The sequence below is a fragment of the Schistocerca piceifrons genome, chromosome 1 (assembly GCF_021461385.2).
Source record: "Schistocerca piceifrons isolate TAMUIC-IGC-003096 chromosome 1, iqSchPice1.1, whole genome shotgun sequence".
Taxonomy (NCBI): Eukaryota; Metazoa; Arthropoda; class Insecta; order Orthoptera; family Acrididae; genus Schistocerca; species Schistocerca piceifrons.
Genome location: NC_060138.1, coordinates 1202556193 through 1202700371, shown reverse-complemented (window position 1 = coordinate 1202700371; position 144179 = coordinate 1202556193). Strand labels below are relative to the sequence as shown.

The 144179-nt window shown below is 41.4% G+C and overlaps 1 protein-coding gene across 1 annotated transcript; it reads left to right on the top strand.

The window, feature by feature from the left end:
* Positions 1-57621: 57621 nt before the first annotated feature.
* Positions 57622-134817, top strand: LOC124779352 (macrophage mannose receptor 1-like). Its single transcript, XM_047253706.1, has 5 exons — positions 57622-57759; positions 100430-100460; positions 100568-100819; positions 120920-121318; positions 134473-134817. The coding sequence occupies exons 1-5, from the start codon at positions 57622-57624 to the stop codon at positions 134637-134639; spliced, it is 987 nt and encodes a 328-aa protein (XP_047109662.1). The 3' UTR covers positions 134640-134817.
* Positions 134818-144179: the final 9362 nt, after the last annotated feature.

The window sequence follows — 144179 nt, the reverse complement described above, 5'->3', positions numbered from 1 at the left end:
TGCGATTACGAGAAGCTTTTAGGTCTTCTTTGGCTAAACAGCATGGCATTACCAGGTTGGAGGCTACAATATACAACTACAGAATGGATCATGTATTCGACGCTGTGCACGAGTGTTTACGTGCATCAGACACCAATAAAGAGTATTTACAATGTACTCCACTTCACTCTGTGCCACTTGCTCCCATGTGGCATCAATTAATGGATAACGTACAGAATAACTGTTGCGTTGTGTTGAATAACGTTCTGCAGTTTGTGTACTGGGGTAATAAGAATACCCGAAAAGTAAGTCTTCCAGATACTCCAGACAGAGAAATCTTAATCAGCTATGTTCAGTTTCCATACAGTTTTAATTATCTACGTGTAAACTATGTGGAGATTCTTAACTCTGACCCGAATAAAGACAATGTAAGTATTATACAGAAGTGTTACGTTAAAGCAAGAGAAACTTATTTTTCTTCGTCTAGAACACTGTTCATCACAATACTGTCTGATGTAGATATTGCGGAATTGGGACTGGTTGACACGAGCAACGTTATTCCACAAGTCCTAAGAAAAAGAGTAAATGTATCACACAGACTTAAACCATTTCCCATTAAAGAAATTACACCTCTAAGTACAGTTAATGTATTATGTGCACGGAAAAGGAAACGAGAAATGGAAGACATCGAAGAAAAGAAAAGAAAACTAGAGTATACAGAGAAGACAACTGCTATAAACGAAGAGTATAAGCTGCAAATTGAAAAGGAAAAGGCTATAGCGGATGTGCAGGCCAGCTTTATGTATGGATTTAAACACAGTTTATGGAGAAATCTAGCTATGACTGGTGAATACACGGTAATAGCGTTTACTGTAAAGAACAGTGGTAAGTGGCCATATGTTGGGATTCTGGCCGAAAATGATGGACTGGAGCATGTTCACTACGTTAAAGGACACAAGAAAAATCTGTATATAAAACTCCATTCCTCATTAGAGCTGCTTGAAAAGGATGGATACATTATATCGAAATATGGTGGGCTCAATGTCATACACTTAGCAACAGAACAGCCATTTTCAGAGGTTAAAACCAACGGAATAACAACCTTTAATGACAATTCGTTTCCAAAAGTTATAAACTTAAAATTGTGTGTCGAAATACCACAAGAATGTGCAGCAGAAGAACTTGCAGCTTACACCCAGGAGGATGCGAAGTTTTATAACATTTTCATGCAGGAAATAAGAGCAAAAGTTAAAGTCCCTGAATGCTCTCGTCTAGAAGAACTGCCAAAAGGATGACTGTTAAAGCCATAAAAGAGGTAGTTCACAGGAAAAAAATTAGATATATGCTGGAGTTGGAAAACATATCTTCTCTATATTTGTCAAATTACTGGCTGGAGAAATAAACAGATGATTCAGATGTGGATTTAAGTTATTACGGAAAAATTAAATTGGACATTATTAAAGCTACACCTACCAAAAATAAGGAAAGATTTGTTTTCTGTACGTAAATGTAAATGAAAAAGTTAATAAAGATTTGGTACTAGAATCATTTCCTTGTCTTATTCACTAATCTACCAAAATTCCTAATCCATATCCTGTATACAATAATCCATGGTCATGTATTTCGGTTGTGGAAAGTAGTTGAAATTAGGTAGTTGAAAGTATAGTGACCCCCTTTTCGTACCTGTATGAGAGTGCCAGAAATATGATTCACTAGTGGCTGTAATCATTAAAGGACGTCCCCATAGGATCCAACGCAGGTATGTGGTTGAATGGAAAGACTTAATTCCTAGTCCCAAACAGCATTTATAGTGGATAGCGTAACACTAGAGATCTGAGAAGCCTGTGTACATTTCTTACGACCTCAATCAGCACACCATCTACTGTTTTTGATCCTTCTCAATCAACCTTCACCTATAATTCAGTGGATATATCGTAGAACCCCTGACATGGTATTGAGACAGAATATGTAACAAATACTGGAGAAAACTCTAGCAGTAGTATGAGGGAGTTGCAAATACCGGTTCCATACCACGTTCCTTAGCCGAATCATTTTCAAAATTCAGCGATTTTATCACGAGGTTGCATCGTGGGCTATGTGTAACCGCACTCTGATCTGATAATATACACTCCTACGATCACTGTCTATATTCAGTGTCACGGTATTTGTCTGGAAAAACCAATGCATTCGGAGGTAAAGCCATACGTCGATTTACAAAGCCAGTATAGGTTTTAACATGGATATTTGTGAACACCTGTAGAACCAAGACCGATTGTGATAGTAATATGGTCGTTGCGATCGTGTTTCTTTTAACATATATAGCGGTTTGTAAGATGATTACACCTCTCTTTCTAAGAGACAGTTGTAGTACTCGCTGAAAACACATATGAAACATGTCCACCCATCGCTGATTTTCTCTCAGTATTGTTTTGTATCGCCAGCAATCAGTTATTGGCGAAGTATTATATTTACTAGTGGGGGATGTGTGATAGGTTCACCTTGAGCATCAGTCTTATAAAGTATGTGTGTGTGTGTGTGTGTGTGTGTGTGTGTGTGTGTGTTCCGACATGTCTAGTCAAGTCATGTCATTAGCGTGGTATAGATATCTCTATTTCCAATGTGCCACAGCCGTCAGCATGGTGCATTTCCGATACTTTGCTCATTGTCGAATGCCATCCAATTGAGACCGCGATCGTAATATTTAATTGTAAGTGTTGTGATCAAATATGTATGCGGTCAGTTTGCTAGAACGATTCTGTCTATGCGTGCTCGGCGCACGGCGGCGGCCTGTGGCGCGAATGATTCACGTTTCTGGCTAACGGTAAGAGCTGTCCGAATGGAGAGGCCTGTTGAGATGCATGAATGTAGCTGACTTAACCATGGCGTCCTCTAGACGCCGAATAGCGGGCTAGTGCTCAGTATGTGCTGGCTAGCTTTCGTAATCGATTGGAAATTTGAGAAGATTCAATATGGACATGTGTTTGCGCAGGACAATTATTCCCTCCCATATAAATCGTTCGATTGACTGCTTCTGCACATTTCGCCCCTTTATTTAGTTGAGAGAACATCGATAGTGGTGTGCACATCTAGCAGGTAAAGACAGGTGGAAGACGCGTTTGCTGGTTCTCTAGACATGAGAAATACCTTAGTTGACTTTGTAAATTATAAGAATGATTTGGAATCTGTTACATCACCGACATCGGTATTCGTGAGTGGAATATCAGTTTACTCTTTTTCTTTTTCGGGTTCTCATGTAAAGGTCGTCGCAGATGGGATAAGTTTCTAGTTACTCAGTGGTTTAAATCACGCTACATCTTGAAAAGTTTTGGGACTCTAGAGAAATAATTTCCAGTCTATATCTTCGGGATTATACTGTGCAAACAATACTACTGCTATGCAAGCGATACTGCTGTGTGCTTGATATCGAGGGGTATCGCGTAAATGGTATGATATTCTGGCAAACCATGTGAAATTACATATGTTCTTGTAATTCCAGAGTCTGGAGATGGTTCAGAGCCAGAAACAATAACACCTTTGTGCTGAGGGGAAGCGAGCCCATCTCTGTACAACAGTTTGGACTGTGACTTCAGTCTGCTGAGAGCACTCTGGTTACGTGACGGGAGCAGATGACATGCGACTGCCCAATCTCACAGGAAATATCTAGTGCTGCGAGGAGTATATATGGTGCTGTCTGTGTGGTCTATGTAAGAGTGTCCGGTGGTCGATAGCTATATGACTAATGGAAAAGGGGCGATTTTGTATGGCGCAGGATACGAACTGTATGTTTATTACATCGACATGGTACACAGTGATATATTGCTGGGTTGGTGATCAGTTTCACACTCTAATATTCAAGCTTCCGTTCCCGGTGGTAGAGCAGTGTAATTGAGTCCTACAGTGCATGTGCTTATGCTGTTTGTCTTTGCGGTATAAGTACAAGTGTCTGGCGGTCGACAGCTATATGAATGATGCAAAAGGGGTGATTTTGTATTGCTGAAAGATACGAATTGTCTGTATACTACATCGACATGGTGCACAGTGATATATTCAGTGCTATATGGTCGGGTTGGGGATCAGTTTCACGATCTAATATTCAAGCTTCCATCCTCAGTGGCAGAGCAGTGTAATTGAGTAACAGTCTTTCCGTATTTGACTATCTGTAGGCCCCTTTTGCATGATTTAACTGTAAGTGCAATATGGCGATCTGTACAAAATAATTCTGCTGCTGAAAGTCTTGTCTGCAAAAAGAAAAAGGTGGGCAGTGCTTCCACCATGGCAGCACCAGTAATTTGGCGAGTAAATTCAGTAAGAGCCAATCATAATACTCCATTTATTCACAAAACATCCCTTGTGCCAGGGCATAGGAGCCTCTATATAGCGGTGAGAACGTTTGCGTTTTGGAGATATTTGCTGAAAGCAGGACTTAACGATTTCCAGGACAGGTAACACGTGATGGATGACGTGCCATGTTAGGACTATCAGGAGGAATGCATTCGGTGTTATTCTGGGCTATTTTCTTGAGCAGGTTCTGTTAGGATAAGAATTTCCATGCAGACAAGCTAAGATATCACGAAAGCTCCTACAAAAGCGATTGTTAACTGTCTCTGCAACACTTTACAATTTCCAAGAGGTCGATTTGTCTCTTATTTACATAGCCATGTGACGTCAATATAACATTGAGAACCTTTAAGATGGTGAGTTGCTATGCTAACATTTCACGTCAATGCATCAACCACACTTGGCAGATAAACACGCATGCACGGCTAGACACAGCTCGCATGTCCTGTCAGGATTGCTAGGAACAATGCACCCAGTGGTTTTCTGGGAAGCATTGGAACAGATTTCTATAGCGCAATGTGTGACGTCAGTATCGACAGGTAGAGGTATAATGCCAGCAAGGTAAACAACCGCGAGTGTCCCAGAGGCGTTTCACATCTGGAGTTGGCGTCGTCAGTGTGCGAGTCCAGAGAGTGACTTTGCTCTTATTTACATAGACATGTGACATCAGTACAACACTCGAAGAATTCTAACTGTACACCCGAAAATAGATTCGACTTTCATCTGCTTCCTGCCGGTGGCAGAGGCGTTAGAGCGGTTGCTCGCACCCCAGAACTCATCACTTCATTGAGTCCGCTGGTGCTTCCCGACTCCTGGCAACGTATGGAGAGTTGGAGGCATTGGCGTCATGCGTCGGGTGGTGGGATGTGTTTCTTACTAGCAATCTTTTCTTTAAACTATATTTTATCGATTTATCCTAATAACTGGATGCTTGGAATTAAAAAACTACCTCATACATGTGAAGTATATCGATTTAATTAATCTGCATAAATTTTTGTATCAATGTGGTATTAGTGGTACAGTAATTAAGGGTGGGTGTGGGTGGGTGGGTGACATGGAGCAGAGCAGCAGTTTAAGTACAGAACACTATGTTAATTTGCGTAATTAATTTGCATAATTTTTATGTAAAATGTGGTACAATAGTCTAAGCGGGTGGGTGACAAAGAAGAGTGCACCAGAAATTGCGTTCAAAACCTTGTGAAATTCGAAAAGTGTAGCAGAAAATGGTGGGAAGACATAACTAATAACTTAATATGGTATCAGAGGCGGTACAACAATTTAAGGGGCCGGAGGTGCCATGGAAAGCCATTTAACAGAACAATAGGTTAAGTGCTGACAAAGGGCCAAACATTTGGTTAGGACACCCAGAGTGCAGTGCCAAACATTAGGTTATGCAACATGTTTTCCCCATGTAATTACTTCTTACAAGACCTACATCTTTCCAAACAGCTGAGAATGATGAGTAAGAGATTTCCAACTGCTGAAAACTGAATTTTTTATAAATAAACAATATATCCTTGAATTTCCTGTTATGAGATCCTTCCTCTCCATCACAGAGCCAGCAGTTTCCATATATTCCATACATTGCCTTGAATCTCATAAATTGTTTAAATAAACAATATTCCTTACATTGTCTAAATTGGTTAAACAATATTCCATTCACTGGAATCGAATTCCCTCCAAATGAGTCTTTTTCCCCCAATTTCTGGGAGGGAGGGTGGAAGGGGAGACAGTAATTAATTGATCAATTCAATTAAGTTGTCAATCAAATTGATAAGAGTGAGCGAGGGAATTCCAATACCTCAGACCTGAAAGTGTACTTGTAGCAGTGAGGGGGAGGGGGTGGGTTGAAGGTTACCTGAGGGGGGAGGGGGACAATAGTTTAAGGACATGTCAATCAAAAGGAAGGGTCCGTTTAACAGAACAATAGGTTAAGCACCTATCAATCAAAGGAGAACAATAGGTTAAATACCTGTCAATCCGAGGAGAACAATAGGTTTGCCCCTGAGTGCATAACTGCCTCTGATGTAGGCAACCTGCACTAACAAAATGCGCCAGAACATAGTTTGTCCTTCTACTGGAGACTTGTTTCAGTTGGTTGTCTCGCGTTGAGTGAAAACATTCATAGAATGGCTGCAACATTGGAGACTTGTTTCAGTCGGTTGTCTCACACTGAATGAAACTACCCAAACATAGTGAATGAGTGAAAACCATGGAGGTAAGAAAAGAGGGGAGGTGGCGTCGATGTTCGCCATGTTTACTAGCCCAAAACATTAGGATCACTGCATTGACACTTCTCTGTGAAGTCACTCTGACTGTGTCATATTACCAGAGCAAATACGCATTCAAGAGCAGAAAAACTTTAGAAATTGCCTTCCTGACACTACGTTATTCATGTTAGCTCCATAATTTTTAGTATTTAAAACAGATGTTGTGCTCACACGACAGAACTAATGAACAAGAAGCACTCGTAAACTGTGGTCTGCTAATGTTGTGGGCTACTTAAAATGGTGCCCACTCTAGCTTCAAAACAACGTAAGTGAAAGTCTGTTGTGTCACCTCCCTTCTTTTTTTACCTCCATGGTGAAAACGTTCATACAGCTGACATGGTTGCTGAGACTAATTTCCTTTGGTTGTTGCATTCGACTGAAAAAAAAACCGACTGAACGAAAAAATAGTCGACGGTCTAATCGATAGTTAATAACAATCGACTGGTTCATTAAAACCTGCACCCTCGCCTGGTGCGCCGGCCTTTGTGGCCGACAGGTTCTAGGTGCTTCAGTCTGGAACAGTGCGACTGCTACGGTCACAGGTTCGAATCCTGCTTCAGGCATGGATGTGTGTGATGTCCTTAGGTTAGTTAGGTTTAAGTAGTTCTAAGTCTAGGGGACTGATGACCTCAGATGTTAAGTCCCATAGTGCTCAGAGCCACTTGAATTTGCACCTGGTGCTTAATGGTTTGTAACTGAGCGCCAGTATCACCCGTCACCTTGCAATTTTTCACTCGCATTGTTGGTAACTTATAGGTCTGACTTTTCTTCTAACAGAACTCTAGACTCATTACATTAACCGAAGCCCCCGTATCTATTATCAGGTTCACTGGTACTTCACAAATACTTACTTCGACCACGGCTTGTACTAATTTAGTGTCTTAGTGTTTTTATTTGGACAAGAACGAGGTTCATTTAATAACTCTTGTTGCAACTCGATACCTTCGTCGTATCTTAACATTCCTGCACTATGACCCACCACATCGATGTTGCTCTCACTCCCTCGCACGGTTAACAACGAAGAGCTTATTGCGGCCGAATCTCGTTTGATGACTGAGACGCTTCCGGACGGATATCTTCCGTTATGTCTACGACTCTCACACTCTGGTTAGTGTTTTGTCATTGCCGTGCACTGGGGTTTAATCCTCATGCAGGATTATGGCCAACAAACAGTATTATGCATATGCATTGTGATGCCAGAGTCCAGAATTTCGAGTATTTCTCCATTTCGCTGTACTTTTTTGGCCTGAGTTGAATGTGTTCTCATGCCCACATTTCCTGACAAAAGGCGGATGACCATTCCCGTTCTGTGGCCTTCCGTTGTTATAATTGTACTCATTTTTTCTTCCATCGCCGTTGTTATTGTGATTTGGCGAATAGTTCTGCTTATCACGATTGGACAGAGATAAAGTAACCATTAACGTGCTCGCCATTCTGCTTTGTGACTTCTTGTATTAAATCAATAGAAGCTAATACTGAGATGAAATGTTCCAAGTCATGATGCTGCCCGTTAATAAGTTTCTCTTTGATGCTGTTCGGTAACCACGCTTTGAGTAACCGAATCACATCGCGATCTGAGATAGGTTCATCCCAGTAGCGCATCTTATTGATGCTTCTCTCGAAATATTTTCCCGATGTACCTTGTTTATGATTATACGTCTCTGGGCTGTAAACTTGTTTTCGCAACCGTTCCAGAGTACAAGGAGACAAAAATTTCTATAAAAACGCTTTTCCGAATTCTTCCTGTGTATTGCAAGTTTTCGCAATTTGCGTTGCTGAGCTGCTTCGCCTTGGATAAGAGAGATGATGAACTGCATTTTCTGTCTCTCTGTCCACGCACATGGCAGTGCGTTCTTAAATCCTCTTATGAATACTACGGAATGCATCGATCTTATTCATCTGTTTCGGGTTGAAACAGCCTGTGTTTGATAAGGAATACGTTCGGTACTTCAGGCACCGCCCCCACAACTGGCATTTATTGTCCCGCAAATCGGGCTGTGGCTACTTGCGTTACAAGTGCCAGAAAAATTATGCGTATTGCCCTACACGTTTCCTCGGTGCACATTACTGTTTATTCTTTAGCTATCGGTATCTATTTCTTCCTCTCTTTCATTCATACGCACTCGGCGTTGTTATTATTCCAAAGTGGTATATTAGTCTTTGTTTTATTGACTGAGGAGCTTGTCTCAGATGAACTAGACTCCGCGTTAATAACGTTGTTATATGAGAGCTCACTACTTATTCGTTGTATAGCATAAAGTTTTAAACATGGCTGCGTAGTCAGCGACCGTAGCGTGACTGTATAGTCAGCGACCGTTTATAAAGGGGGAAAGCAATTACAGCCCAGTCCGGAACTGAGCGACTGCTACGGTCGCAGGTTCGATCCTGCCTCGGGCATGGATGCGTGTGATGTCCTTAGGTTAGTTAGGTTTAAGTAGTTCTAAGTTCTATGGGACTGATGACCTCAGATGTTAAGTCTCATAGTGCTCAGAGCCATTTGAACCAATTACAGCCCTCGGTCACTACCTGCAGCTCGTCATATGCGAGTAGCCCATAGTGGATTGCTTTCCACGCACTCTACATTAAAAATTGTGGCTAAAGCTTTTTCGCTTGGTATTTATTTTATACGTGAAATGTAAGTACTGTTTCTTTTTGCATTGTTAGTCAGTTTTCTGTTTTGAAACTGTATTTCTAAGCTTTTACATAAACAAAAAGTTAACATGTCTGCTGCTGTGAAATGAAACTTTTCCTGTTAGTTCACGTACTAAATACCGTTCATCTTAACATTCTGATGCCTATATTTCAAATGTTAAGTACCCTACTTATATTTACGGCTACTAGATGGCACTCTATGTGTAAAGTGCACCTGCTCGAAGTTGCTAACACGGGCGCCTCAGTCTGTTGGTGCCTGTGGCTTTACATGTATGAACAGCCCGTAGTGGCTCGCCTTCCATGTATTCTTTTTTAAATTTTCGTGACTAACGCCTTAGCGCTTGATATTTATCTTTTACGTGACATGTAAGTTTTGTTTCTTTCCTGCACTGTTAGTCAGTACTTACACTTTTATATAATAAAATCCCATAATTTTGAATTTATGTTTTAGGTCAATTTGAATATTTAATTTCTGATGAAGGCACTCATAGAAGAGTCGAAACCTGGTCGAAGACTAAAAGTTTGTGACCGAGGGCTGTAATTGCTTTAACTTTAATCGTTTATAGCACTTTTTAGTTTAGTTTCTACATGTTCTAACTTTAACTTCTAACCACCGGCTGAAGTCCCCTTCAGCTTTCTTTTCAGTTCAGCCAAATGATATTCGCTTTTCTTCATTTCGAGTTCTACGCTCTCTAAGCGCTCCATTATTTTCTGTGCATCTTCTTTCACTACATTATGGTCTGTCTGCAAAGTTTGCAGCTGGCTTGCTAGTGTTTTGACTAGTTCGGGTAAGTCTTTATATGCCTCTCTTAGGGTCAATAAGTTCATATTTCATTTCGTTTAGACTCTGTTCTAGCTTTTTATTACGTTCGTTCGGTTTTAATTCTCACCGTCAATCGCGTTTCCTAGGCTTTCTTGTAACTTTCTTACCATTTCTGCAAATGGGTCTGGAATCAGAGAACAAACTGGTGCTCTTACAGCTTTGTCTGTTACCAGAGTAATATTCGGTTTCGTAGGTACGTTTGATTTCTCCATGATATTACTATCAGTAAACGACATTGGTTCTACTGAACTAGTGCCTTCCACTTCCAGAGTTGTATTGGCTGCAGTGGGAGCTGACTACCTACCCTCCAAATTGTGCACAGTACTTTGTTCAGACGTGCGTTGGCTAGTTTGTGATTCTACTTCTTTGCCTAACATGATCATACCTATCAAAACATAACTGTACGCCCGATCAGTAATTGCACACAATATTCTTCACTCACTAAGAAAATTTGTGGGGCTCAGATTTTTCTCTTCCTTTTTAACAGCAATCTTTCCAACAATGACATCTTTTTCTTCTCACATCCTTGTGTATCTTACATCATTATCTTCTTATTCTCATGTGGTTTGCATGTAAGAAAAAATATACAGTGTAATTAAGATACAATACATTTAAGTACAAATACAATAACGAAATTTAGCTTTATCATTTTTAGTGCCCTGCGTTATTGAACGCCAGATTTTAATGTGCTCGTACTTCGATTAAATTATAACATATTCCTTGAAAATATTATTATTATATTAATTAAATATTACTATTTCAGTGAAATTGTCTGTATGTGGCGTAATATTGCTGCAATTGATATAAAATGGTAAAAACAAGCTAGCAAAGCTATGCAGATTGATCTACATCTTAGGAACCGGGTCTAACGTAACAGTCGCGACACTCCTGTTTTTTATTACGCACTGCTATAGCAGTGTGCCAAGCGACCAGCTAGCGTCACTTCTGCATGCAGTATCGCATGAGTGCGAATACTATCGTCTATATTGATTTATAACGCTATTTTTACTGTAGGAAATGTACGAAGTGCCACAGAAATCGACAATAACTACAAAATGATACGACGTTTGTTATCCTCTGGTTTCTTAAGGACTCTGGGAGATACGAAACGGTACTTTGCAGGACAGTTTTCTTACAATTCTCTTGTAACGTACAGATATTTACCGACTAATGTAGTTTTCCTTTAATAACAAAAAGTTGCCAGTAAACACTAGAAGACCTGATCTTTTGCAGGACATCGTGTTTCTACCCAACAAACCGCAGTTTTGTTCGCTACACTTTCAGCCAAGTCAGTGAATGTGGAAGGCAGAAAACTTATGTGAAACGCAATACCTATAGTACCTACCGTACAAAATAAGTTACCACTCCTTTGGCGGAAGGAAAGCCAGACGGAATTGGTGCAGAGAGAAAGGTGTGTTGGCAGTGCTTGGCACCTAAGCTGTTAGCAAGGTTTATCCGCAAACACGTCAGCGAGTTACGAATGGCTTGCCACGTCTCCTTCCCTGAATGACTGAGTGCCATTTGCATAAGCCACTAGGTCGGTCGCATCGGAGACGATTACAAACACGTACTGTTAAACTATTTCAAATTTCTCTGCCATGCCTGGGGAGATTTTACGGCGTAATGTTGGGCAGAGATGTGGAGCTCTCTCGTTCACGACCTGGGGTTCTCTGATGGCCACATCCACTAGAGGAGTTCCATACCATACCAGCATTATTCAGCGAATGCGTGGGAGGGGGAGTTGTTCGTAATCGAGGTTTGTATCTCACCTTTAGTAATGCATCTTTCTCAGCAATTGTTGGGTTAGGTGGCAGTGTGTCCACGATCATACTCGAAGCAATGGCTGTATCCCTACATATCGGAGTCCGATGGGTGGTCTGTCCTGCAGGCGACATGACTTTCGCTGGGGTGGTTTCAGTTCGTGTTCGATTCTAAGTCTGTATTTTATAGCGTTGTGCTACACACATACAATGTCTTTGGTCGTATATACAGAATTTTATTTGATATCACACATTGTATTAATATGACGCTGGCTTTGCTGCGGTTTATCCTTTGCGGTGTGGTATTTATTATACAGGGTGTTTCGAAAAGGTCTATACAACATTAAAAATTCATATAAATTTATTGAAGGAGATATATAGCTGGGTTTAATGATATTTTGTAGGGAAAGACATCAAGTTCTTTTACCTTAAACTAAAGATATTATATGTGGCTTCTGTTGGTTATCCTGCACCCATCCCATCAGAAGTCAATTTCTTTCCAAACTCACTGTAGCATTGCAGGTGTAATTTCCTCAGTCGCAGAGTAAATTCTTGTTCTAAGTTCAGGTAGAAAAGCCAACACAGGAGGTACAAATACGAATCCTTGATGATCTCCCGTAAAAAAAAATCGAGTGGTGTCAGGTCCAGGAATGTGGGTGCCATGCAATTGGCGCATCACGGCCAATCTACTGACCTGGAAAGCGGTCACTGAGAAAATCCTGGACGCCAGCCAGGTAGTGGGGTGGTGCACCATCTTGCATGAAGTAAACATTTCGTTCTTGGTCATCCTGATCGATCTGTGGTATCAAAAATTGTTGTAATGTATCCAGGTATACTATCCCGTTGATGGTTCTCTCACCAAAAAAAAGGGACTGTACTCTTTGTTATTGCTCAGTACACAGAAAACGTTCAATTTGGGGCTGTCACGAACATGTTGCAATGTTTGATGTGGATTTTCACTGCCCCAAATCCTACACTTATGTATGTTAACTTGCCACTTAAGTTAAAAGTCGACTCGTCAGATAAGATGATTATGTCCAAGAAATGTTTATCCTCATGTAATCAATTTAACATATCCGCACAGAAGTTGTTGTTAGCAATTTTTTCGGTGTCTTTCATTGCTTGTACGATCATCAAACTGTAAGGTTTCAAACGCAAACGGTTTCTCAACACACGCCAAACAGCTGTGGGATTTGCAGTTCGCGAGATGCACGCCGGGTCGATTTCGTAGGGCTGTTGTCAAAACGTTGTCTCACTCGCTCAACAACGTCGTCAGATGTGCTTGGATTTCCCATGTCTTACCGAGCACCCTGTTTCTACAAAACATTTATGCCACTCATAAATTGTAGGCCTACTAGGAGGATCTTTAACGTACTTGGTACAAAAATTACGCTGAACTTTTGTCGCCGACTTTGCTTCTTCAAACCAAAAGACGCTGTTAGCACGCTCGAATCCCGTGAAGGCAGCCATCTTTAACGCAAGTGACCCTAGCGCTACTTACGGTGATCTACACGAGACAAAACTTGACGTATTTCCCTACAAATTCACATACAATCACCTCTGTTGGTACTATGAATTAATTTATATGAATTTTTGAAACACACTTACATTACCTCCGGTTGGAATTGTTGTTTTTGTGGTCATCAGTGCTGAGATTGGTTTGAAGCAGCTCTCCATGCTACTCTATGCTGTGCAAGCTTCTTCATCTCGAAGAACTTACTGCAGCCTACATCCCCCTGAATCTCCTTAGTTTATTCATCTCTTGGTCTCTGTATACGATTTTTTCCCCCACGTTGCCTCCAATACTCCCTTGATGCCTCAGAACATGTTCTACCAACCGATCCCTTCTTCTAGTCAAGTTGTGCCACAAATTCCTCCTCTCCGCAATTCTATTCAGTATCCCCTCATTAGTTACATGACCTACCCATTTAATCTTCAGCATTCTTCTGTAGCACCACATACCGAAAGCTTCTATTCTCTTTTTTTTCTAACCTATTTGTCGTCCATGTTTCACTTCCATTCAAGGCTACACTCCATACAAATACTTACAGAAGAGACTTCCTGACATATGCGAATGCAGTTTTTTCAGCGTATTCCACTGATGAATTGTTCTCGGCTGGTAACCGGAGAAGAATTCATCAGTGACTTCCAGACAGTTAAATCTAAATTCATTGTTAACAAACTTCTCTTCTTCAGAAACGTTTTCCTTGCAATATTCTGTCTTCTTCGACCCATCATCAGATATTTTGGTGTGCAGATAGCAAAAGTCATCTATTACTTTAAGTGTCTCATTTCCTAACTTAATTCCCTCAGCATTACCTGATTTAATTCGACTACATTAAATTGTAAGACATTTCCAGGGGCAGATGTGGACTCTGACCACAATCTATTGGTTATGACCTGTAGATTAAAACTGAAGAAACTGCAAAAAGGTGGGAATTTTAGGAGATGGGACCTAGATAAACTGAAAGAACCAGAGGTTGTACTGAGTTTCAGGGGCCGGCGGTTCTAAGCGCGTCAGTTCGGAACCGCGTGACCACTACGGTCGCAGGTTCGAATCCTGCCTCGGGCATGGATGTGTGTGATGTCCTTAGGTTAGTTAGGTTTAAGTAGTTCTAAGTTCTAGGGGACTGATGACCTCAGTAGTTAAGTCCCATAGTACTCAGAGCCATTTAAACCATTTGAGTTTCAGGGAGAGCATAAGGGAACAATTGACAGGAATGGAGGAAAGAAATACAGTAGAAGAAGAATGGGTAGCTTTGAGGGATGAAGTAGTGAAGGCAGCAGAGGACCTTGTAGGTAAAAAGACGAGGGCTAGTAGAAATCCTTGGGTAACAGAAGAAATACTGAATTAAATTGATGAAAGGAGAAAATATAAAAATGCAGTAAATGAAGCAGGCAAAAAGAAATACAAACATCTCAAAAATGAGATCGACAGGAAGTGCAAACTGGCTAAGCACGGATGGCTAGAGGACAAATGTAAGGATGTAGAGGGTTATCTCACTACGGGTAAGATAGATATTGCCTACAGGAAAATTAAAGAGAACTTTGGAGATAAGAGAACCACTTGTGTGAATATCAAGAGCTCAGATGGAAACCCAGTTCTAAGCAAAGAAGGGAAAGTAGAAAGGTGGAAGGAGTATATAGAGGTTCTATACAAGGGCGAGGTACTTGAGGACAATATTATGGAAATGGAAGAGGATGTAGATGAAGATGAAATGGGAGATACGATACTGCGTGAAGAGTTTGACAGAGCACTGAAAGACCTCAGTCGAAACAAGGCCCCCGGAGTAGACAACATTCCATTGGAACTACTGACGGCCTTGGGAGAGCCAGTCCTGACAAAACTCTACCATCTGGTGACCAAGATGTATGAAACAGGCGAAGTACCCTCAGACGTCAAGAAGAATATAATAATTCTACTCCCAAAGAAAGCAGGTGTTGACAGATGTGAAAATTACCGAACAATCAGTTTAATAAGTCACAGCTGCAAAATACTAACTCGAATTCTTTACAGACGAATGGAAAAACTAGTAGAAGCCGACCTCGGGGAAGATCAGTTTGGATTCTGTAGAAATACTGGAACACGTGAGGCAATACTGACCTTACGACTTACCTTAGAAGAAAGATTAAGGAAAGGCAAACCTACGTTTCTAGCATTTGTAGACTTGGAGAAAGCTTTTGACAATGTAGACTGGAATACTCTCTTTCAAATTCTGAAGGTGGCAGGGGTAAAATACAGGGAGCGAAAGGCAATTTATGATTTGTACAGAAACCAGATGGCAGTTATAAGAGTCGATGGACATGAAAGGGAAGCAGTGGTTGGGAATGGAGTGAGACAGGGTTGTAGCCTCTCCCCCATGTTATTCAATCTGTACATTGAGCAAGCAGTAAAGGAAACAAAAGAAAAATTCGGAGTAGGTATTAAAATCCATGGATAAGAAATAAAAACTTTGAGGTTCGCCGATGACATTGTAATTCTGTCGGAGACAGCAAAGGACTTGGAAGAGCAGTTGAATGGAATGGATAGCGTCTTGAAAGGAGGATATAAGATGAACATCAACAAAAGCAAAACGAGGATAATGGAATGTAGTCGAATTAAGTCAGGTGATGCTGAGGGAATTAGATTAGGAAATGGGACACTTAAGGTAGTAAAGGAGTTTTGCTATTTGGGAAGCAAAGTAACTGATGATGGTCGAAGTAGAGAGGATATAAAATATAGACTGTCAATGGCAAGGAACGCGTTTCTGAAGAAGAGAAATTAGTTAACATCGAGTATAGATTTAAGTGTCAGGAAGTCATTTCTGAAAGTACTTGTATGGAGTGTAGCCATGTATGGAAGTGAAACATGGACAATAAACACTTTGGACAAGAAGAGAATAGAAGCTTTCGAAATTTGGTGCTACAGAAGAATGCTGAAGATTAGATGGGTAGATCACATAAGTAATGAGGAGGTGTTGAATAGGATTGGGGAGAAGAGAAGTTTGTGGCACAACTTGACCAGAAGAAGGGATCGGTTGGTAGGACATGTTCTGAGGCATCAAGCGATCACCAATTTAGTATTAGAAGGCAGCGTGGAGGGTAAAAATCGTAGAGGGAGGCCAAGAGATGAATACACTAAGCAAATTCAGAAGGATATAGGCTGCAGTAGGTACTGGGAGATGAAGAAGCTTGCACAGGATACAGTAGCATGGATAGCTGCATCAAACCAGTCTCAGGACTGAAGACCACAACAACAACACATTCCATTACCCTCGTTTTGCTTTTGTTGACGATCATCTTATATCCGCCTTTCAAGACACTGTCCATTCCGTTCAACTGCTCTTCCGTTTTATTTAACTGCTCTTCCTGGTCCTTTGCCGTCTCTGACAGAATTACAATGTCATCGGCATATCTCAAAGTTTTTATTTCTTCTCCATGGATTTTAATTGCTACTACAAAATTTTTTTGTTTCCTTTACTGCTTGCTGAATATACACACTGAATAATATTGGGGATAGGCTACAACCCTGTCTCACTCCCTTCCCAACCACTGCTTCCCTTTCATGCCCCTCTACTCTTATAACTGCCATCTGGTTTCTGTACAAATTGTAAATACTCTTTCGCTCCCTGTATTTGACTCCTGCCACCTTCAGAATTTGATAGAGAGTATTCCTGTTAACATTGCCAAAAGCTTGCTCTAAGTCAACAAATGCCAGAAACTTAGGTTTGCATTTACTTAATCTATCTTCTAAGATACCTCGTAGGGTCAGTATTGGTTCATGTGTTCCAACATTTCTACGGAATCCAAACTGATCTTTCCCCAGGATTCGTGTTAGTATTTTGCAGCTGTGACTTATTAAACTGATAGTACGGTAATTTTCATACTTGTCAACACCTGCTTTCTTTGGGATTAGAATTATTATATTCTTCTTTAAATCCGAGGGTATTTCGCCTGTCTCATACATCTTGCTCACCAAGTGGTAGAGTTTTGTCAGGGCTGGCTCCCCCAAGGCCTTGTTTCGACTCAGTTCTTTCAGCTCTCTGTCAAACTCTTCACGCAGTATCATATCTCCCATTTCATCTTCATCTACATCCTCTTCCATTTCCCTAATATTGTCCTCAAGTATATCGCCCTTGTATAGACCCTCTATGTACTCCTTCCACCTTTCTGCTTTCTCTTCTTTGCTTAGTACTGGTTTTCCATCTGAGCTCTTGATATTGTTACAAGTGGTTCTCTTTTCTCCAAAGGTCTCTTTAATTTTCCTGTTGGCAGTATCTATCTTACCGCTTGTGATATATGCCTCTACATCCTTACATTTATCCTCTAGCCATCCTTGCTTAGCCATTTGTACTTTCTGTCGATCTCATTTTTGAGACATTTGTATTCATTTTCGCCTGCTTCATTTACTGCATTTTTATATTTTCTCCTTTCATCAATTAAATTCAATATCTCTTCTGTTATCCAAGAATTTCTACTAGCCTTCATCTTTTTATCTACTTGATCGTCTGCTGCCTTCACTGTTTTAGCTCTCAAAGCACCCCATTGTTCTTCTACTGTATTTCTGTCCCCTATTCTTGTCAATCGTTCGCTAATGCTTTCTCTGAAACTCTCTACAGTCTCTGGTTCTTTCACTTTATCCAGGTCTCATCTTCTTAAATTCCCACCTTTTTGCAGTTTCTTCAGTTTTAATCTACAGTTCATAACCAATAAATTGTGGTCAGAGTCGATATCTGCACCTGGAACTGTCTTACAATTTAAAACCTGGTTTCCTAAATCTCTGTCTTACCATCATATAATCTATCTGAAACCTTCCTGTGTCTCCAGGCTTCTTCCACGTATGCAGCCTTCTTTCATGATTTTTAAACCAAGTATTAGCTATGATTAAGTTATACTCTGTGCAGAATTCGACCAGGCGGCTTTCTCTTTCATTACTTACCCCCATTCCATATTCACCTACTACTTTTCCTTCTCTTCCTTTTCCTACTATCGAATTCCAGTCCCCCATGACTATTAAATTTTCGTCTCCCTTCAATACCGGAATAATTTCTTTTATCTCATCATACATTTCTTCAATCCCTTCGTCATCTATGGAGCTAGTTGTCATATATACTTGTACTACTGTGGTAGGTGTGGACTTCGTGTCTGTCTTGGCTACAATTATCTGTTCACTATGCTGTTCGTAGTAGCTTAGCCGCACTCCTAGTTTCTTATTCATTATTAAACCTACTCCTGCATTACTGTTATTTGATTTTGTGTTCATATATTCACCTGACCAGAAGTCTTGTTCCTTCTGCCACAGAACTTAGCGAATTCCCACTATATCTAGGTTTAACCTATCCATTTCCCTTTTTAAATTTTCTAACCTACCTACCCGATTAAGGAATCTGACATTCCACGCTCCGATCCGCAGAACGCCAGTTTTCTTTCTCCTGATAACGACGTCCTCCTGAGTAGTCCCCACCTGGAGATCCAAATGGGGGACTATTTTACCTCCAGAATATTTTACCCAAGAGGACGCCATCGTCATTTAACCGTACAATATAACTGCATGCCCTCGGGAAACATTACGGCTGTAGTTTCTCCTTGCTTTCAGCTGCTCGCAGTACCAGTACAGCAAGGCCATTTTGGTTAATGTTACAAGGCCAGATCAGTCAGTCATCCAGACTGTTACCCCTGCAACTACCGAAAAGGCTGCTGCCCCTCTTCAGGAACCATACATTTGTCTGGCCTCTCAACAGATATCCCTCCGTTGTGGTTGCACCTACGGTACGGCTATCTGTATCACTGAGGCATGCAAGCCTCCCCATCAGTGGCAAGGTCCATGGTTCATGGGGGTTGGAATTATACAGTAGAATTTCCTGTGATGTCATAATCTCCACCACTGTGTTCGTTTATATTATACACAGTAGTATGCCACACGCATTAGCAATGTTGTGGTGAGTTAGCAATGATAATTTGGGATCACGCAGCGTTGTGACTGGCTGAGAGCATCATGAGATCGACACGACATGAGGCGATACTGACGTTGCGCCGCTTCGAGACACGATGCGACGCTGCAAAGTCATGTCACAACGTCATGACGCAGTGTGTTGTCATGTTGAAGTGACTTCAAGAGCAGTGGGTTCAGAACTCGTGTAATTGGTTTAAATGTGTAAAAATTGTGGAAAATATATAAAATTATGGAAAATACAGAAAATTGTGAGCAACCCTGTAAAACTACAAAAATGGGTGAAAAATATGACAAAGTGGGAAAACACGAACAATATGTGGAAAATGTGAATAAACATGTCAGACTGTGGAGTACTGAGAATTCTTACGTGTCTGCTTGCGTGTGATCTCTCTTGGGGCCACGTAATATTAAACTGTTATTAATAAATAGACCTATGGTGATGTGACTTACCGAAATTTGTTATTAACAAATGGACACAGCCTACAATGTCTGCATATTGTGTGTCAACCTCCAGAGTTCTCCCCACTTCTAAAAGAGGAAAATGAGGAAAAAATTACGAGAATGGGTAGGAAATGCGTAAAATTGGGGAAAAAACGAAAAAAATTGTAAAATAGGGATAAATACGTTTAACTGTGGATGAATAAGAGTACTTACATATGTGCCAGGTTATGGTCTCTGCTAGTGTCTCTGCTGATGTAATATTAAATTGTTGTTAACAAAGAGACCTAGCATAATGTGACTTAATCTAATTTTCTATTAACAAACAGAGACACCCTGCAATCTATCCTTAGGCTGACGAGGTCCTGAGTGAACTCCACCCACCCAAGTGTAATGGGGGGGGGGGGGGGGTCCTGAGCGAACTCCACCCACCCAAGCTGTAATGGTGGGGGGGGGGGAGGGAGGGAGGGAGTGGTGGGAGTGCTTGATCTTTATTGGCTCATTGGGTTTTATTGTGCTCCCATTGGCTGCGAGGGTGTCCCACCAATTTTATATCATGTGATCAGTATCGAGACCACTTTCGAGTTACGTAATGATGTTGAATATAACTTGCAGAATTGGGCGCGGGATCCCCCCGGGTGACCTTGATCAATTCGCGGTGGTTCCCCAGAGGAGGGGAGGGGGTGACCTTGAATATAAGTCGCTCCACTTTTCATTCAGAGTAACATATTCAACTTTTCTGTGCTTCGACAGGGGCATTTTTCCGCTGGTATAGTAGCACACATAACGACTAATGTGACAGTCTTGGACATTGTGAGGTTTATTGTGCCGGTGAGGTTCTCATCAGCTCATAGTCGACAATCTGTGGACTTGGTTTCGAATATTGCACTCGTCTTCTGCGTAACCGTTGTATTGGGCTTGGAAACGATTCTTGTAACTCGGATCAAGATGTCTAGCAGAATGATGTAGTCTCGAACCAGCTGCTTGAGAGAAGGAGGAAAATCTCTCTCTCTGAAGTGAAAAGTCAACTGTATCATGAAGACAAAAGGGCCAGCTGGATATGATAGACAGACCTGCTCATAGCACAAATATAAACCTGACGAACCTCTCGGGCAGAAGCAGTGGGCTGGCTGAGCTGCACAGCTGTTTACCACGCATCAGAAAGGGTCCAGGTGGATTTCACCTTCATTGCATCAGAACTTCGTTATAATAGCACGTATGAAATCTTGGTAAAATATTACATGCTATACTCGTAATAACTCATTTGTATGTTGTATCTAGTTAAAGAGCTAAAACAAAACAGCGAATAAATTATGTTCTTGTTGTTGTTATGGTCTTCAGTCCTGAGACTGGTTTGATGCAGCTCTCCATGCTACTCTATCCTGTGCAAGGTTCTTCATCTCCCAGTACCTACTGTAGCCTATATCCTTCTGAATCTGCTTAGTGTATTCATCTCTTGCCCTCTCTCTACGATTTTTACCCTCCACGCTGCCCTCCAATACTAAATTGGTGATCCCTTGATGCCTCAGATTACGCCCTACCAACCGGTCCCTTCTTCTTGTCAAGTTGTGCCACAAACTCCTCTCCTCCCCAATTCTATTCAATACCTCCTCATTAGTTATGTGATTTACCCATCTTATCTTCAGCATTCTTCTGTAGCGCCACATTTCGAAAACTTCTATTCCCTTCTTGTCTAAAGTATTTATTGTCCACGTTTCACTTCCATACATGGCTACACGCCATACATATACTTTCAGAAACGACTTCCTGACATTTAAATCTATACTCGATGTTAACAAATTTTTCTTCTTCAGAAACGCTTTCCTTGCCATTGCCAGTCTACATTTTATATCCTCTCTACTTCGACCATCATCAGTTATTTTGCTCCCCAAATAGCAAACCTCCTTTACTACTTTAAGCGCCTCATTTGCTAATCTAATTCCCTCAGCATCACCCGACTTAATTCGACTACATTCCATTATCCCCGTTTTACTTTTGTTGATGTTCATCTTATACCCTCCTTTCAAAACACTGTCCATTCCGTTCAACTAATCTTCCAAGTCCTTTGCTGTGAATAAATACTAGAACTTAAAGCTAGGCTGTCCTTGAATATGAAATGCTGTGACTGTCAGAAAAGAATGTTCAAAACTACGGTATACATTACTACCAGCGCCTTGAGAGCTGGTGACAGTACAGCACTTTCGTTATACTCTGGATTTTGAAGAAAATCCTCGTTCCCCAAACTCAGCAGAAAGTTAAATTTTTATGAATAATAGACGTAATTTTTTTGTGTGGAAGACATAGCACCTTTCCTCGGCAATCCTAGACAATGTGAAAAACGTGAAGAAGGATCCAGTTTTGTTGAACAAACTTTGTTGAATAAATGTAATAATAACATGGACATGTTACACGCGATAATGAACTAAATAAATATCTATAGCAATGGACCACGTTCACCTAACTTGTTAATGGAACAGAATGCAGTCGCTTCTAGCTTACTTGGTTGTGATTATAGCGTGTGGCGCAGAAATACGGATTAATTGCGGCCAGTAAGTAGCTTCTGAAGAGAGGAAGTGAATAAGGGAACTTAATATCACACTGCAGCAGAAACAATGACCTATTAACTGAGACTTTATCTCAAATGAGAACGGAAAAGCGTTACGATGTTTTCGTCTGAAGTATAATTGAAATTACTGAATGCCTAGTATTTAAGTGTATCATTAAAACTCGTAACTTCTCTACTTGTTGAGGTCCTGAGGTAAATATGGCTGCTATACAGAAAAGAAGAAGAATAAATGTGGCTGCTATACAGTAATGAAATTGGATGCTAACGGTTACCATTTTACGACAATCTGTTTTATGTAACTTGGCTCTACTTCAGATAGTGGTATATATTTTCATGTGCAAATGTGTAATCTGAAATTATACCTGGAGGCAATGCTTGACTTGTAAGTGACTTGTTTAAAAAAAAAAAATCCGGCACTTCGATCTTCCTAGGGAAAGGGCGGGCATGAAATTTAGACTTTTTAAAACGTCACTTGGGCGCTTTTCTGCGCATTTAAAAGTGTACATACAACATTTCGGCTGAAAATAAAGTTCTATCATGGTACACTCAAATTTGCTGCTCTGATTTTCTTTCATCAGTTCTACCAGTACGTAGTACTAGTGCGTACTGTCACAAATCAGACTCCCCCAGCGGCAAAACAGTCCTTCATCCTTATATTCATTCAACGATAAGTGACAACAGAAAAAACAAAACTCTTGCTTTCTAGGAAACGGAGCGTGTAGGTTGATTAGAAAAGGAAAAAAAGGATAGGATAGGATGATGTTCGGCAGGAAGAACAGCATTTATGATCAGGTGAGTGCCGAGTTATCAACACAAAATGAGATCAGGGCGGTGAAGGCGTAGGTCTTAGAATGAAAACGAAAATAGGAGCAACGTGCGACCAGATCATCACAATCAAGACAAATGTTAAATAACGGTTACAGTAGTACAATTACACATCGCTACCACCTTCGTTAATAAAGATATTGAAAATAAAAATGCTGTTATAAAAGAATTATTCAGTGTATTAAGAGAGGCTAAAACTTTAATGTGATGGAAGACTGGATTTCGATAATATGAAAAGAAAGAGAAAGAATTGTGGTAGGAAAATATGGAGTAAGGTAAAGCAATGAAAGGGGGAGTCATCTGATAGAATTCTGCACAGAGTCTAATTTAATAATTTGTAGCACTTCGTTGAATAATGATGAAACATCAGTGAATGTATGAAAAAGACCTGAAGATACCAGAAGGTTTAAGATAGATAAATTATGGCAAAACGTTTTATTAATTATAAAGGGCGGGATAAAACTAAAGAAGGCAGAAAATCAACGACTTAGATGCTTTAGAGCCTTGATAAGTTGAAGGTAGCAGAGGTTCTTGAAAGGTACAAAGGAAACTGTAGGCTAAGAGTCACCGAAACTAGAGCAAGATATACAATAGAAACTGAACGAATGGCTTTCAGAGATGAAATCCTTGTATAAAACATACGCTATTAAACTCAAGTGATGAAGAGAAAAACTATAATAATGCAACAGAAACAGCAGAAGAAAGGGAATACTGACTTACAAAACATGATATTAACAGTAAGTGCAAAAATGCAAACTGGGAATGGCTAGAAGTGATATGCAAAGCTATAGACGGATGCATGGCTACAGAAAATATAGATGTTACTTAAAAAAGAAACCTCCGGAAAAAATGAGAAGTTACTACATAAACATCAAGTGCTCGGATGAGAAGTGAGTACTCTAGGCAAAGAAGGGAAAGCTAAAAAGTGGCAGCAATATATAGACGGGCTCTATAAGAAACAGAATGTTGCAGATTAGGCAGGTAAATCGGATAACTAATGAAGGAGTGCTAACGAAAAGGGGAGACAGTTTTTTTTTTAGGTAAGTTCACTACAAGAGAGGATCAGTTGCTAGTGCTATCCTGAGGCATCAAGGAATAAATTAATCGGTAAACGTGGGGAGTGTAAGAAGTAAGGAAAGTGGAGGGAGTCCAACAAGATGTAGGTCACAACAGCTAAGCGGAGACGAAGAAACTTGCTCGGGAACATCATATTTACATCTACAACTAGACCTACATGGATACTCTGAAATCACACTTAAGTCGTTGACAGAGGGTCTACCTTCACAATAACTCTCTATTATTCCAGTCTCGCGCGGATAAAACGAACACCTGTATCTTTCTGTGCGAGCTCTGTTTTCCTTTACTTTTATTATCATTGTCGTTTCTCCCTATGCTGGTCGGCGTCAACAAAATATTTTCGCACTTGGAGGAGAAAGTTGATGATTGGAATTCCGTGACAAGATTCCACCAAATGAAAAACGTCTTTGTTTTAATGATGAGCACCCCAAATCCTGTATAGTGTCCGTGACACTCTCCACCCTATTTCGCTACAATACCAAACGTGCTGCTCTTCTCTGAACTTTCTCTCTGTACTCCGTTAATGCTATCTGGTTAGGATCCCAGACCGTGCAACAGTACTGCAAAAGAGGTCAGACAAAGCATAGTGCAGGAAGCCTCTTTAGTAAATCTGTTACATTTTCTAAGTCTTCTGCGAATAAAACACTGTCTTCCGTTTGCTTTCCCCACAAAATTTTAAGTTGTTCGTAATTGCAATTCCTAATGGACAGTGTCTTGAAAGGAGGATATAAGATGAACATCAACAAAAGCAAAACAAGGATAATGGAATGTAGTCTATTTAAGTCGGGTGATGCTGAGGGAATTAGATTAGGAAATGAGGCACTTAAAGTAGTAAAGGAGTTTTGCTATTTGGGGAGCAAAATAACTGATGATGGTCGAAGTAGAGAGGATATAAAATGTAGGCTGGCAATGGCAAGGAAAGCGTTTCTGAAGAAGAGAAATTTGTTAACATCGAGTATTGATTTAAGTGTCAGGAAGTCATTTCTGAAAGTATTCGTATGGAGTGTAGCCATGTATGGAAGTGAAACATGGACGATAAATCGTTTGGACAAGAAGAGAATAGAAGCTTTCGAAATGTGGTGCTACAGAAGAATGCTGAAGATTAGATGGGTAGATCACATAACTAATGAGGAAGTATTGAATAGGATTGGGGAGAAGAGAAGTTTGTGGCACAACTTGACCAGAAGAAGGGATCGGTTGGTAGGACATGTTCTGAGGCATCAAGGGATCACCAATTTAGTATTGGAGGGCAGCGTGGAGGGTAAAAATCGTAGAGGGAGACCAAGAGATGAATACACTAAGCAGATTCAGAAGGATGTAGGTTGCAGTAGGTACTGGGAGATGAAAAAGCTTGCACAGGATAGAGTAGCATGGAGAGCTGCATCAAACCAGTCTCAGGACTGAAGACCACAACAACAACAACAGGTACTTAGTGAAATTTACGGCGCTTAGATCTGACTGATTTACGGTGTAACCGATGTGTAACGGATTTCTTTTAGCACTCATGTGGATGACCTCACACTTTTCATTATTTAGGATCAACTGCTAATTTCCTCACTATAGAGGTATCTTTTCTAAACCGTTTAGCAATTTGTTTCGATGTTATGATGACTTTACTAGACGATAAACGACAGAATCATCTGCATACACCCTAAGACAGCTGCTCAGATTGTCTCCTAACTCGTTTATATAGAAAGGAATAGCACTGGGCCTATGGCACTACCTTGGGGAACGCCAGAAACTACTTGCGTTTTACTCGATGACTTTCCCTCAGCTACGAACTGTGAGCTCTCTGACAGGAAATCACTAATCCAGTTCAGTAACTGACACGATATTCCATAAGCACGCAATTTCACTATAAGCCGCTTGTATGGTACTTTGTCAAAAGCCATCTGGAAATCTGGAAATACAGAATCAGTTTGAAATCCCTTGTCAATAGCACTCAACTCTTAGTGTGAGTAAACAGCTAGCCGTGTTTCACAAGAATGACGTTTTCTAAATCTGTGTTGACTGTGTGTCAATAGACCGTTCTCTTCGAGGTAATTCATAAAGTTGGAACACAATATAGTTCCAAAATCCTGCTGCATATCGACGTTAATGATATGGGCCTGTAATTTAGTGAATTACTCCTACTACTTTTCTTGAATATTGGTGTGACCTGTGCAACTTTCCAGTTTTTGGGTACGGACTTCCGTTGAGCGACCGGCTTTGTATGATTGTTATCTATGGAGCTAATGTATCAGCATACTCTGAAACGAACCTAATTGGTAAACAGTTTGGACCGGAAAACTTGTTTTTATTAAGTGATTTAAGTTGCTTTATTACTCCGAGGATAATGACTTATAAGTTACTCCTTTTGGCAGCTGTTGTTGATTCTAATTCTGGAGTATTTACTTCGTCTTCTTTGGTGAAGGAATTTCGGAAGGCTATGTTTAGTAAGTCTGCTTTGGCAGTATCTCCATTGCTATGGCACAGAAAGGACGTTGACTGTGTTTTGGCGCTAGCATACTTTACATACGATCAGATTCTCTTTGGATTTTCTGCCAGGCTTCGAGACAAAGTTTCATTGTGGAAACTATTATAAGCATCTCGCACTGAAGTCCGCTCTAAGTTTCGAGCTTCCGTAAAAGATCGCCAATCTTGGAGATTTTGCGTTCGTTTGAATTTGGCTTGCTTTTTTTGTCGTTTCTGCAACAGTGTTCTGACTTGTTTTGTATACCAAGGGGGATACGTCGTTTATTAATTTATTTGGTATAAATCTCTCAGTTGCTGTCTATACTATTTCTTTGAATTCATGTAACATCTGTTCTAAACCCAGTGTTAATTTGGAAGGAATGGAGATTGTCTCTCAGGAACGTGACAAGTAAATTTTTTTCTGCTTTTTTGACTAGATATGTTTTTCGTTTATTTTTGGAGGATTTGAGTGTTTCAGTCTCACTACGACAATCATGTGTTCACTAATCCCTGTGTGCGTGTTGATGCTCGTTAGTATCTCAGGATTATTTGTTGCTAAAAGGTAAAGTATGTTTTCACAACTGTTTACTATTCGCTTGGGTTCATGAACTAACTGCTAGAGATAAATTTCAGAGAATGCGTTTAGCACAATTTCGGATGACGCTTATGCGTACCTCCGGATTTAAACATGTTTTTCGCCGACTTATTGAAGGTAAATTAAAGTCACCAACAACTGTAATTGTATGAGCCAGGTACGTGTTTGAAATTAAACTCAGATCTTCTTTGAAGCTTTAACCGATTATATCGTCTGATTTGGGAGGTCAATAAAAGCATCCAATTATTATTTTATTCCAGTTGCCAAGAATGTCCTCTGCCCATAATAACTCACAGGAACTATCTACTTCAATCTCACTACAAGTTAAACTATTTCCAACAGCAACAAACACGCCACCGCCAACTGTGTTTAGCCTATCCTCTCTGCACACCGTTATTTTCTTCGCAAAAATTTCGGCTGAACTTATCTCCGGCTTTAGCCAGCTTTCAGTGCCTATAACGATTTGAGCATCAGTGCTTTCTATTAGCGCTTGGAGCTCTGGTACTTTCCCAACACAGCTACGACAAGTTACGACAGTTATACCGATAGTTCCTGTAACTACGTTCTTCCCGTGTTCGACCTGCATCCTTTGAGACTGAAGCCCTTTTTGTGTTTTCCCGAGACCCTCTAACGTAAAAAACCGCCTAGTCCACGCCACACAGCCCCTGCAACCCGTGTAGCCGCCTCCTGCGTGTAGTAGACTCCTGAACTATTCAGCGGAAGCCGAAACCCAACCATCCTATGTTACAAGTCGAGGAATCTGCAGCCTACACAGTCGCAGAACCGTCTGAGCCTCTGCTTCAGACCCTCCACTCGGCTCTGTACCAGATGTCCACAATCGGTCCTGTAGACTGAGCTGCAAATGGTACGTTCTGCTTTTATCTTACAAGCAAGGCAGGCAGCCTTTACCACTTCTGTTGTCCGCAGCTCGTGGTCGTGCGGTAGCGTTCTCGCTTCCCGCGCCCGGGTTCCCGGGTTCGATTTCCGGCGGGATTTTGTCTACCTCGTGATGACTGGGTGTTGTGTGATGTCCTTAGGTTAGTTAGGTTTAAGTAGTTCTAAGTTCTAGGGGACTGATGACCATAGATGTTAAGTCCCATAGTGCTCAGAGCCATTTGAGCCATTTGAACCACTTCTGTTAGCCGCTCTAGACCAGAGAGAATCTCTTCTGATCCTAACCTACACACATCATTGGTACCGATGCGAGGCACCACGTACGGTTGGGTGTATGCTGTGCTTTTCATGGCATCCGGAAGGACCCATTCCATATTTGGAATGACTCTACGCAGTATGCACACAGAGTATACATTGGTTTTCATCCAGTTATTGACATACATGTTCCTAAGGGGCTCCATAACGCTCCCAGCTACTTATAATCGCACCTTACATGATTGCCCTCCTCTTGCAGGCTGAGAAGTTTCGTCTGAAACGCAACAAGCGACTGCATGTGACTGAACGACAGTGTCAGCCACACCTAGAATCTGTTTGTTAGACTAACTGGGGAGACCTTACGGTCGAACCCCTGTGAAGTCGCCGCCTGCCAAGCCCTGAGGCGACCTCCAACTCGACCAAGGGTGAGGGGCCAACCTCAGTGAGACTACTGAGTGGGCTGGCCACCGGTGCAGACCGATCAGCATACCCCCATCCCATAACAATGACGCCCATCCACTGTAACAATGACGCCCATCCACTGCAGATTCAAGCTGTGTAATCGAAGTCATCACAGCCTGGAGCTAAGAGCAAAGTGTCACCAACTCGGCTCACAACTGCATATGGCAATCTCAGTCCCTATCCATACTAAAGACTGTGAAAAACTGCACTATACAGACAAACAAGGAGAATCGTCATGCACTATGGAACTCTACTGTAGACACAGAGGAAAATGCAGGAACTGTGCCTAATAAATTAGATTAACATGCAGAGATTCAAAAACTGAACTACCAAAGCACTCAGGTGAGACTAAATAATTCGCTCCCGATTAAGAACTTGTAATAAGTCACAAAGTCGGTTTTCTTTCTGATGCAAACGAAAACACGAGAATTGTGTCTATTAAATATTAAATTAGCACGCAGAAACTCTAGAAACTGAACTACCAAAGCACACAGATGAAACCATACAATTCGCTCATGGTTAGAAACTCATAAAATGTCACAAAATCGGTTACTTCCCTATTGCTGCTTGTGCCTCAACTGGTTGCTGCTGCCTGACTGAAAGAATAGACAGGAGAGCTGCACCAAACCAGTTATCGCACTTTAGACCACGACACCAACAACATGATATAATCTTTCCGTTCCTAAAATATTTTGATTGATTCATTTGAGATTAGTATCCCATCCTTTTTAGGGTTCCGTGCCACAGTCTGTGAAAATGGAACTCTTGTAGGGTTGCATTGTTGTCTGTCTGTCTTTCTGTCTTTCTGTTTGTCTGTCCCGTCTGTCTGCCCATCTGTCCGACTGTTGAGAACGCTTTTTCTCAGGAACTGGTAGAGGAATCAAGTTCATTTTTATGTCACATATTAAAGTCTGTGGTCCCTTGTAGGTATAAAACCCTTAAGTTTCTAAGTCACGACCATTTATGTCACATATTTTGACACTCGAAAAGTCACACTTCAAAACCTATAGGCTACTTCCCGTTAAGAGAATAACGAAATTTAGCAAGAAGCGAGATTTCACTGTACAAGTAAAGGAAAAAATCCGAAATGGTTAATTTGTAACTATATCAAAAGAAAAAATTTTTTTTCTAATTTTTTATCTGTCTGTCCGTCTGCCCGTCTTTTAAGACCCATTTTTCGTATCAAGTTCAAATGTATATTGGTCTAAAAATGGTTCAAATGGCTCTGAGCACTATGGGACTTAACTGCTGAGGTCATCAGCCCCCTAGAACTTAGAACTGCTTAAACCTAACTAACCTAAGGACATCACTCATATCCATGCTCGAGGCAGGATTCGCGGCTCCAGACTGTAGCGTCTAGAACCGCTCGGCCACTCCAGCCGGCACTGAGGTCTAAGTCAATGCAATGAAAATATTAGGTCATTTATGTCACATATTTTGATACTTACTCATCAAAATCTATAGCGTACTTCCCGTTGACGTAGAATCATGAAATTGGGAAAGAAACGAGATTGCAAAGTACAAGTAAAGTAAAAAATCTGAAACCTGTAAATTGTAATTATATCACATAAAATTATCTTTTTCCATTTGAAGATATATTGCATTCAACATCCTTCGAAAACATAAGAGACAAACATTACTGCATGCAAACATAAAATGTAAGTTGTCGTCATGTTTTAGTAAATAAAAGACGTTTTGTTAAATCTTCTCGTCCCACATATATGTGGAAACTGAAGTCCCCTGTTCCCTCTTTTTTTGTATTTACAGGCTAGTTTGAGAAAGTACTGTAGGGATTTTAATACGATCTTGAAATTTCCAGGATCAACATCTTAGCAGTATCGATGTCGATAACGGGCAAGTATCATTGAGATTCTCGATTTCCAGTTTCAATGAGTAAACGTACACACACTTAATTAAGTTTGTACGAACCCTCAGAGTGCGAGACCCACCCGCAGTCGGTCAGTGTCTTACCCAAAAGACACCGTGTGTCTGTAAACAAAAGTTCATAATGTGAACTGTTGACTCATCATAAAAAGCTTGCAATTGTCTGAACCGGATGTAATGAACACTTAAGTTACGCCGAGCGTAAACCAGGGGAAAAAAGCAACACACCATCTCCACGTAAATTTTACTGCTGCCACAAATTGTTCAAATGGCTCTGAGCACTATGGTACTTAACATCTGAGGTCATTAGTCCCCTAGAACTTGGAACTACTTAAACCTAACTTACCTAATGACATCACACACATCCATGCCCGAGGCAGGATTCGAACCTGCGGCCCGGGTTCCCGGGTTCGATTCCCGGCGGGGTCAGGGATTTTCTCTGCCTCGTGATGACTGGGTTTTGTGTGTTGTCCTTAGCTTAGTTAGGTTTAAGTAGTTCTAAGTTCTAGGGGACTGATGAGCATAGATGTTAAGTCCCATAGTGCTCAGAGCCATTTGAACCATTTTGAACCATTTCGAACCTGCGACCGTAGCGGTCGCGCGGTTCCCCTGCTGCCACAACACACTCAGAGATGGGCGCTTACCTCAGGGCCAAGGCACGAACCAAGACTCATTAGGCTAGCCGTACAGTGAAAAAAATATGAAACAAATTCAGGAGCAAAAGGAAGATATTCAGACGATGAATAACGATTAAGATACAGGGAACCGAAATTGAAGTTGTTCAAAGAGAGTGCCAAACTCGGAAAAAGACGGTGACCAAATTAATCAGCATATCAGTAGGTTGCAGTGACAGACGTAACTGCGAATGAAATACTGTCCTAATCGGTACAGATACATCTGAAGTGTAAATTCCAATTTAATTAAGTTCTATAGTTGTTGGTTGGGGAATGAGGACGATGCATGGTACAGCACCGGCATATTTTCCATCTGTAGTAAGACTACATCTAACATGCCAATATGGTCCAAGATGAACCTTTCTTGTATTTCCATCATTACTGTTTATATTTAAAGATTGAACAGAATGGGCGAAAGATTACATCATCTTCATCTTAATATGTAAAATGAATGTTCTGACTGACTTACTCACCAATGCCCACCCCAAACCGCTAACGACAGAAACTTGAAATTTGGAGAAGGTGTGGATCTTATACTGTAGGCGTCGTTTAAGGAGGGAGTTTTCTATATTCCGCCCCTAAGGGGGTGAATAGGGATGAATGATTTTTTTAATGCCGCTATTAACACTATTTTGAAGCTAGATCTACGAAAATTGGTATTTTGTTTCTGGTCAGAAATAAAGAAATACGTGTTTCAGCATTTTTGGAAATTTAACCCTATGGGGGTGAAATAGTGGGTGAAATATATTTTTTAAAATATGTCTTTATTAAAGAACTACTAAAGTATTTTTAAAGCTACATATATGAACATTGGTATTTGTCTTCACTGTTGCAGTGTTTTTGGAAATTGTACCCAGAAGGGGGTGAGTCAGGGTCACACTGACTCACTGGCTCACCGCCGCCCAGCAGAAACTGCTGAGGACAGAAACTTGAAGTGTGGAGAGGCTACAGGCCTTATTATACTGTAGGCATCCTTTAAGGAGGGATTGTCGGAAATTCCAGTCCTAAGACGGCGGAACAGAGGATGAAGGGCTTTTTGAGAAAAAAATAAATGTTGCTATAAAATTAATTTTGAAGCTAGAACTATGAAAATTGGTACTGGCTTCTGTCAGAAAATAAAAATACGTGTTTAAGCATTGTTGTAAAATCAACCATTAACGGGGTAAATTAGATGGTGAGCGTTTTTTCGAAAATAAATAATTACTAAAGAACTACTAATGAATTTTTAAGGCTTCATCTATGACAACTGGTATTTGACTTCTCGGTTAGAAATAAAGAAGAATACGTGTTTCAGAGTTTCTGGAAATTCTGCCCCTAATTGAGTGCAACAGGGGATGAAAATTTTAAGAAAATATCTCGTTACATTAAAAGATTTAAAGACGAATTTTTGAAAATTGGTATATCACTTCTCGGTTAGATATAAAGAAGAATTTGTTAGGGAATGAAAGTTGCCATGAAAGTATCTCCACAAGAACGCAAAAGACATTATTAACAAAAACTCTGGACTCCAGCTACCAGACTCGCTTTTTGGTCAGAAGAACATTCGGGAAAGACCACGCTTATATGGCCTTAATTTGCGCGAAAAGCTTAGAAGCTGTTGCAGTTTGTGAACAACACAAAAATTCGATGAAATAAAAGCAGAAAAATCTCTGAAGGCCGTACAGACCACGCGAGGCAGCGGGCGCTACGCTAGCTGTGTCAGGCCCACTCTGATCCAGTCACCTAGCTGTTGGTCTTCAATTCTTACTTTTCTCTCTTGATTCTAATACATATTGTATATTAACCGTACTTCCCTATAGCTTACAGCTACTTTCCTCAACATTAGAACATATGGCGCCAATTTACGTTGTCGAACACTTTTTATAAGTCGACAGATCCTGTGAACATGTCCTGATTTTTCTGAAGTCTTGATTCCATAACCAAGCACAACGCCAATACTGTCTCTCCGATGCCTTTACCGTTCCAAAAGCCAAACTGATCATCTAATGGGTCCTCAATTTCCTTCCCCATTCTTCTGTATATTATTCTTGTCCCCAGCTTGAATTAATGAGCTGTTAAGTTGATTGTGCGATATTTCTCGCACGTATGCACCCTTGCCACCACCAGGCATGGATCCAAGGGAAGAAAGGCAGTCAGGAGGCAAGCAGAAGGAGAAGGGTGGGGTGGGGGGGAGGGGGTGTTTTGGGTGGTCATAACTTTTCACAAAACTAATTAGTAGAAGCGCTTATATTTTTACGTGCACCAATTTTCACCGCCCACACGAAACATGGGCCACGTGGGGTGGGGCAGCTCGCATGCCTCCAACATACCGATAATCGTATCGTAGATTCTTCAGGGACTTCGGGAGGGAGGCCAGGCAAACTCTAGAAGGGCAGCAGCATTTGCAGGAAATGCAGGGACATCACTTTTGGTGATTGACTCATCTGGTCTTATGACATTAGTCAACATGTCTTGCAACCTTTGTATTGGAAACGGCTAAAAGTACAGGGAAACTAAAGCAATTACACTCCTGGAAATTGAAATAAGAACACCGTGAATTCATTGTCCCAGGAAGGGGAAACTTTATTGACACATTCCTGGGGTCAGATACATCACATGATCACACTGACAGAACCACAGGCACATAGACACAGGCAACAGAGCATGCACAATGTCGGCACTAGTACAGTGTATATCCACCTTTCGCAGCAATGGAGGCTGCTATTCTCCCATGGAGACGATCGTAGAGATGCTGGATGTAGTCCTGTGGAACGGCTTGCCATGCCATTTCCACCTGGCGCCTCAGTTGGACCAGCGTTCGTGCTGGACGTGCAGACCGCGTGAGACGACGCTTCATCCAGTCCCAAACGTGCTCAATGGGGGACAGATCCGGAGATCTTGCTGGCCAGGGTAGTTGACTTACACCTTCTAGAGCACGTTGGGTGGCACGGGATACATGCAGACGTGCATTGTCCTGTTGGAACAGCAAGTTCCCTTGCCGGTCTAGGAATGGTAGAACGATGGGTTCGATGACGGTTTGGATGTACCGTGCACTATTCAGTGTCCCCTCGACGATCACCAGTGGTGTACCGCCAGTGTAGGAGATCGCTCCCCACACCATGATGCCGGGTGTTGGCCCTGTGTGCCTCGGTCGTATGCAGTCCTGATTGTGGCGCTCACCTGCACGGTGCCAAACACGCATACGACCATCATTGGCACCAAGGCAGAAGCGACTCTCATCGCTGAAGACGACACGTCTCCATTCGTCCCTCCATTCACGCCTGTCGCGACACCACTGGAGGCGGGCTGCACGATGTTGGGGCGTGAGCGGAAGACGGCCTAACGGGTTGCGGGACCGTAGCCCAGCTTCATGGAGACGGTTGCGAATGGTCCTCGCCGATACCCCAGGAGCAACAGTGTCCCTAATTTGCTGGGAAGTGGCGGTGCGGTCCCCTACGGCACTGCGTAGGATCCTACGGTCTTGGCGTGCATCCGTGCGTCGCTGCGGTCCGGTCCCAGGACGACGGGCACGTGCACCTTCCGCCGACCACTGGCGACAACATCGATGTACTGTGGAGACCTCACGCCCCACGTGTTGAGCAATTCGGCGGTACGTCCACCCGGCCTCCCGCATGCCCACTATACGCCCTCGCTCAAAGTCCGTCAACTGCACATACGGTTCACGTCCACGCTGTCGCGGCATGCTACCAGTGTTAAAGACTGCGATGGAGCTCCGTATGCCACGGCAAACTGGCTGACACTGACGGCGGCGGTGCACAAATGCTGCGCAGCTAGCGCCATTCGACGGCCAACACCGCGGTTCCTGGTGTGTCCGGTGTGCCGTGCGTGTGATCATTGCTTGTACAGCCCTCTCGCAGTGTCCGGAGCAAGTATGGTGGGTCTGACACACCGGTGTCAATGTGTTCTTTTTTCCATTTCCAGGAGTGTATATTTCCTGGAGACATACAGCCCTACTGTGCAGCTTAACGAAGGTAGCATCTTCCTGTATAGAATATTCAAGAGATAAAACAGTCTCTATTTCGATCTCCGCGTGGGGACTACTCAGGAGGATGATGTCATCAGGAGAAACAATCTGGGGTTCAACAGGTGGAAGTGTGGAATGTTAGATCTCTTAATCGGGTAGGTATGTTACAGAATTGAAAAAGGAAAGTGGATAGACTAAAGACACATTTAATGGAAATTAGTAGAGTGTGATGGCAGCAAGAAAAGGCCAGTACAGTGTGATCAACGCGGAAACAAATGGAGGTTAGGCTCCGAAGGAGGTATAATAATGAACAAGGAAACAGAAATGCGGGTACGTTAGTAGGAACAGCATCGTGAACCTATTATACGAGTGGTATCCAAGCTAGATACGAAGCCAACACTCAACCATGATCGTACTAGTTTATATGCCAGCTAGATCCACAGGTGGTAAAGAGCTTGAAACAATGGATGGGTACATAAAAGAAATTATTCATATAGTTCAGGGAAACGAAAAACTTGTGATGGGAGACTTGATTTCGTCAGTAGGGAAATGCGGAGAAGGAAAAATAGGAGAACAGGGACTGGAGGGTGGAAACAGTCTGACAAAAAATCATGAATGGAGGTTTATAAGTGGAAGCGGAAAGTTTTAAACAGATTATATAATGGTAAGACAGAGATGTCGTAAGCGGATTTTACGCTGTAAAAAGTTATATGGAAAGATGTAGACTCCGACCATAATTTAGTTATTATGAAGTTTTGATTGGAGTTGGAGAAACTGTAAAAAGGCAGGAAATTAAGGACATGGAACTTATACGTGGTGTTTCCGTAAGAGCGTGGAAAAATGTAACAGGACATAGAGAGTGCGCCACTGAATAATTTGAAGTAGGGAACCCGGGCTCGGAGAAGCCAGATTGAGGAAGTAAACTTGTCTCCGCTTCGTCTAGTATTACTGTTTTCCACCTTATCTACAACTAACATGCGTGCCAGTTTACACGCTCTACGCTGTTTATTTACATGTGCATTCTTTATTTCCTGCAGGAAAACGAGGACGAGCCTGATTACTAGGAAGTATTCCCCGGTCGCTGGACTAGAAGGGAAGGTCCTATACCACGCCCAGCGAAGTCACCTGACCTGAATCCACTTGTAATTTTCTTTGAGGATATCAAAAATTACTTGTATGTGAGAACCCAGTGGATACAGAGGTGGAATTAGTTGCCAAAATTATAGCTGCCTGTGATGTAACTCGAAACACACCAGGAATGTTTGTCAGGGTGCGTCATAATCTTGTTCGCCGATGTCATGAGGTTGAAGGCCAAGATACAGTACAATTGGTACCTTCATTGTATCAGTGATGGTATTTGCAGTTAACTGTAAGTAACATAAACAGAAAAGTATACAGTACTGTCATTTTATTCCTATTATCTCCTTAAACTGGCTGCTCCGACCACAGATTCCCTACCTCAAATTGTTCATCAGAGCATCCTCTATCTACTGTTAAATTTTTGCACGCTCTTACGGAAACACCCTGTATGAGTGAAACAGCTCAGATTCTTGAGATTTTTCGAAGGGAGCATTAGGAAACGATTGGCTCAAGCAGGAGTAAGAAACACATTTATAGACATATGGGCACCCTTGAAAGATGAAGTAGTGAAGGCAGCAAAGGATCTAACAGGCAGTAAGACAAGACCCACTAGAAGCCCTTGGATATCACACGAGTTATTGAATCCCACCGATGAAATGAGAAAATATAAAAATGCAACCAATGAGCAGACAAAAGGGAATACACAGGTCTAACAAATTAGTGACAGCAACCGCAGACTGGTAAAGCGAAAATGGTTAAACGAGTAATGCAACACATAATTATGGGAAAGATGGATTACAGGAAAATTAAAGAGACAGTTAGAGAAAAAAGAATCACCTGTATGATCATTAAAAACCCGTAGCAAGCAAAGAAGGAAAGGCGGAAAGGCTGAAGGAATACGTGATGTGTCAATATAAGGGAAACATACTTGACATCCAACATTAAAGAAAGAGAAGATTAAGTAAATGAAGAGGAGGTGGGACATACAATAACGCGAGAAGAATTTGACAGAGCTCTCAAAGTCTCTAAATCGAAGCAAGTACCCTGCTGTAGACGACATGTTCAAATGGCTTTGAGCACTATCGGACTTGACATCTATGGTCATCAGTCCCCTAGAACTTAGAACTACTTAAAGCTAACTAACCTAAGGACATCACACAACACCCAGTCATCACGAGACAGAGAAAATCCCTGACCCCGCCGGGAATCGAACACGGGAAACCGGCCGCGGAAAGCGAGAACGCTACCGCAGGACGACATGTCCTCAAATACCACCATGGTAAGATACATCAAATGGGGAATTACCTCCAAACTTCAAGAAGACTGTAATAATTCCAGTTCCAAAGCAAGGAGTGACTTTTACCAAAACAACAGTTAGAAGTCACGGTTGCAAAATGCTGACATGAATTACTTAGAGAAGAATAGAAAATCTTTAAGAAAATCAGTCATGTTGTGGAGAAATATAGGAGCACTAGGGCAATACTGAGCCCACGATTTATCTTAGAAGATAAACTGAAGAAAGACAAACCTACATTTACAGTATTTTTAAATTTAGAGAAAGCGTTTGACGGTGTTGATGAAATGCACTGCTTAAAATTACAAAGAAAGCAGGGGCAAAATACAGGGGACGAAAAGTTGTCCGCAACTTTCACACATACTAGATTGCAGTTACAAGAGCGGAAGAGCTTGAAAAACAAGCACTAGTTGAGAAGGGAGTGAGACAGGGTTGCAGCCTATCTCCGCTGTTACTCAGTCCGCACATTGAGCAAGCATTAAAGGAAACAAAGGAGATATTTGGAAAGGGAACTAAAGTTGAGGGAGAAGAAATAAAAACTTTGCGGTTTGCCGATGAGTTTGTCATTCTGTCAGAGATAGCAAAGGACTTGCAGGAGCAGATGAACGGAATCTATAATGTTTTGAAAAGCAATTATAAGACGAATATCCAAAAAAAATGAGTTTGGCTATTTGGGCAGCTAAACAACTGACGATGTGAGCAAGTGTAATTTCTGTACAACATTACTGGACAGAACTGACGATGATGATGCTTTTCTGTCAACTCTTCTGACGAGGCAAACTTTCAACTGAATAGATTTGTTAATAAACAAAACTTGCAGTATTACTCATTCGTGAAAAGGCCCAGGGTAGCCGAAAGGTGGTGTTGTGATATGCCATTTAACAGTCTGTTGGAACTGTAGGGCCAGGTCATTTTGCAGACAACGGTCGACCAGTGAGTGTCAATGTGAGTGGTATGCGGTCATGATTAACAATTTTTTGATACCATAGCTGTAAGGACTTTGCCGTTAAAATGAGATTTGTTAGCTACAGCCCATACATCCCGTAATTCATAACTTTTCGCCATGATTTACTTTTTAAATAAACATTAAGAGGGTACCATCACATTGATAAGGAAGAGTGAAGAGATGCTATTCTAACTAAATACACACTTTCCCGAATTAAGAGTGACTGTTTTTCACTGATTAGAGCAGGATTGTTTTTCACTGATTAGAGCAGGACCGATTTTCTTTTCTGAACGTTTAAATTATTTTAGTTGTCGGCATCATAAAACTGAACTGTATATGGCTTGCAACATACGTAGATGCCTTCCACACATCGGACAGCAATTAAATTTGAATGAGGGTGGTTCCTATAAGTATGAGTGTGACAGTAAGCATAATGTTCTCTCTTATAGGTTGTCAATGCATCCCTTTCCAATAGTTGTCGTCAATTTTGTTACCAGATACCCAGCGGGTAGGTATACTCAAATATTCCTTCAGTCTGTAACACAATGAAGTCTGTCACAGACCTCACAAAATCTCAAACGTGAGTGGGATGTAGTGAAAGACGGCGAAACTGACAGTTTCATCGACTTTCACTTTACTGATGTTTGAGATGCAAATTATATAGTGTGTATGTAGATCGAATTAATTTGATTTGAAAATAACGTATTCCTTTAGTTTTATTAAAGGTTATCCGATAGTGGCTGCCCATAAGTGAAGCACTTGTAGACCTTCTATTTCTTGAGAATTACGTTTGCCTGGGCTCGCAGTTTCACAGACAGACAGCAGATCAAAGTGGGCCGATTAACTGAATGCAGGGTGTAAAGATGACGCCGGCGCTACGTAGGACAGATTTCGGCAAAAGCTGTTGTGTACAGTGGGCAGGGTGAGTGAACGCCCGTCGCGAGCCCACGCAATGCTGACAGCAGAAAGTAACGCCGTCGTTGGGATTCCGCTCCCACATTCGTAAAGCGTTTTCCTGCGGCGAGGGCGTTGTTAAGTACAGCAAAGGTCCCGGAAGGCGCGCAACAATGAGCCCTGGGCGGAGAATGCAGAGAAGACGGAACCAGTCTGCCGATAGGAGAGCCGTATACATGTGGACACTGCACAGACTCTGCGAAAGCTGCAGATATTTATGGTATGGGACTGCAACTTTCTCGTCCAAAAAATACCCGTCGCTGGGCCCTCATATACATAAAGCATATACGAATCTTTGGAGGGTCGCAGGAAACAACATGTTAACGCGCTCATTTGAGGCACCTACAGAACAGAGCCAAAACACATTCCTTTCTTTAGCTTTAGGCCTCTGAGCGCTGAAAATGTGGGAATTTCATTGGTCAGCCTGGTCTGAAGTAGAAGTTTTGGAAAATTATTGAGAAGGGAGAGGATGCTCCACGAGAATTGAGTCTTGTGATTGGATGACTGCTCTTGAGAGGCTATGACTGGTTCTCGAAGAAGACGGGAATGTTGCGAGGGAAGGCAGGAGGAACTATGAAGGCACCTCTTTCGCCGCTGATGAGACAATAACTTCGAATTCTGTTCGCAGAATTCGGTGTAAGAAGTAGTTAAGTCACTTTACAGCTCCAACTGGAGTATGATGTAAAGTTTGCGTTAGCTAGCTTTTCGGGATTCACAGGGATCGTCAGACACAGTGGCCAGCTACACTGGCGGACAACACAAAGACGCTATTTAAAAAAAAAAAGTTCTGCAGTCGGCTTCGGCGTGTACGGGTCGCAATGTACTCAGTAAACGCTAAAGTGTTAATGAAGAAGTGGGAGACACCCTTATGGTATGTATAATTTTACCAACTCAAATTTTGGCAATCACTGTCGTCAGATAGCGGAAACAGATCAGTGTGCTAATAATATAGTAAACTACCTATCGGTTCCTTGGTTTGAATCTCCGAAAACCTTAGTTTCTTATAATTATGTTATGTTCCTATGATAATTTGTCAATGGACAGAATGTTATTAAACATGCTAGTGCTATACTTCAGCGAAACTACTGCACTCGTTTTGAGTGACACATCTCACGTGGGCACCAAAATAAATTACAGTGTCACTATTCCACCACCACCCTGTTGAAGCCGTTAGGGCCATAATTTAACATTAATAAAAAATTCTTGCACAACAAATGATAGCTTACAGTCTTCATTGGGCATCTAGATACCGATACAGGTTAATTACATAAAGGCATAGGCAGTGGGGTAGTACAAGAGAAATTAGGGCTTGTACGAAGACACAAGCAGCTGTTTTTCCCTCGCTCTATTTGTGAGCAGAACAGGAAAGGAAATGACTAGTAATTGCACAAGATACCCTCCGCCACGCACCATACGGTGGTGCACAGAGTATGTGCGTATATGTTGATGTATGCTATGGCCGACGGAATCACCTAATCTTTCAGCCCATGTTGTTTCCTTCTGTGGGGCGACATTAAGAACAAATTTCTTTTATGGCGACTCCACAATACTGGTGAGTATAGTGTGAGAGACAGTAGCCATTCCTCAAGAAACGATAGGGAACGTAATGAGGAGCTTCCGATAATGTCTTCAGAAATGCATCGCCAGTGGTGGAAGCCATTTTCGTGATATGCTTGTAAGATGGCAAGAACTATGCCCCTTACATGAAATCATTAAAGATCACCTAACTCACTTTGAGCGAACAGTAGGGCTGAACAAAATGACTGACAAGGCACAATGCATCTTGTAGAGGGTATAGTATGGAAGTAGTGGAATAATTAATGTTGGGCGATGATTTTAAAGTAATTCACACGACTTGAAAACTTTGTGGAAACGAGTCGATTTACTGGACGCTAGTTTATCCCAGGGAAGTATTTAGAATTGACTGTGGCCAGATGGGGAACGGCAAAGGGAATCGAAAATAGGCAGCTTAGGGCGGCTCAAGCTCTGAGAATGCGGTAACGCGGCACGGCCTCCAGCCGCCTTAAGATGAGTGACAGCATGGGTGGTTGACCCCGACACCATGCTGATGTACCGAAAAACATACGGAGAACTTTACACCTGTTGATAAATGTCTGTCATCCCGTTTTCTGTGAAACATGTGAGAAAGCCGCGCAAAGCTACGGTGGAGTGGTCAACAGAGGTCAAAATGTGCGTGTTCGTAACTATAGCAACTTCACGGTGAATTCACAGTCCACAGAGCCTGAAGTAAATCAGGTGAAGAGCGACAGCATGAAATACGCCGGCCTCTGATGGGAACATAGGACCAAGGAATTTGAAGTACTCTCCTGGGAGTCAGAATTGCGGAAAACTTGGTTTTTGTGCAGACGCTAACCTTGATGGGTGGCCTGGGAGGAGCTACATAGCAGAAGTTGAGAAGAAGGGAAATTTTGTGGGAATTTGTTCACTTCCCAGAGCAGGCATTGGTCAGCGCTGGGAAGTGACACATAATTAATCCGACTTGCACTGCAATTGGCGTAAGTGATTTTGCTGGAGGGGAAACTGAGGTGAAGAGCGGATTGTGAGAAGTCTCCATAGAGGTCTTCCGTTCCCAGCTTGCCTAGAGTGCAGACGTGGCGTTCTTTACTCAGCTTGCCTGAGAAAGAGTGAGCATCTCTGCAGTTTAGGACTTAGCAAATGGAACGATTGAGCTTGGAGATAGAAAGTTTTGATTCAGTTACGTACTGAGCAAGATAGTTAGGAGTGAATAGATTAGCGCACACTTGCAGCACCATGAGGTCGGCCGACGTCCTCACAACGATGCCACTCTGCCACACTGTATTCGGTGATATTGCGCCCACTGTGGCCACTGATTAATTTGTTGGATCACGTTGGCAAAGTTTCCATGAGGGTTTTATGGGCCGTGTATTGTAGAATTCTTCTCGCACTTCGCATTACGCCTGGGTCAGTCGATAAGAATTACTTTTGAGTTATAGAGCTTTACTCCACGCAAACGCAATTTATTACCTCTGCCTGGTAGGAGAGTCATGTAATGTGATGATTGAAGGTCGTGAGTTAAAATAAATTTGTGATAATGGTCTGCATCTGTTTTCAATCAAGTAGTTGAAATCCCAAGTCACTTTCTTAATTAATGTTATGTTCAGCATTTGCATCTGGTGTTCAATAGTTGCATATAACATCGATGTGCACCCCTTTTTAATTAAAAGTGATCAATTCTGAATAAATTAATGTCAACACTGCCACCGCAGTTCAATCAGGAGTCACAGGGCCTTATTACTTTCTTTGCGTTATCCGATATTTTGGCAGTTTTGCACTCTCTGTTGATCTATTAGTCAATTAGCTGGGGTGAACACACGCCAAAACCAGATAAGTGACGGGTGGGGTGTTACATGCTTTTTAAGAAATAAACTCCTTTCTGGCTTTTCAGTAATGATAATGCGTACAGAACATTTATTTATAAGTTACCTATATTGGGGTAAATATACGATAAACCCCATAGTAATCAAATGATAATGTACCACTTCCCGTGGGCCTTCCTGTGTATGTGTCTGGGTCTAAACAGAATGAGTATGAATGTTTTGGTTGGAGATCTTAGCGCCCTGCATACTTGGACAGTGTCATAATGTTACTGTCTGTAGAGTTCAAGTATACCGTAGTTATTTATGTGTGTGTATTTTTTAAAGTATCTGCTAGTTATTTATTTTCTAAACTGTTTAGTATGCGTCTTCTCTCAAGTCACCTTAATAGCTGTCAGTAGTGAGGCATTGCTCCCTTTAATGTATTTGTTTTAAAAAGATCTATTAGCGATGCGTTTTCTGAAATCTTCACTATTTACTTTGTCTCATATTAGTCACTATGTGAAGCGATGTACAGTATTTTTTAATGTAACCATAGCTGCACTGCACAGCATCTACTGTCATACCACTCTGACTTGTCCGAGATCAAAACGTGCTTTAGTGTACACCAAAAAAGGGAAGGAAGAAAGATAAGAGTTTAATGTCCTGTCAACAACATGATAATTAGAGACGGAGCACAAACTCGGATTATCAAAGGTTGGGGAAGGAAATTGATCGTCCCCTTTCCAAAGGAAACCATCCTGGCATTTGCCCTATGCGAATCACGGAAAACCTAAATCTGGATGACTGGATGGGGATTTGAACCGTTATCGTCCAGCGTGCGAATACAATGTGCTAACGCTAACCACTGTAACATCTCGCTTGGTCTTCTGGACAATGTATTATCTATTGGACTAATAAAAAAATACAAGCATTTACAGAGATGTAAATGCACCACTGTGTTGTCTCTCTCAACCAACTCCACGTGCACACCTCGTTTGAGGATGGATTAAGCCGTCCTGACATGGGACATGTTTGTCATAGTTAAACAGGCCAGATGTGGTTTACACTCTGGTGGGTGCACGTTTGGAAAAGAGTTGGTGAATCCAATGGTACATGCTCTTCATTACAATTTCGACTGCAGCGGTCTCTAGCGGCAGTTGTCGGTTTTATGAGTACCCCAAATCACACAGTTCGTTTACAAAAAATCAATGGGCGTAAAATGCCTTTACTAGGTTTATTAAAACGCGGACTTCTTTCATTGTCCGTACGCTATTATAGGATGCAAAAAGGAAAGCTGCAACTACAACCTAAGGACACCAACATGTAGAAGTTCCGTTACAAATAGTGCAATACAAATTCACAATCGTCTTCCATGTAAGAAAAAAATTATTTCATCATTTTCACTTTTTAACAAAACTCTAGAACACTGCTTTTATTCAGAAGTAGAATGTTCAGAACGTGTAAAATACAAGACTTTAAACAAGACAGTGCAAGATACCCTACTGCAAGTAGGAAAAAGAAGAAAAAGTAAAGAAAAAATCTTTATTTACTGCAATATTACTGTTACTTCGTTACTTTTCTGTACTCCATGTAAGTGTGTGAGTGTGTGAGATGTATCCCAAAATTTTGAACGTTTCCGATTGCATAGACAGATACGGAATGACAATAGAATCAGGCAGTGGTGTAGAAAGTAATCTAGCAATTCGTTGTTCCATTTGCCTCTGGCATCTTCACAAAATAGTATAAACTTACTCCTGAGAGAAAGATCTCTAGTATTTGCGTAACATTAAATATTGCAGATAATACTTTTCCTAAATTAGTAAGAAACTATCACAACCATACAGAAAACGCGTAGATGCACAAAAAATACACACTAAGTCTAATAAGAGAAAGCGCACCACGAAGGTATTTCCGGAATGGGACAGCTATCGGTAGATGTACACGTACAGATAAAGAAATGATTACGATTTCACAAAAATTGGATGATTTATTCAAGAGAAAGAGCTTCACAAATTTAATAAGCCACTAAATCGTTTGGATGCCTCCAGCCCTTATGCAAGTAATTATTCGGCTTCTCTTTGATTGATAGAGTTGTTGGAAGTCCTCCTGAAAGATACGTTGCCAAATTCAGCCCAACTGATGCGTTAGACTACTCAAGAGGACGTTGTTATCAGGAGAAAGAAAACTGGCGTTCTATGGATCGGAGCGAGGAATGTCAGATCCCTTATAGGTTAAAGTTAGATACAGTCGGTATTAGTGAAGTTCGGTGACAGGAGGAACAAGACTTTTGGTCAGGTGAATATAGGGTTATAAATACAAAATAAAATAGGGGTGATGCAGGAGTAGGTTTAATAACGAATAAAAAATAGGAGTACGGGTAAGCTACTACAAACAGCATAGTGAGCGCATTATTGTGGCCAAGATAGACACGAAGCCCACACCTACTACAGTAGTACAAGTTTATATGCCATCTAGCTCTGCAGATGTCGAAGAAATTGATGAAATGTATGATGAGATAAAAGAAATTATTCAGATAGTGAAGGGAGACGAAAATTTAATAGTCATGGGTGATTGGAATTCAAGAGTAGGAAAAGAGAGAGAAGGAAACATAGTAGGTGAATATGGATTGGGGCAAAGAAATGAGAGAGGAAGCCGCCTGGTAGAATTCTGCACAGAGCATAACTTAATCATAGCTAACACTTGGTTCAAGAATCATGAAAGAAGGTTGTATACATGGAAGAATCCTGGAGATACTAAAAGGAATCAGATAGATTATATAATGGTAAGACAGAGATTTAGGAACCAGGTTTTAAATTGTAAGACATTTCCAGGGGCAGATGTGGACTCTGACCACAATCTATTGGTTAAGAACTGTAGATTAAAACTGAAAAACTGCAAAAAGGTGGGAATTTAAGGAGATGGGACCTGAATAAACTGAAAGAACCAGAGGTTGTACAGATTTTCAGGGAGAGCTAAGGGAAATAATTGACAGGAATGGAGCAAAGAAATACAATAGAAGAAGAATGGGTAGCTTTGAGGGATGAAATAGTGAAGGCAGCAGAGGATCAAATAGATAAAAAAACGAGGGCTAGTAGAAACCCTTGGGTAACAGACGAAATATTGAATTTGATTGATGAAAGCGGAGAATATAAAAATGCAGTAAATGAAGCAGGCAAAAAGGAATACAAACGTCTCAAAAATGAGATCGACAGGAAGTGCAAAATGGCTAATCAGGGATGTCTAGAGGACAAATGTAAGGATGTTGAGGCTTATCTCACAAGGGGTAAGATAGATACTGCCTACAAGAAAATTAAAGAGACCTTTGGAGAAAGGAGAACCACTTGTATGAATATCAAGAGCTTTGATGGAAACCCAGTTCTAAGCAAAGAAGAGAAAGCGGAAAGGTGGAAGGAGTATATAGAGGGTCTATAAAAGGGCGATGTACTTGAGGACAATATTATGGAAATAGAAGAGGATGTAGATGAAGATGAAATGGGAGATACGATACTGCGTGAAGAGTTTGATAGAGCACTAAAAGACCTGAGTCGAAACAAGGCCCCCGGAGTAGACAACATTCCATTAGAACCACTGACAGCCTTGGGAGAGCAAGTCCTGACAAAATTCTACCATTTGGTGAGCAAGATGTATGAGACAGGCGAAATACCCTCAGACTTCAAGAAGAATATAATAATCCCAATCCCAAAGAAAGCAGGTATTGACAGATGTGAAAAGTATCGAACTATCAGTTTAATAAGCCACAGCTGCAAAATACTAGCGCGAATTCTTTACAGACGAATGGAAAAACTGATAGAAGCCGACCTTGGGGAAGATCAGCTTGGATTCCGTACGAATGTTGGAACACGAGAGGCAATACTGACCTTATGACTTATCTTAGAAGAAAGATTAAGAAAAAGCAAACCTACGTTTCTAGCATTTGTAGACTTAGAGAAAGCTTTTGACAATGTTGATTGGAATACTCTCTTTCAAATTCTGAAGGTGGCAGGAGTAAAATACAGGGTGCGAAGGGCTATTTACAATTTGTACAGAAACCAGATGGCAGTCATACGAGCCGAGGGGTATGAAAGGGAAGCAGTGGTTGAGAAATTAGTGAGACAGGGTTGTAGCCTATCCCCGATGTTATTCAATCTGTATATTGAGCAAGCAATAAAGGAAACAAAAGAAAAATTCGGAGTAGGTATTAAAATCCATGGAGAAGAAATAAAAACTTCGAGGTTCGCCGATGATATTGTAATTCTGTCAGAGACAGCAAAGGACCTGGAAGAGCAGTTGAACGGAATGGACAGTGTCTTGAAAGGAGGGTATGTGATGAACATCAACAAAAGCAAAACGAGGATAATGGAATGTAGTCGAATTAAGTCGGGTGATGCTGAGGGAATTAGATTAGGAAATGAGACACTTAAAGTAGTAGAGGAGTTTTGCTATTTGGGGAGCAAAATAACTGATGATGGTCGAAGTAGAGAGGATATAAAATGTAGACTGGCAATGGCAAGGAAGGCGTTTCTGAAGAAGAGTAATTTGTTAACATCGAGTATAGATTTAAGTGTCAGGAAATCGTTTCTGAAAGTATTTGTATGGAGTGTAGCCATGTATGGAAGTGAAACATGGACATTAAATAGTTTGGACAAGAAGAGAATAGAAGCTTTCGAAATGTGGTGCTACAGAAGAATGCTGAAGATTAGATGGGTAGATCACGTAACTAATGAGGAGGTATTGAATAGAATTGGGGAGAAGAGGAGTTTGTGGCACAACTTGACAAGAAGAAGGAATCGGTTGGTAGGACATGTTCTGAGGCATCAAGGGATCACAAGTTTAGCATTGGAGGGCAGCGTGGAGGGTAAAAATCGTAGAGGGAGACCAAGAGATGAATACACTAAGCAGATTCAGAAGGATGTAGGTTGCAGTAAGTACTGGGAGATGAAGAAGCTTGCACAGGATAGAGTAGCGTGGAGAGCTGCATCAAACCAGTCTCAGGACTGAAGACTACAACAACGACAACGATGCGTTAGAGCGTCAAAATCCCGAGATATCTGAGGTCTTCTACCTATAATGCTCCAAAAATTCTAATTTGGGAAGAGATCCAGCGACATTACTGTCCAAGGTATGGTTTGGCAAGCGTGAAGATAAGTAGTAGAAACTCTGCAGGCTGTCTGCAGATACGTCTTCGACCTGGAATCTCATTGACTGCAGTAGAATTGTCTTCAGTGTTCAGTGATGAGTCCTACTTCGAACTGAGCATCGATGATCAGAGAAGACGTGTGTGGAAACGCCCCAGACAGCAGTGGGATAACAACCTGACTGTCGCCCCCCTTCCCCCCCCCCCCCCCCCCCCTAACGGGCCGACAAACAGGAGCGATGGTCTGGGTTGGCAGCCCATTTCTACATCTACACCTACATCTACATCCATACTCCGCAAGCCACCTGACGGTGTGTGGCGAAGGGTACCTCGAGTACCTCTATCGGTTCTCCATTCTATTCCAGTCTCGTTTTGTTCTTGGAAAGAAAGATTGTCGGCATGCCTCTGTGTGGGCTCTAATCTCTCTGATTTTATCCTCATGGTCTCTTCGCGAGAAATACGTAAGAGGGAGCAATATAATGTTTGACTCCTCGGTGAAGGTATGTTCTCGAAACTTGAACAAAAGCCTGTACCGAGCTACTGAGCGTCTCTCCTGCAGAGTCTTCCACTGGAGTTTATCTATCATCTCCGTAGCGCTTTCGCGATTACTAAATGATCCTGTAACGATGCGCGCTGCTCTCCGTTGGATCTTCTCTATCTCTTCTATCAACCCTATCTGCTACGGATCCCATACTGGTGAGCAGTATTCAAGCAGTGGGCGAACAAGTGTACTGTAACCTACTTCCTTTGTTTTCGGACTGAATTTGCTTAGGATTTTCCAATGAACCTCAGTCTGGCATCTGATTTACCGACGATTAATTTCATATGGTCATTCCATTTTAAATCACTCCTAATGCGTACTCCCAGATAATTTATGGAATTAACTGCTTCCAGTTGCTGACCTGCTATATAGTAGCTAAATGATAAGGGATATTTCTTTCTATGTATTCGCAGCACATTACACTTGTCTACATTGAGATTCAATTGCCATTCCCTGCATCAGGCGTCAATTCGCTGCAGATCCTCCTGCATTTCAGTGCAATTTTCCATTGTTACAACCTCTCGATATACCACAGCATCATCCGCAAAAAGCCTCAGTGACCTTCCGATGTCATCCACAAGGTCATTTATGTATATTGTGAATAGCAACGGCCCTACGACACTCCCCTGCGTCACACCTGAAATCACTCTTACTTCGGAAGACTTCTCTCCATTGAGAATGACATGCTGCGTTCTGTTATCTAGGAGCTCTTCAATCCAATCACACAATTGGTCTCATAGTCGATATGCTCTTACTTTGTTCATTAAACGACGGTGGGGAGCTGTGTCGAACGCCTTGCGGAAGTCAAGAAACACGGCATCTACCTGGGAACCCGTCTCTATGGCCCTCTGAGTGTCGTGGACGAATAGCGCGAGCTAGGTTTCACACGATCGTCTTTTTCGAAACCCCTGCTGATTCTTACAGAGTAGGTTTCTAGTTTCCAGAAAAGCCATTATACTCGAACATAAATACGTGTATCAAAATTCTACAACTGATCGACGCTAGAGATATAGGTCTACAGTTCTGCACATCTGTTCTACGTCCCTTCTTGAGAACGGGGATGACCTGTGCCCATTTCCAATGTTTTGGAACGCTACGCTCTTCTAGAGACTTACGGTATACCGATGCTAGAACGGGGGCAAGTTCCTTTCACGGCTGGGCTACTTTGGTTGTCATCTGCGGCACCCTTACAGCACAGCAGTACGTCGACGATATTCTACGCCCGTTTTGTTGCCCTTTGCGGCAAGCCATCCTAGGCTTAGTCTGCAGCAGGCGCCTACCTGCACACGGCGAGACTTCTACTGCTCGTCTTCGTGCGTTCCATATCCTGCCTTTGCCAGCAAGGTCACCGGATCTCTCCCCAACTGAGAACGTTTGAAACATTATCAGTAAGGGCCTCTAACCACCTCGGGATTTTGACGCTCTAACGCGACAGTCGAGCAGAATTTGGCACGATATTCATCAGGAGGACATACAGCAACTCTGTCAATAAACGTGAGGCCGAATAACTCCTTGCATAAGGGTGAGACGTTGACCAGCGCCTCATTAACTTGCTCAATTTGTGAACCGCTTTCTCTTGTACAAATCATCCAGTTTTTCCGAAATCTTAATCATTTGTTTTCTGAACATGTGTACCACGTCCACCCATTCACTTTCCATTCGGATAATTCCTTCGTGGTGCGTCGTTCTTTTTTGTCGTAGAGAGTGTTTTTATATAACAGGATGCAAACTCTTTGCATACGATTTCATAACTGCACACTTCCATCTGTTACAGTACGATGAGCTTGTATACTACCCGAGCGTGTCTTCTATGACTTCGTTAAGGCTTAATTCACTGATATGTTATTAACAGACATCTAGTTATAATAAATCGCATCAAGGATAAAGCGTTTTTGATAAACCTTCAATGTGCCTTTGTCTTGAAATGGCATACTTCCATAACGCACAATACGAAAACAACCGAATAAAAAAATCTTTAAGCACCAATATGATGGTTCCATCGTTTTATTACGGCAAATCATACCAGTAACGACGTGTTTTCGAGACATGCTCATTGTACTGTTGCTTTGAAACTGCATATATTCACAGAATATAAATTATAAAGGTCATTCCATAAGTAATGGCAACTATGGTATTTCGTGCGAACATGTAACATCGCTGTAATCCAGTAAATACATTCGAAAACCCGCTGCAAACAGTACCGAAATATACCGACAGATTGCGACGACTTCCGAGGATGCCTGGGTACCAGCGCCTGAAACATCCATTGGGACCTTGGCCGTGCTACAAGATGGATGTAAGAAGAGTGGAACAGCGAGCGTACGTGGATATTACTTTTCTCAGTTGAAGAGATACTACTCAGTATCTTGCAGAAGTACGAGCAACTGTGGGTGACGGCGGAAACGTCCGGCACGGCTTGATAATGGAGCCGTACTCCGCGATAACCCTGCACCCCACACTGCAGACGTCATCGGTAATCGTGTACAACGGTGGGGGTGGGAAATCCCCCTCCACCCACTCAGCTCACCAGATCCCAATCCGTGCGACTTCGACCTCATTCCACAACTGAGAAAACCATTGGGGGGGCAGGCGCATTGCAAACAGGGCGGATTTCCTCACGGCATTTCCGCGTCTGGTGGCACACATTGGAGGCAATGCTAGTGACATTCAGCGCCTTCCCCATCGTTGGCAACGCTGTCTGGACCCACTGGTTGACTATTCTGAAGGACAGTAGTTGATTTTGATTCATTTTTGTTCCCTCTGCGCAATAAATTTACGCAGAGTTCCAGTGTGTGTGGTCCGTTTAGACCTTTGCTGCGAGCTCCTGTACTGGAACCCTGCACCATGTTGACAATCAGATATACACTGCATTACCGGTTCAACGCGCATCGTGGAATTCCCATGTCGTTGCATTATCGTAAGGTATGCCATAGTTGCTATGACTTATGGAGTGGTCCTCGTATAAAATCCTCCAAGTATGGACTCCAACCGAAAACGGCGAAATACAATATCGCGTCTTCCAAGTTCTGCTTGTGACATTTAACACGATCTTGTATGTCACTGGCCATGTTCCTTTCGTCATATGTAATAGCTCACTGAAACAGGGCATTTTTCCAGGTATATTGAAATATGCTGTTGTTAAACCATTGCATAAAAAGGGAGATAAGTTTGATGCCAACAACTACAGCCTTGTCTCGCTTCTTACAGCTTTACCTAAAATTATTGAAAAAGTTATGTATTCAAGAATAGCTTCACATACTGCAAAAACAAAATACTAACAAAATGCCAGTTTGGTTTTCAGAAAGGCTTTTCAAGAGAAAAAGCTATATGTGCTTTCACTGATAAAATATTAAATGCCCTGAATAAAGGAACATCAACAACTGAGATTTTTGTGATCTCTCAAAGACCTTTGATTGTGTAAATCATAGAATTTTTCTAGATAAGCTTAAGTATTGTTTTATGAGTGGGACAGTGCACAAATGATTTGAGTCATATTTAATTGTAAGAGTACATAAAGTTGAAATAAACAGTTCATATAATGCGCTAAAAGCAGCAGATGCCTCAGACTGGGGAGGTATCAAGAATAGGGCCCCACAAGGTTCAATCTTGGGTCTCTTATTGTTCTTAATATGTATCAATGACTTGTCTCTCTACATTCACGAAGATGCGGACCTAGTTCTTTTTGTAGATAATGCGAGTATAGTAATCACACCCAACAAACAAGAAATAGCTGAGGAAATTGTAAATAATGTGTTTTAGAAAATTATTAAGTAGGTCTCTGCCAATAGAGTCTCATTAAATTTTGATAAAACACAGAATATACCTTTCTGTACAGTAAATGGCACAACACTGTTAATAGATATAGAGTGTAAACAGAAGTCTGTAGCTAAGGCAGAATACTTCAAATTTTTGGGTGTGTGCATTGTAGAGAGATTGAACTGGAAGAAACACGTTGATGATGTGCTGAAACGTTTGAGTTCAGCTACTTACGCTATTAGGGCCATAAACATATAAGTAAATTAGTTTACCATCCATATTTGGAGTCACTGCTTTCGTATGCCATCATGTTCTGGGGTAATTCATCATTAAGAAAGAGAGTATTCATTGCAGAAAAGCGTGTAATCAGAATAATAGCTGAAGCCCAGCCAAGATCATCTTGCAGACATTTATTTAAGAAACTAAGAATATTCCCAGTAGCTCCACTTACGAAATTTGTTGTTAGTAACCCATCCTATTTCAAAATCAATAGCAACGTGCGTAGCTTCAACACTAGGAGTAAGGCTGATCTTCACTAATTTGGATTAAATCTAACTTTGGCACAGATAGGGGTGAATTATGCTGCCACAAAAATCTTTGGTCACTTATCAAATAGCACCAAAAGTCTGATAGACAGCCAACTGACATTTAAAATCAAATTAAAATAATTTCTGAATGAAACCTCCTACTCAATAGATGAATTTTTAGTTATAAATGAGTAATCTTACAATTTAAAAGAAGCTTTGAATTACGGCATGCGAAGAAACCTATTGGTAAACTGATATGTTTCACATCATAAAAAAGTGTCTATCCGTGATCTATGGAACAAGTATTAATCTAATCTAATGTAATCAAAATCGAAGTGTTGAGTGAGGTTGAGAAGGGATTCTGAATTCCTTCCGTATTTATAGATTTCCAGTAGATTTTTGATACTGTAACTCACAAGCAGCTTGTAATTAGATTGGGTACTTGTGGAATATATGCTCAGATATGCGACTGCATTTGTGATTTCCTGTCAGAGAGGTCACAATAATTGACAGAAAGTCCTCGAGTAAAGTAGAAGTGATATCTGGCGTTTCACAAGGTAGTGTTATCGCCCTCTGTTGTTCGTTGTCTACACCATATGATCAAAAGTATCCGGACACCTCTAAAACATAAGTTTTATTTTTGTTAGGTTCATTGCGCTGCCATCTACTACCAAGTACTCCATATCAGCGACCTCAGCGGTCATTACACGTCGTGAGAGAGCAGAATGAGGCGCTCTGCGGAACTCACGGACTTCGAACGTGGTTGGTGATTGGGTGTCACTTGTGTCATACGCCTGTATGCGAGATTTTCACACTCCTAAACATCCCTTGGTCCACTTTATCGCATGTGATACCGAAGTGGAAACGTGAAGGACACGTACAGCCCAAAAGCGTACAGGCTGACCTCGACTGTTGACTGCAAGAGACCGCCGACAGTTGAAGAGGGTCGTAATGTGTAATGACAGACATCTACCCAGACCATCACACAGGAATTCCAAACTGCATCAGGAACCACTGCAAGTACTATGGCAAGTAGGTGGGAAGTGAGAAAACTTGGATTTCATGGTCGAGTGGCTGCTCATAAGCCACACATCACCCCAGTAAATGGCGAACGATGTTTCGCTTGGTGTAAGGAGCGTAAACATTGGATGATTGAACGGTGGAAAAACGTTGTGTGGAGTGACGAATCACGGTACACAATGTGGCGATCCGATGGCAGGGTGTGGGTATGGCGAATTCCCGGTGAACTTCATCTGGCAGTGTGTGTAGTGCCAACAGTAAAATTCGGAGGCGGTGGTGTTTTGGTGTGGTCGGGTTTTTCATGGAGGGGGCTTGCACCCCTTGTTGTTTTGCGTGGCACTATCATGGCACAGGCCTACATTGATGTTCTAAGCACCTTCTTGCTTCCCACTTGCGATGCCACTACCCGAATTTTCTGTATTATTATTAGACCATGCGGCATCGAACTTCCGGAAAGCGGCTCTCGCGTGTAATAGTTTTGAATAGACACCCTATGCTGATCCAACTACTACACGGAATTTTTGGAATAAATAATGATAATGGCGCGTAACAACTTATTTTTACGTCTGTATTTGATTATTAGTAGCACTGATAATCTTTTTGAAGTGACTGAACAGGGAGCACTTAATTCTCTATGTTTGATATTGCCTAGCAGGAGGACATTATTCATTTAAAACGATACCACAGCAAGAAATCGTTTCACAATACATAAAAACACATGATAAACACTTAAACTTGTTTTAGGTTAATGTAAACTACACAAATTGTAATTGCTGAATTTAATATTATTGAGCTTGCATTGTGCTGAAAGCACAATGTGTGTTGTGGCGGCAACATTTTCCTTGAACGCTTAATTAAAGAACAATATAGACCTGCTTGACAATATAGTTACTGAAATCACTAATTGAGAATCACGTTGCTCGGACGGAACTGAGTAATTTTTGACTATGGCAATGTACTGAAGAGCCACCACATCGAGCTGGATAGTAATTAAGGTGGCACAGTACCTGCCATCTTCCATCCGTTGCATGAAGCGGCGTCTGCTGGCAATTTCGGCGTTAGTTCAGACTATTTTCTCTTGTAACATAGCTACGCCGATACTCACGCACCATAACTTTTCACTGATGTTGCATCACATAGAAATCACTGGATATGGGGTAATAATTAGCTATTTCCTTTAAATAATTGATTACACTAGGGGAATGCAATTTAAACAACAAAATTATTATTGCCTCCAAACTTTACACACTGTAGAGAACTTGGTTTGACTATTACACAAACTGATTGACGAAATATAAATGTACTGGTAATGGCGTCGGTATGACAACCACTGTTCATAATATTGCTCCTGTAAGATAACTTCTAGTTCGTTGCTACCGAAGTGAGCTCACCAATGGACCTCACCTCATCAGTTATTGAAATCACAATACGCTGTTGTATGGGGCTACTGGTCCTTTCACACCTCGCCGTTGGCACAAGCAACTCGTTGCAATTAACACAGCATTGCACCATACAGTTCCATGTACCTCAGAGACGGAAACCGTACTATTTTGCCGCTCACAGGCCATCTCCGTCGAAATACCGCGTCTTACATGCCTTAGTGTCCATTTAGCCTGAAGCCATACGATAAACGAAGTCCACATCTGTTTTCAGCTCACTTCTAAATGGTCTGTTAGCAACGTTACCGTCGCACACACTGGCAGTCACTTTTACGCCACGTAACTCTTGTTTTACCTCAGAGCTACGCCAACTTACTCCTACCGCCAATATTACGTGCCAACCTGTACACTGTCCTCATTCTCGGGGATTCCCCCACACCTAAACATTATTTTACATTACGCCAAGTTCTCTATTTACAATTAAACATACCACAGCATTACAATATTCAATTACAGTCATTTTCATATATTAAAGTAACATTACATTTAAATTTTTTACACGTATCAATATTATTTAGTTTAATTCTTTTGTTATTTCGCTGTCAGAGTGCAGCACAAGCCAGACACTGTCTCCCGCATAGCTTTCTTTAGTTTAGCTGCACTTCCGCTTTGCCTTCGATTCTGGCCCACAGATAGCGTAAGCGACCACTTTCTCTACCTCTGCGCCTTGACTACGCCTGGCATTCACTAGATGGCACGTTGTCACATTACACACTGTTGAAGAGCAATTGGGGGATGGCGATTGCCTTTCAACACGATTGAGCACCTTTTCAGAATGCACGGCCTGTGGCAGAGGGATTCCACGACAGTAACATCCCTATAATGGACTGGCCTATACAGTACTGACCTGCATCCTACAGAACACCTTTGGGATGTTTTGGAACGCCAACTTCGTGACAGGCCTCACCGACCGACATCGATACCTCTCCTCAGTGCAGCACTCCGTGAAGAGTGGTCTGCCATTCCCCAATAAACCTTTCAGCACCTGACTGAACGTATGCCTGCAAGAGTGGAAGCTGTCATCAAGGCTAATGGAGGTCCAACACCATATTGAATTCCAGCATTACCGATGGAGCGTGACACGAACTTGTAAGTCATTTTCAATGACTTGTCCGGATAGTTTTGATCGCATAGTGTATATAAACGATTTAGGAGACAATCTGAGCAGCAGGCTTAGGTTGTTTGCAGACAATGCTGTCATTTATCGTCTAGTTAAACCATCAGAAGTTCAAAACCTATTGCAAAACAACTTAGATAAGATATCTGTATAGTGCAAAAATTGACAATTGATCCTAAATAACTGGCCGGTGAGGCCGAACTGTTCGAGGCTCTTCAGTCTGGAACTGCGCGATCGGTACGGTCGCAGGTTTGAATCCTGCCTCGGGCATGGATGTGTGGAGGTTTTAGTTAGGTTTAAGTAGTTCTAAGTTCTAGGGGACTGATGACCTGAGTTGTTAAGTCCCATAGTGCTCAGAGCCATTTGATCCTAAATAATGAAAAGTGTTAGGTCATCTAGATGAGTGCTAAAAGAAATCCACTAAACTTAGCTTACTTGATAAATCTGTCTAATCTAAAGGCCGTAAATTCAGCTAAATACCTAGGAACTACAGGCACGAATGACTTAAATCAAAAAGAACACTTAGAAAATGTTGTGGGGAAGGCCAGCCAATAACTGCATTTTATTGGCAGAATCCTTAAGAGATGCAAGGGATCTACTACAGAGACTACGCACGCTACGTTTGTCCATTGGGCGGTGTGGGATACTTACCAGATGGAGTTAACGGAGGACATGGAGGAAGTTCAAAGACGGGCGGCACGTTTTGTATTATGGGAGGAAATTTCAGTCACTAACTTGCTCCTCTGAATGCCAAAATATTTTACTGCCGCCGACCTACATGGGGAGCAATGATAAAAATTTAAAAAATAAGGGAAATGAGAGCTCGCATGGAAAAAATTTAAGTGTCAGTTTTTCCCGCGCACTGTTCGAGAGTGCAATAACAGAGAATTATTGTGAAGGTGGTTCGATGAACCATCAGTCGTACACTTAAGTGTTATTTTCAGAATAGTGATGTAGACGTAGATGTAGATGTAGAAAACGAAAAACTAACTTGTCTTACTCAATCTTTCACGCTACGGTATACTGTGGGACGCGACATTCTACGCTGTGACGTCACAGCCGGAAGCGCGCCGGCTATATTAAGAGGCGGGGCGGGGCTCGGCGGCGCGCGCACCTGCAGCTGCAGTTCCCCCATGGCCCGCCTCGTGCTGCTGGCGCTGGCCGCAGCCACAGCCGCGCTGCCGGCCGCCCGGGGCGCGCTGCGCTACTGCGACTGCATGTTCCAGGGCAACAGGCACTCCGTCGCCAAGGAGATCTGCTCTCTCACACTGGTAAGCCTGCTGCGCCCAGCGATGGTACCTACATCTACGTCCGTACAGGCGCGGTTCGTAATTAAAGGCTTTGCGGTGGAACCACGCCACAATATACAGGGTGATTATATTAAACTTTCAAACCACTGTAGAAATAACGCCACTGACCAGAATGACTTCAAATTACAACGGAATATTGTCAGAGAAGGGGGAAAAGGTATGGCAAAAGAAAAATAAACAGGAAAAGTAATTATCAAAATCTGAACTGTGAAGTCATCCAAAATTCTAGTTGGAAAACCACACTCTTCGTTATACTTCTCAGTTGGTCACGATCCCACTTTGTTTATGAACTGAAAACTCTAATATTCGCGAGAAACTGCCCTGAAATTAACCTGAACCGACAAAATAGTGTTTATATTCTCTGAAACTTCAAAGACATCTAACACAATATCTGAAAGGAATTAGAAAAAGTGACAAAATTTCGTGAATCACACAAAATATTGTTAATAACTGCATGAACACTGGGGGGGGGGGGGGGGCGGTTCACTTTTGAGTATAACCAGTGTCTCTTAATGCTACAACTTCTAGCAATACAATATCAAAAACTTTTATTACTGGGTAAACAGTCCCTACGTGATTTGACAGCTGACATTTATAATTCACGCTCACGTTAGCAAATGCACCAATACGGGAATAGCAACTTTTACGTTATTGGTCAGAACGCAAGCAATTACGACGGTCGCCGTAATTTTTGCGCGACGCTATATTTCGCGACAAAATACTCTTATTAGTCACTGTCATATATCTAGTAACAATACGTAAAACTACATAAAATAACTACAATAATTTTGACATGCAAGGAGAATTAGTTGTAATGAGAGGAAGAAGTTTATATTGTAGGCGACTTGCCTACAACAAATAATTACATAGCCGTCCGGTATAATGAGTTAACAAAAAAATATTTATTTGTGAAAACTCACAATGAGAAGAAACTAAAAAAACAACAGAGAAGTAACAAAAACTAGGAGATTCTGTAGTCTTACGGCAAAGATAAAAAACAACACATGACCAAAAAAAAACTCTCACGCACTTTTGATATCACTTTGCACCAGACATGAAAAATATCACTCCCACACAGCCCGCCCCTCCCCCCTAAAAGTGCGGAGCCCCAGGGATATCTTGAATTTTATTCGACGTCCAGCTCTGGGGCGGTGACGTTGTTGTTTGTGGTGGTGATTCACCTGTCTCAGACGATGTACTGAGCGGTGTTTCGGTATGCTCTGCGTCCATCATGTGTTGATGCACAGGCGTGGTGTCAGAGGTCGGAGAGGGTAAAACCCGTGCTGGCTTGACACGTTCAGTCGATACCTTTGTCGGAACACCATTGTACATTATGTCCACGGTATGCTTATTTCTACTCAGCACCTGAAATGGGCCCATATATGGTGGTTGTAAAGGCGATTTGACTGAGTCTGTTCGCAACATTACGCAAGAGCAATTGTACAAGTCTTTGTGTACAAACACCTTACGGTTGCCATGGCAATGAACGACGACGGCAAACGATACGGTTTGATAACGGAAGAAATTTATAGACTTCAGAATGAGATAGAAACTTTACAGTTGCATATTTCGAAAGATTGAACTTAAAGCATATACCGGACCAAAGGAATGACGTTGATTCAACAACCATGGCAACACAACCACAGCAAGTAACAGCAATGGAAGTAACCACTGGTTTCAACGCTTCACCAACTCAACGGTTGCAATTACGGGCGCCCCCATTCATGCCTTCTCAGCCACACACATGGTTCGCGGTAATGGAAAATATATTTCTACAACAAAGAATAGTCAGTGATCACATCAGGGTCACCAATTATGTAGGCGACTTGCCTACAACAAATAATTGCATAGCCGTCCAGTATAATGAGTTAACGAAAAAATATTTATTCGTGAAAACTCACAATGAGAAGAAACTAAAAGAACAACAGAGAAGTAACAAAAACTAGGAGATTCTATAGTCTTACGGCAAAGATAAAAAACAACACATGACCAAAAAAAAAGAAAAATGCTCTCGCGCACTTTTGATATCACTTTGCACCAGACATGAAAAATATCACTGCCATAATATTTCCTGGAGTTTCAACAATGACTACCAGGCAACTTTTAATTCACTGATTGTTTTATTTTCGTTATCAGAAAGCAAACATAAACTTAACAAAGAATTTATTTGAATAGAGTCTGTAATTCTTATACTTTTAATAGAGAAAGAAAGTTTCTAGGTCAGGGGATAGCGTTCGGCGAAATCTCTTAACTTTTTGTTGCATACGAAGCGTTGCGTTGGGCAGCACGATGTCGGCGGGTTACGATGACGAGAGCAGGATACAGGCAGTTCCGCTGGTTAATCTTCTCCGGCGAAACGCAAATAAAGTTCCTGCACAGCTGTATCATTAACCCCGTGGTGATTAATAAACCACAAGACGCCAGTATACGAACGCTGTTGACATGTCCTCCCTTTCAAAGTACATGAAATAGACATCGCTCGTTTTTACACTTTATGCGCTGTCCGTGACGCTATCGTCCGTAATTACACGATTCGTCACATTCATATAGTCTTAGCCACAAATACACAGTTCATAGAATTGTTCTCGTGTGTGAAGCACACCGTAAACAATGTCCACTCTGTTCTCGCATTTCAAACTTCGACAACGTCACTGAAAGTCATTTATATTGCACAATTAATTAGAGTCTTCATTTTCATGGCTTGATAGAATGTGATATACAACAGTTCCACCACCCAAAACCAATACCAGCAAAGTTCATTCGCATAAAAGCACTGTTCGTGTCGGCCACAACAAAGTAATGTTAGCGGCACTTTCACAGTCCGGTTTATTTGCTCTTAAAGTTCGCTGGCGATGGCATTACATACCGCAGTGGTAAAGAGAATTAACAATCTGATAGTTCGGTATCACTGTCCATACAATTACGTATGCTTTTCATAAAACACAGTACTATTTCCCCGCGCACGCTTCACAGACACACCATCCACCATCCCCTCTACTACACAACAACCTTTCGACTATCGATATCACTATTGCTATCCCCTGTCTATAGATGTTATATCGTTATCGTAAATTACATAAATCTTTATAATTGTTATTGACTGCATTTTTCACAATTAATAATATTCCAAAAGAGAACTTTACAAACTTTGCCACAGGTACAAAGCAAGAAACATTTATCCACTGGTAAACGAAATAACCACAATTACATCTTTACATTTAAAAACCACAGTAGAATGTTACATAATCACAATTAGAAATGCCCATATGAACAAAGGAAAAAGAATAGAAATCTAAAGAAAATCACGAAAAAAAATTTTATATGCGTAATTAGCAATGCCTTCACACTGTAAGCATCATAAATTAATAGTGGTCGACTACAAATGACAAATGAATCATACAATGATGCCTAAAGTGTACGTTTGTCGTTAAACAAACTACTACTCAGTCTGCATGGGTGTACTGGTGCAATACTGTTAGTTACATAGGCCAATTCACGGCAAGGTCTTATCACATTGCATAGGAAAAATCGGTTTTTAATTGTCCTGAGGCCAAAAACCACATAAAAAACATAACACACATCGGTTTTAATTGTCCAGAGGCCAAAAACCACAGAAAAAGCATTTATTAAAATCAAATCGGATTATTAATTTCCGTGTGACTGGCGTAAAACATGTTCAGTATGCTGTCCACTGTTTTCTGCAACAAGTTGAAATCGAGAAACAGCATTTTTCACAACTGCTCGAAGCATTTCTGGGGTCACATTCAGAGCGTCTTGCGCACTGCGTACCTTCAATGCAGCTAAGTTTGCAATCAGAACACTGAACACAACATCTTTCAGGTAGCCCCACAGCCAGAAGTCACACGGATTAAGATCAGGTGATCGGGACTGCAAAACTGTAGGGAAATGCTGGCTGATAATTCTTGCATTTCCGAAACGGCACTTCACCGGCTGCTTAACTGGATTTGCAATGTGCGGAGGTGCGGAGAATTGCATAAAAATGATCCCATCTGCACATCTGCACTGCTGGAGTCCCATCCGCACATCCGCGCTGCTGGAGACTTGGAATGACGTGGTTGCGCAAAAGACACTCATAGCGCTTACGAGTGATGGTACAATTTGGGGAATGGCTAGTATTATGGACCATTTAAGGAAAAATGTAAATTACAAAATATATTTGAAGCTTAACTCAGTTATGAGCGAAAAAACTCATACTTTCAACTTCTTTCCTCTAAGTAATAAAAATATATTTAGCAATATATGAAGAGAACGTAACACAAAATGTAGTTAGAATTAAACTTGCATTTTGGGCATTTTAAAAATTGGCGGGTAGTGTGGGCCACGCCAATATCATTATGTTTATAAATTAAAGACATTGTTTTGAATAAAAGTTTTATTGTTTAATGCTATACACAATGTATAATACATTATAGAGAGATCATAAAAGTGAAAAAGTAAGTTGTCAACGTTCACACAGAGCTCATGTGGCCAGCCTCCACACTTGTTGCACTGAATCCGGTTTTCCTCATAGCTTTCCCCACACACAGTACATTTACATCTACAATGTCTTGAGAAGTGCTTGGTGTAGGACTGTCATTACAAAAAATTTTGATTTGTTCATTTTTCTTCTTCTTTTTGATCATCGTTTGTTCTTTTCTTGAAAATTTCATTTGTCTCTCTTTCTGTTGTGCTTTTTCCTTTAGCTCTGGCCCGTACTAGCCGATTCACGCTGATATCAAAACACGATAGTAAGCGAAACATTGTTAGAGCAAACGAAATGCGATTGTCACTGTCTTATATTAATAGAGTAAACTAAATAACAGCTCTAGTTTCATAAGTATATTCTTACCATTCGAGACAACAACTTGTAGGAGCACAAACAAAATAATAATCACTCACAGACGATACGGCACAGGTAATCAAACAAATTCTCCGCACTTGGCGAAATGGCGCTGGCGGCAAAGGTTAAACTGTGTACGGTGCTGCTACCTAGTAGTGAATAGCTGAAATACGAACTGGCCGCTGGTCCATACTACCCGCCGTTCCCCTAACAGGACCGGAAGCACTCGAATCTTCGAAAACATATGGTCCTATGATAAAGGGAAGGATGGGGAAGGAAGTCGGCCGTTTCAAGGCAACCATCCTAGCATTTGCCTGAAGAATTTTAGGGAAATCACGGAAAACCTGAATGAGGATGACGGGACGCCGGTTTGAACTGTCGTCCTCCCGAATTTACATGTGTGCTATCTACTGCGCGACCTCGCTAGGTCGCTCTGAGCACTATGGGACTTAACTGCTGAGGTCATCAGTCCCCTAGAACTTAGAACTACTTAAACCTAACTAACCTAAGGACATCACACACATCCATGCCCGAGGCAGGATTCGAACCTGCGACCGTAGCGGTCTTGTGGTTACAGACTGAAATGCCTAGAGCCGCTCGGTCACACCGGCTGGCACCTCGATAGGTTTGAAATTGTAGTAGAATATAATTTTGCTGTCACTGTCTGATGGAGCCTTACTATTTTTGAGCTTTCATCACGTCCAGTCTTTCTACCCCACCTTGTGAAGCAAGTAAAGATGGCACGCGGAAGAAGTCTAATTGCACTGGGGGGCGGCGGTGTGAATGGAATAACAAGATATATGATGTGAAGTAATTGTAGTCCTAAATGACAATTTTAACGCAACTAGTGTGCTATTTCTTCACATCGGCATTATTCAAAAACAGTTGCTGAAACTGATGAAGAAAAATCTAAATGCCAAGATGGCTTTTGCGTTAAGCAGAGATCTGTGAGGGGATATGCTGACGTAATCGGCGCTCGACGCTACCAACAGACACCGCAAAGCCTTAACTTCACTACGCAGTTTGGACACTACAACTGCTAGGTCGCTGACGTTTTCAGAGATAAAAAGAACAAGGAAGTCGACATGAAGTGTTCCAGGCAAATTCGGTATTTGACGAAACCGAGCGACGGATCCATCGAATACCTTTTATTGTGCCATTTTACCTGCAACTACCATTGTTAACAAAGTGATTATCGCCAAGGGTCAAAGTGCATCGCTTTTCCTTTCAGTTCTTGCCTTAAGGGGGATAAGCAGGCTGCTAGCTTGTTGATGCACGGAATATCTAATAAGAAATCAATACGTAAATATACAGCTCTGAAACTGGCAGCATATTTACAATGTGCAGCCGATATTTTATTTTGACCTGTACGTTGATAATTTTTACGTCGATATATCGATAAGTTTTTTCAATATATCAAGGGCTGATAACGATAATTTTTAGATGTCGATAAGTCGGATTCCCGATATTTTAAAAGTATCGACAGGGAAAGGGAAGTAGTGATTGAGAAGAGAATTAGGCAGGGTTGTTGCCTATCCCAGATGTTATTCGATCTGTACATTGAGCAAACAGTAAAGCAAAGCAAAGAAGAACTTGGAATAGGGATTAGGGTTCAGGGGGAAGAACTAAAAACTCTGAGGTTTTCCGGTAATATTGTAATTTTGTCATAGACGGCAAATGACTTGGAAGAACGGAATGAACAGTGTCTTGAAAGGAGAATATAAAATGAATATCAACAAACGCAAAACAAGGACGATGGAGTGTAGTCGAATTAAATTACGTTATGCTGAGAGAATCAGTTTAGGAAACGAGACACTTAAAGTAGTATATGAGTGTTGCTATCCAGGCAGCAAGATAACTGCCAACGGCAGAAGTAGAAAGGATATAAAATGTACACTGACAATGGCGAGAAAAGTGTTTCTGATGAAGAGAAATTTGTTAACATCCAATATAGACTTGAGTATTAGAAAGTCTCTCCTTAAGTTATTTGTCTAGAGTGTACCCATGTATGGAAGTGGAACATGGACGATAAACAGTTTTGAGAAGAAGAGAATACAAGGTTTGGAAATGTGGTGCTTCAGAAGATGCTGAAGATTATAGGGGTAGATCACGTAACTAATGAAGAAGTACTAAACAGAACTGAGGAGAAAAGAAATTTGTGGCGCAGCCTGACCACAGGAAGGGGTTGGTTAATGGGACACATTCTGAGACATCGAGGGATCACCATTTTAGATTAGATTAGATTAGATTAATACTATTTCCATGGATCATGAATACGATATTTCGTAATAATGTGGAACGAGTCGAATTTTCTAATACATGACATAATTAGGTTAATTTAACAACATACTTAAGTTAATATAACAACTTTATTTTTTGTGTTTTTTGTTTTTCTTTATTTATTTATTTTTTTTTTTAATTTTTTTTTTTTTTTTTTTTTTTTTTTGGAGTCACGTGTGGGAGGTAAAAATCTTAGAGAGAAACCAAGCAGGTTCAGATGGACATAGGTTGCAGTAGCTATCTGTAGATGAAGAGACTTCACATCATAGAGTTGCATGGAGAACTGCATGAAATAAGTATTCAGACTAAAGACAATAACAAGCAACAACACTTCCTCACTATCCCTGTCGGAGCGATATGTAGGGATTTTAGTACATTCCTAGAGACATCGTTTAAAGCAGGTAGTTGAAACTTTGTTAGTAGACTTTCTTGAGATAGCTTCTGTCTGTCTTCAAGAGTCTGCCAGTTCTTTCAACATCTCAGTGATACTCTGCCGCCCGTCAAACAAACTGCCCTTCTCTGTATACGTTTAATGACCCTTGCAGTCCTCTTCGGTTGGAATCACAGGCATTTGAGCACTATTCTAGGATGGATCGTACTAGTGATTTGTGAGCACTCTCCGATAGACTGGTTGCATTTCCCTTGTATTCTACCAATAAACTGAACTGCTGCCTGCTTTTCTCACGACTGAGCATATGTGATCGATCCACTTCATGTCCTCACTAAATACTACACCCAAGTATATGTTTGAGTTTACAGATTACAACTGTGGTTAATACACAGGTGTCCAAAATTAAAGCGACAAACGGAAATTTTGCAAGGTTGCGCTCATTTTGCCACAAAACGGTATGAATAGGTGACAGTAAAGTAGAAAGAATGTAAACAATGAAAATCTTGAACAACTGCAACATGCATAACGGTAAACAAAAATGTTCTTCGTTTTTTCCCAACTTAACGGATTTGGACACACATTCCGACAACTCGTTCAGCATGCGGTTTTATCATCCCCGGCAGCATTACAGGCCTAAAAACGACGGGGCATGCTGCGAATGAAGTCATCACTCTTCCTGCAGAGCTGCTTGCAGTCTTGCACAGTGGTTGGTGGATGCTGACGTCGTGGAAGCCGTCTCCCCAGTGCATCCCAGACATGCTCTATAGGATTCAAATCAAGCAGGCCACGCCATGCATGTAATATCTTCCGCTTCCGAGAAAACATCAACCACCTGTGCTCTATGAAGTGGGGCATTATCGCCATCAATACGAAGTCTGGACCCACGGCACCTCGCAGCAACTGCAAATGAGGTCCCAAGATCTCGTCACAATATCTGACTGCAGTTAAACCTTGCCGATTCACCCGCACGATTGCATGCCCACAACGTTAGGGACCCACCTCAATATCGGTCTCTTTCCACAGTGTTTGAGTCCAGAAATCGTGCTCCACGCTCCCTCGAGATGCGAATCGATCGAGAACCGGGACTCGTCTGTGAAAACAACATTGGTCCACTGTTCGACCGTCCAGGTGACATGCTGATGACTCCATTCTAGACTTTCCCTTCTGTAAAGACGCGTCAGAGGTAGACACACAGTAGGTCTCTGACAGTAAAGGTCGCACTGCCGAAGCCTTCTGCACATCGTTTGCCCTCGATACAATACGTACGTCCAGTGGATGCTGCGAGCCTCGCGTGCCAGCTGCCGTGCAGTGCTAAGGCGGCGCAGTCGTGCCCTTGCAGCCAAATAAATAACGGTCCTCTCCTCTGACGTCACACGTGGTCGGTCCCGCCCTGGTCTTTGGGATACATTTTCGGTCTCTTATAAACAGTCGCCACAGCCGAGAAACAACAGAAGGATTGACATTAAGCCACTGCGTCCCAACAGTTTGCGACTGTCCTCATGCCTTTCTTTCAACGGCCTTCCACCACAGAGAGTATGGTAGGCATCTTCTCTGTGTCATACTGCACCGTCCGTGGCTGTGTACACCGCAGTAGTGGATGTGAGGATACCCGGCAAACAATATCTCGATTTATAGGTGTGCTGACGTCATCGTTGGCATGGTTGTCCGTTGACCGGAATGCCACCTCCCGTGCAGAACACGATCTTACGGACATCTGATCGACAGTTTGAATGATTATACCATGAATTAGACACAGGATTGGGAAATAGCGGTTTTTTGCTTTAATTTTGGGCACCAGTGTATTGTATTCATAGGCTACCATGTTTTTTCCTTTTGTGAATTGCACAATTTTAGATTTTTGAACGTTTAAAGCACCAATTTGAATCTCCGACTGTATATTTGTACAGCTTCTTTCAGACGGTATTTCGTTGCAGGTAAGTGCATCACCTGCGAAAAGTCTGCGGTTTGCTATTAACATTGTCTGAAAGATCGTTAATATACAACATGAACATCTCTGGGGTACAATCGAAGTTATTTCTGCATCTGCCGATGACTCTCCATCCAAGATAAAATGCTACTAATCCTCAGTCCATTCACATATTTCGTCTGACACCCCGTTTAATCGTACTTGTGTTAATAAGCGTAGGTCTGGCACTGAATCAACCACCGATATAACTCTGATGAATTCTCTGATCTTTTCGAAATGCAAAGATCGACTGAGACCACCTGATCTCTTTCCAGGAGATTCTTTCAGAAGAACAGACTTTTATTCATCATAACCTAAATTTACTAATAATAAAAGCTCGCTGTGACGTTTAGATAACATAAGGCACTTTTATTTATTTGACACGATCAGAGTCTTTAGGTTTCCTTTACATTGCACCAGTGTTTCACCCACAGAGTTTTTTTTTTTTTTTTTTTTTTTTTTTTTTTTTTTTTTTTTTTTTTTTTGATCATGGTCAGCTCACCTTCCGAACAGGCCTTGGAAGGCCCAACGGTACCCACCGGCCGCCGTGTCAACCTCAGGCCACAGGCGTCGTCACTGGATGCGAATATGGAGGGGCATGTGGTCAGCACACCGCTCTCCCGGCCGTATGTCAGTTTCCGAGACCAGAGACGCTACTTCTCGATCAAGTAGCTCCTCAGTCTGCCTCACAAAGGCTGAGTGCACCCCGCTTACCAACAGCCCCCGGCAGACGTGGTCACCCACCCAAGCGCTAGCCCAGCCCGACAGCGCTTAACTTCGGTGATCTGACGGGAACCGGTGTTGCCACTGCGGCGAGGCCGTTAGCAGATCACGGTTAGCTAAGAAAAATAAGAATTTTAATATATACAGAAGTAATGAACTGGTATTAATAGAAGTCAAAATCACACACTGAATGAATACAAGGGTTGCATACAAGTATGGAAACACAGCGAGAAATGCGTGCATGAACATAAATGGAGATGCTAGCCAAGTCTGGAGGTTGCTATATTCTGTTTGATCACGAGCGGTACCTGTCCAGTGTCCTCAACAGGTCGCGACTGTCAGTCGTGGTCAGACCACTCTTCTGTGCGGCTGTGACTTCATTATCTAGAAGCTGAGGGAATTCGAACGTGGGAAATATGTTGTGCTCGTAAGGTGGATGCTTCCGCAATCAAGGTAGCCGACGTGTTTGGTGTGACCAGAGGCACCGTACTGAAGACGTACACCGCTTACTGAAAAGCGGGAAAACATCACTCACTAAGTCAAAAAGTGGATGAAAGTGGGTGCTGAGTGGTCTTGACAGACGGTCATTGAAGAATACAGCGACGGAAAATAATTGGAAGACACCTGAAAAAGTCAGTACAGAATTGAATGGGACACTCGCGAACCCTGCCAACACCAAAACAACACAAAGAGAGATCCAGAAGCAAAGAATTACAGTGCTAGCTGGATTTCCGAAACCGCACACCAGGCACGCAAATGCCCGCAACAGGAAAACGTGGTGCCGAAGCCGTAAAACCTGGACTGTGGAGCAGTGAAAGGAAGTCATTTGCTCGGGTGAGTCTTGCCGCCACCGTTCCCATCTTATTTTTGTCCCGAGAGTGAAACACGGCGTGGGTCCGGACAGCGACGTCGTGGAATCCTACGGGTCCTGCCGTTACGCCGGCCGGGGTGGCCGAGCGGTTCTAAGCGCTACAGTCTGGAACCGCGCGACCGCTACGGTCGCAGGTTCGAATCCTGCCTCGGGCATGGATGTGTGTGATGTCCTTAGGTTAGTTAGGTTTAAGTAGTCCTAAGTTCTAGGGCTAGATTAAAACTGAAGAAACTGCAAAAAGGTGGGAATTTAAGGAGATGGGACCTGGATAAACTAAAAGAACCAGAGGTTGTAGAGAGTTTCGGGAAGAGCATAAAGGAACAATTGACAAGAATGGGGGAAAGAAATACAGTAGAAGAAGAATGGGCAGCTCTGAGGGATGAAGTAGTGAAGGCAGCAGAGGATCAAGTAGGTAAAAAGAAGAGGGCTAGTACATATCCTTGGGTGACAGAAGAAATACTGAATTTAATTGATGAAAGGAGAAAATATAAAAATGCAGTAAATGAAGCAGGCAAAAAGGAATACAAACGTCTCAAAAATGAGATCGACAGGAAGTGCAAAATGGCTAAGCAGGGATGGCTAGAGGACAAATGTAAGGATGCAGAGGCTTACCTCACTAGGGGTAAGATAGATACTGCCTACAGGAAAATTAAAGAGACCTTTGGAGAAAAGAGAACCACTTGTATGAATATCAAGGGCTCAGATGGAAACACAGTTCTAAGCAAAGAAGGGAAAGCAGAAAGGTGGAAGCAGTATATAGAGGGACTATACAAGGGCGATGTTCTTGAGGACAATATTATGGAAATGGAAGAGGATGTAGATGAAGATGAAATGGGAGATATGATACTGCGTGAAGAATTTGATAGAGCACTGAAAGACCTCAGTCGAAACAAGGCCCCAGGAGTAGACAACATTCCATTAGAACTACTGACGGCCTTGTGAGAGTCAGTCTTGACAAAACTCTACCATCTGCTGAGCAAAATGTATGAGACAGACGAAATACCCTCAGACTTCAAGAAGAATATAATAATTCCAATCCCAAAGAAAGTAGGCGTTGACAGATGTGAAAATTACCAACTGTCGGTTTAATAAGTCACCGCTGCAAAATACCAACGCGAATTCTGTACAGACGAATGGAAAAACTGGTAGAAGCCGACCTTGGGGAAGATCAGTTTGGATTCCGTAGAAATTTGGGAGCACGTGAGGCAATACTGACACTACGACTTATCTTAGAAGAAAGATTAGGAAAAGGCAAACCTACGTTTCTAGCATTTGTAGACTTAGAGAAAGCTTTTGACAACGTTAACTGGAATACTCTCTTTCAAACTCTGAAGGTGGCAGGGGTAAAATACAGGGAGCGAAAGGCTATTTACAATTTGTACAGAAACCAGATGGCAGTTATAAGAGTCGATGGACATGAAAGGGAAGCAGTGGTTGGGAAGGGAGTGAGACAGGGTTGTAGCCTCTCCCCCATGTTATTCGATCTGTATATTGAGCAAGCAGTAAAGGAAACAAAAGAAAAATTCGGAGTAGGTATTAAAATCCATGGAGAAGAAATAAAAACTTTGAGGTTCGCCGATGACATTGTAATTCTGTCAGAGACAGCAAAGGACTTGGAAGAGCAGTTGAACGGAATGGACAGTGTCTTGAAAGGAGGATATAAGATGAACATCAACAAAAGCAAAACGAGAGTAACGGAATGTAGTCGAATTAAGTCGGGCGATGCTGAGGGAATTAGACTAGGAAATGAGACACTTAAAGTAGTAAAGGAGTTTTGCTATTTGGGGAGCAAAGTAACTGATGATGGTCCAAGTAGAGAGGATATAAAATGTAGACTGGCAATGGCAAGGAAAGCGTTTCTGAAGAAGAGAAATTTGTTAACATCAAGTATAGATTTAAATCTCAGGAAATCGTTTCTGAAAGTATTTGTATGGCGTGTATCCATGTATGGAAGTGAAACATGGACAATAAATAGTTTGGACAAGAAGAGAATAGAAGCCTTTGAAATGTGGTGCTGCAGGTTTGGGGAGAAGAGGAGTTTGTGGCGCAGCTTGACAAGAAGAAGGGATAGGTTGGTAGGACATGTTCTGAGGCATCAAGGGATCACCAATTTAGTATTGGAGGGCAGCGTGGAGGGTAAAAATCGTAGAGGGAGACCAAGGGATGAATACACTGAACAGATTCTGAAGGATGTAGGCTGCAGCACGTATTGGGAGATGAAGAAGCTTGCACAGGATAGAGCAGCATGGAGAGCTGCATCAAACCAGTCTCAGGACTGAAGAGCACAACAACAACAACAACAAGTTCTAGGGGACTGATGACCTCAGAAGTTAAGTCCCATAGTGCTCAGAGCCATTTTGAACCTGCCGTTACTCCGCAATGTCACATTAGTGCCAAGGGTCGTGTGACCACGTTGGCAGATCACGTCCGTCCGATGACACAATGTTTGTTCCCCTAGGGCAGTTTTTAAGCCATTCTGAATACGCGACCCCGCTCCAAGCAAAAATATTCTGGCGACCCACAGAACTATGATAAAAGTATGTCAGCGATTTCAAAGACAACGTATTTAATTTTCTTTCTATTCATTCTATACTGATCGAGCAATCAAGTGCAATGTGAAAAGATGTCGCAGTGCCCTGCGGACAGGTATATACACTACTGGCCATTAAAATTGCTACACCAAGGAGGAATGCAGATGATAAACGGGTTTTCATTGGACAAATATATTATACTAGAAATGACATGTGATTACATTTTACGCAGTTTGGGTGCATAGATCCTGAGAAATCACTGCCCCGAACAACCACCTCAGGCCGTAATAACGGCCTTGATATGCCTGGGCATTGAGTCAAACAGTGCTTGGATGGCGTGTACAGGTACAGCTGCCCATGCAGCTTCAACACGAAACCACAGTTCATCACGAGTAGTGACTGGCGTATTGTGACGAGCCAGTTGCTCGGCCACCATTGACCAGACGTTTTCAGTTGGTGGGAGGCTTGGAGAATGTGCTGGCCAGAGGAGCAGTCGAACATTTCCTGTGTCCGGAAAGGCCCGTACAGAACCTGCAACATGCGGTCGTGCATTATCCTGCTGAAATGTAGGGTTTCGCAAGGATCGAATGAAGGGTAGAGCCACGGGTCGTAACACATCTGAAATGTAACGTACACTGTTCAAAGTGCCGTCAATGCGAACAAGAGGTGACCGAGACGTGTAACCAATGGCACCCCATACCATCACGCCGGGTGATACGCCAGTATGGCGATGACGAATACACGCTTCCAATGTGCGTTTACCGCGATGTCGCCAAACACAGATGCGACCATCATGATGCTGTAAACTGAATCTGGATTCATCCGAAAAAATGACGTTTTGCCATTCGTGTACCCAGGTTTCTTCGTTGAGTACACCATCGCAGGCGCTCCTGTCTGTCATGCAGCGTCAAGGGTAACCGCAGCCACGGTCTCCGAGCTGATAGTCCATGCTGCTGCAAACGTCGTCGAACTGTTCGTGCAGATGGTTGTTGTCTTGCAAACGTCCCCATCTGTTCACTCAGGGATCGAGACGTGGCTGCAAGATCCGTTACAGCCATGCGGTTAAGATGCCTGGCATCTCGACTGCTAGAGATACGAGGCCGTTGGGATTTCAGCACGGCGTTCCGTATTACTCTCCTGAACCCACCGATTCCGTATTCTGCTAACAGTCATTGGATCTCGACCAATGCGAGCAGCAATGTCGCGATAGGATAAACCGCAATCGCAATAGGCTACAATCCGACGTTTATCGAAGTCGGAAACGTGATGATACGCACTTCTCCTCCTTACACGAGGCATCAGAACAATGTTTCACCAGGCAACGCCGGTCAACTGCTGTTTGTGTATGAGAAATCGTTAGGAAACGTTCCTCATGTCAGCACGTTGTAGGTGTCGCCACCGGCGCCAACCTTGTGTGAATGCTCTGAAAAGCTTATCATTTGCATATCACAGCATCTTCTTCCTGTAGGTTAAATTTCACGTCTGTAGCACGTCATCTTTGTGGTGTAGCAATTTTAATGGTCAGTGGTGTAATTGTATTGTTTGCCGCGGTAGAAGCGTGGTGGTGAGAAGGGGTCAGCGAGGGGACAGTCTATCGTTTTCGGTCACTTACAATCAGTTGTCCGAGTACGCCAGCAAGTACGGACGTGATTATTGTCTTCGCGCATCGCTCTGAGCCAGCATGAAATGGATAAGTTTCCTTGCGACACGACCCCCTGATCAACAGGTCGCGACCCACAGGCTGGAAAACACTGGAGAGTGATGCTGCGTTCCGAGACGAGGGGCCCCTGCCCACACAGCTCGCACCGGCCAGGCGGGACTCGCTTGGTGAGCACGAGGATGAACTGTCGCACCTATCCTGGTGACCACAGTCACCACATCTCATACTACCGGCCCTTTGTGGTCTGCAACGGAGAGATGGGTGCGTGAGCGCCGTCCAGCTCCATCACCGTTACGTGATCTTGCGGCAGTTTTGCAGGACGGAAAGCACGAGAGTCCACTCTGAGACGGCTGGAAGCTGTTTTTTAGGCCAACGGTTTTCCTCCCCCGTTTTATGCATGATAATTTGTCGTGTTTTCGCTGTTCCCATGCTTTTATCCACCTCCTGTAGCGCTGGACCAAGAACTACTGACATCAATGCTACCAGCACTACTTTTACTGCCGCTGCTGCTGCCACTAGCAATAATAATAATAATAATAATAATAGTGCATCAGCTAAGAATACTGGGAAATGAGTAAAATTTGGTACAAAAGAATGCTGTAATAATGTCACGAGTGTGTTCAGGGACAAAATTAGATGTTATTGTTTCTTGACTGGATACATTATTAACTGTTTTATAAGCTCGAGGTGTTATTTTAGTTGTCAGATTAAACGTGGGGTCTCATTCCTCAATCGGGTAGTTGTGCTGAATAGGACTTCAAGAAAGTGACAGAATGATTGCCTGGGACAGTAAGAGTTTTTCTTTTATGGGAACGAAGTTGTTCTATGTTGTCGTGACAAGAGATTTAATGTCGAGGAAAGGTATGAGGGGTAATGTACATTGATAAGACAGTAGGAGAGACAGGCGTATGGCAATCTCTGCGCTTGTCTGCTCGTGGCCTGCATAGCCGCGCGTAAGATGGCTCTGAGCACTATGGGACTTAACATCTGTGGCCATCAGTCCCCTAGAACTTAGAACTACTTAAACCTAACTAACCTAAGGACATCACACACATCCATGCTCGAGGCAGGATTCGAACCTGCGACCGTAGCAGTCGCGCGGTTCCGGACTGCGCGCCTAGAACCGCTAGACCACCGCGGCCGGCCGCGTAAGATGATGAAGTACGATAAAAGAGTCGAACGTCATACAAAACATTACATCGAATGTACGCATCCATCACTAGTTTTATGCGCCGTGAGAAAGACCTTGCAATACAACTTCGCTGTAATCAACAGTTGGAAGTAGAAGCGTATGTATAAGTTTCTGTTTTATATCTAAGGGAACTGCTATTTATATTTTTGTAAGGCATGGACACATGCTAATTCCCTCTTGTATATTGCAACTGTGTGCTCAGTCGAATGCAGTATTTCATCTGTTATTACTCCCAGACTCTTCATTGAAGGAGAGAAGTTGGTGTTCGTCCCACTTAGGATTAAAAATGGCACTTTCGGCTACTACATAAAATTGCTTGAAATTCTCAGTGTCCCTCCATGTCGCTCTTTTTACATATCTTTATCAGCTTGATTTGTGTAATTCAAGTTTTCGTAATTGGTTTCTCTTTTAGAAATTGCCCCCCGCATGGACTGCAATTTAGAAGCACCTATTTCTCGCTGTGAAGCAATATGTTTTGTGGGGGATAACTCCCGTGAGATAATCCTGCCGCGTGCCTAGGTCAGTAGAAAAGTGGGCAGATCATTGGGGCAATCCGTTTACCGTAAGCTCACACACATAGACCTGTATTTGCACGGGTGCAGTTGCCACCACCCATCGCAAACTATGGGCGTGCTCGGAACGTTGGTGTACTGGGCGCAGGTGTCTGGTGGGGACAGCTTGGCAAAGGCCCTGGAACAGGTACAGTCTGTGTTCAAAGGTAATGGATATTCTACACTCCAGATCTGCGCAACTTTGAGGAGGACGAAACGTGACCAGCCACAAGATCAAGAAGAGAAGGACGTTCCTCCCATATGTCGGCAATATTTTGCCAAAATTAGGTAAAACTTTTAGGAAACATTACATCAAAATAACTTTCCACCCACCTGCACGGGCTTGTGCTCTTCTCGGTTCAGCAAATGACGATCTCAGATTGCGGAGAGCTGCAATCTGCAGGGGTTGCCAGCGTGGCAAAGTCTACTTCAGTCAGACAAAGTGCACAGTGCGTGAAAGGTGCGTTAAACACGATCCCCTGTACACGCCTTTCGCAGCCCAGTAATTTGGAAGCCAGCGACGTGTTTGCTATCCCGGCGGGGTCAGGAATGTACTCTGCCTCGTGAAGACTGGGTGTAGTGTGATGTCCTTAGGTTGGTTAGGTTTAAGTAGTTCTAAGTTCTAGGGGACTGATGACCTCAGATGTTAAAGCCCGTAGTGCTCAGAGCCATTTGAACCATTTTTTTGCTATCGGCGTAACCTTAACTGATATACACGTTAGGAAGCAGAATCACGATGTTACGCAAATCACACCCAGTGGGTTTATATTGAATCAGCGCAAGGTGTGTAACGCTATGTTACATAAATACAAGTCCTACGTAGGGTGGCTAGCCTCTCATATAATTTGCTCATGAAATTAATCGATCGAGGTCCGCTCCAAAAATGATGGTGGGAAAGGAGTCTGATGAGTGTGACTGTTAAACAGAGTGTGACAGATAAACAGTAGCCTAAAGATTTACAATTATATTTACTTTTTTTAATGGAACACACAATTGATCACGAATTTGTGCAAGGAACAGTCATATACATAACGTATTCAAACATCCCAATACTCTTCGCTTGAAAGATGTGCTGACAAGAATTTTGTACAAACAGCATTGTTTGGAATCTAGTGTGCTTCTCTACTACGAGAAAGGAGACCAAAGAGAAAGGTGGAATGTATAATATCGATGAACAGGTGGGTAATCAGATGCAGTACCATGATATCACCTAAGGAGACAAAGTGCTTCCACGGATTCCACCACTGAGAAAGCTCCATTCGAATTTTTAGCGGCTGAAAAATCAACTAAAGCGGTACAGGTGCGAGCTGCGTGTATTACCGACAGCACGACACGAGGGCTGCTACTGGAGGTCGGCTGCGCTGCGTGCAGATGGGGCTCCACCTTGGAGACCGATCGAATCGCGAGTGCGAAAAAAACTGTTTTTCGGTTGGCTAGTCAAGTGAAACTGTGAATGAAATGACTGTGCAGCATGGGCGGCAAAGTACGCGACCGACTTCTGCGGCGTCCACGAACCGATTCCCCAAATTCTTTCCCGCCCAGAGAGCGACTACTCTGCTTGTGCCAGAACTCGGCCAATAAACAAAGCTGTCTCCAATTGTGGCTTCATAAAAGATTCTTCTAGATACCCACTACAGTGCTCCATCAACCTTGGCGCCAATACCGCTCCTTCCCGCCGGTTCCTGATGGTCACTGCCGTCGTGTGCTGACACAAGAGTCAAGCAGCCTATCACGCGCAGGAAGCTCTTCTGCGGCCTGTGCAAACGGAATATTATAATTAGGGTGCTTTGTGTGGCGCCGTTCTGTCGGCTGCCACGTGGAGTTCGGAGACTATTTCTCCGAAACGCTCCAAAAAAATAGCGCCGAACTACCGCGTTCCTGCCCCAAGCAAGAGGCTTTCACGGGAAAACTGTCCTCCCCATACCACCAATGAAAAAAATAGCGAGCGTCCATCACTCTGGCCCCTGAGATTCCTGCTCGTCTCCTACAAGAAATGACTAAAACTAAACTCCTCCCGAACAGTCCGTTAAGGCCCAGCGGCACCGACCGGCCGCCGTGTCATCCTCATCCCATAGGCGTCACTGCATGCGGATTTGAAGTGGCATATGGTCAGTACACTGCTCTTCTAGCCGTATGTCAGTTTACGAGACCGGAGCCGCTATTTCTCAATTAAGTAGCTTCTCAATTTGCCTCGCAAGGGCTGAGTGCACCCCGCTTGCCAACAGCGCTCGGCAGACCGGATGGTCACCCATCTGGACAGCGCTTAGCTTCGGTGACCTGACGGGAACCGGTGTTACCACTGCGGCAAGGCCGTTGGCCTTCTCCTACATGAAATGAACACAATTACAATGATCACGCATCCCGCTCCCCATCAGGTACATGCCGGTACAAAGCGTCCAATTCAAGACAGGCCGGTTTCATGGCTCTGAATAAGTGTATGAAGAGGCTAGAAGGCCTCCCACCATGTATTAGCCCGCCATTCACACTAAATTTTTATTCAGTGTTTGTTTCTCAATTCAGATATGGGGATAGTGTGGCGCAACACCAACTAAAAATCACACGTAACTCGAGCGTTTCACAATGTGCCTGAAGGGGCCAAAGGTTTCAGTAAAGTGTTAGGAATCGCCAACCTTCTAGCCATTTGTTACAGTTGACACAGACAACTTGGCGACACCCAATGGAACACTGTACTTATTAATTCAGTTCATCATGAACATTCGCAGAACTAGACACCAGGCTGCTGCCCAATATACACTCCTGGAAATGGAAAAAAGAACACATTGACACCGGTGTGTCAGACCCACCATACTTGCTCCGGACACTGCGAGAGGGCTGTACAAGCAATGATCACACGCACGGCACAGCGGACACACCAGGAACCGCGGTGTTGGCCGTCGAATGGCGCTAGCTGCGCAGCATTTGTGCACCGCCGCCGTCAGTGTCAGCCAGTTTGCCGTGGCATACGGAGCTCCATCGCAATCTTTAACACTGGTAGCATGCCGCGACAGCGTGGACGTGAACCGTATGTGCAGTTGACGGACTTTGAGCGAGGGCGTATAGTGGGCATGCGGGAGGCCGGGTGGACGTACCGCCGAATTGCTCAACACGTGGGGTGTGAGGTCTCCACAGTACATCGATGTTGTCGCCAGTGGTCGGCGGAAGGTGCACGTGCCCGTCGACCTGGGACCGGACCGCAGCGACGCACGGATGCACGCCAAGACCGTAGGATCCTACGCAGTGCCGTAGAGGACCGCACCGCCACTTCCCAGCAAATTAGGGACACTGTTGCTCCTGGGGTATCGGCGAGGACCATTCGCAACCGTCTCCATGAAGCTGGGCTACGGTCCCGCACACCGTTAGGCCGTCTTCCGCTCACGCGCCAACATCGTGCAGCCCGCCTCCGGTGGTGTCGCGACAGGCGTGAATGGAGGGACGAATGGAGACGTGTCGTCTTCAGCGATGAGAGTCGCTTCTGCCTTGGTGCCAATGATGGTCGTATGCGTGTTTGGCGCCGTGCAGGTGAGCGCCACAATCAGAACTGCATACGACCGAGGCACACAGGGCCAACACCCGGCATCATGGTGTGGGGAGCGATCTCCTACACTGGCCGTACACCACTGGTGATCGTCGAGGGGACACTGAATAGTGCACGGTACATCCAAACCGTCATCGAACCCATCGTTCTACCATTCCTAGACCGGCAAGGGAACTTGCTGTTCCAACAGGACAATGCACGTCCGCATGTATCCCGTGCCACCCAACGTGCTCTAGAAGGTGTAAGTCAACTACCCTGGCCAGCAAGATCTCCGGATCTGTCCCCCATTGAGCATGTTTGGGACTGTATGAAGCGTCGTCTCACGCGGTCTGCACGTCCAGCACGAACGCTGGTCCAACTGAGGCGCCAGGTGGAAATGGCATGGCAAGCCGTTCCACAGGACTACATCCAGCATCTCTACGATCGTCTCCATGGGAGAATAGCAGCCTGCATTGCTGCGAAAGGTGGATATACACTGTACTAGTGCCGACATTGTGCATGCTGTGTTGCCTGTGTCTATGTGCCTGTGGTTCTGTCAGTGTGATCATGTGATGTATCTGACCCCAGGAATGTGTCAATAAAGTTTCCCCTTCCTGGGACAATGAATTCACGGTGTTCTTATTTCAATTTCCAGGAGTGTATTTGAAGTGAGTGCGCCACGTTGGACCGAGGATCTTACAATTAATGTCTAGTAAGTCTAGTAACAAAACACCACAGACTATCTCTGACTAATGAAAGTACCATACACAAACATGTGTCTGAGAACAATTAAGGTTTAGTGTATAATCAATTAAAGTTGACCTAATGTCCAGTCATGTGCATTCATTCGAAAAACGTGTGTAGAGCAAGAGTCAAAATCCAAACATACAAATCATAAAAGGAGAACAATGTAACATAGTGAAATGCATGCTGGTTTAAAGTAACTTAGCCCAAAGTGAGTAGAGGATGATGTACATACGCATGTAGATTATCAAAAAAATGAATATCTGGTATGATAGAGTTTTCATTTATATGAACATATGATAAAAAAGTGAAGGTGATCGTATTGATAAAAATATTGAACGTCAGTATATTTCATGGAGGGAAGCCCAAAGAAAAGCTATTTAAACATGATATGAAGAAAACAATGCAGAGTTTACAAGGTGATAAGAACAAACTTTAGTGTTCATTATATGATGTGTAAACAGTCTGTAACTGAGAAAAAATTACCAGTAGGATTAAGCTAAAGATATCCAATGCAGAACTGTATTTACCTATCAAATAATCAAAGTGTTCATCAGCAAAAGGTAGTGAATTGAATGTATCCCTATAACACATGCCTTATAAACATTTTAATTACGTACAAACAGATGAGTGTCTTGTTACATTGGAAAAAATGCTGAGTTGGTTAGATCAGACGTATTATGAAACATAAAACAATAAAAAATATGCCAGTACAGATTGTAAATATTTGTATAAAAACACACGAGTTGAAACTGGGTTGTGTTTTGGTAGTCGCAGCAGACAAATGCCTACCATACTGACTGTAATGTAAAGAAGGTTCCACATGCATACCTCAACACAAAACTTTTGGCACTCGCAGTCTCTTGAGTGTAGTCTGGTGAGAGAGGGAGAAGAGATTGGAGATGACATGTATCGTGCCTAATGGAGAGGATTAGGAGCGATGCAGCTATCAGCCACACAGACTCTTATAAGACGGCTATTAGGTGGCTCTTTGATGGCGATACACTGCGAAACAGGTGACCCACTACTACATTTATTATAGTCGACTGCACCGCATGAGCGTTCCCCATGTGGTGCACCCAGATTGGGTGGTGACGCGTACCTTGATCGGCTCCACTGCGTGGGCGTTCATTGCGTCATTTCAGTCCTCTTCCACGAGTCTGACACCAGCAGGTACATGGGTTGTGTCTAACGTCTTGCTGCAGGCCAGTGTCAAAGGCGGCCGATGTACATCGGCTGCTACAAATGCCTTATTCTCAGATGTGTCAGTTTGACCCTTCTTGTGCACCTCTCCTGGGGGGGGGGGGGGGGGGGGGGAAACATGTGTCCCGCCCGTAGTGCCGGTGAGTGTCAGATCCTGTACGGTGGGCTGTAGGGCCATTGTGTCTGGTGCGTCCCGTATATGTGAACGTGCCCTGCACCTCTGTCCGCTACACCATCTCACCGACAGCGAAAGTTGTTGCGGCTTGGAATTGTCTCGCTCTGGCCGCTCAGGGAACATCTGTGGCCTCGCACTGCACTTCAGTCTGCCATTCAGGTATTCTCTACCTCCTGCTCACCCCTCTGGCGACTGCTCGCATACGGTGTTCGTCGATGTCCCTTCTCGAGCTCCGTTGTGGATCACTGTACTACACTGATGCATTTTGTTTTTGGTGCATTATTCAGAAGCCTTACAAATACGTAAAAGTGCATGAAAGCAAAGAACCACACATGCTATGGACACCAGTATTTCTCATTTTCGTGACATGCAAAAATGAACATAAGACAAGGATAACCTAATTTGTATATTAATTTCTGTGCTACACTATTTCTATGCTATATCTAACAATAATGAACGCTATACGCAACTTAATCCTAGGGTGTGCCGAAACTAGTGCATCAGCATCTAACTTGAGCAAGTAAAGGACTTAGAATGGGGTGGGGTTTTTAGGACTAACTTAAGTTGTGCTTATAAATAAGAAAAGCGGAAATCCAATGCTGCCTGTCACGGCCTACTTCTAACCCTTTCCTTATGCATAAACATGCATGAAAGAACGACATGCAGATAATTCAATTAAACATGCTTTTATATCTGTCGTAGTGTAACTTGAATTATCTATGTAATTTTTTTGTTTCTGTTTGTTTATATACAGAGCGGTCCATTGATAGTGACCTGGCCAAACATCTCACGAAATAAGCATCAAACGAAAAAACTACAAAGAACGAAACCCGTCTCGCTTGAAGGGGGAAACCAGATGGCGCTATGGATGGCCCGCTAGATGGCGCTGCCATAGGTCAAACGGATATCAACTGGTTTTTTTAAAATAAGAACCCCTATTTTTTATCACATATTCGTGTAGTACGGAAAGAAATATGAATGTTTTAGTTGGACCACTCTTTTCGCTTTGTGATAGATGACGCTGTAATAGTCACAAACGTATAAGTACGTGGTATCACGTAACATTCCACCAGTGCGGACGGTATTTGTTTAGTGATACATTACCCGTGTTAAAATGGACCGTTTACCAATTGCGGAAAAGGTCGATATCGTGTTGATGTACGGCTATTGTGATCAAAATGCCCAAAGGGCGTGTGTTATGTATGCTTCTCGGTATCCTGGACGACATCATCCAAGGGTTCGGGCCGTTCACCGGATAGTTACGTTATTTAAGGAAACAGGAAGTGTTCAGCCACATGTGAAACGTCAACCACGACCTGCAACAAATGATGATGCCCAAGTAGGTGTTTTAGATGCTGTCGCGGCTAATCTGCACATGAGTAGCAGACAAATTGCACGACAATGGGGAATCTCAAAAACGTCGGTGTTGAGAATGCTACATCAACATCGATTACACACGTACCATATTTCTATGACCCAGGAATTGCATGGCGACGACTTTGAACGTCGTGTACAGTTCTGCCACTGGGTACAAGAGAAATTACGGGACGATGACAGATTTTTTGCCCGCGTTCTATTTAGCGAAGAAGCGTCATTCACCAACAGCGGTAACGTAAACCGGCATAGTATGCACTATTGGGCAACGGAAAATCCACGCTGCGACAAGTGGAACATCAGCGACCTTGGCGGGTTAATGTATGGTGCGGCATCATGGGAGGAAGGATAATTGGCCGTCATTTTATCGATGGCAGTCTAAATGGTGCAATGTATGCTGATTTCCTACGTAATGTTCTACCGATGTTACTACAAGATGTTTCACTGCATGACAGAATGGCGATATAATGGATGTCCGGCACATAGCCCGCGTGCGGTTGAAGCGGTATTGAGTAGCATATTTCATGATAGGTGGATTGGTCGTCGAATCACCATACCATGGCCCGCACATTCACCGTATTTGACGTCTCCGGATTTCTTTCTGTGGGGAAAGTTAAAGGATATTTGCTGTCGTGACCCACCGACAACGCCTGACAACATGCGTCAGCGCATTGTCAATGCATGTGCGAACTTTACGGAAGGCGAACTAATCGCTGTTCAGAGGAATGTCGTTACACGTATTGCCAAATGCATTGAGGTTGACGGACATTATTTTGAGCATTTATTGCATTAATGTGGTATTTACAGGTAATCGCACTGTAACAGCATGCGTTCTCAGAAATGATAAATTCACAAAGGTACATGTATCACATTGGAACAACCGAAATAAAATGTTCAAACGTACCTACGTTCTGTATTTTAATTTAAAAAACCTACCTGTTTACCAACTGTTGGTCTAAAATTGTGAGCTATACGTTTGTGACTATTACAGCGCCATCTATCACAAAGCGAAAAAAGTGGTCCAACTAAAACATTCAAATTACTTTGCGTACTACACGAATATGTAATAAAATGGGGGTTCCTATTTAAAAAAAACACAGTAGTTATCCGTTTGACCTATGGCAGCGCCGTCTAGCTGGCCAACCATAGCGCCATCTGGTTTTGCCCTTCCAGCAAGACAAGTTTCGTGCTTTGTAATTTTTTTTTTGTTTGACGCTTATTTCGTGAGATATATGGCCCTTGTATATATAGGATGAAACAGGACACTAGTGGTAATTCTGAACAAAAAACTCCTAATAAACATATAGACTTTTCTTAACAGTTTCCAAGCAAACCAATTAAAACAACTAGGAACGGGAAACGTGTAGTGTCGTCTTTCCTAACCGTGTCAGTATGCAGTTCGCTTGCGCATGGGTCAGCTGTTTGCCTCAAGTCTCAGTCCGACAGTGCTTGTCGTTGTGCATGGTACTGCTGTGTTGTTACGTTAACAACGAATACAGTTTTGTGTAGTGAAAATGCCACGGATCTTCACTCATGCAGAGTATGCTGACATGGTGTTTGTCTATGGTTTGTCCAATGGGAATTCCAGAGCTGTGCGAGAATACCAACAACGATTTTCGAATCGCAGAGCGCCAGGTAGCAGGGTGTTTCACTAATTGCATAAGCGTGGTATGCTTCCCAGCGTAAGTGTTGTCTCTGAACGTCCCGTACAACAAACTCTTAATGAAGTAGTAGAACGCAACCCTTAGTACTAGCTCTAGAAGAATTGCTGCCCAGCTTGCTATTCCACAATCACCAGCAATACGCACAGTACACGAGCGCGGTCTGTATCCCTTACATCGGCAGAGTGTACAACATCTGCGTGAAGCAGATGCTGCCGCCGGGCAAGAGTTCTGTCAGTGGATCACTGCCAATGAGCGATTAATTCCACGTACTCTGTTCACTGATGAGTCAACTTTTACCCGCAACGGAATCAACAACGCGCGCAACTCTCATGTACGGGCAAATGAAAATGTGCACGCTACTGTGGAAACGAATTTTTCAGCGACCTTTCTCAGTCAGCGTGTGGTGTGGTATTATTGATGGCCAACTCATCAGTCCAGTGGTTTTAGATAACCGTCTTACACGGTATCTTGAGTTTCTTCAAAATTTGTTACCAGAATACATGGAGGATATCCGTTTGGCAACATGAGCTCGTATGTACTTTCAGCATGACGGAGCTCCTACACATTCCGTGCGGCCAGTGACTCAGGATCTCAACACAACGTATCCTGATTGTTGGATTGGTCGCCATGGAGTCATTGCTTGGCCACTGAGGTCGCCCGATCTTACGCTGTTGGATTCATGTTTGTGGGGTTGGCAGAAGAGCGACGTTTACTAGCGCAGAGTGGACACAAGAGAGGAGCTTCTCGCTCGTATTTTACATGCATGCACCCAGGTAAAGGAACGTAAAACTGAGCTCCGTTCGGCGACGCAGCACCTGTCTACAAGAGCAGCAACGTGCATTGAAGTTGGCGGTGGACTTTTTGAACATTTTCTGTGAGGAAACGTACACAATTAAATAAACCATAACATAACAGTATCTTAATTTATTGTCACCTGCACCTTTCCTCTTCGTAGCTGTTTTCACTGGTTTACCCAGAGATGGTTAAGAAAAGGGAATACGTTTATTAGAAGGTTTTCTGGTTCAGAATCACCAGTAGTATCACCTGTCAAATGGGTCTGAGCACTATGCGAGTTAACTTCTGAGATCATAAGTTATCACCTGTCAAAACAAGTACCTTTCCTCCTGACTCTCCCTATATATTTGTGTATGTGTGTGTGTATGTGCGTGTGTTTGTGTGTATCAGGCCCATACCTCTTTCTTCTTAACACTAAGCTTCCCTCCCGTGAGGACAGTAGCTGTGGACATAGTTGCATCATATCTCCCAAACACACTTTGGTCAAATGGATATTAGCCACCACTTTGATCGACATAACCGAAACTACAAATCAGTGCGCTTATTTGACTGACGTGCATAAGCTATATACTTCTCACTCCATCCATGTCACTGAGCAGCTTGACGTCCGCATTGCGCTATCGCAACAATGGGGAACTGCCTCGTGAAATTTAGCGTCTTTGGTTTCTGCGAATTGTGGATCCGTCTTTCGTCCGCCTGCTGCTAATCAGGACGATGTGACTTCTCTGAAACTCATAAGGTAAACCGCACACGAAAAAATTTGCGAAACCTATAAGTTAGTATAGAAAGTGTGAGTTGACTGAGTCATAGTTCTGGTACCACTTTACTTGCAGAACGAACAAGCCACTATTGATCACGATAAATTGTGCAAACGCGCAAAGGGTGTTGAGACATCGTGACAGTCGCAAAACGATGGGGTGACCCTTTGTAACTGGGGCGAGGGGGGCAGGCCTTTGGTTCCTTTAAGGCTAGGCGCAAATTGAGACACGTGTAGCGCGTGTAGCTCCGCGCAGCGCAGCGCGCTCTTTTATAACTTCACAGGTTCAAATAGGACCGCGTAAATTGCTAAGCGACGCGACTGGGACGAGACAAGCGCCTGCGCCAGGTCGCGCGGCGGTGTGGTTGTGGCACAGTTTTCTCGCGCCGCGCGCCACGTGAGCACTATGGGTGGGTTGAGGCGGGAGCGGGGAGGCAGTCCTGCCATATGCTCACTTCGGCATGGCGCATGTGGGGGCAGCGAAAGTATTGCCCATCCCAAAGATCAGCCTTACAGTATACTGAATTTCATTGTCACTGAGTAGTGTTTAGTTTTTCGCCATTTAAGAGCTCCATCTCTTTTCGTTAGTACATAATAGTTTTCAGTTACATATATCTGTGTACTTAGAATGAGATTTTCACTCTGCTGAGGAGTGTGCGCTGATACGAAAGTTCCTGGCAGATTAAAACTGTGTGCCGGACCGAGACTAGAACTCGGGACCTTTGGCTTTTGCGGGGCAAGTACTTTACCACTTAATCTACCCAAGCACGACTCACGACCCGTCCCCTCAGCTTCAATTCTGCCAGTGCCTCGTCTCCTACCTTCCAAACTTCCAAGGTTCGCAGAAGAGCTGTGAAGTTTGGAAAGTAGGAGACGAGGTACTGGCAGAATTGAAGCTGTGGGGACAGGTTGTGTGTGAGTCGTGCTTGGGTAACTCAGTTGGTAAAGTACTTGCCTGCGAAAGGCAAAGGTCCCAACTTCGAGTCTCGGTCCGAAACACACTTTTAATCTGCCAGGAAGTTTCATCTGTGTACTTTTTTTGTTTATTCTTTTGTCAAGAACAGTGCACAGTTCAAAAACTGGTGAGCCATTAGCCATTGGAATTGCATCTTCTGCCTCCACAATGCTTTTACATCGTAAGAAGGGACAGACTATTCATTATGGGGGTATTGTATTGTATGGAACTGGGGACCTAAAAAAACGATGGAGAGGCTTCGTACCTGTCGTAGCCCTCAGTGGCTCACAACCCCACAACAGGCTACAGCAGTCCACTCACACCACCGCCACCCCACACTGAACCTAGGGTTATTGTGCTGTTTGGATCCCAGTGGAACCCCCCCCCCCCCCCTCCCGGGAACGTCTCACACCAGATGAGTGTAACCCCAATGTTTGCATTGTAGGGTAATTATGGTGTACGCGTACGTGGAGAAAGTGTTTCCGCAGCAATAGCCGACATAGTGTAACTGAGGCGGAGTAAGGGGAACCAAGCTGCCGAGGCAAATGGAAAACCGCCTTAAAAACCATCTAAAGACTGGCCGGCACACCGGACCTCGACACTAATCCGCCGGGCGGTTTTGTGTCGGGGACCAGCACGCCTTCCCGCCCAGAAAGCAGTGCGTTAGACCGCATGGCTAACTGGGCAGGCATCGTGAGGTTAGTGAATAAGAAAGTAAGGAATATTATAAAATCATGTGATCTAGAAGCAAGACAGGAAAATAAAACAAGGTTACGTACTTGCTGCCTGTTATGGTGACATATCCCTACGGAATGTTATAAAAAGTCGAAAAGGAGTAGTTTCCAACCGTCCGAGATGCGAGTTTCATAAGTTTGACTACCATCATTTGGATGTGAAAGTAATAAGAGACATTACATGTGGATATCACATTTCAACTGCGAGCTAGAAACAGTCGAGACGCCCTCACGAATAACGATGTTTTAAATGGCTCGTCGTGACCAGAAAAGCATTACAGTTGTTCCATACACACTATCAGCATTAATAAACTGATTATACAACAGGCTACACAAATGAAGGAGTGGTTGGTATTATTCCGAAAGTATGAGTATCCTAAAAGAGTGTGGTGATTTGATATATTTAATTTGTTGAAATAGCGGGTGATCAAAAGGTCAGTATAAATTTGAAAACTGAATAAATCACGGAATAATGTAGATAGAGAGGTACAAATTGACACACATGCTTGGAATGACATCGGGTTTTTTTAGAACAAAAAAAATACAAACATTCAAAAAATGTCCGACAGATGGCGCTTCATCTGATCAGAATAGCAGTAATTAGCATAACAAAGTAAGACGAAGCAAAGATGATGTTCTTTGCAGGAAATGCTCATATGTCCACCATCATTCCTCAACAATAGCTGTAGTCGAGGAATAATGTTGTGAAGAGCACTGTAAAGCATGTCCGGAGTTATGGTGAGGCATTGGCGTCGGATGTTGTCTTTCAGCATCGCTAGAGATGTCGGTCGATCACGATACACTTGCGACTTCAGGTAACCCCAAAGCCAATAATTGCACGGACTGAGGTCTGGGGACCTGGGAGGCCAAGCATGACGAAAGTGGCGGCTGAGCACACGATCATCACCAAATGACGCGCGCGAGAGATCTTTCACGCGTCTAGCGAAACTTTTTTTTTTTTGTTCTAATAAAACCCCATGTCATTCCAAGCATGTGTGTAAATCTTTACCTTTCTATCTACATTATTCCGTGGTCTATCAAGTTTTCAAATTTATACTGACTTTTTGATCACCCGGTATATTGCTGACAAAGGTAGATCTACTTACATGACAATGTTTTTCGAACGACATGAACTCTTCCTCTTACAAAGCACATTGGCTACCTTCCGCGTTCCTGTAGCGCACATTATTCTCAGCTGCTGACGATATACTGGCCATTGTGTTGTGCCACGTATCAGTTGTTTACTTTTCTCAACAACTATTTTATTCGCGAATCACACACTGTCAGTTTGGCAACGCGTAGGTGAGTAACCAGCATCAGGAATGTGCGTGGCATTCCGCCTGAAGGCTACGCTCGTCATTATTTCAATACTGCTCAGATGCAGGAAAGGGTTAAAATCCTTTGGTAAGTTTCCAGTCCAGTAGCTCAGAGTTAAAAATACGGTGGGTTATGGGATTCGATCAAAACTCCAGCAGAACTGGCGATTTATTTTTGTATGAATTGTTAATCTTTTCTCATTCGAAAAAGCATCACCATTTATAAGTAACGGCCACATTTCTCTTGTTGACAGGTTTAATTGTACTTCTTTTGTCAAAACACAATATATTTTGCACAAACTCATTTTTTGCAGCAGCTATTGTGACTGAATTCTGGACCAAAGTGTCTGGTTGAAGGCATATACGACACTCATCGGTGAAGAGAACGTGATGCCAATCCTGAGCGGTCCATTCGGCATGTTGTTGGACCCATCTTTATCGCGCTGCATGGTGTCTTGGTTGCAAAGATGGACCTCGCCATGAACGTCGGGAATGACGTTGCACATCACGCAGACTATTGTACACAGTTTGAGTTGTAGCACGACGTCCTACGGCTGCAAGAAAAACATTATTCAACATGGTGGCGTCAGGGTTCCTCCGAGCCATAATCGGTATGTAGCGGTCATCCACCGCAATAGTAGACCTTGGGCGGCCTGAGCGAGGCATGTCATCGACAGTTCCTGTCTCTCTGTGTCTCCTCCATGTCCGAACAACATCGGCTTTGTTCACTCCGAGACGCCTGGACATTTCTCTTGCTGAGAGCCCTTTCTGGCACAAAGTAACAATGCGGCCGCGATCGAACCGCGGAATTGACCGTCTAGGCATTGTTTACCTACAGACAACACGAGCCTTGTACCTCCTTCCTGGTGGAATGATTGGAACTCATCGGCTGTCGGACCCCCTCCGTCTAATAGGCGCTGCTCATGCATGGTTGTTTACATCTTTCGGTGGGTGTAGTGATATCTCTGAACAGTCAAGGGGACTGTGTTTGTGATACAATATCCACAATCAACGTATGTCTTCAGGAATTCTGGGAACCGAGATGATGCAAGACTTTTTTTGGCGTGTGTAAAACATGTCCTAAGGAAGCTTGAAGGTCTCTCGGGCATGCAGCCGGGTTGACTGGTCGTTGTCAAGCACCTCATTCGCCAGGAAAATCTACGAACACACATGTCCTAAGGAATCTTGTAAAAGTTAGTGACGCTGCTCAGAACTTCATCATGGATGTGGTGGAGAAAGCACAAAACCTTGAGTCACCACATAAGGCAACTCACTAAATAAAGAAAGAAAACACGAAGATTACCACAAAGGCGCCGCCAACTTAAATCTTCTGCGGATCTAAAAAAAAAATTCAGGTGATTGATGAGGGTGAAAAAAAAAAAGGAAAAATAATGTATCAATGTGATCCGTGGCGTACGAAAGCTAAGGCAAGGGCCGCCAATATGGAAACGAGCTGCGTGTTTGTTATCGTGGAGACCTTAACTGTTATGCAAATTAGGAGGCAGAAACACGATGTTATGCAAATCACACCCAAGTGGTTTTACATTGAATCTACACAAGGTGTGCAACGCTATCTTATAATGGCCCTGATATAAATCTTAAGTGGTGTGGCTAGCTTCCCAGATAATTTATTAATCAAACTAATTGATCAAAGTTCGCCTCCAAAAATTATCATGGGAAAGGAGTCTGGTGAATGTGACTGTTTAACAGATAAATGCCGCCATAAAAGTTTACAATTACATTAATTTTTTTAATTTAACGTAAAATTGATTATGAATTTTTACAAGAAACGATCATGTACATTAACGTAAACCAAATATGTAAACAGTCCTCACTTGATAGAGGTGTTGGCAAGAACCTAGTGCAAACCACACTGCATGTAATCTAATGTGCTTCTCTACTACGAGAAGGGGGAGCAGAGAGAACGGGTGAAATGTACAATAGCGATAACCGGTGGGTAATCGGATGCAGTACCAAGATATCACCAAAGGAGGCAAAGTGGTTCTATGTATGCTACCACAGAGAAAGCTGAATTCGAATTTTTGGCGGCTGACAAATCAACTGAAACCCTAAAGGCCGGAGCTGCTTGTATTACCGCCAGCACAACGCAAGGCCGGGTTCTGATGGCGGCTGCAAGGAGATGGGGTCCGGAGACCGATGGAAGTGCGAGTGCGGAAAAAAACTATATATTCTTCCGGGTGGCCAGACGAGTGGAAGTGTGACTGCAACTACTCTGCAGCAAGGGCGGTAAAGTACACGACCGACTCCTGGAGTGGCCAAGAACCAACTCCCCAAATTCTTACCCGCCCCGCCCCCAGAAAGCGACTACTCTGCTTGTGCCAAAACTCGGCCAGTTGCCGCCGATAAACAAAGCTCTCGTCAGTTATGGCCTTACAGCTCCTTCTAGATTCACTACTCTACTTCGTCAAGTTAGGCGCCAGTGCCGTTCCTTCCGGCCAATTTCCGATAGTGACTGCAAATGTGTGCTGACGCAAAAGTCAAGCGGCCCATCATAGCCTCCGCATCGACTTTGCTCTGAAAGCTTTCTGCGACGGACGCCAACGGAGTGTGATCATTGCGGTTCTGTCGGCTGTACCGTGGAGTTTGGCGACCGCCTCTCTGGAAGATCCCAAACAACAGCCAGCCAGCTGTGGAGCTGAGCTGGAGTGTTCCCACCCGAAGCGTGAGGCTTTCGCGGGAAAATAGCGAGTGTCCGTCGCTCTCGCCCCTGCGACTTGGCGTCAAAAGAAAAAGCCGCCAGCCACGGGTCTGGGCTCTGCGGGCAGTTCCCGGTGCTGGGACGTTCCCCCACGTCCTGCTGTAGTCAGCGGTTCGTCTAAAAGTTCCTGCTCGCCTCCTACGTGAAACGAAAAGTGTTATGATGTGCGTGCATCCTACTCCCGATTGTGTGCATGCCGGTGCATAGCGTCCGATGACCTACTTTGCATGTTAATGTACAGGGTGGCGCAGGGAAACGGGAAATTTCTAAATAACGTCATTTCCATGAATAAATTCATAAAACTAATAATTTATTAACGAAAGTGAATGTATTCAGTATGCCATTATTCAGTATGTCTTTACAATCAAGATGTCCAAAAGTCTCTCTTTACTTTTTAAAGTTGACATCGGAAAGATGTGCTCCCATTCGGCGTTCACACTCTAACAGCCTGTTATGAAAACTCTGGAATGCGCGGTGTAGCAAATCTTGGGCAATGGCAGTGATTTCGTTTTCAATGTTCTCCTTCAGTTCATGGATTGTTGCAGGACGTGTACGGTACACCTTGCCTAAAGATATCCCCACAGGAAGAAGTCGCACACACTAAGATCAGGAGATCTCGCAGGCCATGCAACGTCACCGTTACGTGAAATAATGCGTCTTCCAAACAATTGACGAACTGCACTCTGCAGCCATCGATTGTCGAGCAGTGTGTGACGTGGGTCCGTCCTGCTGAAACCACATGTTTTCGACGTTAAGATTAAGCTCGTACAGTCTCGGTGTAAAGAATGTTTGAAGCATTTCAACATATCGAGCGGATGTTACTGTCACTGCACTAACATCCTCACGTTTAAAAAAAATAAGGTCCGATAACACCATGTCATGATACAGCACACCGTATTGTGACCTTGGCGCTATGTAGTGGTCGCTGGTGAAACTCACAAGGATTGTCCTGTGCCCAATAACAAAAATTCTGTTTGTTCACGAATCCGTTCAGGTGGAAATGGGCTTCGTCAGATATCCATAAGTTACCAAGGAAATTCGCGTCCTCGTTGATTTTAGCCAGTATCTGGCTACTAAACTTCATACGTGACGCTGGGTCTCGTTCATGTAAGTGTTGCACAATCTGCAACTTATAGGGATGGAAGTCTAATTCGTGCAGTATTCTTTGTAAGCTTCGTCGCTTAATCCCTAGCGAAGATGCATGCTGTCGAACGGAGCGGCGAGGACTTCTCTCGATTGCAGCTCTAGCAGCTGCAATGTTCTCTGGGGTACGTACCGTTGGAATGCCACCTGGAGGTTTCTTTTTCAAGGCAGATCCTGTTTCTTCAAAATTACGCACCCACGTTGTAATCGCATGCGCAGATGGGACACGTCCATGGCGTCCAAGCTGGTAATGCTGTCGAAATGTTCTCTGCGCGGCAGTCGCACTATCACCATTTTTGTAAAACGCTCTCACAGCTACTGCACGTTCCGCACCAGTCCAATTCTCCATGATTACTAAATGGCAATGCGTTCACATCAAATGTGCAAAGTTTCGAACATCTGCCGGCGCTACAGTGCTGCCAACTGTAACGTTCAAAATTTCCCGTTGCCCTGCGCCACCCTGCACAGTTGCGAAAGGACATCAATATGCATGTTTGCAAATTCAGATTTTAGAAATGCGAGACAGGCTGGTTTGATTTCCCTGAATAAGCGAGTGAAGAGGCCAGAGGGCCTGCCACATTGCAAATAAATCAGCAGGTCGAGATGGAAAGCCAGTTAGATTTTACAAAAAGTATTCTACGACATTGTGCCCTTACCTAGCTTGCATCTATCGTGAATCTCTCGCCCAGCTCAAAGTCCCAAGTGACTCGAAAAAGCGGAGGCAACTCCAGTGTTTAGAAAAGGTAAAAGAGCACACGCACAAAATTACAGACCAATATCGCTAACTTCTGTCTGCTGCGGAATCCTTGAACACATTCTCAGTTCGAATGTAATAAACTTTCTTCAGGCTAAGCTGCTTATGTCCACGAATCAGCATGGTTTTAATAAGCATCGCTCGTGTGAAACTCAGCTTGCCCCTTTACCACATGATATACTGAGAACTGTGGACGAAGAGCAGCAGGCAGATTCTGTATTTCTAGATTTCCGGAAAGCATTTGACACGGTGCCCCATTACAGGCTGTTAACGAAGGTACGAGTGTATGAAATAAGTTCACAGATATGTGTGTGATTGGAAGACTTCTTAAATAATAGAACAGAGTATGTTGTCCTCTACGGCGAGTGTTCATCAGAGACAGGGATACTGTCTAGAGTGCCCCAGGGAAGTGTGATAGGACCGCCGTTGTTCTCTGTATACATAAAGGATCTGGCGGACAGGGTGGACAGCTGTCTGCAGTTGTTTGCCGATGATGCCGTGGTGTGCGGTAAGGTGTCGAAGTTGAGTGACTGTAGGAAGATACAAGATGACTTAGACAAAATTTACATGTAATCAATGGCAGCTAGCCCTAAATGTGGAAAAATGTAAGTTAATGCGGATAAGTACGAAGAACAAACCTGTAATGTTCTGATACAGTATTACTAGTGTCCTACTTGACACAGTCAAGTCGTTTAAACATCTGGTCGTAACGTTGCAAAGCGATATGAGGTGGAACGAGAATGTGAAAACTGTTTAGGGAAGGCAGAGGCTCGACTTCGGTTTATCGGGAGGATTTTAGGAAAGAGTGGTTCACCTGTAAAGGAGACCGCATATAGGACGCTGTTGCGACCTATTCTTGAGTAGTGAGTAGTGGTTCATCACGCTGGTTTTGGCCTCCAATAATATTCATTCTCTTCCCGAGCGGCTAGCAGAGAGTTACAGGTAGACAGCGAGAATCTAGCTCCTACGTGCTGCACTGTTTCTGTAACAAGCAGACTAACATTTCTTTTTTTTTGGTAACAGTTAGTGCAACTGTCTCTACTAGTATCTGGAAGATCGCGCACTGCATTACTTTAGAAGGAAGACGCTTCGCAACTATCAAGAGAAAAACTGGCAATATATTACGTCTGAGGATACGACTGAATTTCTAGGACCATGATCAGTCAGCTGCAGCGAAGTACCTCAAGAATGGCAGCGAAGTACCTCAAGAATGAGCAGCACTCGTTGGGGGATACGACGGAACGCATGAGCGTGTTGCACGTTGAAGAAAAAGGTTGCTTCCTATCGAATTTAGAGGAGGTAGAGATTCATTGTGTCTTGAAAGAGGACTGCATCGGCGTTTTAAATGAGAGGATGGAAGTGTCTAAAGGGTATTTATGGACAGACTTTAGCGATATCCTTCGTAAGAAGCAGCCACCAACATATTTTATCTGGTGTTATGTGATTTTCGCATGCCAGTTCCTTTCAGATTGCGGCGCGGTTACAGTTTTAAGTTAGAATGAGCTAGAACCAGGCAGGAACTTCTCAAAGATCTTATGACAGGCAGTAGAATCGTGGGTGCGGAGCATTAGGCTTTAAGTAAATGTCGCCCTTGATAGCGGCTTTCAGTTTGCAACTACACTACTGGCCATTAAAATTGCTACACCACGAAGATGACGTGCTACAGACGCGAAATTTAACCGACAGGAAGAAGATGCTGTGATACGCAAATGATTAGCTTTTCAGAGCATTCACACGAGGTTGGAGCCGGTGGCGACACCTACAACGTGCTGACATGAGGAAAGTTTCCAACCGATTTCTCATACACAAACAGCAGTTGACCGACGTTGCCTGATGAAACGTTGTTGTGATGCCTCGTGTAATGAGGAGATATGCGTACAGACTTTGACAAAGGTCGGATTGTAGCCTATTGCGATTGCCGTTTATCGTATCGCGACATTGCTGCTCGCGTTGGTCGAGATCCAATGACTGTTAGCAGAATATGGAATCGGTGAGTTCAGGAGGGTAATACAGAACGCCGTGGTGGATCCCAACAGCCTCGTATCACTAGCAGTCGAGACGACAGGCATCTTACCCGCATGGCTGAAACGGATCGTGCAGCCACGTCTCGATCCCTGAGTCAACAGTTGGGGACGTTTGCAAGACAACAACCATCTGCACGAACAGTTCGACGACGTTTGCAGCAGCATGGACTATCAGCTCGGAGACCATGGCTGCGGTTACCCTTGACGCTGAATCACAGACAGGAGCGCCTGCGATGGTGTACTCAACGACGAACCTGGGTACACGAATGGTAAAACGTCGTTTTTTCGAATGAATCCAGGTTCTGTTTACAGCATCGTGATGGTCGCATCCGTGTTTGGCGACATCGTGGTGAACGCACATTGGAAGCGTGTATTCGCCATCGCCATACTGGCGTATCACCCGGCGTGATGGTACGGGATGCCATTGGTTACACGTCTCAGCCACCTCTTGTTCGCATTGACGGCACTTTGAACGGTGGACGTTACATTTCAGATATGTTACGACCCGTGGCTCTACCCTTCATTCGATCGCTGCGAAACCCTACATTTCAGCAGGATAATGCACGACCGCATGTTGCAGGCCCAAACGGGCCTTTCTGGATACAGAAAATGTTCGACTGCTGCCTTGGCCAGCACATTCTCCAGATCTCTCACCAATTGAAAATGTCTGGTCGTTGGTGGCCGAGCAACTGGCTCGTCACAATACGCCAGTCAGTACTCTTGATGAACTGTGGTATCGTGTTGAAGCTGCATGGGCAGCTGTACCTGTACACGCCATCCAAGCTCTGTTTGACTCAATGCCCAGGCGTATCAAGGCCGTTATTATGGCCAAAGGGGGTACTGATTTCTCAGGATGTATGCACCCAAATTGCGTGAAAATGTAATCACGTGTCAGTTCTAGTATAATATATTTGTCCAATGAATACCCGTTTATCATCTGCATCTCTTGTTGGTGTAGCAATTTTAATGGCCAGTAGTGTATACCTCAGGGTCGGTGGATGCAGAGGCTTACGACGTTTTATATTTTGTGATTTGAGTTGACAATGCTCGTGTGCAGTTTGTTTTTAAGTTGTGACGAGGCCTAATGTGCCAAAAAAATTTTTTTTAAGGTAGGTTACAACTCCAGACGTCTGTCATCCTGATATCTCTGTCGGTATATGAAAGACTGTTTTATCTGGTTTCCTCGCTTTTAGCACTTGAAAATGGGATGTTGTTGTCCTGAAACATTTTTGTGCCAATAATCACATGATTTGCAACTGGGCCGAATGTCCTCAATGTTGTCTACTTTAATTCGCCTGCTAGAATGGCTGCAGCAGTTAGCACGATACCTTGACAACAGAGACATCTATCGATGCCTTAGAGAAAGCCAAAGTACTGTATGTCTTTGAAAGGAGTGCAGCGACAGTACGTCTCAGGACAGTTTTAGAAATAAAGGCACATGCACCAGAAGGGATTTCGGCGACGAACCACAGACCCAGAACATGAGGCTACTCGGACCAACACGGAACGAAGTTATGACCCCACTGCCGACTCGGCTCCTCGACGAACGTCGCTGTCCCACGGCCGAACTACAAGAGGGCAGTCCTCTACTGGCGCCGAGCCGCCAGCCACGCGTTCCGGCCGCAGGCGAGTCCAAGTTAGAGCGCGACGCGAGATACTGACTTTGCGACACGGTCACCAGCTGCTGGAAAAATGAATTTGCCGCGGATCGCGGCACAAGATCAACGTACCGTGCAGTTGTTGTTGTTGTGGCCTTCAGTCCAGAGACTGGTTTGATGCAGCTCTCCATGCTACTCTATCCTGTGCAAGCTTCATCATCTCCCAGTACCTACTGCGACCTACATCCTTCTGAATCTGTTTAGTGTATTCATCTCTTGGTCTCCCTCTGCGATTTTTACCCTCCACGCTACCCTCCAATACTAAATTGGTGATCCCTTGATGCCTCAGATTATGCCCTACCAACCGATCCCTTCTTCTAGTCAAGTTGTGCCACAAATTTCTCTTCTCCCCAATTCTATTCAATACCTCCTCATTAGTTATGTGATCTACCTATCTAATATTCAGCATTCTTTTGTAGCACCACATTTCGAAAGCTTCTATTCTCTTCTTGTCTATGTGGTGTCACCGCCAGACACCACACTTGATAGGTGGTAGCTTTTAAATCGGCCGCGGTCCGCTAGTATACGACGGACCCGCGTGTCGCCACTATCAGTGATTGCAGACCGAGCGCCGCCACACGGCAGGTCTAGAGAGACTTACTAGCACTCGCCCCAGTTGTACGGACGACTTAGCTAGCGATGCAACACTGACGAAGCCTCGTTTATTTGCAGAGAAGATAGTTAGAATAGCCTTCAGCTAAGTCAATGGCTACGACCTAGCAAGGCGCCATAGCAATTGATAGTTATCGTATGAAGCATGTCTCATCAAGAACGATGTATACAAATGATGGATTAAAGTTAAGTATTCCAGAAGCTACGTATTTTTCTTTATAGCATTCATTACGTATCCTGTTTCAGACCTCACGCCAGCCTGCGTGAGTTTAAGTGCGTGCCTTTCGGTTACCCGTCACTGTGGACTGGCTGTGTTGTCAGTCCACTACAGTCTAAACTATTTATTGTCCACGTTTCACTTTCATACAAGGCTACACTCCATACAAATATTTTCAGAAACGACTTCCTGACACTTAAATCTATACTCTATGTTAACAAATTTCTCTTCTTCAGCAACGCTTTCCTTGCCATTGCCAGTCTACATTTTATATTCTCTCTACTTCGACCATCATCAGTTATTTCGCTCCTCAAATAGCAAAACTCAGTTACGACTTTAAGCGTTTCATTTCCTAATCTAATTCCCTCAGCATCACCCGATTTAATTCGACTACATTCCAATACCCTCGTTTTGCTTTTGTTGATGTTCATCTTATGTCCTCCTTTCAAGACACTGTCCATTCCGTTCAGCTGCTCTTCCAGGTCCTTTGCTGTCTCTGACAGAATTACAATGTCATCGGCGAACCTTAAAGTTTTTATTTCTTCTCCATGGATTTTAATTCCTACTCCGAATTTTTCTTTCATTTCCTTTACTGCTTGCTCAATATACAGATTGAATAACATCGGGGAGATGCTACAACCCTGTCTCACTCCCTTCCAAACCACTGCTTCCCTTTCATGCCCCTCGACTCTTATAACTGCCATCTGGTTACTGTACAAATTGTAAATAGCCTTTCGCTCCCTGTATTTTACTCCTGCCACCATTAAAATTTGAAAGAGAGTATTTCAGTCAACATTACCAAAAGCTTTCTCTAAATCTACAAATGCTAGAAACGTAGGTTTGCCTTTCCTTAATCTATTTTCTAAGATAAGTCATAGGGTGAGTATTGCCTCACGTGTTCCAAGATTTCTACGGAATCAAAACTGGTCTTCCCCGAGGTCGGCTTCTACCGTTTTCTGCATTCGTCTGTAAGGAATTCGCGTTACTATTTTGCAGCTGTGGCTTATTAAACTGATAGACCGGTAATTTTCACATCTGTCAACACCTGCTTTCGTTGGGATTGGAATTATTGAAGTCTGAGGGTATTTCGCCTGTCTCAATACATCTTGCTCACCAGATGGTAGAGTTTTATTAGACCTAGTTCTCCCTAACCTGTCAGTAGTTCTAATGGGATGTTGTCTACTCCTGAAGCCTTGTTTCGACTCAGGTCTTTCACTGCTCTGTCAAACTCTTCACGCAGTATCATATCTCCCATTTCATCTTCATCTACGTTTTCTTCCATTTCTGTTATGTTGTTCTCAAGAACATCATCTTTGTATAGACCCTCTATATAATCCTTCCACCTTTCTGCTTTCCCTTCTTTGCTTAGAACTGGGTTACCATCAAAGCTCTTGATATTCATGCAAGTGGTTCTCTTTTCTCCAAAGATTTCTTTAATTTTCCTGTAGGCAATATCTATTTTACCCCTAGAGAGATAGGCCTCTACATCCTTACATTTGTCCTCTATCCATCCCTGCTTAGCCATTTTGCACTTCCTGTCGATCTCATTTTTGAGACGTTTGTATTCCTTTTAGCCTGCTTCATTTATTGCATTTTTATATTTTCTCCTTTCATCAATTAAATTCAGTATCTCTTCTGTTACCCGAGGATTTCTATTAGCCCTCGTCCTTTTACCTACTTGATCCTCTGCTACCTTCACTATTTCATCTCTCAAAGCTACCCATTCTTCTTCTACTGTATTTCTTTCCCCCATTCTTGTCAATCGTTACCTAATGCTCTCCCTGATGCTCTGTACAACCTCTGCTTTAGTCAGTTTATCCAAGTCCCATCTCTTCGAATTCGCACCTTTTTGCAGTTTCTCCAGTTTTAATCTACAGTTCATAACCAATAGATTGTGGTCAGAGTCCACATCTGCCCCTGGAAATGTCTTACAATTTAAAACCTGAATCTCTATCTTACCATTATATAATCTATCTGAGACCTTCCAGTATCTCCAGGCTTCTTCCATGTATGCAGCCTTCTTTTATGATTCTTGAACTATGCTGAAATATTGCGATTTCACCTGATATTTAAGATCGTTTTCCGACGCAGTAAGGAGCTCGATTTAGGGCTGGAGGTGACGAAGCGATCGGAGTCATCTTCGTGTTATGAAGTTATATCAAACACGGCATGGAACAATTCTGTTTCGTCAGGTAATCTAAGGTGACAGTAGTTTAGCAATGCTGTACATGTAGTGACTGTGTTCCAATATCAGAAGCATTTTTTTAATGAAGACTGAGCAGTCATCGGTGCTAGAACTGTGGAATGTAGTTTATCATATTTTACTTTACCCTTCGAGATGATATTAGAATCTGGAGGATAATGATTGACTCTATACATACTTTTTCCAACAATGTAGTTTGTATGTAATTCCAACATTATATTGGTATCAGTACAGCAACTCAATATATTTGTAATTTATTAATTGATGTTTCCATCTGAGGCGCAAATAATATTTTTATTGGTGACTAGTTTCGTACTTTTGTTTCATTCTCGAACCATTACCTGTTTTTGCTATGATTCACGGTATATAATACAGTTATATAAGTGTAACAAATGTTGCTTGACTGTATTAAGGTTGTCTTAATACATTCAAAATGCGGTAGTATCTTTAGTTCTACAGAAATAATAATCTGACAGGCACCTTCAGTTGTTATAAATGTGGTTTGTGGTTCTACATTTGAAGGCATTTTTTTTTCAGCAGGCCGTTTATATTTGATAATACTATAGTACACTTGTGAACTGTCTTGTAGCATCTACAAAAATCAGTAGAATTTTATGTTTTTCTCGAGGAAAAATGCTCTTATATACACTCTAGAGAGGATTTGTGGATTTCTGTAGTTATTTAAGTGGTGCTAACTTGTGCACCACCTTGGTGGGTACAGTTTTCGATTTTCTTAAGAAATGGTGAGGATACAGAATGCGCGCTATGCACATGTTCATCTTCAATATTCCATTCTTTGGTTCTTTTTAAAATGAAGTCCAGTGTTTGGTTTTAACTTCCCGAAATATGAGGTAGGAACTGTTTTAATACTGCATCTGACGTTTAGTTGAATGCGAGGTAAAAGATGTAAACTGTCAACAGTATAAGTAAAGGGATTTAATTTTGTTGAGACAGATAACAATTCTCTCTGCACTTTTAGCCAATTTTACTATGTAATTTTTAAGTGACTTGTTGACGGTATTTCTCTGTGTATGGGCTACATACTTGTACGTTTTAAAATTTCAGGACGATGAAGCGCATCCGGAGTGCAGTAGTGGTGAGTGTTTCTCTGTTTTTTAATCAATTCTCGCTATAACGGATGTTGAAATTTGTTGCTGGGTGCTTATCTATTTAGCCTTTCTTAACTTTTTTTTATGCTCACAGAAACGGTGCCATACGTATCGCCTGGCTTTACATTCTACTCCTCAAAACCACAGAGAATGTTCAAGCACTTCGCATTGCAAACAACTGCACATAAAGCACTGGAAATTTGCAAACAAGAAGGTGGCACCCTTGCACGTCCATTAAATAAGGAAATGATAAATCACATGTTGAGAAACCTCCGCACAGACGATGAGTGGATTTTTATCAACTACACAGATGAAAAAAAAGAGGGAGTGTGGCTGGACTTTGACGGTGAGTATTTCAAAGCGAAGTAGTGTCATCGTCTCAACTGTTGTAAACAGATTGTCTGCGTTACTCGAAACTGTTATAAGTCTGCCCTACGTTTGCAAAACACCATAACAAGATGAGGCATACATATGCTACGCATATGCATCTGTAGTCAGTGAAAGAAAATTTAGAGGCACTTGGTTTACAGCCCACAGGTACATTACAGATGTTGGTGTAGCAGTAATGCCATGTATGCTGGTCAGTTTACAAATTTGATATTAAGTCTACTCAAAAATTGTGTCTATATCTGTAACTGACTGCTCAACATGTCTGAAATTGATTGTAAATCGAAGAAAAGAACTTTCCTTCTCCCAGCACTGATTAACTGAGGAATTGTAAAAAAAAAAAAGTAAATAAAAATGTATTTCGGGAGCTCTTTTTGGAGAAGCAGTAAGGTGTGAAATATGGAATAATAAATCGAGAAAGAAGTTTTTAAAACGTGAGTGGGAGGTTTTCAGGATTATGAATAATGCCTGATGGCATGCAGCTTAAAATCGCTCAATCATTATAATTAAGAAAAATTGAGAGAAAGTTAGCTTCAAGGCATACATACAAGATTTCGTACCCTTCCAAACAAAGACAACATTTTTCTCTAATTTAATTAGTCACAGTCCCTTGATACATCCAGAGAGAAGGCTCACAAAAGTAATTTTCTAGATACAAAAAATAAATAGATGAAATACTTGTAAAGCACGAATCATATTTTTAAAAAATAAAAAAGTTGTTAAGATGTATTTTATGTACCAAGATTTTATGCGACTGTAGGTGCTATAAGTATTCTTATTCTTCTTTGCACAGCTTTGAGAATTTTACCCATTTTTCTACATTAAATAGCAAATCACTCAAACGTTTCAAATACCGCCCTTTACACAGAATAAGGTCTCCTTTTAGCCAAATTGACTTACGCACAATTATCTTCAAAAATCTTGAAAGAAAATTTGCGCTTCGAGTTAAATTGAACCTAACTGTATCCCATGCCATCATCCATATCGGTCCTAATCATTCCTAGACCTATGACATACACAACCACATCGAACAGACCATACTCAGCTAAGTTACTCCCATTGACCTCAATTTTTCTAGCCAATTCCGCACCAAATTACAGTGGTTGTGTCGGATTACAAACACCCAACAAAGTAATCTCATTTCCCTACCTTAACACGCCTGAGCAAAGAGTAGCTTCACTCCATACCGTATTAACCAATCTCCATGATCACATGACTGCGTATGCCCTTATTATGACTGGACGTAATAGCCTCTCAGCCCTCTTCCGCACGCTTTACGTCATAAACAAACTCACAACACCATTCCCAAAGTTCCTATATAAGTATTGTATTTGTATTGTATTGTATGGTAACGGGGGACCTAGAAAGGACGGAGAGGCTCCGTCCCCGCCGCAGCCGCAGTGGTCCACAACCCCACGACGACTACCCCAGTCCACTTCACCCCTCCGCCGCCCCACACCGAACCCTGGGTTATTGTGCGGTTCGGCCCCCGGTGGACCCCCCCCAGGGAACGTCTCACACCAGACGGGTGTAACCCCTATGTTTGAGTGGTAGAGTAATGGTGGCGTACGCGTACGTGGAGAACTTGTTTGCGCAGCAATAGTCGACACAGTGTAACTGAGGCGGAATAAGGGGAACCAGCCCGAATTCGCCGAGGCAGATGACACACCGCCTAAAAACCATCCACAGACTGGCCGGTTCACCGGATCTCTACACAAACCCTCCGGGCGGATTCGTGCCGGGGACCAGGCGCTCCTTCCCGCCCAGAAAGCCGTGCGTTAGACCGCACGGCCAACCGGATGGGCTCCTATATAAGTACGTCCACATCAACAGACATGCCAATAGCACTTTTATCCGTAGCCAGATTTTAAGTAACTCAACGACACTGTAAAACCCTGATGACATACATCTCACTGCAGTCTTCCTCCAATCGATTATACAGTCTTTCATCTGAAGCAGAGATCTTGAAATTCTAACACGCTTCTATATATCATATCGACGTATCCGAGACCTCCTGCTGGCAAAGAAAGCCCGGAGCTGGCGACAGGTATCCGCCAAGCTCAGCATCACGCTGACATTAAATTCGTCAACATCTACGTCTACATCTACGAGAGGCGTTCCATATTGATTTAAGCTTTATTTTTTCAGTCATTCATAGAGCGAGGCTTGACTCATCGTTACAGCTGCAAGTAGGTATCACTTTTTTTCTAACTGTAGGTATACAGAAATGTAGTCCCCGTGCAGTACAGCCCCTTTTCCCAACTTCTGCCATTCATTACTTGAGCAGACAACAATGGACTGTGGCCATCAAGGACGGCGCTCGAAGAAGTGGCTTCTGTGAAAGGAGGGCGTACACAGTGAGGACGCCGAGAAGCGATTGGTGGCAGCATATAGAGGGTGTACACCATCACAAAATCTGCTCTAGCAACACGAGAGCACTCGTCTCCATACGGGTCGGACAACGGCAACTGCCACGCCCACCGCATTCTCTTGACTTGGCCCCTATAACTTCTGTAGGCCCTCGTCGAACCGCTTTTCTGCAGTCTTGCGCACCCACTCAAGGAAAGCCGCTTGTTGTCTGCGAAAGTATGTCTGTGCAGAGGTTCTTCATAGGCCTGAATAGATGGTAATCAGAAGGGGCCAAGTCAGAAGAATATGGTGGGGTAAGGCAGTGCCTGGAACCCAATTTCAGAGATGGCAGTCGTGGTTTTTCGACTCGCATCGGGACGAGCATTGTCGTGTTGCAAAAGCGATTTTCGTGACGGTGCACGCTTTCCACATATTGCCACCAATCGCACCTGAATGTCTGCAATGATTACACCCTCCTTCTACAGAAACGACCTCGTCCAGCGCTGTCCTTGATGATTACGCTCCAGTGTTGTCCGTTCATGTGATGACAGCAGTTGTTAAATGGGCTGCACTGTGCAGGGATTATACTTCCAGCGATTGTCCTGCCACCAACTGTTAGATCGATGTAACAAACACTTACAACTGTAATGGTGAGTCTAATAACGGACCATGAATGACGGGAAAAAATAAGGTGTAAATCAGCATGGAATACCCCTTGTAACGTATATACTCGCAAGCACCTTACGGTGCATGGCGAAGGTTACCCCGTGTCTCTTTCTCACTGCCCTCTTTAATGTCCCACTCGCGAATAATTTGCAGCAACAACGATTGATGATAAGCCTCTATTTAACTCGAATCTAATTTTATCTTCATGGCCTTTTCTTGAAATATCTGCTGGAAAATGCTATACAGGTTGACTCTTCTAGGAGTACACGCTCTCTGAAGTTCAAAAGCAAACTAAACTGTGATGCAGAATGCCTCTCTTGTAGTGCGGTGGCTGTCGTACGTATAGGGCGTTAACCGTGAGGTCACCAGCGTCCTTACTAAATACATTGGAGACAATTATCATTTTTACTTTTTAAACTATGCAGCAAAAGTTAAAATACACTACTGGCCATTAAAATTGCTACACCACGAAGATGAAGTGCTACAGACGCGAAATTTAACAGACAGGAAGATGCTGTGATATGCAAATGATTAGCTTTTCAGAGCATTCGCACAAGGTTGGCGCCGGTGGCGACACCTACATCATGCTGACATGAGGAAAGTTTCCAACCGATTTCTCATACACAAACAGCAGTTGACCGGCGTTGCCTGGTGAAACGTTGTTGTGATGCCTCGTGTAAGAAGGAGAAATGCTTACTATCACGTTTCCGACTTTGATAATGGTCGGATTGTACCCTATCGCGATTGCGGTTTATCGTATCGCGACATTGCTGCTCGCGTTGGTCGAGATCCAATGACTGTTAGCAGAATATGTAATCGGTGGCTTCCGGAGGGTAATACGCCGTGCTGGATCCCAACGGCCTCGTATCATTAGCAGTCGATATGTCAGGCACCTTATCCACATGGCTGTAACGGATCGTGCAGCCACGTCTCGATCCCTGAGTCAACAGATGGGGACGTTTGCAAGACAACATTCTGCGCGAACAGTTCGGCGACGTTTGCTGCAGCATGGACTATCAGCTCGGAGACCATGGCTACGATCACCCTTGGCGCTGCATGACAGACAGGAGCGTCTGCGATGGTGTACTCAACGACGAACCTGGGTGCAAGAATGGCAAAACGTCATTTTTTCGGATGAATCTAGGTTCAGTTTACAGCATCATGATGCTCGCATCCGTGTTTGGAGACATCGCGGTGAACGCACACTGGAAGCGTGTATTCGTCATCGCCATACTGACGTATCACCCGGCGTGATGGTATGGGTTGCCATTGGTTACACGTCTCAGCCACCTCTTGTTCGCATTGACGGCACTTTGAACAGTGGACGTTACATTTCAGATGTGTTATGACCCGTGGCTCTACCCTTCATTCGATCCCTGCAAAACCCTACATTTGGGCAGGATAATGCACGACCGCATGTTGCAGGTCATGTACGGGCCTTTCTGGATACAGAAAATGTTCGATTGCTGCCCTGGCCAGGACATTCTCCAGATCACCAATTGAAAACGTCTGGTCAATGGTGGCCGAGCAACTGCCTTGTCAGAATACGCCAGTCACTACTCTTGATGAACTGTGGTATCGTGTTGAAGCTGCATGGGCAGCTGTACCTGTACACGCCATCCAAGTTCTGTTTCACTCAATGCCCAGGCGTATCGAGGCCGTTATTACGGCCAGAGGTGGTGGTTCTGGGTACTGATTTCTCAGGATCTATGCACCCAAATTGCGCGAAAATGTAATCACATGTCAGTTGTAGTATAAAATATTTGTCCAATGAATACCCGTTTATCATCTGCATTTATTCTTGGTGTAGCAATTTTAATGGCCAGTAGTGAGTAAAATGTAATTAACAGTCACTCTGCTACACCATCTCCCACTCACACACACTTTCACACAGGAGACCAAAACACATGTGCCTGACGTCATTATATAATTACAGTATACAGGCTACAGCTACACTAAAGGTAAAATAATGTAACAGGTAACCATGTCTGAACGATAAATGGAAAAATAAAAGATGAAGCAGTTGCCTTGGACACTGTGTACCAGAGTAACGTTTCACAGTATTGAAGATGAACATGTGCTCATAGGTCTTGAGGTATGTGTTACAGAGCCGACGTTTACCACAATTTTTTGCTTCTAATGATCGTTGCTGTGTTCTGCTTACAGTATTCGTCTCTCGGTCTCCTTCTACGATTTTTACCATCCCCCCCCCCCCCCCCTCTTCTCGCCAGTACTAAATTGGTGGTCTGAGAATGTGTCCTCTCAACTGATCACTTCTTCTTGTCAGATTGTGCCACAAATTTCTTTTCTCCCCAGTTCTATTAAGTCCCTCCTTATTTGTTACGCAACCTACCCATCCAATCTTCGGCATTCTTACGCAGCACCACATTTCAAAGGTTCTATTCTCTTCTGGTCTAAACTGTTTATCGTCTAAACTGTTTATCGTCCATGTTTCGCTTCCGTGCTCCATACAAATACTTTCAGAAAAGACTTCTTAACACTTAAATCTATGTTAGATGTTAACATGTTTCTCTTCTTCAGAAACGCTTTGGTCCCACTGCCAGTCTACATTTTATATCCTCTCATCTTCTACCATCATCAGCTATATTGTTCCCCAAATAACAAAATTCATCTACTACTTTAAGTGTTTCGGTTCCTAATCTGATTCCCTTAGCATCACCTGACTTAATTCGATTATCTTCTATTTTCCTCGTTTTGCTTTTGTTGATGTTCATCTTATATCCTCTTTTCAAGACACTTGCCCTTCCAAGTCCTTGGCTGTCTCTTATAGAATTACAGTGTCATCGGTAAACCTCGAATGTTTTTCTTTTCCCTGAAGTTTAATTCCCACTCCAAATTTGTCTTTGGTTTGCTTTCCTGCTTTCTCAATGTACAGACTGAATGGCATTGGGGATAGGCTACAACCATGTCTCACTCCCTTCTCGACCACTGCTTCCCTTTTATGGCCTTCGACTCAAGTGCCATCTGGTTTCTGCACAACTTGTAAAGAGCCTTTCGCTCCCTGTATTTCTAACCCTGATACCTCCAGAATTTCAAAGAGAGAACTCCAGCCAACATTGTCAAAAGCTTTCTCTGAGTCTACAAATGCTATAAAGGTATCTTGGCCTTTCCTTATTCTAAGATAAGTCGTAGGGTCACAAACACAAGCAGACATTTGTAAAGGCTTTACAAATGTCTGCTTGTGTCTGTGTATGTGCGGATGGATATGTGTGCGTGTGCGAGTGTATACCCGTCCTTTTTTTCCCCCTAAGGTAAGTCTTTCCGCTCCCGGGATTGGAATGACTCCTTACCCTCTCCCTTAAAACCCACATCCTTTCATCTTTCCCTCTCCTTCCCTCTTTCCTGACGAAGCAACCAGGGGTTGCGAAAGCTCGGATTTTGTGTGTATGTTCGTGTTTGTTTGTGTGTCTATCGACCTGCCAGCGCTTTTGTTTGGTAAGTCTCATCATCTTATATATATATATATATATAAGCGATTTCACTTATTATTAATGCACAGATAAATTGTCGTAGCAAATACAGCAATGTACTGTCTGTCCTGTGTGTGTCTTTGGAATTCTATACATTAGTTCAAAATGCATTAATAGCTATGGTCATATTCGGTGATGTACGAAACCTATAGTAATGTCGCATATACTAATAACATTGTACGGTTTACTTGGTTTAGATATCGTGGTTATAACTAATAGTCTTCATTCCACCTAGAAGTGTGGTCTGGCTGAGAATGGAGTCGCCCAAACTAGTTTTAAAGGCATGATGGTTGGGAGAGGATGGGGGCATGTTTCTCATTGGTCCAGAGAGAAAGAGCCGCTGGGGACGCTTGGCACTGTTAGCAACGTTTATCCACAGACTTCCGCAAGTTAGGCCTGTCGTGTTGTGGCGGAGACTCCCTCCCTGAATGACTGAGTGCCATTTATACCAGCCACTAGGTCGGTCGCATCATAGGCAATTACAGATGCATAGTGTTTAAATTATGCAACATGGCTAGGGATATGGTCTGGTGCAGTGTTGGGCAAATGTGTGGAGCTCTCTCTTTCACTACCTGAGATTCTCTGACGATCCCAACTGCTCGAGGAGTCCCATATCGTGTCATCACTATTCAGTCAAATGCAGGAAGGAGTTCCTGTGTTGTAGGTGTGTATTTGTAGCAGTCTGATATTTTTCGCTAATACTTTGGGTTTGCCATTATTACCACTGGTGGTAGGTTCCACAGTCAGAACTGATGTAGCAGCAGTGTCAGCCACAAGGTTGGAGATGATTACACCATTTATAATACAACTTTCTCAGCAATTGCTGGGCTGGGTGTTCGTGCGTCCACAATCATGCTCCAAGTGTCGATGTTCACGCCCATACCCCCACATGTCAGAATCTGAGGGATAGTCTGCCCCACACGTGACCAGATTTTCACCAGCGTGGCTTCAGTTATTGGTCAACTCTTTCTCTGGGTACACATTTTATAGTGCTTACTACATATACACACGCACACATAAAATTTTACTTGATGACACACATTCTAGTAATGTGATAGTGGCTTATCGGGACGTTTAACCATCGTATTGTGATATTTCTTATGCATTATCTTTCGTTTAAAATCGATAGTGTTGACAGAGTTTGCTATGACATCATAATTTCCACCCATGTGTTTGTTTCTAACACATACACTATCATGTCACACACACTAGTAATGGAATGGTAGCATAGCAATGAATAAATCGGGAGCATGCTGCATTGTGATTGGCTGAGAGTATCATGACGTCGAGATGATGCGAAGTGACTTGATTCAATATGACTGTGACATGACAAGATGTGACATACTATGATACGATGCGATACTACGACACATTGTCGTGACACGACGTTGTGACACAATGATGCATGATGTTGACATGACAATGAGAGCAATGGGTTGCAGCTCATGTAATGGGGAAAAGGCCTATAATCGAAAATATGGAAAACATTTGAAAATACTTAAAATTTCGGAAGAATGAGATAACTTACATATCTGTCTGGGTGGGTCCTCTGTTGTGGTTGTAATGATGAAATATTATATTGTTATTAACAAATAGCTGTAGGGTAGATCTCAAGTGGCATGACTTTAACTGATTTGTTATTAACAAATAGAGACAGCATTATCTTCTTCCTAAGCTGCTCAGCGGCAGAGTTTCAAGTGTCCCAGTCGTAAAAGGTGAAGGTGTGGACAGTGTACTTGATCTTTGTGGCTCCAGAGGGGATAGGTGGAGATGGGAAGAGGGGAGGAGGAAAGGATCTGGGAGTTGCCCTGAGTAACCTTGGTCAATTCCCATTACTTTCCTCAGGGAGAGAGAGTGGGGGGGACCAAGGAGACCAAGTGTGCAATCTTACACCAATGTGTAACATGACACTGTATGTGATAAGATTATCATCTGGCCAGGAACTTGGATTTGTATCTTACTGCTTGCCTTGTACTCTGATGCCTACATTTTCTCCAAAATGAATTCTATAGGTCCCAGACTGTATGATCTCTCTGAACTCCACAAAGGCGACATCCCAATCTTTCTTTAGCATCTTTGAGTTCAGCTCCATTTTACAAATTAATCAGGGAATTGAATGACCTGCTCAAAATCAAAACACCTCTTAAATCTAGTCTGGGCACTCTTAATTCAATTGACTTAGTGTATAAGTCAAAATATATCCAAATCCCCTGCCCCTCTAGTTCCAGGCTACATTCTTTTGATTTCAGGAGTTTAGTTACTAACATATCCAATCAGGAGAGCACAAATATTCTCACAAACTTGCTAGATAAATCAGGAGTCAACCCAGTTGTTGCAGGTGACATAAAGTTAGCAACACACAGTTGCCTAAGCCACAATAATTACCATTTCAATGGAAAGATATACAGACTTTTAGATGGTCTACTTATGGACTCCACTCAGTCCAGTCCCCACAGGTATGTACATGGACAATTCCAATAAACATCTCTTGAAAAATAACACAGTCTCTCACAAGTTTGGATAATGGTTGATGAAGTGCTGTGGTTATGTATGCGTACTACCACAAAAATTTAAACACTCTTAAAGCAAGAAATGCTAAGCACAACAGTATCAAATTCTCAGAGGAATTTGGGGGTAACTCCATAAGTTACCTAGACCTAACATAGATATAAATCATCATACTCATACTTTCATGATTTATAGGAAGCCTACCACCACAGACGTTGTAATATGTGTCATTTCTCAACTCCTAGTGTCCCATAAACCTGCTGCTTTTCATTTAATGATACATTACATAATGTCCTTTCCCATGAGTGATGATGACATCTGAACTGAATTAAATATAGTCGGGTAAATAGCATCATGCAATGGCTACACTCCTGCCTTAGTGGTCTTCATAATCCACCATAAAAGGAAAGAACACGTCTCTTCTCTTCCTTACCTTGCCCTCAACCCATCACATCAAGACCACAATAAAAGGTACACGATTCCATATTTAAGAAAAGTCTCTCTGAATGTGGCGAGTAAGCTTAAATCCAGTGACTTGAAAGCATTGTTTAATATGTGCAACACTAATGGACATTTTTTGTACAATAGTGAAGTCAGTAATTCAGCTTTGGGAAAGAGTAGAATAGACCAAATCACTTGTAATTGTGACAAATTCTGGTAGGGCAATACCACAGAAGTAGGAAACATAGAATAGGATATTCATTTATTTATTTCGAGTTCTGCAGATTCCTATGAGAATATATCTCTGAATGTAGAACGAGTCAAATTTTACAAATTATTTTTAGTGCACATGAACATTGTTCTCATCATATAAATAACAGGAACAGATAAGCTAATATATAACCTTACGTATGAGTTATTATACTTCACTTCTGAATGTACACTCCTGGAAATTGAAATAAGAACACCGTGAATTCATTGTCCCAGGAAGGGGAAACTTTATTGACACATTCCTGGGGTCAGATACATCACATGATCACACTGACAGAACCACAGGCACATAGACACAGGCAACAGAGCATGCACAATGTCGGCACTAGTACAGTGTATATCCACCTTTCGCAGCAATGCAGGCTGCTATTCTCCCATGGAGACGATCGTAGAGATGCTGGATGTAGTCCTGTGGAACGGCTTGCCATTCCATTTCCACCTGGCGCCTCAGTTGGACCAGCGTTCGTGCAGGACGTGCAGACCGCGTGAGACGACGCTTCATCCAGTCCCAAACATGCTCAATGGGGGACAGATCCGGAGATCTTGCTGGCCAGGGTAGTTGACTTACACCTTCTAGAGCACGTTGGGTGGCACGGGATACATGCGGACGTGCATTGTCCTGTTGGAACAGCAAGTTCCCTTGCCGGTCTAGGAATGGTAGAACGATGGGTTCGATGACGGTTTGGATGTACCGTGCACTATTCAGTGTCCCCTCGACGATCACCAGTGGTGTACGGCCAGTGTAGGAGATCGCTCCCCACACCATGATGCCGGGTGTTGGCTCTGTGTGCCTCGGTCGTATGCAGTCCTGATTGTGGCGCTCACCTGCACGGCGCCAAACACGCATACGACCATCACTGGCACCAAGGCAGAAGCGACTCTCATCGCTGAAGACGACACGTCTCCATTCGTCCCTCCATTCACGCCTGTCGCGACACCACTGGAGGCGGGCTGCACGATGTTGGGGCGTGAGCGGAAGACGGCCTAACGGTGTGCGGGACCGTAGCCCAGCTTCATGGAGACGGTTGCGAATGGTCCTCGCCGATACCCCAGGAGCAACAGTGTCCCTAATTTGCTGGGAAGTGGCGGTGCGGTCCCCTACGGCACTGCGTAGGATCCTACGGTCTTGGCGTGCATCCGTGCGTCGCTGCGGTCCGGTCCCAGGTCGACGGGCACGTGCACCTTCCGCCGACCACTGGCGACAACATCGATGTACTGTGGAGACCTCACGCCCCACGTGTTGAGCAATTCGGCGGTACGTCCACCCGGCCTCCCGCATGCCCACTATACGCCCTCGCTCAAAGTCCGTCAACTGCACATACGGTTCACGTCCACGCTGTCGCGGCATACTACCAGTGTTAAAGACTGCGATGGAGCTCCGTATGCCACGGCAAACTGGCTGACACTGACGGCGGCGGTGCACAAATGCTGCGCAGCTAGCGCCATTCGACGGCCAACACCGCGGTTCCTGGTGTGTCCACTGTGCCATGCGTGTGATCATTGCTTGTACAGCCCTCTCGCAGTGTCCGGAGCAAGTATGGTGGGTCTGACACACCGTTGTAAATGTGTTCTTTTTTCCATTTCCAGGAGTGTATATATACTTATATTTAAAGACACACACACATTTCAGTTTTAAATTACACTGTAGATAGATAAAGGGTGATGATCAGGCCATAAAGGCCACAAAAATAAATTTAAGCATACTCAGGAGGTATTATGCATTTTGGCTTAGAAATTCGTTTAGACTATAATAAGATACATCTAGATTGAACTGCTTCAGATTTTCTTTAAACTTGGTATGTTTCCAACCAGTTCTTTAATTGTTGGTGGAAGGGCATTAAAAATCTGGATGCCACTGTCTAAAATCCCCTTCTGCACCATGCTCTTTATTTTTAGATCATAGTAAATGACAAGTCTTCTTCTGGTTTTATAATTATGGTTCAAACTATTGGTTTTAAATAAGTCGATATTTTTTCAAATAAAACACACCAGGGAAAAAGTGTATTGAGCAGTTCTTATAAAGATTTTAAGATCTCTAAATAGATTTCTGCATGAGTGCCTAGGATGTACTCCACACATAATTCTTATGGCTTGCTTCTGTGCATGGAACACTTTTCTTGCTCCAGTTGATTTCCTCAGGATAATACACCATAGTTGATGGAAATAGCCAAAGTATACAGTTTTTATTCTTGTCATCTCCTTACTGTCTGATATGATTCTCAAGGCTAATGTTGCTGAGCTTAACGTTTTGCACAGATAGTTAAGTTTACTGTCTATATGCACACCCAAGAATTTGAAGAACCCATCTTTAGAATCTCATGTTCACCCATTTTCGGATTCATTTCATTGGTAACATTTGTATTAGAGGAAAAAATAACATAATTTGTCTTCTTTAGATTGATGGAAAGACCATTAGTTTTGAAACATTTTGTCATATCTGCTAAAGCCTTATTTACTATCTCATTTGACACATTCATCCAGGGATTATTATGGTAGTGTCATCAGTGAACATGATGATATTGCCATGTTCTGTGCATAGTGGCAGATATTTTTATAAATATTAGAAAATGAGGCGGGCCCAATACTGAGCCTTGAGGGACTCCAGTGGCAATGGAGCCTCAGTCTGAAGACACCTGCCCACCATTCAGTCCTTCCATGATTACTTTCTGCTTTCTACCACACCGACAGGATTCAAGCCATTTGCCTACTGTTCTACTCATTCCTATGGTGTTGGCTTCATTCAGGAGAATATGGTGATTACACTGTCAAAAGCTTTTGACAGGTCACAATATATTCCAACTGTCAGCATATTATTATTTATGGATTCTAATTCACTGTCAACTAATGCACGTATTGCATCCTTAGTTGATACCCCTTTTTCAAAAGCCAAACTGGCTACTGCTGAGGGTGCTATATTTACTAAGATGATCAACCATTCGGTTCTGCACCAATTTCTCTAGTACTTCAGAAAAAACTGAGAGTAATGAAATGGGTCAATAATTTTCTCCTTTTTATAAATTGGTCAGATAAGTCCATATTTTAGCCTATCAGGGAATATGCCTTCCTCAAGTGACATATTACAAACATAGCTGAGGGCTGTACTTATTTCTCTACAACAATATTTCAATAATTTGATGGAAATGTTGTCAGCTCCAGCAGAGGTTTTACTTTTTAAAGTCAAAATTACTTTTTCTATTTCTTTCACTGCCATTTTTCGAACACGCGTATAGTCTATTTCGTCAGTCAAAGTGTTACACACGAATTCTGGATCTTTGTTTACAGGAGCCAGGCACTGAATTTGATTGTTGAAAATATTAGCCACTATTTCAGGATCATCCACTGCATTGCACCCTTTTCTTAAACTAGTAATTTCTTGGCAGCTGAATTTTCCCAGTCTCACTTTCCACATATTTCCATATGGTTTTCATTTTGTTATCAGATTTATCAAGTTCCTCTTTTAAGTACTGGTGTTTATTTGCTGTATCACTTTCCTCAATATCTTAGAGCACACTTTATATTGCCTCATCGTTTCAGTGTTGTTAGACAATCTGGCTGACACATACAGTTATCTTTTTGTTTTCATGAAACTTTAATACCCTGGGTAATCCATGGCTTAAATGTAGTGTTACACTGTTTTTCTCAGACTCTTTTCTTTGGAAACATTTCCTCAAAAAGACTTATTACTTGATTTATAAATCATCTTTTGAATTGTATACTTCAGACCAGTCTACTAACTGTAGCTTCTACCTATATGTCTCCATTCTTTCTTTATTTATTGGTCTCGAAGTTTTCCACACAGATCTTGGTTTTATCTTAATATCAAACTGAGGGATAGTGACAAGTACAGCATCATGGTCTGACAACTCATGTAAGACTTAACTGGTTATCAAGCTGCTGTGTCTAGATTTATCAACAAAAACATTATCAATTAGAGTACTAGAATGGTCAGTTACCCTAGTGGGAAATTTTACTATTTGCACTAAATTGTAGCAGCTCATCAACTGTTCTAGTTCTGTTCTGTCACTACTTTCAGTCAGGAAATTTAGATTAAAGTCACCTAGTAATATGGCTGAAATGTGTTTCTGTATACAACTTTCTCAAATCTGCTTCATTCTTTTTGAAAAAGATCCCAAGATTCACTGCAGGTACTCTGTAAATTGTTAATATCACAACTGGTCTCTTATTTGCTGTTAGCTCTATACCACACACTTCAAATTGTTGCTCAGTACGACAACTGCTTAAGTTTTGGTCTCTAAATTCAGTGTTATTTCTAACATAAATAATGGTTCCACCCCCTTCCATGATGGATCTACAGTAATGGGCTGCTACACTGAATCTTTAGATACACAACATTTGAATACTTCTAGTGACATGGTTTTCAGTCAAACACAGAATGTCTGGTTGCTCTGTATCATTTATACCCATTACTAACTGGTCTATTGAATTTTGAATTCCCCCTAGACCTATGTTCTGGTAGAAAATTGTGATAGATTTAGACACATTTAAATTTGCACCATATTCAGAGTAAGGCTTATTAAGTATCAAGGTAATTTCACTGTGTTCACAAATTGTTGGTTTGAATTGTGGTCTCCTACATCCTCTTCCTCTGTGTAAGGTTTATAAGAGACTATCATGCTAACTGTAATTGCCTGAGGAGGTTCACTGGGATGTAGTGGATCTCTAGCTCATTTGGAGATGCTAACTTTTGTGCTCCTCCTCTTCAGATGTATTCCACCTTGGCCTTAAATTAACATTCAAAGATGTCCTTGGTTATATTTTTGAGACTGGATCTGCTGTTGTCCTTAGTGGGTCTCCTGTAGCTACTGCTTCTGGTTTCCAGTGCACATTTCTTGTTGTTGTATTTCGAACATCTTCATCTTGGTTGAGTTACTATTTTTGGGCTGGATGCTGCTGCTGGTATCACATCCTGGTTTAGTCTTTGGTAGTTTTGTTATGCTGTTTTCTTTCAGATATGAAGGTGTAGTACAGTTCTGCCTCATGGCTCCTCGTTTATCTGTCATCACTGTTGAGTTGGATAAGTCTGTTTTTGCTGTTAATTTTTCTTGCGATTTCTCTGTCATATTTGGTGAAAGGTCTTCACATTGTATGTATGTTAGAGCTGGTATTTGCAGATTGGCATCTACTGCTAGCTGTAAATGTCTACATAATTTCTCTTCGCCTCCCATTCATAGGTGAAGTTCATGCTTTGTATAATCGTTTCTGCTGAGGAATATATTGACGTTCATTACCTTTACATTCTCTTCTTTGACAGGTCACCTCCTTAAAGAAGGCTATAGTTGCATTGTTCAACATGAAGTCTTACATCACATTCATAAAGGGAGGAAGATGCACTATCACGAAATAATGAAAGTTAACAAACATATGTCCATTTGCGCAAGATTAGTACTGAATGATCAGAGACACCTCCCTTACTCTCCACGTGTAACTGCAGAAACTACCAACTGTCTCATCCAGACCACTTTGTAGATTACTCCTCCAACTCAAATATACAATTTTTCGTAAGTTTCAGCTATTATAGTTTCACTTGTCCTGCTAAAAATTTTGCTTTGTGTAATCACAGTTTTTCACCTAACTGTTCAATCTCACTTATATCATTTTAGTTGTCTGTTACGTTGGACCTATGAAATGTAAGATTATCTCATTCAGCCATGCCATTACAATGTGTCAACAAAATTTACTATATTGTACAATTTATTTTTCTTCTCAGAACTGTTGTTCTATTTGTATAGTTCATTATTTGGTGTGTCATACATTTTGCTGATGTTAATAGTTTTACATTGCATTTTACTGAAATAATTACTCTAGTTTTAGTCCTGTATCAAACATTAACAATTGTAATTTTTGAAAACCAGCTGAGACACTTTATAGATTCACTAGTTTAAAATTTTCAAACCAACAAAAATTTCACAACTTATATTTCTATCTGACAACGGTACAAATGGTTAAAATGGGGACTTAACTTCTGAGGTCATCAGTCCCCTAGAACTTAGAACTATGCAAACCTAACTAACCTAAGGACATCACGCTCAGCCATGCCCGAGGCAGGATTAGAACCTGCGACTGTAGCGGTCGCGCGGTTCCAGGCTGTAGCGCCTAGAACCACTCGGCCACCACGGCCGGATCTGATAATGGTGTAACAGCTGAAAACAGGCTTGATAAGTAAAATAATAAATATTGTAGAATATTACACCAGTGTCATGTGTGTTTTAGCTAGTAACATCTGAAAAATTGGCGTTTACAGTAACATCCGTCTGGACAACTAAGATGACCAAATATTTCAAAGAATTTCCACTGTAGTGAATATCGTAAATAAATAACAATTTAAAAGCTTGATGAAAAATTAATATCAATATTTCTATTGTCTTTCAGTCACATTTTGCAATACAATACGAAAAAATTATAACATTAAATACAAGTTTTTCCATGAAATAGTATATGAAGTATATTCTTCACTTGAAAAATTCACGAGATTTAGTATTACTGTGTCAAATGAAATAGTTTCTAAACTTGACAAGTGTTTTCTCAAATATCTTGATATACATGCAAAGAAATGGAAAAAAATTACAAACTTTCTATAAACATTTTACATATTTTCATGGAGCACTGGAAGCGATTGGGTTTATCACATTTCACACACATGTATGCCATCTTTCTGCTCAATGTGTAGAAACAATGATGATAGTTTTTTTTTCTGTTTCCTAGCGTGTAGCTTATTTTTGTGCTTTTTGGATTCCATTTCTTTGCTTTTCACCTAAAATACCTGGAATAATTTTCCTGAGGTCATCCAGTAAGTTTGGAATCTGGAGCCTTCTCTGCATATGACGTCTGATTAAGTTCATTCCTATGTTCTTCACGAACTCAGATCTTGACATCGTACCTTTTCTGAAGTTACATAACATTGGCATTTGCACAGCTCACAAATATTAGAAAGTAAAATACTGCCAGTGGCCATCCTGTTCTCTGGTTAGCTGAGTAGTTGCTGCACTTCATGTGTAGAGCATCTATGCCAGATTTTGTGGCATTACAGAAACTGATAATTGTTGCTACTTTTGTCAGTATACGCAGTGTGGTGCATGAAAGAAAGAGCTAAAACTGCCTTAGAAAATTTTGGAACAAAATGCAATAGTGTAAGATCCTTAGTAAAACCATAAATACTGGAGCTCATTTCTTTCTTTGCATTGGGAAGAAACTCTTTTGGAACTTCTATTTCGTTGCATTTTAGAATTCCAACATATGTCAACCAGTTTTTCAGCAGCTTCTTACACAATTCAATGGAGGAAAACCAACTGTCTGCTGTGATCTTCCTCTTTGTCCCGTACATGCTTTTGGAAAGATGAATCACAGACTGTGTTGGCTTTAGGAACTTTTTCTCTTCCTCAGTTAGTGTTGCTCCATCATGTCTTTCCCCACATAAACGTAAGCATTATTCAGATATGAAGAATGTGCATCTGTGAGGCAAATGAATTTTATGCCATATTTAGCAAGCTTCTTGGCTATAAATATTCTGAATCGGCATCTGCCTCTAAATAGGATTAGACTCTCATCAACACATGCAAGAGCCCCAATCGAATATACCTTCTGACAATTAGAAATAAATATGTTGGAAATATTGGACACAGTGGCTGCAGGATCATCTCTTTTCCTTTGTTTGTGAGTAGATGCATCATCAAATCTGAGAGCCCAGTAAAGTGTCATGTCATTTTAGAGGCATGGTTGCACGAAAAATAGGACGTCCAGTACAGTCATTTGCGAAAAGTGATGCCAAGTTTTCACATCCACACTTGAAAATAGAACATGGAAGCATCAAACCAGTCAGTGCCCCAATTTCAGTTTTGTCTGTATCTTTATAACTGGAAGTCTAAGGATTTTGCAATTTATTCCTTATCACTTGTACTTTTGAGTTGCTATGTACTACTATCTCGTCCAATATCTCAGTGTTAAAAACTGAACGCCATATTTCTTGTAGATCTGGATCGTTACCTAACTGACTGGCAGGGTCTAACCACAATGACAATCTAATTTTTATTACATTTTTATTTCGTGTTTTAGTACCGCAATTGGGTGCACTGGAACTCCAACTGGAACAATTCGGCTTGCCATGATAAATTGCGTCATTTCAGTGTTATCATTTTCCCTATTCTGAAGAGAGTCAACATCACCTTTTTCATTCACAGATGTGCAGATAATATCATTGACCTCTATTTGTGAATCACTGTCATGATTTGAATCTGATACGTGATCTTCCTCAGGATCATAAGAGTCGTCTGAATGATAACCATCATCACTTTTCTCAAACTGATCTGAAGCTATCTGCTCCATTCTTTTGCTTCTTTGGGCCACACGAGGTATCCCTCCACTAGTAGCCATCTACAAGTAATGAGATATTTGAAAAAAAGAGAGTATGACACAAAAACGTCCTCACTTAGAGTAATATCCATCTGTCAGACAGAGTAAGTATCTTACCTCTACAGTAACATCAGTCTGTGAGATGATGTGACTGACGTTTGTGCACGAGTAAAACAATACTATCATGGAGATGAAACAATGATGTCTACACAGTAGCAAGTTCTAGTCATGAATGAAGGTAGCTGAAATATCAGATCCAAGTAACTATGCACGCCTGTCAACAATACATTGAGAGCTTTTATATCCTCCTAAGAGACAGATGTTACCAACTAAGGGGTAACACATTGCAAGTTAAGGTGTTTGGCGGTTTTGATTACACTAGGATTATGGCCAAGTGGAGAGGTTCTTCAGTCATCAGTTTGAGCTCTGCTCTGGTCGATGAATGGGAGTTGTCAATTCTTTGAAGGTTATGAGAAGATATGTGACCTGTGTTATGGGGTTGAAGGAAGGATTTACTTACGATGAATGCTTAAATTTATGGCTGGGTGAGGGCTTTATTGAGTAGGGCTTTCTATGTGCTTTGGCAACAATGGTACTGCCCTGTTTCATGTACAGAAACTATGATGTAAAAGTATGTAGGTTAAACTACGGTCTTTAAGCACAAATCTGTCTTCCTTTCTTCCACTGTGAAAGGATGTTCCATTTTATTTTTGAAATTAGAGATCTGAGCATGCTGCCAACAGATTTTTTTTGTGATTTTACTTCTTTTCCTTGTAATCATTTCTCGCTATCTCAGTAATGAATTACTTCACAGTGACGATTTCTTCAAATTATAAATAAATATAAATGCAAACATTTTGTTTGGTACTTGACCTTCGTGTTTCCATTTGAAGTACATAACATGGCTGAAGAAAATGCTGTTTGTTAACTGTAATTTCTAAGCCATTCAGTGGACTTGTTAATTAAATAACTCACTGATTCAGAAATTGCTCTGTTTCTATTTTTAACATGAAATGGATATGTATATCTGTCTCACCATTGTACTAAAACCATTGTCTCCTTTTTTCCTTCCAAATTAATGGTACATGCAAAACTTTTGTTCTACTCAACATACTGCTACAACCACATGAAGGTGTGATAGCTAACTATAACTGCTTTAGAATGACACTGATTATTTAAAGTGAATATGTCCTGCTGCCTAGTTTAATGACTTGCCCTTAAGATTTAGTTGTGGTACCAGAACTAATGTTTATGGTAACTTATTCAGAATCAGAGATGGACTACAGGCCATCCTTGTGCAGGTTTGTATAAGGGAAGTAGCTGCTATTAATAATAAATGGTACACTCAATGATTCAAAAATTTAGATAGGGAAATGTCAATAATTTTGATTGCAGCCAACACTGGAGACAACTAAGGGTTACTCAAATGTCCAAAGAATGTATTCATATTAAGACGAAACTGGAAGACTTTCGCTCAAGGCAAAACAGAAATGAGAAGACTGATGATGTGATTTCTATCTTCATCAACAATGTGTTAGACAATATTCTAAACTATAGAACAAAATGTTTAGGATCTATGCATAGTGTTTATATGTCAGCCACCAGTGTCTCATAGAATTGTTTCTGTATGTGGTAGGGTTTGTTTGCTTTTTCTTTGATTATTACTAAAAGTAACATGTGAAACTCGGTTCTTTATTAAATGTTTACAGCTCTTGTATCATATTTGCGTCTCTTGATAAAATGAATTTAATGATGAAAGTATTGTGTATTGGTAAACTCCATATGTGATATTTTTCATACTACAGCGACTCAGTTATTTCTCTGGTCCTATATAGTTGTTGTTTGATGTTACCTATGTCTCCATATGAGATTCCAAATCACAATATATTACCTGAAATGTTATGTGTAGTTGCAGACTTATTCTTCTTTGCATTTAACCACAGCAACATGTAACCATACTGTTCAAGGTAACCCTGCGCCAAAACTACCGTGGGCGAAAAATAGCCCAGACAACTGGAAAGGTGGTGAAAACTGTCTACATATACATGCTAAGAAGGGCCACGTGAACGACATTAGCTGCTTTACATATTACACATTTATTTGCGAACGCACCCTTCGTAAAAATGTACCGAAAGGTTACACATATTATGATTTACCTCGGACCTTCTACAAGTTATACAAAGAGGAGAAACCATTTCACCTTGCAAAGAAGACATGTGAGGATGATGGAGGGAAGCTGACAGCCCCAGAGGATTGGTTCAAGGCTTTTTCTGTGCTTTTTGTTATCAGAGAAGTTGGATTCCATGCAGACTTTTACGTCGACTTCTCTGACGAAGCTGAGGAAGGGAACTTCGTTACAAGCGAAGGTATGTCCAAAAGTGCTCTTGAAATCTCTATTCTATTTAGCACAAGATAGAAGTATTTCTACTCATTTTACAGTATCGAGAGCTTCTTTTGACTATTTTAGAGCACATTGCAAGTTTGAAAGTGACATGTTTGATAAGACATGTGGAACAATACAAAATGCCTTATATAAGAATTAGATACAACAGATAGTTTGGATGCCCAGTCACCCTCAAACACCATGTAAATGACCCAAAAAATATTATGTTTCCTTCATTCATCGAGTATTTTTCACCATTTTTACCACTATTTTCATCATTTTTAACATTTTTCCCCCACAGCATTTCCCACAAAAACCATGTAGATGACCATAATTTCCCTAACATTTCTCTAAAATTTCCCTATTTTCTAAAAATTTTAGCAGACATGATGCTGTTATGAATTAATGATTATTCATGTTGTTTGAGTGCACAGTTAACCACACTTCTAACACATTCACATGTAACTTTTATCTTATTGTAATATTTTTAAATTTGGTAAATATACTGAAAGCGCATCATTTTTATATTTAACGTTATGAAATTCTTCGCTATTTTTTTTCTCAGTGCTCTGACCATATTGCTTGGTGTTGTCCATTTAGAGATTATAAACATTAAAAAATAAATCTAACTCGTGGAATTCACATAGGCACAGCCCAAAGGCAGCAACTGCTGAAGCAGGCACGCTAATCGTCACAGCACCACAGTGGACCAGGACTTTGAGTTGGAACTTCGAAGAAACCTGAGAAGGATAAGAGACGAGATATAGTAGAGAGAGAAGCTGAAAGTCACTCTGCAATTTCCTTCATGCGGGAAGAAGGTTCTGTACTTTTTGAGATGAATTCCATAAGCTCTAGTTCATTAGGTGCTGCTGAAGTAGGACACAGTCCAGTGATTGCTCCAGCAGCTGGTAGTGAATTACAGATTACAGAACTCATTACCATTATTTTCACAAACTTTTTCACTCCTTTGTATCTCAGCTAAATACTTCCATCCTCGAAACATTAAAAATCCCAACCACTGATCAATTTCGAGTACCTGTCTGACAAAATAAATTCAAATTAATTAATGAGTTCCATTCAAATTTTCTCTCCATATCTACTGTTCAAATATTCACATTCAGTAATGCTATATAGAGTGTTTAATTTCAACCCACTTATTTTTTTGAATTAATTAAAACTGCTTGTGCTGTTGAGCTTCTTCAGTAGACTTTATTTACATAGAAATAAAAATTAATAACAAATTTCATTCTCAAAAAGTGCAAAACCTTCATCCCACATGAAGGAAATTGCAGAGGGATTTTCAGCTTCTCTCACTTCTATTTCTCATCTCTTATCCTTATGAGGTATTTTCGAAGTTCCAGCTCAGAGACCTGTTCTACTGCAGTGCCACGATGATCGGCATCGTAATGGTACCTGCCCTTTTTCATTTGTCACTGGCCTTCTTTAATTGAAGGGGCAAAGCTTGGACGGCAGCGACGTGATGAACAATGGTGATGATTTGAAGCCGAGTTTTTGGCGCTCCTTACATCCATTGTGGGTTCACCAGCAGGACCAAGCTTTACCAATGTACTTATATGCTGCATTACAGCAGTAAAAACTACATTCTGAAATGATCATATTCCCATCATGGTGATTTTTTAGAAGAGATGAACTTTAAACAACACATGAATGTTAGTATCAACAAACAAATTATCATTAAAAAAGAATAATATGCGTGTAAAATGAAGTATGTTTCCAAATTGATTTAAATGGAGCTTGCCTCAGTTGCCAGATTTTTCTAAGTGAAACTAAATCCAGTACATTCACACTACTGTTCACAGATTGCACCATTGTATGTATTAAAATTTAATAGCTCACACTAGAATTCAAAGATGGCACAACTTCATTGGCATCTTCTTGACAGTTTTCTTGTATTAGGTTCTTCAAATTTATTTATCTGGAACCTTTTTATTTTTATGGATAATATAATTCTGATTAAATTTTCAGACAAGAAAAGTGCCCCTGAAAAACCACTACCCACAATACCTGGAAGTAAGGTGTGCTGCTTAAGGGGGAAATCCTTTTCTGTTAATTTCTCACCCAAATATTAACCGATTTTAAAAATTCAAAACGTTAACATAACCTACACAAAATAAGGTATCCAGAAAAATAATGAGTAAAATCAGGCATCATCTTGTAAGTTAGATACTAAATTTTTCAGTTTAAAAATTATCATTTACAATTCTCTGTTGCGCGTCATATGTGAGATTCTCTTTGTAATACATTGTTACATGTGCAAGTGTTGCTATCGGAATTTTATCATTGAAAGTGGCACGAAGTTTCGTAGAGGTTTTCTGTGTAGCAACAATATTCTTTCTACACATCACATTAATCATATACATGGATATGATAATATATTATTAAATTGTATGGATTTGTATCAACATTACTCTTCAAGTCTTTTAAAATCACAAACAGCATTATATGCCTTGAGATAATTATGTGGTACATGTAAAAATGCAGTAAATGAAGCAGGCAAAAACGAATACATACGTCTCAAAAATGAGATCAACAGGAAGTGCAAAATGGCTAAGCAGGGATGGGTGGAGGACAAATGTAAGGATGTAAAGGCTTATCTCACTAGGGGTAAGATAGATACTGCCTACAGGAAAATTAAAGAGACCTTTGGAGAAAAGAGAACCACTTGTATGAATATCAAGAGCTCAGATGGAAACCCAGTTCTAAGCAAAGAAGGGTAGCAGACAGGTGGAAGGAGTATAAGAGGGTCTATACAAGGGCGATGTAGATGAAGATGAAATGGGAGATATGATACTGCATGAAGAGTTTGACAGAGCACTGAAAGACCTGAGTCGAAACAAGGCCCCCAGAGTAGACAACATTCCATTGGAACTACTGACGGCCTTGGGAGAGCCTGTCCTGTCAAATCTCTACCATCTGGTGAGCAAGATGTATGAGACAGTCGAAATACCCTCAGACTTCAAGAAGAATATAATAATTCCAATCCCAAAGAAAGCAGGTGTTGACAGATGTGAAAATTACCGAACAATCAGTTTAATAAGCCACAGCTGCAAAACACTAACACGAATTCTTTACAGACAAATGGAAAAACTAGTAGAAGCCGACCTCAGGGAAGATCAGTTTAGATTCCGTAGAAATAGTGGAATGCGTGAGGCAATACTGACCTTACGACTTATCTTAGAAGAAAGAATAAGGAAAGGCAAACCTACGTTTCTAGCATTTGTAGACTTATAGAAAGCTTTTGACAATGTTGACTGGAATACTCTGTTTCAAATTCTAAAGGTGGCATTGGTAAAATACAGGGAGCGAAAGGCTATTTACAATTTGTACAGAAAGCAGATGGCAGTTATAAGAGGCTCAAATGGCTCTGAGCACCATGCGACTTAACTTCTGAGGTCATCAGTCGCAGTTGTAAGAGTCGAGGGACATGAAAGGGAAGCAGTGGTTGGGAAGGGAGTAAGACAGCATTGTAGCCTCTCCCCGATGTTATTCAATCTGTATATTGAGCAAGCAGTAAAGGAAACAAAAGAAAAATTCGGAGTAGGTATTAAAATCCATCGAGAAGAAATAAAAACTTAGAGGTTCGCCGATGACATTGTAATTCTGTCAGAGACAGCAAAGGACTTGGAAGAGCAGTTGAATGGAATGGACAGTGTCTTGAAAGGAGGATATAAGATGAACATCAACAAAAGCAAAACGAGGATAATGGAATGTAGTCGGATTAAGTCGGGTGATGCTGAGGGAATTAGATTAGGAAATGAGACACTTAAAGTAGTAAAGGAGTTTTGCTATTTGGGGAGCAAAATAAATGATGATGGTCGAAGTAGAGAGGATATAAAATGTCGACTGGCAATGGCAAGGAAAGCATTTCTGAAGAAGAGAAATTTGTTAACATCGAGTATAGATTTAAGTGTCAGGGAGTCATTTCTGAAAGTATTTGTATGGAGTGTAGCCATGTATGGAAGTGAAACATGGACGATAAATAGTTTGGACAAGAAGAGAATAGAAGCTTTCGAAATGTTGTGCTACAGAAGAATGCTGAAGATTAGATGGGTAGATCACATAACTAATGAGGAAGTATTGAATAGGATTGGGGAGAAGAGAAGTTTGTGGCACGACTTGACCAGAAGAAGGGATCGGTTGGTAGAACATGTTCTGAGGCATCAAGGGATCACCAATTTGGTATTGGAGGGCAGTGTGGAGGGTAAAAATCATAGAGGGAGACCAAGAGATGAATACACTAAGGAGAATCAGAAGGATGTAGGTTGCAGTAGGTACTGGGAGATGAGGAAGCTTGCACAGGATAGAGCAGCATGGAGAGCTGCATCAAACCAGTCTCAGGACTGAAGACAACAACAACAACAACAACAACATGTAAATTACACATTTTTTGAGGAAATATTTCATTTTTTCAAATTTTCAAATGCAGGTTTCGTAGCATAACATGATCCTGCTGTGATGAATCAATCAGTTGGTCAATTTTTATGACTAGGCTGAAAAGCAACACAGATTAAGGCATATTAAATTCCATTTTAGCTGTAGTAATTTGTGATATGTAGCTCGAAATGCTTCCTACCAGATAAGCAAGCAACTTCAAAAGTTGCCTGTCAATCGAACGCTACAGGAATATTAGGATTTTTCAAGACAATTATTTGTTGTTCAAGCTCATAACTCAGTCTGTATTTAATGATAGTCACACGGTTTTCCACGTTTCCTACAACAATTGTATCTCGACAACAGCTTCATTGAAATCAGCCCATCTAAGAATAGCATCTCCAGCACATGAAGTCCATGTAAAAATTATGATATGATCACCTTCTCACACCACTTCTTTATAATAATTAAAAATTCAGCCAAGTACATTAAGTGGACAAGGCATCATGTTTTTCTTATTTATTATTTTATCATTGTGAAATATATGACCTTCCATGCATATTTCATTAGAATGAGATGAAGTAAAATGAAACAAAAGGTATGAGCAAAGGGTGTTCTCTTCTAGATGAAACATAATACACTTTCTTTATTGTCATGAAATGAAATAGTTTTGCTACATACTTTGTGATTAACTTCTTGCTGGATTTTCCATCATATGTTGGATAATCATTTCCATCATTGTGACTAGTTCTAAAACTGATGTGCAGCAGATCATGATTATGATGAACCCAACCAACACAATGTTAATCTTAATTCAAGTTTTTACACTAACACCACTGAAGTCAAGTTAACAGTTATTGTTATCTCCTAAATTTTATAATGAAATGGAATAAATGAAGGATGATATGGTTCATAAGTTATTAGTGCAACAAACTCAACATTAGCCTTGAATGAAGCAATAAAGTTACAATCTTGATGAAAGTGCTTACTATGGTTAACATACATTCCATCAGCCAAATTAAAATTAATATTCATAAATTTGAATGGAATTATATTAGGATCTTAATTAGCAATAGTTTTTTCATTAGGAGAAAAACTTTAATTATGAAGTCCTAGAACCCTTGCAGTGCTATCTTCTATATCTATATACAAATAACGTCACTCTCTATAGTAACACTTTTTACACCTTCACCTTCTTTAATGTGTGTATTAAGCTTTGTCATGTGAATAAATTTTCACATGTTATTGACCAATAGTAATTCCCATTATTTGCCCATCACACTAAAATTTACAATTTCTAATGTAATATTTGGAGTTAAAAAAGTTGTGCAAAATCAAACTAATGTGACACTGTTACAACTATCTCCCAATAGGACAGTCGGTCTACTTTTGTGAATTGATAACTTACCACAAAGCTTAATTAATCTACTCATTTACTAGTAATGAAGAATTATGGATTAAATGAAAATCAGTTGAGTCTGTTTTGGATGCTGCAAAACAGATTGTGCTCCAAAAATCACAATTCCAGAGAAATAATTTAAAAAAAAGCATGGCAAACATTTACCTAATTCCATTTGATGTGCAATAATAAGACCAACTGCATGTGGAAAAGCAACGTTAATAACCAGTAACTTTATTTTAGCTCCAGGATGGTTGAATTGGGATGAGATCAGCCTTGATCTTTACCCTAAAAGTTTGGATCAATCGAAATATCTAGAGTTTATAAAAAAGTTTAAAAAAGTAGAAGACAAACATGAAGAGAAGATTACTACTTTTATTGGAAACAATGACGAAATTATACCACTGGATAAATGTCAAGATAATTCACTAGAAGTATTCAATGATTTCGTTCTTGAAAATCGGGATGCAGTTAGTGAATATTTTTCTAGACACAGACACAATTGAATAAGATTGATTTTATTTGTCTCAGGCATAGTCAAAGATATCAAAGCAACCAGAGGGAGAGAGATAACATAATTTTTTTGAACATCTTTAGGCAGGATATCACAAATTCAAATAATATTTACCACAGGTTTGTTGGTGTAGATTTAAAGTTTGATCATTTAAATGAAATGTGCAGTAAATATTGGAATAAGTATGAATTTGGACTTTTTACAATAGACATGACAAGGAAATCTAAAGACAGTCAGTACAGTTTTAAAATATAATCATTCTTAAATATCTAACACACAGCATAGCAACATTTTCGATCCAACACAACAACACGTGAAAAGCTTTGTGTTATTTAAATTTTGTGTTGTATGGATGTTGGCGAAGAATGACCCACAAGTTATTAAAAAGGCAAAGAAACAGAAAAGGAGTTGAAGAGTTGAAAGAAGGAGTGAAGCTTAGGAAAGAACAACCAAGAACAGATTATGAAAAATATAAAATAGAAGATAAGCCTGTTACTGGTGCAGTCAAACAAGTAAAGCAAAGAACTAAAAGTTTAGATGACAATGAGCTGAATGCTGTCAAAGAAAACAGAGAAGTTGGAAAACAAATGATTCCTTACACACATTATGATGCCACTCCTCAATCCAGAATAATTCTTAGATTTACCCTAAATTAAATCTTACGAAAGTCTGAAGTTTGATTACACAGTAAGTCAATCAGATATATAGGATGTACTGAAGAAATGTGAAGAAGAGGATAAGCTAAAAGGTAGACTATCATATTGGATGATAAAGCGCTGTGGATCAAAAAAGTGTAAGTGAAAGAATATGGCAATATATCAACAACAATGAAAATAAAATTTTTAAATTGAAACATGTTGGCCACTTTAAATTTGTTGATTGTTTGTCAGTTGAGTTCCATGGAGAAAAATAAAATGGAGGTACAGGTGGACTGATGAATCTTATAACTAAAAAGCAGGTAACTGAATATGATATGAATAAAAAATTGGATGTTGTTGATTTATCAAGTTTTAAAGGTATGCAGCATATGTTGGCAGTTTTGTATTCTGATAACAATGCAAACAATATAAAATGAAGTAAAGGTAACAAACACAAAAGTTTGAACAAATCAATTTTTGATGTCTATTTCCCAAAATGTAGACAATTACAGCCAATTTCAAATCCTTCAGATTATTCAGATACAAAAACAGGCGAAGGTTTAATAAAAAGGTATACAAAACAACCAGTTGAATGATGTATGTGGATTAATCAATAGATTATCAGAAATTCATGGTGAAGAGAGGTTGGAATTAAAAATTGTCATAATGAATGAGTAGGCATAGTTCAGTGATATCATTATCAGCAATCCAAAATGAATCCATATCTGATTAGATTTTTCGGCAGCTTACTACACACACTATGGAAAAGTGAACTACATGGAAAAGGCTTAGCAAAATTGGGCTTTAAATAATTTGCCAATCCCAGAGTTGCATCTAACAGACTACACATACTGTGGCCCATTTACTAAACAAGATGGAAGATTAGCACAAGGTTTTCAAAGGCACAAATCATTACAAGAAGATTGTAAACAACATGATATTACCTAAAGAGATCACAATGATGTACACTCTAGGGATGCTGCAGATACACAAATTCATTTAGAAGCAAATCAAAGAATTATCCTTCTAATGCTGCATTTGATGAAAAAGTTGTGGTAACAGCAGTTAGAGGAATAGTGTTGATGAAAATGGTTGGGATTTATACAATTTGATTCTAGATTGCTACCTAGTGGCAAAACTAAAGCAAAATCACTTAACATTAAACTCAGTAACTGCACAGTACCGGTAATTTTTTTGCTGATGTTCAAAAGAGTAATGGAGTAAGTAGAGAAATGGTTGGAAATTTGCTCAAGATACTAGGCATAACTGCTATAAAAAATTGAATATCTAATGAAGGAGAAAGAAGGATCAAGATTAACAAAACAGGAAGATGGTTTCCTTCTACTGATTTAACTGTCAGCATTAGGAGCAACTGGTTCATTAGCAAGCAGAACAGCAGCTAATACAAAATCATTTCATGACAAACAAGAGAATGATGCATACTTGGCAGAACAAAAAAAGACAAACTGGCAATAGACAAGAAAGGAAAAGGGTTTAAAAAATTAAAAAAATAATGAAAATGTGTGAAGTATTTTGACATAGAAAACCTTGCAAAGCAATTAACAATTAAAACTTTCATGGTGTATACATGATTGATGAACTACCTGATCATCCTAGAGAATACATATCTGGAGTGGTGAATGTAGATACAACTGATAATGTTGGTACACGTTCACTATGTTACTGTAAAGCAAAAATGTAAAATTTTTATTTGATAGATTTGGGGCAAATACTCCTGAAGAACTGGTTAAATATTTTGGTTCAAGTGAGTTCTACTACAATGGACAGCGAATTCAAAATTGTGATGAAGTCATCTGTGGTCATTTGTGTATATTCATGCTAAAGTTGTTGTTAGTTTAGTAATATTCTGAGCACAATCAGTGAGATTTTTGGAAATAAGCAGCAGCCTATAGAATGCATGATTAACATGCAAAAAAATCTGCAGGATTAGAAAATATCATAAATGAATTAGGATCAAAAATCGAAAATTCAATCAAACAGTTTCTTAAAGAATTACACAACATCCTTAAAGTAACAAAAGTATATGTTGATTTTAAAAGTAGAAGACTAGTAGATTTAAAAAAATGTAGTAGGTAGTTATGATACAGTTAGCAAGCAATATGTATAAAATGAACTAAATTATGTTGTTAATAAAAATGAATATACTGCTGTGCTACACAACTCTTAAAAATTACTACACAAAAAGGGAAATAGAGAAAATATTCACAGATTATCACATAAAAATTGATTCCATGCATTAATCAGGTAGAGAGATTACAAAGTAAACTATATGATAATCAAATAACTGAATTAACATTTATGACTGGAAATGAAAATCAAACATAATTTTGAGTAAGATTTTAAGCTCGGAAGAGTTCTTGTTCTTGAGAAGAATATAAATTACGACTTGACACTGAATGATTTTGATATCACAGTAAGTGTACCTGATAAGCTACATGTAATATGAAATGATAAAAATCTGCAAATATCAGTGCATAAATGAAATTTTCTAACTATAAGATTAAAGGATATAGTTAAAACTGTGCCAGTAGATGTAAAAAAAATTGGTTTATTAAAATTTTAATTTATATAAATGGATCAGTTCTGGTGTTCGAAGTGTAGAACATTTACTGAAACAATTCACCCTCAAAGACTAATAACTAAACATGGAAGACAGAGAATTGAAAGTCTTTGCAGAGTATGCAAGACTAGAAATAATAAGTTTGTTGAAAAAGATTTGTTGGTGATGGTGTGCAGCCTAATATTTGTGAAGATTTCACCAATAAATAACATAAGCTGATGATAAAAAATTTTACAAGAAGAAGTGTTGTCTCATTTGGTATAGATGATCTATGGGAAGCAGATCTTATATAAATGGTAGTGGGAAGTTGAAGTCCACCTCAAAAATAAATGAAGGGTTTAAATATTTATTGACTGTTGCTGATGTGTTTTAGAAATCTGCATGGGCTATTCCAGTTGAGTATAAAACAGGTAAAAATGTGGTTGAGGCCTTTGAAAAGATTTTAGCTATGAGAACCCTAAGAAATCTACAAACAAATAGTGATAGGGAATTCTACAATAAAGAATTTCAAGAACAAATCAAGGAACACACCTTTTACCATTACTCAATTTCTATAAGTATCTCTTGTAGAAAAATTTAACAGAACACTAAAGGAAAAGAATGTGGAAAAAGTTTGCTCTTCAAGGTTGATACTTTGTTGATGAATACAGCAATACATATCATTCAACAATAAACATGAAGCCAAAGGATACGACCAAAGAGAATTGAGAAAGGCTTGTTGTAAACTGTTTATGTAGTACATGCTAAGCTAAGCCCAAATATGAAATGGGTGATAAACTTAGTATCAGCAAACTTTATGGAATATTTGCAAAATTATACACTACCAGCAAGTCAACAGAAGTTTTTGAAATTGAAAATATTATTATTTCTAATCCAATCATGCACAAATTAAGAGAGTTAGATGAAGCAGAAGTAAAAAGAATTGTTTATCAACAATAATTTCAGAAAATTAAACATCAAGATATATATTTTGTTGAGAAAGTTTTGAGGAGGAAAGGGTATAAAGAGTATGTTAAATGGTTATGATTTGATAATTCACACAACAGTTTGGTAAAGAGAGGAAAAATTTAAGATTTTTATGTATATATAAAACAAAATTTCCGATCCCCAATTTCGGTGTCTTATTTGGAAAATTATGTCAATATTTGGAAAGCATGGAGCATATTAGCAATTGTGACTATCTTCAAGGATTTTAAGGAAATGAAGCATTGGAATACACATTTGGTGAATCTATGAAGAAATTACCCACTCTACTTCTAAAAATAGAAGAATAAAAATTTCTCTACTTCTTATGGCCCTTAAAAATAGTTGATTGTCAAGTTTATTATGACTATCTACCAAAAAAATTAAAAGATTATATCAATTATTATGTAAACCTTTTACATTCATTCACTGAAATAAAATCAGAATATGCCTGCTTGTGATATGAAATCTTCATCCAATAATCATAGAACAACAAACATATTTCTCAAGGTAATATCTTCTGTAGGTGTAAGCAGAAGTTGTTGCATTTCTCTTATTATTTCATCTTCCTCACTTTGTTGAACAAGTTCGAGTTCACTGTATACAGGATGTTTAAAAAAAAAGTGTCGAGTACTTTGGGAGATGGTAGTACACATAAGAACATGAAAAGTAAATCCAATAAACAAGGGTCTGGAAACACATACTTTCTGCGATAAACACCTGTTTACAGGAGGTGTTCAACATGATGTCTATTCATGACAGTCCACCTCTCTCCCCCCTGGCGTAACGAATGATGCAATCTCTGAAGTATGCTCGCTTGTCACTGTATCTGCTGGCACACTTTCAAGACACAACCCTGCAGTTTATGCACATCGTTGACTGGTGTGGCATAGACCAATTCCTTCAAGTTTCCACATAACAAGGTGTGCCCCCCCCACTCCCCTGCTCTACCGATCGAGCCATCCTGAAACTTACGTGTCAGATTTTCACGCCCATTGTGTGTGTTCGCTGCAGCAAGATAGTCCAGTTAATGCGCCCCACTTAACCTTTACGGTAGCACAATTAATCTATCGCCAAGCATGCTTGTCCATACGTTGATTGGGAGTCAGTGTTGATGCCCTTTTTCCTGAATTGCTTCAGAATTTACATCTGCCCATACACGCTGGTTATGGAAATTCGCATCACGGTCCCTTGTGAACCTCGCCTCATCGGTGAATAAAATCTTGTTAAGTGAGCAATGGATCTGTGGCACACTTCTGCAAGAGCCATTGAGAGAATCGCCATCTGCTATGTTGATCCTGTGGCCTTAGAGCCTGAACTTGCTGTAGATGACACGGGTACAGCAATTGTTCATGAAGTAGTCCCCAGATAAGAGTGTGAGACATGCCTTCTGCTGCTGTTAATCCTCACACACTGGTCCCAAGGATTTCTTCCACCCAATGTAGCACACGCTCCTTTGTGTCAGACATGCGGACTGTGTGTGGACTTCCAATGTCAGTCTTCTGAGGTGTAAGGGTACCTGTATCCCTCAGACGCTGGAAAAGTCTGCCAAACAGCTTATTAGAGAGCACTCTGTGCTGTGGATGTTTTCCAGCGTAGAGGAATCGGGTTCGCAGGCTATGTCCATTTGCTGAACCGTAGCAGAATGTCATATCTGCCATTTCATTTGTGGAGTAGTAGGCTTCCATCGCTAACAAGTGATGGAAGAGAGAAAACGCAAATGTACTACACCTTTTGTACATACAAACAGCACAATAACAATAAACACATAAGTGAATCCGGATTTGTAAGAAGGATAAAACACCATTATATGTACCCAGCGTTCACAGTGTTGTACAGTGAGACACACAAACACAACGAATACTAACATAGTTTACAACACGACTCGAACCACTGCAGACCATCTAATGGCAGGTAGAGTACTGTGCATAAGACGCATAATACCTTGCCGACATTTGATGGAGCGCCAATGCAATGACTGTGTTAATATCCGCAACCAAGCATCGTGCAGCCATCCCTATAAACAAGTGTTTATCTCGGAAACGTCCGCCCTTGGTAGCTGGGTGGTCAGCACGACGGAATGTCGTACCTGATTCGATTCGCAGCTGGGTCAGAGATTTTCTCCGCTCTGGGACTGGGTGTTGTATTGTCCTTAGCCGGCCACCACGGTTGCAAGTTCGAATCCTGCCTCAGGCATGGATGTGTCTGATGTCCTTAGGTTAGTTAGGTTTAAGTAGTTCTAAGTTCTAGGAGACTGATGACCTCAGATGTTAAGTCCCATAGTGCTCAGAGCCATTTGAACCATTTGTATTGTCCTTATCATCAGCATTTCATCCCCATCGACACGTAAGTCCCCGAAGTGGCGTCAACTCGAAAGACTTGCACCAAGCGAACGGTCTACCCGATGGGAGGCCGTAGTCACACGGCATTTACATTTACATCTCGGAAAGTATGCGTTTCCATAGCCATTTTTATTGGACTTGTTTTTCTAGTTCAGATGAGTAATACCACCTACCAAAGTATTTGGCACTTTTTTCGAACACCCTGTGTAAGTCTGCTAACCGTTTTTAATTAACAACTGCAACCTCCAACAAGTAGGTCTAGATCACAAATACGTAACGTAAAATACCTTGTTTGCCCATGTACACAGGCCGGAGGATGGAGGACATGGAGTTTCGCAACTGGAGGCCCGACGACCCAGACAACGGTGCGCCCTTTGGACCAGAGAACTGCGTCACCCTCAATTGGGAAGGCTTCTTCGCGGACATCCCGTGCGAGTCCACACAGCCCTTTGTGTGCGAACTCAATCCGTTCTAGTGGCCCATCAACGTTTTCCTCTAGAGCCTCATGTCTTGTCTGCCATAAGGCAAACTATTGCTACACTGTCTGTGAAACACAGATCCGAATGACTGCACACAGCATTTGGGAACTGCCTTTGAACTATTTGTAACATGTGGAACAATTGTGGGGTACATATACTACTCGAGACAGCATTGTGATTGGAAAATAAATTTGATTGTCATAATGGAGCGTCCTCCTTATCAGTGAAAAGTAAGTACAATAGGACCTTGACAATCCGAGCATGTTCAGAGTTCTCTCAATGGCATTCTTTCGAATATGCTGGATTATCAAAGTTATTTTTTAAAATCTGGTTTAAAAAGAGGGATATAAACAAAACGTACACTTTTAACATACAACACAAGTACCTTAAACATGATAGGACAGCCTAAATCATCGAATTTTAAAAGTTTGTATTACTATCGTATGAAAACAAAAATGAATTAAAAGTCGAATGCTTGGATTACTTTATTAAATCAGGTTATGGCCCAAAGTTTCAGAAAATATCAACATACATAAATAACTTTTTGTATACCAGTTACAAAATTAAATAGGTACCATTGATTTGAAAAGATCAAGATAATTAACAAATATTGTTACCAAGAATTTGGTGCAGTTTAATTGGAACCACTGTATTTATGAATACTCTGACATTGTTGAGGATGGTGTCTACCATTGATAGTGTAGGTGAAATTTTCTTCTGAGCCCTCTGGGACACTGCAGAAATGCTGCAAGCCGTCACTTGCTTTAATCGTAAATATATGTCTGAATGATGCTAAATGTTATCATCCTTAGATAAAGAAAAGTAGTATCTTCTCAATAACCTTAATTTTTTTATATGAAATTAGTGATTTTACTCATTGCACTTTTGTTGCCTATGCCTGCAGTCACTTTCAGTATTCATACTAATAATCAAATTAACTGATTTAATAAGATTGAACGTTGAATTGTTGGTGTACCCATGTACCACCACAATAAAATAAAAACAATGAGTAGTTGAGGGAGTATTAATGAGAACAGTGGCATATATAAGTTTACAAAAATAATGACAAGTTTAATTAATCCTTTAATAACTACAACGAGCTGATAAATCTTACACAAAAAAAATGACAAACACTAATCGGAAAAGGGATGATGCTCTATTTGTAAAGCATTCATTAGGGGGGAAACTGCACAAATTCTACCCTGAATTAATCCCTTTTACAACGCAATATGACTTTGTTTACATGAATCCACTGTGGGGTCCAACTCTATTCGAACGGAATCAACTACAACCAAATATAGCAGAAACTATGGTTCATCAGAGAACAGGGAGCTGAGAATATTATTTAACATCCCTACATCAGTGCAGCAGTATTTCACCCTTTCACCTTGATTCCAGAGCCTGCAGCAAACAGCACAAGGAGTGGCGCACTGCTGCAGCTGTGATGTTCTGATGCATCGCGTTTACTGGCCTGGCCAAACTAATTTGACTCAGAGACACAACAGTGCATGCTGGAATTGTCAAATGTCAGACGGCTGACTCAGCACAAATAAGTTCATTCTCAGGACACACGATATGTCCGAGATGATGTGCAGTTCCATTGCTGGTACAGCTGGAAACTACCACAGGCTGTTAGTCCACCACAAAATACAGACCACAAGTCTGACCTACTAGGGTTAGTCCTGAAGTTCTTCACCAGGGGAGGATCAGGAGACAAAGAAGAGCAAAGAGTCACTGCCACTTTCCACCAAGCTTCACTACGGGAGCGGAATCAGCAAAAACGAAACCACCCCCATATCGTACTGCTGGCTTCAGGGAGTACCATTATTATTTTTTGACGTAATATTTGGAGTTAAAAAGTTGTATAAAAAGCAACTAATACTACATTGCTATAACTTTCTCTTATAGGCGCAGTCAATCTTTCTCTGAGGGCAGATGACTTATGACCCAATTGAAATGATGTATTCAAAAATAAGAATTCAGAGAAGAGATTAAAAAAATAGAGATTGTAAGCTTTTATTAAATTCTATGCTATGTACAGTTAAGGACCAAGTAGATGTGGAAAAATTACATTAACGATCGATAATTACATTCTGGCTCCAGGATGATTGAACTGAAATAAAATTAATCATTCGTATGTTTATTCAGAAGGGTTAGATCAACCAAAGTATCAAGAATTTATAAAAAGTTATAAAAAGTTGAAATAAAAATAATGAGAAAATTACTACTTTTATCGAGACTAAGAATTAAATTGTACCACTGAATCAATTAAAAGATAATTCGCCCGTAATTTTTGATGATTTCGTTCTTGAAAATCGGGATGTAGTTAGAGAATATTTTACTAGAGGTATGCCATGTCCCACTGACGAGTCCCAAAAGGGAGTAGAAGGCCTGCAAGAATGCGCGTCAAAGAACTTACTTGACAGAAAGGTCTCGTGGTCATGGGCTGCCTTCTGTGCACCTGCTCCACTGAAAAGAGGGCTGTAGGGTGAGTCAGAATACAGAACTCGGCTGGGATCTCAGGGTACACTGGATGCGATCATAAATCAGTGCATGAGGATATATACACTGGAAGCACCCCTGGCACATCCATTTTATAATCAGTTCTATACACAAAGTGTACTTACTGCCTTCTTCATAGTGTAGCATCTCATAGTTCCCCAAGTTTAAGACCCAATGTAGCTGGACTAAGTGTTGACTACATGAAAATAAGTCTAAGTCTCCTCGTAGTTACGCAGCACTGCACTGCGATCTCACAGCATCAGAACTCCAGCTAAACCATATCTGACTGACTGACCTGCTGCTCCATCACTGCCATCACTCCCATCACTGTCCCAACAATATGGTGGCAAGCCTTTTTTTAGCGGTAATGCACCCGGCACCACTTGTTCTAGAAGTTTCCAGTACTCTTGAGCATTGTGTGTGTGTCACGTGGTAGCACGTGAGGCCTACGTGAGGAACAGGCTGTACACCACTGTCCAAGGGTTGATCCTTGTGACGGCTCTCAAGCCTTGTGATGCGGCATAGTCCGCTCTTGTTAGCAGAGTCAACAGTACACATAAGCTATGTCCAGTCACTTGCGCCTCACTGACAACAAGAACTTTCAAGCCTACATCTTACTTGATTTTTAACTCTACTTTCTATCATTCACGACAGGTAGACATGAAGGAAGAGATTGTTTTATTGAGCTCAGACCTATTCAAAAATATCTAATTAATTAGTTACAGATAATCTCAATTTTTTTGAATATTTACCATGTGTTTGTTGATGGAGGTTTAAAATTTGACGATTTTAAAGAAATATGTATCAAATGTTGGAATGAAGATCAGTTTGGATGTTTTACAATAGATATGATTAGGAAACCTAATGAACAAAAGTACAGACATGAGATAATTAATTACTTAACTAAGTAAAATTATTTTTATTATTGTCTTTTTTATCCTTAGTAAATGTTTGCAAAACATGACTCAGAGGTTGTTAACAAATCTAGACAAAATAGAAAGATAAAGGAACAATTAAATGAGGAATTTAGTAAACAGAAGAAACGACCTATAGAAGAGCATTAAAATATAAAAAGGAGGATCAATAAGTTATTGACACTGTCGAACAATTAATACAAGGAAGTGAATTTTTAGGTGACAATGTACTGAAAGCTATTGAAGAAAATAGAAGGGTTGAAAAGCAACACTATTTTGATGAATTTGATGACATACACCAATTAAAAAGTATGAAAGTCCAAAGCATGATTATTCACTAACTGAATCAGAAATACAAGTTGTATTGACTAAATAGAAGAAGACTCTAATGGCAGAAAAGCTAAAAAATTAAGAAGCCAGATGTTAAAAAAATATCTATGAGTGAAACAATGCTAGAATACATCAGCCATAGTAAAAACCAAATTTTTGGATTAAGATCTGTCGGCATATTTTTTTTCTGTAATTTACCAGCAAAATTTAATGGAGATAAAGTAACAGTTGGCGATATGAAGGTACAAATGGACTGATGAGTCTTTTAACTAAAAAGCAGATTACTATGGAAGCTATGAATACAAAACTTCATGCTGTTAAGCTATGTAATTGTACAGATATTTTGCACCATTCAGGAGCATTATTTTCTGGAAAGGATCCAAACAAAATATAATCAAGTGTATGTGTGACATATAATAAGCTGAATAGCAGAAATTGTTGAGGTCTATTTCCCAAAATTAAGACAATTACTTTCAGATTCAGAAATAAAAAGGGAAAACCTATTTAATATGTTTGTATGAATGATTTTGAAGATTTAATCGACAGATTAGCAGTAATACATGGAGAAGAATCAGCTGGGAACAAAAATTATCACAATCATAAAGTGGACAAACACAGAAGTTAACAAATAAAGTTAATGATTTCATTATTAATAATCCGAAAGGAATTCTATACTTGATCAGATTACTCAGCAACAATCCTCACACATTTTGGATAAGTGAAAGGCTTTTTTAAATTGTACTTTAAATTATTTACCAATGCCAGGGACGCATCTGCCAGGCTATGTGTATTGTGGACCTTATACTAAATTAGATGGAAGATTAACGAGAGGAGATCAAGTGATCAAGAAATAAGTAAATTAGCTGAAGCTTGAAAAAGTATAGTATTGCATACAGAAATAATAAAGATTTAGAATCCAGACATCAAAGAACTTCAGTTATCTACAAAAAAGAAAATGTATACTAAAGATGCATCACTTTGCAAAAAATTAGCAGCGATACAGTAAGAGAAATAAAGTACAGATAACAAAAATTAGGTATGATAAGACATGGATAAAAGTGGGTGAGAATTATATTTTTTGAAAACCCATATTACATTTTTGATCTATACAAAAGAATAACTTCAGCATTGATTATACTTCACTACCTAGCGGCAAAAATAAGCCAAAAGCAATTAAAATTAAACTCAATAATCCTCAACAGCATAATATCAATAACTTGTAACTAATGCACAAAAAGGATAGGGAGGTAAAAGAATCGGCAGTAATTTACTTATAACTTAGGCCCTTGCTGTTGGTGGGGAGGCATGCATGCCTCAGTGATACAGATAACCATACTGTAGGTGCAACCACAATGGATGGATATCCAGACAAACATGTGGTTCTTGAAGAGGGGCAGCAGCCTTTTCAGTAGTTGCAGGGGCAACAGTCTGAATGATTGACTGATCTGGCCTTGTAACACTAACCAAAACAGCCTTGCTGTGCTGGTACTGCAATCGGCTGAAAGCAAGGGAAAACTACAGCCATAATTTTTCCCGAGGGCATGCAGCTTTACTGTGTGGTTAAATGATGATAGTGTCCTCTTGGGTAAAATATTCCTGGGGTAAAATAGTTCCCCATACGGATCTCCAGGTGGGAACTACTCAGGACGATGTCGTTATCAGGAGAGAGAAAACTGGCGTTCTATGGATTGGAGCATGGAATGTCATATCCCTTAATCTGGTAGGTAGGTTAAAAACATTAAAAAGGGAAATGGATATGTTAAAGTTAGATAAAGTGGTAATTAGTGAAGTTCTGTGGGAGGAGGAACAAGACTTCTTTGTCAGGTGAATACAAGGTTACAAATACAAAATCAAATAGGGGTAATGTAGGAGTAGGTTCAATAATGAATAAAAAAAATAGGAGTGCGGGTAAGCTACTACAAACAGCGTAGTGATTCCTTTATATTGGCCAAGACGGACATGAGGCCCACACCTACCACAGTAGTACAAGTTTATATGGCAACAACCTCCACAGATGATGAAGAAATTGATGAAATGTATAATGAGATAAATGAAATTATTCAGATAGTGAATGGAGACAAAAATTTAGTAGTCATGCAGTACTGGATATCGATAGTAGGAAAAGGAAGAGAAGGAAACGTAGTAGGTGAATATGGAATGGGGATAGGAAATGAAAGAGGAAGCCATCTAGAAGAATGTTGCACATAGCATAACTTAATCACAGCTAACATTTTGTTCAAGACTCATGAAAGAAGATTGTATACATGGGAGAGGTCTGGAGATACTGACAGGTTTCAGATAGATTATATAATGATAAGACAGAGATTTGTGAATCAGGTTTTAAAATTGTAAGACATTTCCCAGGGCAGATGTGGACTCTGACCACAACTTATTGGTTATGAACTGTAGACTAAACTTAAGAAACAGAAAAAAGGTGGGAATTTAAAGAGATGGAACTTGGATAAACTGACAGAATCAGAGGCTGTAGAGAGTTTCAGAGACAGCATTATGGAACGATTGACAAGAATGGGGGAAAGAAATACAGTAGAAGAAGAATGGGTAGCTTTTAGAGATGAAATAGTGAAGGTAGCACAGGCTCAAGTAGGTAAAAAGACGAGGGCTAATAGAAATCCTTGGGTAACAGAAGATATATTGAATTTAACTGATGAAATGAGAAAATATCGACAGGAAGTGCAAAATGGCTAAGCAGGGATGGCTAGAGGACAAATGTAAGGATGTAGAGGTATATCTCACTAGGGGTAAGATAGATACTGCCTACAGGAAAACTAAAGAGTCCTTTGGAGAGAAGAGAACCACTTGTATGAATATCAAGAGCTCAGATGGAAACCCAGTTCTAAGCAAAGAAGGGAAAGCAGAAAGGTGGAAGAATTATACAGAGGGTCTATACAAGCTTCATGTACTTGAGAACAATACTATGGAAATGGAAGGGGATGTAGATGAAGATGAATTTGGCGGTATGATACTGCGTTAAGAGTTTGACAGAGCACTGAAAGACCTAAATCAAGACAAGGCCCCCGCAGAAGACAACATTCCATTAGAACTACTGACAGCCTTGGGAGAGCCAGCCCTGACAAAACTCTGCCATCTGGTGAGGAAGATGTATGAGACAGGCGAAATACCCTCAGACATCAATAATGATATAATAATTCCAATTCCAAACAAAGCAGGTGTTGGCAGATGTGAAAATTACCAAACTATAAGTCTCATAAGTCAAGGCTGCAAAATACTAACGTGAATTCTTTACAGATGAATGGAAAAACCGGTAGAAGCTGACTTCAGGGAAGATCAGCTTGGACTACATAGAAATATTGGAACACGAGTAGTAATGACCCTACGACTCATCTTAGAAGATAGATTAAGGAAAGGCAAACTTACGTTTCTAGCATTTGTAGATTTAGAGAAAGCTTTTGACAATGTTAACTGGAATACTGAAGTGATAAGGGTAAAATACAGGGAGCGAAAGGCTATTTACAATTTATACAGAAACCAGTTGGCAGTTACAAGAGTCGAGGGGCATGAAAAGGAAACAGTTGTTGGAAAGGGAGTAAGACAGGGTTGTAGCCTATCCCCGATGTTATTCAATCTGTATACTGAGCAAGTAGTAAAGGAAACAAAAGAAAAGTTCGGAGTAGGCATTAAAATCCATCGAGAAGAAACAAAAACTTTGAGGCTCGCTGATGACATTGTAGTTCCGTCAGAGACAGAAAAGGACATGGAACAGCAGTTGAATGGAATGGACAGTGTCTTGAAACGAGTATATAAGATGAACATCAACAAAAGCAAAATGAGAATAATGGAATGTAGTCGAATTAAGTTGGGTGGTGATGAGAGAGTTAGATTAGGAAATGAGACATTTAAAGTAGTAAATGAGATTTGCTGTTTGGGGAGCAAAATAACTGATGATGGTCGAGGTAGAGAGGATATAAAATGTAGACTAGCAATTGCAAGGAAAGCAGTTCTGAAGAAGACAAATTTGTTAACATCGAGTACAGATTTAAGTGTTAGGAAGCCATTTCTAAAAGTATTTGTATGGAGTGTATCCATTTATGGAAGTGAAACATGGACAATAAATAGTTTGGACGAGAAGAGAGTAAAAGCTTTCGAAATGTGGTGCTGCAGAAGAATGCTGATGATTCGATTGGTATATCACATAACTAATGAGTAGGTATTGAATATAATTGGAGAGAAGAGAAATTTGTGGCACAACTTGACTGGAAGAAGGGATCAGTTGTTAGGACATTTTCTGAGGAATCAAGGGATCACCAATTTAGTATTGGAGGGCAGCATGGAGGGCAAAAATCGTAGGGGGAGACCTAGAGATGAATACACTAATCAGATTCAGAAGGATGTAGGTTGCAGTAGATACTGGGAGATGAAGAAGCTTGCACAAGGTAGAGTAGCATGGAGAGCTGCATCAAACCAGTCTCTGGACTGAAGACTATAACAACAACATCTAATAAAAAATAAAGAAGTTTCAGGGCTAACAAAACATGAAGGTGGTTTTCTTCCATTGCTATTGGCTGCATTACCATATTTAGCTACTTTTGGCCGTTCATTAGCAGACAAAGTGGCTGGTATTGCAAAAGCAGTAATGAACAAGAAAAAAGCTGAAGCTGAATTAGAAGAACGAAAAAGACATTATTTAGCAATGAAGAAGAAAGGAATTGGAGTAAAAAAATTGCCAAAAATACTAAATATGTATCGTAATACAATAGGTAATTAACAATCTAATACTTCTGTTGTGTGTTCATGATTGATGAATTACCTAATAAACAAAAAATACTGAATCTGGAATAGAAAATTTAGATATATCTGATCATGTTATTTTATTATAAGAGTAAAAATAAGAAAATTGTAATTGATTCATTCAGTGATATTACACCAACACAACTAGTTAACTATTTGGGAAAAAATGAACTAGACTACAATACTGAGAGAATACAAAATTTTAATGAAATAATACATGGTCATTTGAGTATTTTGTGCTAAAGCTATCGTCAAATAATTATAAGCTTAAAGAAATAATTAATGTAGCAAATGGATATTTTTGCAAATAATAGGCAAAAATAAAGTTAAATGAAACTGATCCCAAATATGAAGTTTAATTAGACAATTTCATAAAGAATTATGTACCATTTTTCAAATAACTAATAGATACATTGATTTTAAAGATAGAAGGTCAGTAGATTGAAAAGATCCTATAATTAGTTATGATGCAGTTACCAAACCATATTTAGAAAAGGAATATGTTACAAAACCAGAATATACAAGTATTCTAACACAAGTTAGTAATTATGTCACTACAACACGTTTTGTGAAAAGATTAAAAGTGTACAGAAAAGGTTACAGAAAAATATTTTACTGATTACTTCTCATAGGCAGATTTAATGCTGTGCCCAAGTCAATTGAGTGCTCTTCAAGCTAGAATGTGTGACAAACAAAGCGAAATTTCATTTTTTTACTGGTGATGAAATGTGAAAATACAGATTTGAGTAGGATGTAAAAACCAAGAGAATTACTTTATTTGGGTCAAATATAGATGGTGATCTGTCACCTGCTGACTCTAAAATAGAGATAAAAAGGTATAATTTCGATAAACTGCAAATTTTGTATACAACACAATGCAATAATCCATCACTTGAAATGGACATGAAAGATAAAACACTTATATCTCTTAATCGATCTGCTTAAACTGTACCTGTTTCAGGTGAATAACTTGTGTGTGGTGAGCTGATATTAGATTCCAATGATGATGATGGAATGGAAAAA

What these genes read in the sequence shown, in the direction of transcription:
- LOC124779352 (XM_047253706.1), top strand. Translation starts at nt 57,622, where the DNA reads ATGGCCCGCCTCGTGCTGCTGGCGCTGGCCGCAGCCACAGCCGCGCTG. An exon ending in AGTGTGGCTGGACTTTGACG is followed by an intron (nt 100,820 to 120,919) that starts GTGAGTATTTCA and finishes ATACTGTTCAAG; the next exon opens with GTAACCCTGCGCCAAAACTA. An exon ending in GAACTTCGTTACAAGCGAAG is followed by an intron (nt 121,319 to 134,472) that starts GTATGTCCAAAA and finishes CCATGTACACAG; the next exon opens with GCCGGAGGATGGAGGACATG.